Genomic DNA, 135546 nt, shown 5'->3' on the forward strand with positions numbered 1-135546 from the left:
CCCTTGGCCCCCCTGCTTCCGGCACCCATGCTGCGAGGATACGTTTATTTCTGCATTCACATGCAGATATGCGTTTATAGAGAATACAAGTAATCTTTGCATAACTTTATTTCGCTGACTTCCGGTTTGTACTGTGTCGTCAAATCCAGTGTCCAGCTTGTCGCTGTGTGACAACGTCATGTTTGTTGCATACCTGCAAGATTTACCTGTGACAAATGTCAGCGATGTGAACAGAACTGTCCCCCTACTTTCACCCTGCCACCTGCACCCAGCAGCATATCATACAGTCGACCCCTAAAACAGTTCACACAGTAATGGAACAGTTGTTAAGCATTATGTTGTCCAACTAGTCTCTACATTATGAATTTGATGTTTGTCTAAACTGCTAAGAAGCTGACAGCTGAGTTAGAACAGAAAGAAATGCAGGCCATAATCACTAGACGCTCAAAAGAGTGTGTGTAAGGCTTACATGAACTGAATTTAAACACTGTCCATTAGTTGATTAATAAACAAGACATTCAAGTCAAAGTTTAGGCATTTTGCATTTGTAGCATGCTGTAAATATGGACTATGAATGAACACATGCAATGTGGAAACACACAAATAGGTTTATTCTCAATACTCATAACAGTATCAGACCAATGAACTTTACTGAGAGTGAAGATGACATGAACATATAGTTACTGTATGGTACTGAAGACAAAATACAGTACATTGCATTTACCTCTTCCTCTAACTCTCTCTCCGATATTTGCCTCCATTGTGGTGAACATAACTCTTGACCTCAAGAGACTTTAAGATGGATAGTTTGGATTGTTTGAAATGGGACTGAGGTTCTTATCCAGTCAGTGTATAAACCTCCAGAAGCACACAAATAGGTTTATTCTCAATACTCATAACATGTATCAGACACAATGACTTTACTGAGAGTGAAGATGACTGAACATAGAATGGTACTGAAGACAAAATACAGTATATTGCATTTACCTCTTCCTCTAACTCTCTCTCCAAAAGTGGCCTCCATTGTTGTGCACAACAAAGTGTTCAAGCTCAGGTTTCTCAAGTGATCTAATTGGTTAACTTACATTGTTTTTAACATGTGCATTCTGGGTGCAGGGGCTTGATAATTGAGTGTGGTATTTCAGTGGCAGTGTTTAGCAAACAACACACAGGCTGTTGGCTTTGAATAACGTGTCTAATGTAAATAAGAGTGTGTAGTTATTTGGTCAATCCAGTGTCCAGCTTGTCGCTGCGTGACAATGTCATGTTTGTTGCGATACCTACAAGATTTACCTGTGACAAATGTCAGCGATGTAAACAGAAATGTCGACCTACTCTCACCTGCACCCAGCAGCAAGCGGGAGAAATGTTTCAAGTTGTACTTGTGAAGTTACGTCTACAATTAGGAGGGTGAGTAATTAAGCTTTTATTTCTGTAACGTTAAACTTATTGTTTTTCTTCAACAAGTTTGACTACTTGAAAGACAGAGGAGGGACATTATGTGCATTCTTAATGAACATACTATGTATGTTTGTATGTGTCAGGGTGTTATGCTACAGGTCCATGAGGACAGGCCCCACAGTGAGTTCAGGATGAAGTGTTACTGTCTTAGTTACCGTCTGGTTCAACATATTCCTGGGGATTCGGCTCATTTCAGACAGGTTAGACACAGCCAATAGTAAAACATTAACTTTAATATAACTAGCACAAGGTAGCTACTCCCCAGAAATGGACTGACTGGTCTGTGTGTGCTGCACAGAGGTCACAGTTGTGTTTTGTTCCTGTTCTGTTGTTAAAGAGTAATTTTTCTTCGTTCATAGTATAAAAGTAAATCAATTCATATCAGTATGTATAAGAAGATGTTAAGAAAACATTTAGGAAAAAATATATGACTTATTTACTCCTTAAAATAGCACAATGTTATTAAACCAAAATGTTACCCTAAAAGAAATAATACAAAGCAAACTGAATACGTATTTAATTTGTTTCTCTTCTTACAGGTGGGGCTGAAAGACTCGACCCCGTTGAGCTGGAGCATCATGACTGCAGGTGTGACGTGTGTTACTCTCCTGCTCCAGTCACATGACTCCCAGTGGGTCCCCAGTACTCAGCTGTACAGAGCAGCAGTGGTACAAACCAATAACTATGGCAAGTCTGAGAATAATGTAATTGTAATTCAAATACTAAAACTACACACACATCATCTCATCATTTCTATATCTTGCTTAAACCCACAGTGTAAAACCAGGCCCGGTAGAGAACATGGCTGGGATGTCCGCAATCCAAAGCAGAGAACAATGTCAGAGAAAGTAAAGTGAGAGATTAGTATGTGAAAGTAAGCTATGCACACAGAATAGTTTATGTGTTGATGTCTCTGAGAGCTGAGACCTGCTGGATCTGTCTGCCCTCAAAGTGCCAGGGATCTACAAGGACTTCACTGCTGCTTCTGCACCATCCCTGTGAGGTGCCACTAGTGGACTCTGCTCTCGGTAAAGTTCAAGCAGGCAGTCCCCTTGTCAGCTAGAAGTCACACCGCTGCCCACCAACATGCTCCACCACGGCCAGATCTACCACTGTCTGGCTACAGACTACAACCATCTGCATGCGTTTGTTGTTGTTGTGAACATCAACAGCTGCCCTTAAGGGGATAGTTCTGGTCTTTTGAAGTGGGGTAGTGTGTGGTGTATATCCATAATCAGTGTACTACCTACAGTAGTCGTGTGGAGAAACATACAGGAGCCCCGGCACAGCAGAGCCATGTGCGGCTGAGGACGTGGGCAAAAGCAACATTTCTTTTCTCCACCAAAAAGCTATATCAGTTGAAGTGTACATTATTTAATGCTAAAAATAGCGATTTTTTTTCAGGGGGGCCTTCAGTTTTTGGGTGGATAAAATAGGTTTTGCTGCTGTGTTTTTAGAAAATGTGATTATTTGTGGCCTATTACAGCTTTGTGCAATTACCAAGACACAAACTGGTACTTTTGGCACATTATTAAACTCAAGTTGCCTTTCATCTATTGAACAGATATGGGTTAGCCCTACTAACCCTACACCCAGAATGCACATGTTAAAATTATATCACTTAGAAACCTGAGCTTGAACACTTTGTTGTGCACAACAATGGAGGCCAATATTGGAGAGAGAGTTAGAGGAAGAGGTAAATGCAATATACTGTATTTTTGTCTTCAGTACCATACAGTAACTATATGTTCATGTCATCTTCACTCTCAGTAATGTCATTGTGTCTGATACTGTTATGAGTATTGAGAATAAACCTATTTGTGTGTTTCCACATTGCCTGTGTTCATTTATAGTCCATATTTACAGCATGCTACAAATGCAAATGCCTAAAACTTTGACTTGAATGTCTTGTTTATTAATCAACTAATGGACAGTGTTTCAATTCAGTTCATGTAAGCCTTACACACACTCTTTTGAGCGTCTAGTGATTATGGCCTGCATTTCTTTCTGTTCTGAAGAGTTTATCGCTGGCCACTAGAGGGCAGCGTCACTGCTGTCGCTGCCCGGATATGCCGTGCTTTGACCCGGAAGTGCCTAGCGGCCATTTAGTTCACATGTTGTTCATTCACTCCGCCTCAAGTTGAGACGTTCATCCACTCACTGATGTAAGACTGTTTCCACTACTGTTTAGTGTGTCTTTAATATATGTAATTGAATATATGTGTATTGGTCATGACATGCATGTATGTAATACTTTGTCAGCTTATCCTGCGGTATTGCTCTGTTTCAGGGTGTCGTCATCTTTGTCATTAAAGTACCAAGACTGACATTGAAGAGTGTGTTTGTTCATGACGACACCATGGTCGTTGTTGGATGCCCTGTCCCCGGCTGCGAGTTCGAATCCCAAGACTTGTCTGAAGCACTCGTCATTGCTATATTGACGATTCATGGATTTAGCCAACAGCACGCAGCGCCTGTCATGGCCGCGCCAGCCCAGGCCCCAGCCCGGGCCCCAGCCCAGGCCCCAGCCGCTCACGGCCCGAGACTCGATCGGCCCAAAGTTGATGTGGGCGCGTCGATAGAGGAATGGAACGTGTTCATCCGCCATTGGGACGTATTCCGCGCCGGTTCAGGCATAGGGGATGCCCAGGCCCCCTTCCAGCTGTTTCAGTGCGCTGGGCCTGTACTTGGAGACAGCCTGTTGAAAGCCGCACCCAAAGCCGCTTCCGGACCCTTGCCAGACCTAATCACCGTCATGCGTTCCCTAGCTGTCATCCCAGTCGCTACATCCGTCCTGCGCACCGAGCTACTTCAGTTCCGCCAGGAAAGCGATGAGACATTCCGTGCATTCGCTGCCAGAGTGCGGGGTAAAGCAGAGACATGCGCATATAATGCGGTATGCGAGTGTGGTAAGGACGTGGACTATACCGACCACATCATCCGTGATGTTCTGCTCAATGGCATTTATGACTCGGACATACGCCGCGAGACGCTGGGGACACCTGACGTCCTGGTTAAGCCAGTTAATGACGTAATTGCACTCGTCGAGAACAGAGAGATGGCCCGTAATGCTCTCCCGTCGTCCTTCCTATCAGCCATGTCGTCATTCCGGCGCCTGAAGACGACTCCATAGACGAGCCCCGCCCGAGCCCTGCGGACGGGGCTAAACGTGCCTCATGCCCGGAATGTAAGAGCGTCTTTAACGTCTTCACGAAGGGGCCTCGCGGGTGGAATTCTAAGCCTCACCAGGTGTGCATCGGCTGCTATAGGGCCCGCCGACGACAGAGGCGTCAATAGCCGTCGTCCGACAGTCAACAGGCCGCCATGGGGTCGGAGCCGGTCTCCCAGGTCTCATCGGTGCAAGCTGGGGCCCGCCCTGGCCGACGTCACAGGAGCCATCGCCGACGCCACGCCCCTACGTCGCACGGGTGTGTCAACAGGCAAGCACCTATCAGACTCGAGCACCACATCTTCTCCAAGGGCGAATGGAGACGGGCCAGGCTGAGAGACCACCCCCGAGCATTAATCACCATCTCGATGGACATGCCAGTCGGGCTGAGGGATGGCACCGGCAACCGGGGCTCGGCCGACGGAGCTCGGATATCCGCCGTCGCGGACACTGGCGCGCAGTCGGACCTTTGGTCGCTGGAGGAGTTCCTGGCCTGCGGTTTCTCGCGGGACGACCTGCGACCCATCAGCCTCAGTCTGTCAGCCGCCAACCGCTCCCCTATATCCATCGAGGGGGCGTTCTTCGCTAGGCTCTCGACAACCTGCAGCGGGGGGCGTGTCACATCCTGCCGTTCCATGGTATATGTGAGCAGCTCGGTCCGGGCCATGTACCTCTCCTACGAGTTGTTGCTCAACCTCGGCCTCTTGCCCGCGAACTTCCCATCGGACGACGTTGCAGGGGGGCACAAGGACAGGCGTAGCCCTGACACGCCAGACCAGCCCTTGTCCGTCAATGCGACAAGGTCAGCCAACGGCGGCTGCGTGGGGCGCCCAGTGCACATGTCCTCAGCGCGCGGTCCCCCCGGCGCGCCCCGTAGCACTGCCGTTCCCTGTAAGCCAGAGAACAATAACAGGATGAAAGATTGGCTACTCGGGAGATATGCCTCGTCAACGTTCAATACTTGCCCCCATCGAGCACTACCATGCATGGAGGGGCCACCTATCGAGATGCACGTGGACCCCGCAGCTACGCCTAGGGCATGTCACACCGCGGCTACAGTGCCTCTACACTGGCAGCGGAGGGTCACGATGACCTACTGCGGGACGAAGCCCTTGGGGTCATTGAACGTGTGCCATACGGCGAGCTGCCTGTGACGTGGTGCCATCGTATGGTAGTCACTCGGAAGCACGACGGTTCTCCACGCAGGACCATGGACCTCTCCCCCTTAACAAGTTCTGCCAACGTAAGACCTCCGCCACTGAGTCCCCGTTCCACCTTGCACACCGCGTCCGAAGGGCACCTGGAAGACCGTCACGGACGCTTGGAACGGCTACCACAGTGTCCCCCTGCGTGAGTCGGATCGCCCACCTCACTACCTTCATCACACCCTTCGGCCGTTGGCGCTACACCAGGGCACCACAGGGTTTCCTGTCATCAGGGGATGGCTACAACCGTCGGTTTGATGCCGTCCTCTCGGACTATGAACGCAAGGAACGTGCGTGGATGACACCATCCACTATGACACCGACCTGGCGCAACATTGGTGGAGGACCATCGACTTCCTGACGCTGTCGGCCGGTCAGGAATCGTGTTGAACTCAGACAAGTTTCAGTTCGCGGAGAGGTGCGTCGATTTCGCTGGCTTCAGGGTGTCGGAATCTACCATCAAACCGCTTCCGAAATACTTGGACGCCATCCGGGACTTCCCCACCCCTGGCTCCACGATGGACATCAGGAGTTAGTTCGGCCTTGTCAACCAGGGTGGCCAACTACGCCCAGTTGCGTGACACGATGGCTCCATTTAAGCCGTTCCTCAGCCCATGCTGTGTGTTCCTATGGTCCCCCGTTTCTGAGGGAGGCCTTCCAGGCGTTCCAAGCAAGCCATAATGGAGGCCATCCGTGAGGGCGTGGAGATCTACGACCTGCAGAAGCGTACCTGCCTCCGCCCTCTGACTGGTCCATGCATGGCATTGGCTACTTCCTGCTCCAGCAACATTGTCACTGTGCCTCGGGCATACCGGACTTGCTTCCAGGGGGATGGAGGATCACCCTCACAGGCTTGCGGTTTCCTGTCCCCTGCGGAAGCAGCGCTATGCGGCCGTCGAGGGAGAGGTGTGGCAAGCTGTGGGCCTGGGGTCTGGAACAGACGCGTGGTACTTCACGCAGGGGTTCTGACAACCCTCAATCGTGGGTCACCGACCATAAGCCGTTGGTGATGAAGATCTTTGGCGACCGTACGCTGGATGAGATCACAAACTCGCGTCTGTTTAGACCTCAAGCAGCGCACCCTCCCATGGCGCTTGACATTGTGCATCTGCCTGGCAAGAGCAACTATGCCGCGATTGCCACGTCGAGGCATCCCTACCCCCTCGGGCTCAGCGAATGGCCTCTCATTGGGGCTGCCAAGCGGGCCGGACGCCGTGGAGTCAAGCACTCATGGCCTCCATCCGCGAAGACGCACGGGAGCTCGGGGCCGTCCTCTTGGCCCCTCCTCGCACGGGAGACAGCGGCTGACGGATGCCTCGGCCACCTCCTCCAACTCATCGAGCAGGAGGGTGGGATTGACGTAAATGACCCTGCCCTGGCGAGTCTGTCATCGGTCTGTGAGTCCATCTATGCACAGGATGGCGTCCTGCTCTATCGGGACCGCGTCGTGGTCCCCCCATCCCTCCGTGGGAGAGTCCCTTCAGCATCTCCATGCGCCCACCAGGGAACCTCAGCGATGGGGCAGCATGCCCGAGCCATAGTTTACTGGCCCGGGATGTCCGGGGACATTCAGGCCACCAGGGACGGATGTGCAGACTGCAACCGCAATGCTTCCGTCACAGGCGGCTACACCCCCCCTGCCGTTCTCACCCCCGTCCACGCCATTCGAGGCGGTGTTTGCTGACTTCTTCGACTATGGGGGCCGCCACTACCTAGTTGTCGGGGACCGTCTCTCGGGCTGGGTAGTGGTCCTGATTTCTACGGCGGGTACTGCCCTGGCGGGCTCAGTTGGCCTGGTCCAACACCTCAGTTCATTCTTCGCCACCTTCGGCGTACCGGAGGAGCTCTCGAGCGACGGTGGTCCGGAATTGTCGTCCGTTAGCTTCCGCAGTCCAATGGGAGGGCAGAAGAAGTTGCGGTTAAGACCGCTAAGCGCCTCCTGATGTCCAACACCAGCCCGCCGGGCGGCCTTGATCAGGACCGCTTCCTGCGTGCTATGCTGCAGCTGCGAAACACGCCTGACCCCGACTGCAACCTCTCGCCAGCGCAGATAATCTTCGGCCGCCCCCTTCGTGGCTCGCTCTCCTTCGTGGCTCTCTCTCCTTCGTGGCTCGCTCTCCTTCGTGGCTCGCTCTCCTTCGTGAACCGCCTCGAGAAGTTCTCGAACCCGCACATCCGCCTGCTATGGCGCGAGGCATGGACAGCGAAGGAGGACGCCCTTCGGACCCGTATGTGGCGAAGGAGGACGCCCTTCGGACCCGTATGTCCCGTACCACCGAGACCGCTCCGCCAATTGGCACTCGGCGAAAGGGTATTCCGCCAGAACCAGCAAGGCCCGAGCCCCCATAAATGGGACAGGTCAGGGATCGTGGTGGAGTCGCCGGGCCACGACCAGTATCGGATCAGGGTTGACGGTTCGGGACGTTTGACACGGCGCTTCCTCCGTGCCTATACGCCGGCCACACCCTGCGCCCGTGAGCAGCCGGCTGCGCCCTTACCGCCGCCCGCTGCTTTGGACCATCAGCCCCCGCCTATCCACCCGGGCTGGGCGACGCCCCAGGGGATCGCTCAGCGGCCGGCTGTTGGACCCCGCGACTCGGCTATGGGCGCTTCCCCACCGGCACCTGCTGGTGAGGCGTCCTCTGACCTCACAGTTCCTACGGGTGCCTTCCCTGGGCGCACCGGTGCCGCAGTCGCCGCCGATGCTGCCCCAGCCTACTCGGCCAGGCCGCGTGAGGAGGCCGCCTGCACGTTAGGAGCCCGAGTCCGGCAGCTGGATTTAGACCGTTAACCTATTCCGGCCCATAGTTCTCCGGTCTGGGGGGGGATGAAGAGTTTATCGCCGGCCACTAGAGGGCAGCGTCACTGCTGTCGCTGCCCGGATATGCCGTGCTTTGACCCAGAAGTGCCTAGCGGCCATTTTAGTTCACATGTTGTTCATTCACTCCGCCTCAAGTTGAGACGTTCATCCACTCACTCATGTAAGACTGTTGCCACTACTGTTTAGTGTGTCTTTAATATATGTAATTGAATATATGTGTATTGGTCATGACATGCATGTATGTAATACTTTGTCAGCTTATCCTGCGGCATTGCTCTGTTTCAGGGTGTCGTCATCTTTGTCGACTGTATGATATATTGTTCTCCCGCTTGCTGCTGGGTGCAGGTGAAAGTAGGGTGACAGTTCTGTTCACATCGCTGACATTTGTCACAGGTAAATCTTACAGGTATGCAACAAACATGACGTTGTTCAATGGTTGTCACACAGCAACAATCTGGACACTGGATTTGCCGACACAGTACAAACCGGAAGTCAGCTAAATAAAGTTTATGCACAGAGCTTGCATACTTGTATTAATCTCTATAAACGCATATATGCATTTGAATGCAGAAATAAACGTATCCTCGTCAGCATGGGTGCCGGAAGCAGGGGACCAAGGGTCGTCAGACTTCTGGGTCTTTTACAGCATTGCCATTATATCCTCGTGTCTTTTATTTTGAAATATGTTCTTTAACTTCCGGTCCACCGGACTGCTTTCTTCATTCTTCAATACAAAACGGAACATTGAATGAAGTTGTTATCAAAAACCAAAATCAGACCGTTTTTTTTATTAGGTCTTATTGTTATCCGTTTTTGATTCAGACAACATAAACAGGAAAACGGCTTTGGTTTCACGTTTTTTCGTTTTTGATTTAAAACGAAAAAGGCTGGTATTTTTCATTTTTTCTAATTTTTTGGTTCAAACGAAAAACCAAACTAACAAAACGTACACTTACCTTTTTTTAAATTAGCTTTTCTCGTTATCCGTCTTTTTATTCAGACAACAACAACGGAAAAACGGCGTTGGTTTCCCGTTTTTTCGTTTTAAATAAAAAACGAAAAAACGGAAAAAGACTGGTATTTCCGTTTTTTGGCTTTTGGTTTAAATGAAAAATTAAACTGACAAAAAGTACACGGACCAAAATGGCTTTGGTTTCACGTTTTTTTTTTTTTTATTTAAAACGAAAAAAGGCTGGTATTTTCATTGTTTTCATGTTTTGGTTCAAACGAAAAATCAAACTAACCAAATGTACACTTACCTTTTTTTAATTAGGTTTTCTCGTTATCCGTCTTTTTATTCAGACAACAAAAACGGAAAAACGGCTTTGGTTTCCCGTTTTTTCGTTTTAAATAAAAAACGGAAAAAGGCTGGTATTTCCGTTTTTTGGCTTTTGGTTTAAACGAAAAATAAAACTGACAAAAAGTACACAGACCCAAAGGCATGAGTATACAGATCAGATGCAGTTACTGTGAGCAGGGACGTGCACAGGTACGGGCTATTGTTGCCGTTCCCCCTTTTTGGCTGACCTGCCCCTCTGGAGAGCAAGAGGTTTTTTTTTCTTTCTGTTGTGGTCGAATCAACATGATGAGCACAATTAGTATTGTAGTGTCTCGCTGCGGGAAAACACACCAGATTCATTCTTCTTCTTCTTCTTCTTCTTCTTCTTCTTCTTCTTCTTCTTCTTCTTCTTCTTCTTCTTCTTCTTCTTCTTCTTCTTCTTCTTCTTCTTCTTCTTCTTTGTAGTTGCCCGCATGGTGAACACTTCACTGCCCGCTTCATTGTAGGATTTCTGCCATGTCTCTACTTTAATTTGACCATCTCTGTTATCAAGTTATGGAATAGTAAATAAGTAATTAGATACCTTACACATTACTGCGCTCATAAAGAATGATAAGAATAATGCGTATTGAACTGGTTTAATTAATTAATGAGTTTATTTAAGGTAATTATAGAAGCCCTATTTTATCAGTATGTCTGCACATCAGTTACAATGGTCAAACTACATTGCCCCATTTTTTTCTTTAGTAGTTTCTAACATTAGATATTTTAATGAGTTATGGACCGCAAAACAAAACATGTCCCTGGTTTTCATTTTAAAAATCAAGTCACCGAATGCAAGTAGTTGCCTTAGCTTATTTTGTTAGATGATGATGTGAATTACTGTTCAATTATGTAATAATCGTTTTGGTCTTATCTTTTTTTTCGGGGGGAGGCCCTTTTTCCAGTTTAGAGCAATAGCCCCTCCAAATGTCTGTGCACGTCCCTGACTGTGAGACATCTGAAATGTATTTTTTCTTTTCTTACAGTAACAGAAGGGGAGGACAACTTTGTGCCTGTGTTTGAAACTCAAGTTCCTGACTGGGAGCAAAGCCAAGATAGCCAATACTTGGAACAAAGTGAGTTAATAAGAATCGAACATGAAATCAAAAGCAGAAGGCCTTTTTCCAAGTTATGATCTCTATTGTATTACCTAGATTGGGCACATGATGGCGCTCTTAGTTTGGGAAACTAGTTTGTTTTTTCTTTCAAAGTAGACTGTGGCAGATAGCAGTGCACTAACTCAATTTGCCAGTGGTCAATGCATAACACTTTACCCACTATGCAACTCATGAACAATGTCCTGATCAAGATCTTGTGGCTTTTGGTGATATATCGATTCCCTAGAAAAAAAAACACCTTTCCCCCCCAAAAAACAGCAGACATAAACCTGATGTTTTTTCTCTGCCTAAATGCTGACATTTAGAATGATTGTCCACTTGTTATTATACAGGCTTAAACCTCTTACACTGTAGTTCAAGCATGGTTTCACACCCACTATGCTGCCTTGTGGAGCTAGAATTCAATTAGTACCTATTCATATGTCACCATTTCGATATATTTTGGCAGCTGCAAACTTCAATCATTTGGATCAGATGATGGAATAAAACTCCATTGTTTAAAAATGACTAATAGTAATTCCGTGATTTCTATCTGAATTGTCTGAAATAAAAACCTTTGGAATCTAATGTGTGGCATTGCCTGACAGGTGAAAGGAGGCCAGACAGCTCAACAGACTTATTTGAACAAGACCGTGAGGAGACTGGGGAAGAGCAATTTGAAGGCAGCCACTGTGGAGCTTCCAAAGGCAGGAGAAAACAGAAGGACTTTGTGAAGAGAAACATTGAGGTATGTAAAAGTTCACATTGGGCCAAATGCAGTACTGGGGTAAATCGCATGACTTAGAGCAAGTACCTTAACCGTTTGTTTTTCCAATGAGTCAATTATTTTTCTCTCAAGAGAAAGAATGGAAGCATAGTAGGGCACCACAGCAAGAAATAAAAATGTTTATTATGAACTGATTCCATTCTCTTTTCCCCCCCAAATCCTCTAGTTAGTAAGTGGTGAGGGGGACCAAGTGCTTTTGACTCAGGCAGAGATCGAGCGTCTGGCCGAGCTCCTTGGAGAAGTAGAGGAAGATGAAGAGGAGAGTGCCAGAGGTGCAGACAGCGAGGTAGGGTGACATGAAGCCCTACACCATGTGCTGCCAGATGAGTTTCTTTTTTAAGTTCCTTAATACTTCTCCCCTCATGTCTTATGCGAGAAGCAGATGATACTGCTTCTGCTTATACCAACATTTTGATCGAATATAACATTTTTAATTAATTATTTGAATAACCAAATGTTCATTTCAGTCCACAACCTTTTTAAACAATTTCAGTTAAGGTTTTTTTATTTTATCTGTGTTAGAATCTAACATTCTGCTTTTCAAATGCTGTTTTTAACTTTGGAGCAGCACGAAGAGTACCATTGGTCAGGCGTTCATGTTTTAATGGTTTCTTGGCAGCTCGGCAGCCTCTGGGCAGAAGATCCTGACTCCTCAATGCAGTTCAGATTACAAACCAGATGTCATAGATGAATTTTGTTATCACATTTTCATAACAATTCCCCTTATGGTGTTTCTGTGAAACCAGAAGCCAGGATCTTTCATATAGCCCTAATATAAGCTATACAGTTGCTCTCATTAAGAGGGTGTGCTGATAGTGTGCTGATAGCCTCAGTCTGAGTTCACAGACTGAGGCCTCTTGTTTTCTTTCATGATTTATCTGAGGGCCCATGCCACCTGGAGCAGTAGACTATTTCCCTGTGAACCCACCTACGCCATTCTCACTTCAAATGTTTTTTATTTTAAGTTTTCATTTCATTTAACAGCCCTTTTGGCAGGCAGTTTGAAGTCAAATGAGATAGAGCCTGTTGGGAACGTACTTACCTTTCACATACGGTTCCATTTAGCCTGACCCCAACAGTTCTACATCCGTGGGACAGCTTGCCAGAGTTTGTCTTTTTTGTGTCTTGCTGCTCTATTTATGATGTTTGCCTTGACTTTCAGAACAATACTGCAGTAATTGTGGTGTCAGATACCAAATTGAGGGGAGCGCCGATGCTCTGGGTTCTTTTATTGGCTGGAGGAAGGCTTCCTGTTATTGCAAGGCGTGCTATCATGACTGGTGAAAACGGAGCGAGCACATTATTTATGTCAACAGGACTCTGGCAGTGATGCATCTTCTATTCTGTGGACTTCACTTATATTTTAGCCAAGACACATCAACCACTTGCTGCTGCTTACTGTTTGTCTAACACGCCTTTTTTGTACGTTACCAACTATTGTTCTAACAAGTTCCACTGTTTTCTGTTGCTCTGGTAACTCGAGCCGGCAAATCAGTAGCTGTCACTTGATGGAGAACATTAGTGGATTTAATCTCAAAAGGAATCAAAGGAAGCTTTGACATGGGTAACACACTTATTTAATTGCTGTCAAGAGTTGATGAGAAGATTGATCCACTCTTGAGAGTTTTATGAAAACATCAAGATCATCCAAGGGACAATAAGCTTACTGTAGCCTTGCATAAAGACTAGGGAACAGCTAACCTGGCTCTGTCTGAAAGTGACACAATCCTTCTAATATAGCAATTCCAAAGCTCAGTAATTACCAATCTATTAGAGGCTTATTAGTTATTGTTTGGCAGGCGGACCCAGGCTAGCTGTCCTCTCTGCTTCCAGACTTATTGCTAATCTAAGAAAACCAGCTGGCTATAGCTTCATATTCATCCCATAAACAAGTGTCTTTAATATTCTCATGTAACTCTTAGTGAGAAAAAAAAGTAAGCATATGTCCTTAAATGTCAAATTCAAAATGTTTTCCACCAAGAACAGTAGTAGTAATCATGTACCTTTCGTCAAAAAGTGACAGGTAGTGTGACAGGCCACACCTCTCCCTACTTATGCAAATGAGCTAAGTCCCGCCCCCCCATTGCGAGACCCTTTGATGTGATTGGGTACAATCATGTTAATGAGCTAAGTCCCGCCTCCCGTTCGAGAACCCTTTGATGTGTGTGTTATCAGGTAGGTGTGAAAAGCCCCCCTGTGTAGTGCCTTTGTTGTCTAATTCTTTGATGTGTTGATTAGGGCAGTCTCTTTGAAGTTAGGTTGTCTGGCCCCTGTGCCCTCACACCCCTTTATAGTCTAGTCCATTGATGTGTGTTATAACAGGTAGGTGTGAAAAGCCCCCCTGTGTAGTGCCTTTGTTGTCTAATTCTTTGATGTGTTGATTAAGGCAGACTCTTTGAAGTTATGTTGTCTGGCCCCTGTCCCTCAGAGCCCTTTGTTATCTAATCCAATTAGCCTTTGATGTTTGCCCTTTGATGTGAGGTGCTATAACAGGCAGGTGTGATTTCACACTGGTGAAAGCCTTTGATGTGTGTGTTAATTGTTCTTAAGGGTAGGGGGTAGGTCATTTTTGGAGAAACCAGTTTGAGTGAGAGTCTTTTGCATTCAAACCGGGGGAGAATCTGCCACTTCCTTCAGACTTCCTTACAGAGCCCCTCCTCCAACACACACGAACGCGCACATGACCAAAAAAGAGGCGGCGAGATGAGTTTGTGCACAGATCTTTCGGCTGTAGGCGTCTGAACCCCGCACTGCTGCTGCATTCGTTTCTTGACTGGCGCTCCGGATGGGTAAGCTGCCACAGGCTGTTTAAACCCAATTCGAGGCGTCTCTTGCCATTTTTATTTTTTGAATGGTGACTTGGTAAGCTGAATTGTCTGTCTTTTTTAATTCAGTTTGAGTGTATTTCTACTTCTTTCCACCCCCACTATCTGCTGGCGTCATAGCCACAGGAAGGGGTGGAGAAAAGGGGGGAGGCTGGGAGGGGGGCGGGTAGACAGTCTCACGCATAACTTCAAAGAGACACCGAGATTAACATCAAAGGCTTTCACCAGTGTGAAATCACACCTGCCTGTTATAGCACCTCACATCAAAGGGCAAACATTAAAGGCTAATTAGATTAGATAACAAAGGGCTCTGAGGGACAGGGGCCAGACAACATAACTTCAAAGAGTCTGCCTTAATCAACACATCAAAGAATTAGACAACAAAGGCACTACACAGGGGGGCTTTTCACACCTACCTGATAACACACACATCAAAGGGATCTCAAACAATGGGAGGCGGGACTTAGCTCATTAACATGATTGTACCCAATCACATCAAAGGGTCTCGCAATGGGGGGGCGGGACTTAGCTCATTTGCATAAGTAGGGAGAGGTGTGACCTGTCACACTACCTGTCACTTTTTGACGAAAGGTACATGATTACTACTACTAAGAACGTTATGTTCTCCGTTCAGTTTGTTCGTAGGTTTGCTTTTGTCCATTGTCAGAAATATTAAGGAACAAATCCAGGCCGAAATGTTATGGGACTTGGTGGAACGGTGTAGCAATCGACCAGAGAAAAAAACATGCCATGTTTGAGTCACAAAACAGATACAACTTTATACCTTACTTATGGAAACTACGTTGGTTGATGTCTGTACTCTACGAATGCCCTTCTAGTTTTAGATGGATTTATTTGTTGCGATTGTGGCATGCTATCATTCTTTCCTTTACAGTTTTATATTAAAAGTCCCCTATTATACTGTTTTTCATCAATATATTATAGGTCTCAGATATATACAAAACATGTCTCTGACGTGTTTGGCTCGATATACCAAACATATCATGCATTGTAGCATCCCATAATCCCCTCTGTTTCAGCCCTGTTTCAAAAGTGCTGATTCTCTGTCTGTTACTTTAGATGAAAATAAGGAGCCCCTCCCCACACCCCTCTGAGAGATATTTGGTTAAAAAGAACACAATGGTGCTCTAGGAGGAGATTCAGGTGATAATGTGGGGGGTACCTTGGTAGCTTATTGGCTAATGGTTACACAAGCCAAAAATCGTTATGACATCATAAAGTGGCCAAAAATCTGATCAGCTCATTTTCAGACAGGTTTTTATATAAATGGATCAGGACAAAAAGTGAGTGAATCTTTTTTCCTGAAACATTCAGAATCTCTATACACAGAGGGGACACATGTTGAAAAAGTGGATTTTGCATATTAAGTGACCTTTAATCTAACAACTGCAATATTAAAGCAATGATCAGAAGACTTAAACACAAAGGACAACCCGAGGCCTGACTGAAGTTGAGATTGAGGTTTTCTGACACATCCAAGTAAACCACTGCAATGGTTCAAATTTCCACCAGAATATATCTTGCAAATTGTTGATCTCATTTGTTAATTATTGGCTCTGTGTGGTGCTCAGCCCAGTTGATAGAACCTTCTGTTTGCCGTCTTCTAATTATTGCAAGATTTTATCATCACTAGGCTGTGATGTGCTCACCACAGACCCACTGTGTCCCAAATGACTTCAGGAGTGTCCACTGAGGGGGAAAGTTTGGGCTTTTATTAGAAGACTGATCAGAAGCATGTTCCCCATCAAGAAGTGTATACCAAGTGCCAGATCAGACTTGTAACTCTTTCTCATTTTACACATCACTGTCACAAAGTTGCCAAATAAGCAATAGATATTTGTCAGTACCCTACTTCACTACATAAAGCAGACTTAAGCCCTATGGACCATGACTGATTTCAGCAATAATTTCCTTTCCAGAGGGATATGTGGGCCGTGTCCGTCCCGACAGGCCAGGGTTACATCCCTGAGCCCTCTGACCTGGAGCAGCTGATTGACATTGACTCCAAAATGCGCCTTTTCCTTCCTGTCGAAGAATTTGCCTCAATGAACAGCTCGTACAGAAACCTGACCATGTCCCAGGTATGTATCCGACTGCACTACTGTCTTCATTATTAGTTTATATCGTTTATTTAGAAATCGAAATGCCATTGAGAATGCGCTGTGGCAAGGTTGTTAAGTCTTTTGCAAGGTCAGCTCTGTATGGCTTGGATGGCAACCTCTTGTAATTGTGTTTGTTACTCCCTTATTTGTCAGTGGGAAAAAAGAGTATTGTGTAAACTGCTGTAATTTGGAGCTCAGGGTTGCCTTACTTTTCCATCCTCTTTTTTCCATATAAAGTTTATATAAAGCTTCTTGTGCATTATATGCTCCTTGTAAATGTAATGTAAAGCTTTTGCTTTGACCATTATTTTATTATTGTCATTTTCCATATGAGCAATGGCAATTTGTATACATTTAGGCATTTCTAATTAACCAGATTTTTTTGCCCATAAAGAATATTTTTTGATGCTGGGATTTCTATTATTTGGTCGATCTGAGTTATACGTATATATTTATACAGTCCGAGTTAAGTAACCAACTCAAGTAAGTAAGTTTAGACTATAATCTGATCACGACCACATCAGACGGTGGAGAACCAACTTGATATCTATAACTGTAAAAGATTTTCCATGCCTGGGTCCTGGGTTCGGGCCGGCTCCTAGACATGAGCTCAGAACCGTATCTAACTGCATTTTAAAGGCCAGATGGCGTGCTCATCATTTGCATAACCTGCCAGTGGAAAATTGTGTTTTTGGAATCATTAAAACTTTACAATGCCGTTTTGCGAACTCAGGTGCCATTTTCACTATCATTACTGGATGTAGACAAGGAAAAACGGCAGTACATCAATCCTGGTGCTGGAACAGTAAATTATCTTTGTCATGTCTGGAATATGGCCGGTCTAATTACTTTAAGTGAATCTTTGGCCTAATGAAATAGTACAAAGACTGTTATATGCCTTAGCAGCTGGATGTGTTGGACCTACTTCACCTCCCTTCCCACACTTTAATCCTCTTGTCTGGTTAAAAGAGTTTAGGGAAAGTAAAATTCCCCATCATCCATCCATCATCTGCTCTGCATTAGTGCTGAAATGGCTAATGCATGCATTCCTTGATATAAATATGACAACTGTTTTGTCACTAAAGTAATTATTAGCAGCTTCAACTTCATATGATGAAAAATGTAATGTAGTGTTTTCTTGAAATGTAAAGTGAGAGGTGGGTAAACCTCACACCTGGAGGACTTATAAATAAGCTTTTCTACTACCCTTCTTTAATCCTGCCTCACTGGTGTGGCATATATTAGAGATACTCTGCACTGACAATAAATCTCTTTCAGAGCCAGCCATTCATTCCACATCAGTACCTGTAAATCTTAAAGGTGGCCATAAAAGGAAATATGCTTTTATTTTGCGGTTACCTTTCAACTCTGCAGTAGCTCGAACCAGTCAGATGTCCTAACTGAAACCATTTGGACTAAAAGTCAGGAACCTGCGTATTTGCTTGCTACATGGAAGCATCTAAAGCACAAAAGAGATCAGCATATCTTAACGCCATTGAACCCCCCTCCATAATATTAAATCACAACCCGGATGTCCAGTTTGCTGTTCTCTCTGGTTTTCTGTGCCCTGTAGACCCTTCACTTACTATATGGATGAAGGATTTATTCACCTCTCTTCTCCATTCAGCACTCACTCAAAGGATCAGTCATGGCTTGAATCTGTGATCTCAGAACTTGGCGGGATCTTTTCCCAAAAAGCTATGATTGATATTTTGAGTCTGTGCATTCCTCTTTGAAAGTATCCTCTCTGCCTGTGCGGGTAGAGGCAGCCTCATGAGGCCTGGCACCAGCCGGGATACTGCCACAGAGGAGAGTCAGGCCCCCCCATCGCAATCTAATTACATAGCTGGTGAGGGCAGTGCCAGAGCAAAACAGGAATAAGGCCTTGCCTTTCATCTAGAGATATACAGAAATGCTCACTACATAGATGGGACAGACTGCTGTTTAGTGGGTAGAAAGAAAAATAACTTAGATATTGCAGCCAATAATTTTTCTAAAAAGGGGGGGGATCATCTCTGCATTAAATGTTAATTTTGGCACCTTTGTTGTCTAAAAACTGCTAAATGGCTGTGCCAAACATGCCAAACTCAAGGCTGCAAAACAAACCGATTGTTGACATTACGGTGACCATTTCCACTTCCCATATACAGTCTAATATTATACTGATTGACTGAATCATAAGGCACAGAGAAATCCATGTCATACTGCCCCGAAACATATAATCAGTATTTGTGAAAGCACAGTATCACTCATTACATTACCACGAGGTGAGTCATGGTGAAACTCTGGATTAGACAAAGCCTTGTTTTCTTTGCCTCAGGTCATACTTGATGAAAAGGTCAGGTAGATCCTCCTTGAACGATCTGAATGGAATCAAAACACAATTTGAACAGTGTTTTCATTGGACCACTGCTTTGGCATTCCTCATTTTTTCCCCCATTTTCTCAAGGCTTCAGCTGAAATAGCCTTTCTGTCATTAAAAACATCTGTTTGCACATAGGATTAACGTACAGTACCGTACAGCCTTCCTACTGTACCACTGTGGGAATGCCTGCCCCACCCACAGTCTGATCTCCCAGAAGATGGGGATTCTGTCATAGAAATCAGCTGGTTTTGGGTGTTGGGTGACATTGGGGTGTAATTGTGTGTGTTTCACAGATCAGAACTAGGCTATACTCTCAAATGTGTTTTTTTTTTGCAAGTGTGGTTACAACGAAAATGTCTCAATGGCATTATATAATATGGTTTTCAGTCACTGTCGCACTACATTTGAAAGCAACTGAACTCTTCTAATCAGCAGGGCTTCAACTTCTTCTGTGTCTGCATAGTAACAGCCCAGCTGTGTTTTTGTTGTGTATCAGTGGTTATATTTTGATGTATTGATGAGGTCATTTAGTCACATTGTGTGGTTGCTGATGAGTACCCATGATTTTAACTACAACCAATGTTAAGTGAGAGAGCAGAGTTTTGGGCAGAGAACGCCCTTTCGACCAACACAATGCGGTCGGCAGAAAGTTAGCAAATTTATCTTATTTAGTCCGCGTCATATAATTAAATGGCAGCGGAAAAGCTTTGGTCACGTTATGTTCCTCTAAAATGTAGGTTAGTGCCTATTTGACATCATCAAGAGAAGGCTGTGTTAGAATCCAAGATAGACAGTCAGGATACAAGCTAACCTTAACATATTCATCAGGTTCAAACGTTTGATGAAGAGAAACAAAACAGAACTAGAAAGTAGAAGAAAAAAAAGTAAAAATGTGTTTCTTTTTATTAGCGATGACAACAGGAAGACAAAAATAACTTATCCTCTTTGCTATAAGGAAGACGCTGTCCTCACTGGAATATGATGTTCATGTCCCTACTGAAATATTGGAAATATGATAATTCACAACAGAAATGGATCTGAGAAGTTTGGCTCCGGCACTTATCAACTTGGTAACCAACTTGCCAGTGAATTTATGCGTTTTTTTTTTCAACAGTGCATTTCCGTCAACAAGTTGGAATTCAAATATATGCTGGTATGAAAGTTTAATATCATCCTTGCAGCCTTTGTGGCTCACATATTTTTGCAGTAGTCTGGCTTTACAGCTGCACGGTGAGAACTAAGATGTCAGGTTTGTCATGTGGCATGCTTGCTGTTTTTCACAAGGTTAACTTGGCTGAGAAGAATTGACTCCACACCCTTCCCCACCCTATAATTCCCATGAGACCCAGTTTATTGTCATCTTATAAACGCCTCTCCCATTGGTGTTATCCACAGAAGCAGTAAGTGGTTCAAAGAGATTTATTTTCCTGTTATGGTTGAAATCTAACTTTCAACTGTTCCACCCATTATGACACTAGTAGATTATTCAGTCAAACATAATCTGCTAACAATAAAATATGCTTAAAGTATTCGCTAATATTCTGCCTATATGATCCAACAAATTTAACCTTCAAGCCTTTTAGAATCACAACCCATTATTATTTGTAAAAGAATGCATGTTGTTGCAAGTTGTCAGCAGTACACAGTTCCATATTTGATCTCTCATTACAAAAGCATTGCCTCATTGTGCAAGACTTTTGGAAGCTGAATTGTTGGTCAAATAGTGTGCCTGACGAACAGCATGTGTCACTCAGACACAAGAAGTAAAAAAAACAACTTATGAGGCAAAGATGGTTTTTCCCTCCAGATGCTTCCGATAAATATTTACCATGGCGTGCTTCTTAAGCTCTTTGTTCACATTTATTTTATCTGTGTCATTATTTGGCGAACCCTTAAATGACCTTGTTTTAGCAAAGAGAGGTTGTGTGGAGATGACCAGATGAGTTTCTCTTAACCATAGTAAAAGCAATAGACTGTGGAGAATTTACTATCATTTGGAGGAATCACAGATGCAAGACTTTCCAAACCCAAGCAGTGAAAACTTCAAACAGACCGAAAAAATGTTCAACCTTTGATTGCTCTTTGCATTCTGCTTAGATACTGAGAACACACTGGTGGTGTGGAAATGTAAACCCACAATCACATTCAACATGTTTTTTTGATTGAAATGTGATTGCTCCAGACCACCCTCAGTTCTTAAAAAAAAGAATAAAGTCCAGATGAAGTGAATCTTCTAATACTTCAGGAATGTTTAGCAATCATCAAGTTATCAAACTCTGACCTACTCAGATGTAAAATCATTAACTCTGGAGGAGGAAAAAATAAAGAGATACAAACATATCTGGGAGATTTTCTAAGATGGTGGAAGGAACCTTCACGTTGTCTTTTATGAAGCAGATTAGACACATTTTAGGTCTGACTTTAGGCCAAAGAATAACAGTGTTAAAAGAGTTAAGTGGTACAGGATACAAATGATTTGCACAACCTTGCACTAAGCATGCAGGTATATATAATGTCTATGGCAGACATCTGTGTTACAGCACCTTTGTCTCAGAACTTTGCAGATGTTCGGAGGTCATAGCTGGGCAAAATGTCAGTCTGAGAGGTGGAGAAAGAAATACGGCAAAAAGAAAAAAGTCGTGATCTCTCAGCTTTAGCTTCCGAACAGCTTACCGCTGAGCTCTCACAGGGAGTGCTCGTGGCGAGGCATGTGGACAGGCCTTGGCAGGAAGCCTGGGTCCACGTGGCACAGCTAGAGCTCTCCTATACTTCAGATTTGCAGAGAATAAGAGAGGAGAGAGAAACAGAGGAAAAGAGGGGAGCGTGTTGTTCTGAACAGCACCAGACATCTGGGCCTGGCTCTCCTTCATCATAACATCAGTGTCCCTCTGCAATGCGTAGACAAGGCATACTGTCCGCAAAATAAGGGAGGGATATTTTCCAGTCAATAGGAATCAGTTTCTGAAAAGTCAGTCTGTCAATCAGTTACCAATAATATCATGAAGTACACAACAGCCCTTCATTTGTGAAGTTTGTAATGTTCCTGTTGATTCGAGCAGTCGACTGCACTTCATTTTATTGTAAATTACATTTTGTTCTCTGTTAAAAGTGGATTTTTGTAATTCAATCAATACCTCAGTTAAAAACTATAAAAGAAAAAGAAAGAATAAAATGGATGTTTTATTGGATTTTATTAAGTTACCAAATAAGATAGTGAATAACAACATGCTGTTTTCATCATTTGCATCATTTGCGTTTTTTAATGATTGGATGACTTAATGAAACCAGCAGACATGTATCAAGGCCGCCAAAGTCAAGACCAATGAGACATTTTGTAGCTATACTTATAATAAAACAAGCTGCTGTTAGAAATTGGCTAGCGTCCACATCACAAGGAAACACCCATTAAGTGTTTTTCCTTTTGTTTGAATTGTGCAACTCTTTGCATCATGTTTGCAAAATTGTCTTTCTTTCCCTTCAGCCAAGCCCGCCTTAACCTGCCATCAGGCCCTGGGGCACCGCTGCCGCTCGGTACAGAACTCATCTGTCCTTCCTCCTCATCCTGGCCTACAGGTTTCGAAGGTCTCGAAACTCCTTTTCCCTCAACAATTTCCTTTTTACTCTCAAACTTTTTCTTCTCCGACATTTTCTCCTAAACAACCTTCATCTGTCACTCAATCACTCGCAATTAGAATAAGTCACATGTGAAACATATTCTCATTCTAATTGGCTGTTAAGTGGTGCCCACTGACTGTTACGGAGTCATCATTTTTGAGAAAAATCTCTGGAATCCATCGATTTGATTGATTAGCAGAGCAAATGATCAAAATAGTATGGAGGGAAGATATTTTCGTTTGGATTACTGGTCTGGGGGAAGCTCACGAGTGTGTGTGTGTGTTTGTGTATGTTTGCGTTTGTGTGTATTGTGTTTGTTTCCCGGGGAAAACACTCACGAGAAACACCTGCTGTTGTTATGCCTGCTGTGACGTCAAGTTACTCCGTTCTCCGCTTGTAATTATGCCGTCACAAGCTTCAAAGTTGTATTTATCATCTGAATTTGACGAAACAAGTTTAATATTCTGAAAGCCAAGACTTTGTGTATTTGAAATCAGATGAAAACAAACTGTAATGGACCCTGCCGTGTTATCTATGATTACTATACGCCTTACATTCATAATTTCAGCGGAGGGAGGGGAAGCGGCGCTGTGGAACAGCAGAGTGGCGAGGGAGAGCTGTCTTCTTCCCTTTACAAGCTTCAAAAATGTATTTATCGTGTGGTTTTGGAAATAAAAGTTTCATATTCTGAAAGCCAAGACTTTGTTTATTTAAAATTTAAAAAAAACACCCGAAATAAAAAAAAAAAAAATTTAAATATTTATTTTTATTTTTTAATTGGCTCATGATAGGCCCCCGATCTCCGTAGGCCCCTGGGCTTCAGCCCAGGTCAGCCCGTGCATTAAGGCGGCCCTGCCTTCAGCTTGTCAATTTATATTTGTTTTTAGCTACTTGAAGTTATAAAGACCTGGTTGAAAATGACACATGTTGTATGAATTACTTTGGAGTGTGTAGTAGCGTTCATAATTGAACTGTATACACTTCCTTGGATAAGCTGTCTTAGAGCATGCTGCCTCTGTTTAGCTCGTCCTGTGTGAACAAGTTCATCAAACTCTTTCAGAGGTTTTTGCTCTGGGTCAGGCAGTCCACCCAAACACCTCATGTAAGAGGGAGGCTGGAGTACAGCTTTTTGCCATAATTATACACATAAGTATTGTCGCTAGGCTAGGTTTTTAAAGTAGTGAGTCCCGGGAACATTTGAGAATATGAAATGTGGTTTTTTTTACCCACAAGCTGATCTTCTAATACGAGGTCTGAAAACGAAATGTGTTATAATACAAAAAATGAATTAAAATCTGAAATGATGTAAACACAACCATGAAACCTGAACAAGGCCCTGGTAAAAAACCTACACTCAGAGTTTTAGGGTTGAACTTAAATGGCACAAATCGATGCCTTAAGGGCATTCACACACGGTGCTCTGAACAAATCAGTGTTGGCGATTGTGCAGAGAAGAAATTACTGTAAAAATTGTCTGGTGTTATCAGAATCAGAATACCTTTATTAGTCCCACAGAGGGGAAATGTACATTGTTACAGCAGAAAAAGAGCCACAGACAGCTTAATGTTACATATGTTACATGCATTAAAAAATAATAAGTAAAAAAAAAATGATGATATAATAAAAAATATAATAAAAAAATACACATCCTGTAACAGTTCTTAGGATTTAGTAGCCAGGTATATATTGCACTAGGCACGTGCACTGCACACAGACATCCTCCGCTCTCCACCCAGCCCTCACACACCTGGACACTTATGGCGCATTTCCACTACAGCGCGGAGCCCCGTTTAAGAGACCTGTGACGTTTGCGGCCCGCTTTTGGTTGTGTTTCCACTTGGCCTAGTACCGGCTAGCGGGTCCTAATTCACAGTTTTTCTGGCCCCATAAAATCGGGGTTCTAGGGCCAGGAACAACCAGGCTGTGACGTCACTCTCGACTGCTGAATGGTCAGAGAGAATCGTCGCAATATATGCGACGCGTCGCACATATATATATATATATATATATATATATATACTGTATATAGCGAAGCTTGCAGAATTTTTATAAACAGCATTTTTGTTAACAGAGGATCAACACAAATGGCAAAGAAAAGCACACCGTGGTCCGCCGAGGAAGTTACGACGTTCCTACACTTTATTGCAGATGACAAGATCCAGCGGGAGCTCGACGGGACAACTCGCAATATTTGTTTGTTTGTTTGTTTATTTATTTAAAGGACAGTGCACATTAATTCACATTGCTGTAAATGAGCCAGTATTAGCCAGCAGGCTAATTTTCAACTGTTGTCCTTGGCAAGATGTTAAAGGCCCTGTCACATTGTCCCGAAATTGACACCCGATGGACACACGATAAAGGAAATGTTCAAATTCGGCTGTGATCGTAGCAACATCGGGCCATTCGTGAGGGCATCTAAGCCATCGTATGACCGCCGGTGGAGTTTCTCAGGCTCCGGCAGCAACTTCGTGAGCGGCAACTTCGTAAGGCACTCGTGAGGGCATCTTGTCAAATCGTGTCATCTTCGTGTTATCATCAGTGCATTCACACTCACTCTGATCGGGGCGAATGCCCGATGGCACCGATGATAACAAGATGCCCTCACGATGGCCTTACGAAGGGAAACATTGACACACGAATTCAACACGAAAATGAACCTTCGCAAGGTCCTTCGGCAATTGTTTGGCATGCCAAAGATTTTGCCTCCGCTCACGAAGTTGCTGCCGGAGCCTGAGAAACTCCGCCAGCGGTCATACGATGGCTTAAGATGCCCTCACGAATGGCCCGATGTTGCTACGATCACAGCCGAATTTGAACATTTTCTTTATCGTGTGTCCATCGGGTTGTTTTATTGCACAACAAAATCATGTAAATATATTATGTAAATAACCCAATTTGTGTTCTGTGAAACTAAAAAGGATATAATATATTATTTTGAAGGATAGTTGACAGGAAATTGTTGTTGTTATGGAAACAACGTTACGGAGAAAACGTAATATTTTCTACATATAAAGACGGAGAAAGTAAAGAACAAAGTCTGAAGATATCAGTACAGTATCATAGTACTGTAACATAATTGTTTTTGGTACTTTCATTGCAGTTGTATGTCTTAAATGTAATGTAAATGTTGCCTTCGTGTGTGGTTCGGGGCCATCTTCGTGCGAAATTCACAATTCCATATTCGTGTGTCCATCGGGTGTCAATTTCGGGACAGTGTGACAGGGCCTTAAATGACCACAACAAGACTAGAACATAAAAACATAATTAAATAGAGTACAGCAGACAACATCAGTACAACAATAAATAAATAGCAGTACAACAATAAATAGGAACAGCAGTACAACAATAGAGAGGAATAAACAGACATGCAAACAGATGAAATATCATCATACCTTGATACAGTTAAAAGTGTTCACATTTTTGATTGTTTAAAAACCAGTTCTTATGATTGTGGTTAAATGTATGATAGGAGGTGTTATTCCTTATCTGTATTGGTATTGTGTTCCAGAGTGTTGATGCCCTCACAGAGAAACAGTGTATACCAAAGGAACTGGACCTCTGTAAGAGGGACTACACAGTCCCCTCTTAGGGCAGTTTTTCTGCTGTATACTGTAAAAGTGCAGAGTGGTGGGGGTGCCTTGCCGTTTAGAATTTTAAAAATGAGACATGCATCAGTGTGTTTTAAAATATTTTCCCAGCTGAGCAGGTTATGTTTGTCCAGGATTTTGCAATGGTGGTATAGCTTAGGTTTTCTGTCCAACACTTTGAGAGCTTGTTTGTGAAGTGACAGGATAGGCCTTAATGTTGTGCTATTCACCTGGGTCCAGCTGGTCATACAGTATGTTAGGTAGGGAAGGATCATGGCAGTCATGTAGAGTTTTTCTACTGGTGTTGTCAAGCAGTTCCTTATATATCTAAAGTTTGCTAAATTGTATTTAGTTATTTGCATTACCTTTCTCACTTGTTTTTTGAAGGATAGAGTAGTGTCAAGGATAATGCCTAGATATTTAAAATGTGTAACTGTTTGAATGACCTCCCCAGACACATAGACCTTGGGTTCACAGTGTGATACAGTGTTGATCTTGCTAAAAAACATACAGACTGTCTTCTTAACATTCAGATATAGCTGTGAGTCAGTAAGCCATTGATTTAAATGAACCATTGCATCATTTAATTTGGCCGCAGCTTGGGCCTTGGTTTTTGCATGGACATAAATGACAGTTTCATCAGCGTACATTTGCACCTCACATCCAGTGCACACTGATGGCAAGTCATTTCTATAAAGGCTGAATAGAATTGGGCCCAGGATAGATCCCTGGGGTACACCCAGTTCATTCCTCAGGGGTGGTGATGTCTCACCACTTACCCTTACACACTGAACTCTGTCTGACAGATAGGAGCTCATCCAGTCTATTGCACTGGGTGAGAAATTAAAATAGGTCATTTTGTGAATGAGTACTTGATGATTGACTGTATCAAAAGCGTTCTTAAGATCTAAGAAGATTGCTCCAACAATGCCTCCTTTGTCCATTTTTGATTTAATATTTTCCACAAGGAAACAATTTGCGGTCTCAGTGGAATGATTGGCTCGGAAGCCGAATTGCATGGGGTGTAGTGTGAAAGGACTACTGTTAAGATGTCCAGTCAATTGCTCAGCTACACATTTCTCAGAGATCTTAGACATGACAGGTAAAATACTAATGGGCCTCTAGTTGTTTGCATCAGTTGTGTCCCCGGATTTGTGGACTGGCACAACAATGGCTAACTTCCAGTCTTTTGGGAATTTTCCCTCCCTAAAAGAGGAGTTAATTATTTTAGTAATTGTCCCTGTGAGGGTAGTAGCATGTTTCTTTAGAAACAGAAAATCCAGTCCAAAAGTGTCTTTTGATTTGGAATTGTTTAAAGAAGAAATTATAGAATTAACTTTTGATTCAGAAGTCTCTGTCAGGGAGAAGACTGGCTGTGTACAATCAATAGGTGATGAATGTATTTGACCAATTTGGGGACTGTTTATAGTCAGCCTCACAGAATTAATAAAATGGTTATTAAAAATAGCCGCTATTTCTGCTGGCCCCTTACATAAGGTTCCATTGTTATTGATCTCCAGCTGCTTTGTTATTTGTATGCCCTTTCCCTGTTAGGTTCTGCAGACAGTTCCAGATTTGTTTATGATTTCCCTTAGATTCATGAATGAGATTAATTAATTAATTAATTAATTAATTGTGTGAGATCAAATTGATTAGATACCCGTTCTAGTGCCTTATTACTTGCTTTGTCCTCCCAGTTAACATTGAAGTCACCCATTCATATTATTTCCTTGGCAGAACTGCATTCTCTAAGCATTTTTTGTAATTTGTCAAAAAAAATTGCTTTTGCAGATGGTGGTCGTTACACTCCAATGAAAATGAAAGACATCTGTGGTGACAGGCTAACATTAAGACAGATATGCTCAAGCTCATTCTCAGCAGAGCATTGAAACTCATTACATGATATGTGGTCTTTGATATAAAACAGTAACCCCCCACCCCTGCCCACAGCTCTATCTTTCCTAAAAACATTGTAGCCAGGAATATGTATGGCTGAGGATGGGGAGTTTTTATTCAACCAAGTCTCAACAAACATAAATAGTCCAAATTAGAGTCTGTTAAGAGATGTTTTATCTGATCACTTTTGGGTACAAGACTGCGGATATTCAAGTGACCCCCCAGCAGACCACTGGGTTTTGCATTATGGTCCCACAGCACTCTGGCATTGTTCACTGTCTGAAATAAGTTGTGTTTGGATTGCTGGATTTAATCGTGCGGCTTTCCGTCGAGCGCCACCAACTCTTGTTGTGAGTGAGTTCTGGATTAGCCCACGCTTACCTGGACCGTCGCAGAGAGTGTTGACAGGAAGAATGGAGTTTGTTGGTTTGAGATCGACTGGTTGTGCTCTACCTGGGGGCTGGATAACGATCGCCCGTGGCGTGGAGATTCGGGAGTCATCCGTGTAATGGAGTTGTTGTTGCCGTGCGACCTCGGGGGTTAGCGAGGATGCACACCGTTTCAGCGCCACGGCTCTCCCTCTTCCTCCACACCAGTCAGATCAGGCCCGGCCCGTGATATCGGTTGAGTGGCGATTGCAGTCGATATACTCCCAGAGACATCCGAGGAGCAGGTATGGAAATTAGGTGGGTAATCAGCAGAGTTGGGTGTAACGCGTTACAAAGTAACGCGTAACGCGTTACAAAGTAACGCGTTACTTTTATAATTCAGTAATCACACTACAGTTACTAACATTGCCCCGACACGCGTTACTTCGTTACTTTCTAAAATCAGTCATAATCAAACCTCAACAAACACCTGCAAAGAACACATGCTAAGGTGAAGCTAACGCACATAGCTGTTGTTTATTTATATCACACACGTAGTCTGTTCTTCTTCTCTGTTTTCCGGTTGTTGCCTGTTTTGAATGACGAATACACACTACCGCCGCCTGCTGGTAAGGAGAGTTATTGCCACTCACGCATGCGCAGTTCGTACGTGCTCGGCTGAAGTCTTTGCGGTGTGCTCCAGTCTGGCTCCAGTGCAACACATGGCCAACACGCAGGAGAACACGCCGACGCAACAGCGTGAGCAGAGATAGACTGCGCAAAATATACAGATAGCAGGAGACAGAGGACAGCCATGGTCAAATAGGAAAACATTCAGGAGCTATCTGGATCAGTCTTATGCGACAATGGAAACTGAACTAAAGAGAACATTGGAAACTTTAGCAGTCTGCGTGATCTGCCTGCAGGGAGGGGCGGGCCGGCCCTGCGAGTAAAGTAACGAGTAAAGTAACGAGTAAAGTAACGAATTACTTTATGTAGAGAGTAACGAAGTAGTGTAATATATTACTTTTTTTTTAAAGTAATATGTAATATGTAATATATTACTTTTTTTTAGTAACGACCCCATCTCTGGTAATCAGACATTATAAGTACAGCGTTTGTGACAGCAGTTTGTATCTGTAAGATAGGCGAGTTACATGCTGTAACTGAGTCAGTTGGTAGTTTAGCCGCAAGTTCAGTGTGGATCATTGGGCCAGGGCATTGATGAACATCACCGGCTAGCAGCAGACAGAAAGTAATGATGAGTCGTTCCCCTTTTTGATCCGTTTTGGTGAATTGTTTGTTTGGGCCCTGCATTCCCATGCCAGGGCGGACAAAGGTGGTAAACAAAACGAGGTGACCAAGTCCAAACTGCTTTTGTGATGTATGACTACTTATCGAAGCTAAGCAGTCCCGTTCATGTGAGTGTTTGGCTCCCAGAAAATGTGTTAAGAGTGCGTAAAAGAGAGCCGCTGCCAACACACCACGTCTGCCCGCCATCTCCTTAGATGGAGGCCGAGTAAGTCTGAGAAACCGGCTCGAGTCATGGATGTAGGCTCGAGTGAATTTAAGTATTTCAGGAGGTCTCTCCACTGATGTGCGGAAGCGGTTACTCGAGGACTGTCTTGCAGTGTAGGGAAAAAGTGAAAAAGATGAAGAATGAGTATCGCGTAGTGAAGGACAACAACAAGCCGATCGCTCCGCCTACACTGCGTTATTATAGATACTACCCCAGTTCCTAAACTGTAATGGAGACGCGCCATAAGTGAGCCAGTCCTAACGAGCGAGCCAGTCCTAACGAGCGAGGCCGTGTAGTGGAAACGCGCCATAAGACTGACACTACAGTAAGACTAAGACTAAGGGATGCACGATATTGTTTTTTTTAAACCGATACCGATAACTTCCTGCTTCTCAAGACCGATACCGATAACAACACATTTTTTACGCCACTAATTATTTTAACGCATGTGTATTTTTTTTCCTTGGCAGCCCCGTAGTTTCAGAGCGCATCGAGTTTAAAATACCATCTACAAGTTGATGCTGACAGCCCCGCTCCTGCCGCCCGCTTGTGGCAGACCACACTTCCACGCTCACCGGCAGGCACCGACTGGCCATCTGGAGGACCGGGAGGGTGTGTGTATGTGTGGCCCGAGCGAGCGAGAGAAAGACCTTACGTGCATTGTTGTTGTTAGCATCTGGTGCTAGCTAGCTGCGCTAACGGATATAAGGAGCTGTTTAAATGAAAACAGAGGAGCGACATTTCGCCACAACTGCGCCGAGCACTTGACTTTATGCAGGAAGCCAGACAGTGGGACATTGTACAAAAAGTCAGCACATGATTGCAGCGTCCAGGCAGCTCCGGTTCGAGCATATGCCTTGAGTTGCACATAGCTCCACGATCCATCACACACACACACACACACACACACACACACACACACACACACACACACACACACACACACACACACACACACACACACACACGCTTTTAACACACCATCGTAGCGATGGCGATGTTTCAGGTGACTGATCAGGTTCGAAGTATTAGGGAGCGCTGGATTTGTGAAGAACTCCCCTCTTCCTAAACCACTAATACCACAGTACTGGCAAAACGGGAGGAGCCAAGAGAAAAACAAGCGCCCCTCATCCCAATCCACCCACACCGCAGTATTTTTTTCTTTTTTTTTACCCAAAAAATATATTGTATATTATCGGGGCTATTAATACTGGTATCGGGTTTATCGGGATGACGTCATAATTCCTAATATCGGACCGATATTACAATTACATTGTCTGATTTTTAAAGAATTGATTTGCAAATTATGGTGGAAAATAAGTATTTGGTCAATAACAAAAGTTCATCTCAATACTTTGTTATATACCTTTTGTTGGCAATGACAGAGGTCAAACGTTTTCTGTAAGTCTTCACAAGGTTTTCACACACTGTTGCTGGTATTTTGGCCCATTCCTCCATGCAGATCTCCTCTAGAGCAGTGATGTTTTGGGGCTGTCGCTGGGCAACACAGACTTTCAACTCCCTCCAAAGATTTTCTATGGGGTTGAGATCTGGAGACTAGCTAGGCCACTCTAGGACCTTGAAATGCTTCTTACGAAGCCACTCCTTCGTTGCCCGGGCGGTGTGTTTGGGATCATTGTCATGCTGAAAGACCCAGCCACGTTTCATCTTCAATGCCCTTGCTGATGGAAGGAGGTTGTCACTCAAAATCTCACGATACGGCCCCATTCATTCTTTCCTTTACACGGATCAGTCGTCCTGGTCCCTTTGCAGACAAACAGCCCCAAAGCATGATGTTTCCACCCCCATGTTTCACAGTAGGTATGGTGTTCTTTGGATGCAACTCAGCATTCTTTCTCCTCCAAACACGTCTAGTTGAGTTTTTACCAAAAAGTTCTATTTTGGTTTCATCTGACCATATGACATTCTCCCAATCCTCTTCTGGATCATCTAAATGCTCTCTAGCAAACTTCAGACAGGCCTGGACATGTACTGGCTTAAGCAGGGGGACACGTCTGGCACTGCAGGATTTGAGTCCCTGGCGGCGTAGTGTGTTACTGATGGTAGCCTTTGTTACTTTGGTCCCAGTTCTCTGCAGGTCATTGACTAGGTCCCCCCCGTGTGGTTCTGGGATTTTTGCTCACCGTTCTTGTGATCATTTTGACCCCACGGGGTGAGATCTTGCGTGGAGCCCCAGATCGAGGGAGATTATCAGTGGTCTTGTATGTCTTCCATTTTCTAATAATTGCTCCCACAGTTGATTTCTTCACACCAAGCTGCTTACCTATTGCAGATTCAGTCTTCCCAGCCTGGTGCAGGTCTACAATTTTGTTTCTGGTGTCCTTTGACAGCTCTTTGGTCTTGGCCATAGTGGAGTTTGGAGTGTGACTGTTTGAGGTTGTGGACACGACAGGTGTCTTTTATACTGATAAGGAGTTCAAACAGGTGCCATTAATACAGTTAACAAGTGGAGGACAGAGGAGGCTCTTAAAGAAGAAGTTACAGGTCTGTGAGAGCCAGAAATCTTGTTTGTTTGTAGGTGACCAAATACTTATTTTACCAAGGAATTTACCAATTAATTCATTAAAAATCCTACAATATGATTTCCTGGATTCTTTCCCCTCATTCTCTCTCTCATAGTTGAAGTGTACCTAGGATGAAAATTACAGGCCTCTCTCATCTTTTTAAGTGGGAGAACTTGCACGATTGGTGGCTGACTAAATACTTTTTTGCCCCACTGTATGTCACACTGTAGGACCTCGAGAAACGATACTTCGAGATTTCTGGATGTACAACATGTAGAATTCTTGAGAATAAAGTTGACTTTGACATCAAAGTGGGCTTGAGCCCCTGCCCTTTTTCTTCCTCCAGAGAAAGTTTTTCTTTTAAAAAAAGAAAAAAAGGATATATATCTACTGCGCACAGTTTCCAAACATATATTAATTGAATACAAAAATAAAAATATCAGGTCGGGAGATTAGACTGTGAAGTTACGATGCTCTCTCTACCCTCCCTCCCTCCCTCCACGTCTCGCGCACAGCGGTGTGGACATCCGCAGTCACTTCAGACAGACAGACAGGTAGCAGCACCTCCCACTTTACTGTCCCAGGTTATGCCGGCTTTTCTTGGCTTGTCTGAAGGTGAGTGGTGATGAACAAATGACTAAACTGCCAGTGTCTCAAGTTTACAGCTAATTAGCCAGAAGACAAAAACAAATATAGTTCATTTAGGTAGGCAAATGGATAAGTTAGCTCAAGGTTTAGCTATGGTATTTATCATGGGCATACAGGCTAATGTACTGTACTTAAGGGGAGACACCAGGGCCGTCCCTCCCTACAGGAAGATCACGCAGACTGCGTGGGGCCTCACCTTGCGGAGGGGGCCTCACCTGAGACGCAAATGCGGCACACCTATGTGCTTATGCGGCGCAATTAGTGTTGCGCGGCACGGTTCCGGCGCTGCGAGGCTCCACTAGTGTTAAATGCAGATTAGCTTAGATGAATTCAGACATGGTAGTAAAATGAACACCATTTATATATGTTTTTTGGAAGTTTTCTTTCCATTAGAGTGAAAGAAAACATGGAAGCAAAATAGACCAAAATAACAAAATGTATAGTAGGCCTACATGAAAAAACGATATTTTTGCCTGTAATGTCCTGCCTTAAACAGTAACTTCATAATTTTGATTGGTGGCTGCTCATTTAATAACTATTACTTTGACTAGTTTGTTATCTGCTCTTGTGCTTAGTGAATACTAAAGAAGGCCATTGTCTCTGTGTAAAGCCCCTGTCACACTGTCCCGAAGTTGACACCCGATGGACACACGAATATGGAATTGTGAATTTCGCACGAAGATGGCCCCGAACCACACACGAAGGCAACATTTACATTACATTTAAGACATACAACTGCAACGAAAGTAACAAAAACAATGATGTTACAGTCAGTGGTGGTTCTAGACCAATTTGACTGGGGGGGCCACTGGGGGGCCAGTTATTTTCTGAGGGGGGCACAATAAATGCAGGACGAAAAAGAGAACTAGACAGTATGAAGTAATTGCGCATAAGAAAACAATGAAATACAGTTATTGGTATTTGTTTCAGTACACTTATTTATTTCAGATAGATCTTATAGTTATTACTGTTAGCTTCAGCTTAAGTTATAGTGCAATGTTTGCACTAACACCATATTTATATAAAAATAAAGGCAATGAACAAGTTACATCTCTACTTTACATAAGGGTGTCTGCACAATCTCACATTACAGCAACAAAATCCTGCGGTTTTTGGCAAACCGAGTACCAGAAAATATACATTAAAAAAAACAAAAAAACAACAACTTTTCATTGTTAGGGGGGCCACAGGGGGGTCAGAGGTCAGTGTTAGGGGGCACTGGCCCCCCTGGCCCCCCCTAGAACCGCCCCTGGTTACAGTACTATGATACTGTACTGATATCTTCAGACTTTGTTCTTTATTTTATCCGTCTTTATATGTAGAAAATATTACGTTTTCTCCGTAATGTTGTTTCCATATCAACAACAACTTCCTGTCAACTCTCCTTCAAAATAATATATTATATCCTTTTCAGTTTCACAGAACACAAATTGGGTTATTTACATAATATGTTTACATGATTTGGTTGTGCAATAAAACAACCAGATGGACACACGATAAAGGAAATGTTCAAATTCGGCTCTGATCGTAGCAACATCGGGCTATTCGTGAGGGCATCTTAAGCCATCGTATGACCGCCGGCGGAGTTTCTCAACAACTTCGTGAGCGGTGGGAAAATCTTTGGCATGCCAAAAAATTGCCGAAGGACCTTGCAAAGGTTAATTTTCGTGTTGAATTTGTGTGTCAATTTTGCCCTTCGTAAGGCCATCGTGAGGGCATGTTGTTATCATCGGTGCCATCGGGCATTCGCCCCGATCAGAGTGACGGCCCGTCCACACTACAGCGTCGACAGCATCGGAAGCGTAGACAACTCCAATCTGCCCATTCACTTTGAATGGGGTGACGTCACGTTGCCTCGCTTTTTCGCCGAACTGAATTGTGGGTAGCAGAGCGGTCCGTCTCCGCAGAAGTTGAACAATGTTCAACTTCTGATGCCGGAGACGCCGGAGTAGCCAGCGCCAGCCAATCAAATCCCGTTTATGAAAATCTGACAGCTCAAGCCGTAGCCAATCAAACCGCGTCTAAGCTGGGAGAGATATCCCGCCGTTCATTTCTATATTTAAAAAAAAGTTGGAGGAGAAACTAACTATCGCCGTAGCGAATCACCCGGTTTTGTATGACCAGACCCTCTTCACCTACCGGGATACAAACCGGAGGAACCAGGCATGGAGGGAGGTGGCAGAGACAGTGGGTGAAACTGGTAGGTTTTCGCCTGTTTGGGGAGTTTATATATATATTGCTCCCATAAAATCCGCGGGGTTTTTTGCTTTGTATGTCGGGGGCGGGAGATTCATGTGATTGGTTGTTGTTCGTGTTGCTTGAATAAAATCCCCAAGCTCCAGACACGCCCAGCTCCAAGCTTTTTTTGAAGCTGTAGTGTGGACGCTCCGTGAGGGCGAATGCCCAATGGCACCGATGATAACACGAAGATGACACGATTCGACAAGATGCCCTCACGAGTGCCTTACGAAGTTGCCGCTCACGAAGTTGCTGCCGGAGCCTGAGAAACTCCACCGATGGCTTAAGATGCCCTCACGAATGGCGCGATGTTGTTATGATCAGAGCCGAATTTGAACATTTCCTTTATCGTGTGTCAATTTCCGGACAGTGTGACAGGGGCTTTAACTGATTATTTTGTAGAATTCTGTTGAGTATTGAACAATTGCGTGAGTGTGAGGGTATTAAAATAAATTGGTCAGTTAGTCAGGGATGTGTATCTATATTTAACTTTTTTTTTTTTTAAACATTTTTTATAAATGATTATGGGAAGTGCCCTTTTTCTCACTTCAGCTCCCACCCCCCAAAATGTCTGTGCATGTGTCTATTGCACAGTTATTAACGGCATACATATATATTGCACATATTGCACCGCGGTATCTCTCCGTGAGACAGCGATGTACAGTGTCCTACAGTGTCCACACACACTACTGCATTGAATAACGCCTTGGATTATCAGAAACAAACAAATGTGATGTGAATGTGTCACACGCGTACCTCACAACATCACAGACACATTGCAGAAGAACACTTATATAAGAGTTACCTAATTGCTGGTTTTCTTTACTTGTCTTGTTTTCCTGATGTATCTGAGAATACATCTGCCTGAAAGTATCCAGCTGTTATAATTATCAAATCGCACCACAGATACAACCACATGTTAGATGATCATTTGATAATTGAGCAGAGAAAACATTTCCCTTCAACCTTATTCTTTTGGAAATCAGCAGATCATCAATCAACAATCAAACGTTGCAGATGTGCCAAACAACCACTTAATAAGATCATTCTATTTAGTGGTTGTCATGTATTCCTGCAGAGAATCCAATCAAAGAATGTATCACAAGATGTGAATAACAACTTAATCAAATGCATGCTTGATTAAACTTATCTGATCTAAACAGTCTTCCAATGATGGCTTTGCTCACAGCAATTGGCAAATCATTCCTGTTTTCTTATTGTGGGCAAGTAAGTCAGATCCTGAGGTGAAACAAGGACAGCTCTTCGGGCGTTGTCATATCACGAATGAATGACCTTTTCCTATTTTTCTTAACATTCATGGCGTACTTGGCAGTCAGTGTAATAGCAACAATGATGCCTTTTACATCAACTCGTGGCACTAATGCAAACTCAAAGTCTAAAGCTTACACTTAATATTTCATCACTAGAATGGCGTAGTTTTGTCTCAAAAAGGTCATTATGTTTGACAAGTTTTTCAATCTGGAAGAAAACAAAGTCTAGATCTTTGTGGCCTCCACTTTGTGGCCTCTTGTGAAACAGATAGAAGGTAATGGGATCATTGCCTTAAACATCATATCAAGTGGCAACTCTGAGGAGAGCCAATTACCAGCGTTTTGCTGATGTTCAGATAAGCTTAACCTTGGTCTCTGCTGGAAGTCACTCTGTGTAACCTCATCCAGAGTCAAAGGTATCGCACATTCAACAAGAGGAAGCTCAAGAAACTGCAATTTATTGGGACAATCACTGAAGTCTGTAAAGGCCAAGAAACATTATTCCCTAGTATGCTCCAAGAAGTGAATCATTACTACAATGTGACAATGCCTTTATCTAAATGTGTTTCATTAATTTATTATTACTGATTAATCCTTTTTATATTTAGGAACACTGTGAAAAAGTACTGCAAATAATAACTTATAAGCTTCAGTGAAAAAAGAAAATGAACCCTGTATCAGGTTAACGCTTATGAGCTCATACAGCTTTCAATTGTCAGTTGTCAAAGCAAGTACACGAACATAGCAGTATTAAAGGGTTGCCAAGAATATCACATCTGTTTTATCTTGGCATTTCATTTCAAGCATTGGAACCAATATGTGCTGCAGATCAACCTTGCATGAAACTTTTATATCCATCCATCCATCTTCTCCCGCTTATCTGTGGTCGGGTCGCGGGGGTAGCAGTTCCAGCAGAGTGCCCCAAACTTTCCTTTCCCTGGCGACATCAACCAGCTCTGACTGGGGGATCCCAAGGCGCTCCCAGGCCAGCGAAGAGATATAATCCCTCCGCCTGGTCCTATGTCTACCCCTTGGACTCTTCCCAGCTGGACATGCCTGGAACACCTCCCTAGGGAGGTGCCCAGGTGAAATCCTTACTAGGTGCCCGAACCACCTGGCTCCTTTCGACACGAAGGAGGAGCGGTTCAACTCCGAGTCCCTCCCGGATGACTGTATTTCTCACCTTATCCCTAAGGGAGACGCCAGCCATCCTGCGGAGAAAACCCATCTCGGCCGCTTGTCGTTATGAAACTTTTCTAACAAAGTATTATTTGCTGTGGCAGCAGGGATGGCAATATTGGTAGTTTTGCCTCTTTGGTCCAAACTGAAAGCGCCTCCAATATAAAGGATTTTATTGTTTTCTTTTTAAATATTTTACGAAGATTCTGCTGTTTTTATTTTAGTTCTTGATCTTTTCAATAGCCTCTATGTCATGTGACAGTGAACCCAAATCAATGAGGCATTTCATGACTAACCTGGGCTATATTTTAGGCCACCTTTTATTTTATATTGATATTGTATTGAACATTTAGAAAGTTTATTGTAATTCTTTTAGCATCATTCCACATACATAGCAGCTTAGCATGGAGGTTTTGAAAATAACATGGGTTTTGTGGCATTCAAACAGTAATTTATTGATGGTCCCGAAGTGAAGCCCTGTGGTCCAGAGTGAGTGCTCGGATGTGAGCTAACCAGCCAATGACTGCTGACAGTCTGTGAAACTGAGTATGAAGACTCTGTAGAATTTCCAACCTAAAACTAACTTCACCACGCTCTTCCTTTGCTGTAATTAGGGTCAAATCAGTGAGGTTTATACAAAGAGCATGTGGACTTTCCCCTCACACTCACCAGAACTCACGGGGTGTTCATTTAGCCACAGAGAATTGGTTTAGTAAGAAAATATGTGACATGCCAAATTCATTCAAACATTGGTCAGTGATATCTTTATCACTGCTTAGCCCTGAAGACAATTTTAAAGTTTGCCATCTATTGTTTTTAAAAGTAGGGCAGCTGTCGTTTCCAAATTAAATAAACGGTTTCTCCCAAAGATTTGGGCTTTTTAGAAACGTGCATTTAGTGGTGTGAGGACGGTGGTAAAGCTAGACTTTAATTTTAAAATGTTCCTGGTTGGAACGCCGCGTTTTTCATTCTGGCGCACGACAGGAGTCTGATCCCGATGTGGTCCTGTCTTTTGTAGTCTGGATGAGGGAATCCTAACTGAAGGGCTTGAATAACGACCACTTGAAAGAGTCTTCAGATAGAAGCTGTCATTATTTCCCTAAAAGGAAGACAGAGGGCACTGGTAGGTGAGGCCACACGCAGTAAGGACAAATCTTCTTTTTATTGCCAAGATTTAAATGTTGAAAGATAAGCCTAAAGTCTGTGTAAATGCAACATGTGGCATTAGTGGAGTAGGCATGTCTGTTTTTCTTATTAACAAGGACTGAATCATTTATTTAGGCAGCTTCCTCCCAACATCCTGGCTCCAGTTAACCAAACTCACCCCTACCCCGGTTTAACTAAGTTTACATCCCATCATAAACATGTCATAATAGATTTAGTAAATCAGAGCTTTTAGCTGGGTGCCGCCGTCTCCGATAACCTACTATTTTTGCTGTACGCAAGTTGATTTTGAGATGTGGACAGTTTATGAAATATCCATCATTTCCACATTATCAGATCATGCATGCCTGCCTGGCATCCAGACTAACCAAGAGTGATGGGGATTCCAACCACATGGCGCTGGGCTGACACTCCAAAAGAGCCCTGCTAGCATCCTCCCAGACCCAACCATCTTTTCAATATAGTTGCTGCTTTTATAGAGTCTCTGTATATTTTTAGAGGAAGAAGTATGACTCACTGGTCAGGTTCGACAGTGTTGTCCTCTTCGCCATGTTTTTCCATCATTAGGATGTGAACATTTGACGTATCCTTTTGGATTTGCAACAATAATGCACCTTTTACATCAGCTGCTGTTCATCATACTAAGTCTGCAGAGCTATTCCTTCTTCGAGGCCTCTCAACGATCAGCTGTCTGTGGAAGGCCCTCCACTGCAGGACTCTCCCATTTCCTTCTGACCCAGTTTCAAAGTTTGCCGGATGCAGTCTTAATTTTGTAAACCCAGTGCACCAAAGCCAAAAATGTGTGATTTATATTGGACCCCATGTGAACTGGAGCTGTAGTCGAGGTATTGGGCTTTCTCGTGTCTTATAACGTGCTTGTGAAATCGGTAAAAAAGAAGATTGTTGTTCATCGTTAAAACACAACAATGATGGTATATGGACTTCTTCAAATGGCACATTTTCACTTGAATTGATCGTGATGAACTGTCATATGATTTTGATTGCTATTTAAAAGTTTCCTAGAACAAACTGCAAGTGATGCTCCAGGAGAGAATCCAATAAACCCGTCTACATGTGATATTAGATGTTTGTTCCCTTTGAGAACCATTCGTATCTGTTATGTGTCAGGGCCATGGCTCAGAGGTTGGCTGGAAGTGTGATGGGGACCCGCAGCCAGGAGAGAAGGCCCTGCAGGATATAAAGGAGAGGAGAGGGCAGGAGAGGAGGCTCCAAGAGATCCAACAGCAGCTGGAGATCCTGGGCCAGGGTCAACATATGACTGTGAGTTCAAAGCAGCTACATTCAGTCTGTCACACAGACACACACACACACACACACACACACACACACACACACACACACACACACACACACACACACACACACACACACACACACACACACACACACACACACACACACACACACACCCCTACATTGTTTGTGTTGTCGTTATGACATGTGTTTGACAAATTATTACAAGTGTACAGCCCATTGTGTCATTCTCACAGAGGGAAGATAAAAGGAAATGAAATATTTGCAGGCCCATACTTTTCCTCCACTTTTCTTCTCTCTTATTGAACCAATAAATTCAACTCTTGTTTTATTTCAAATGCACGGTTTGATTTACATTTGTTTTTAGAGAGGAGATAAATATCTCTGGTCTGATATGAGGGCGAGGACGGTCGTATACTCCACTGATAGCCTTTTGTTCTCCACTGTGTTTCATTGCTTTCTATCATTCTTTTCTGAGATTGGATGTCCGCCCTCTGCAGTGTTCCCTAGAAACCATTGAGATCAGTGTGCTTTAAGGAGCCTCTGCAGAGTTACAGCCACAGAAGTCTTGTTGTTTCCCCCCATAGTCTGTAGCTAAATACACAACACAAGAATGTCCCGAGAACAAAAGCTGGATAGCTCTATTTCTGCTTTCTCTGACATTTATGACTTTATATTTTGTGCGAAAGAGAGGAAAACATTTGAGATTGGTTCGACTTTGTCATTGTCCCAAAGGCGTAGCTTCTCCCCGCCATGCACAACTAAGAACATGTTTGCTTTTTCACAGTGCTGCTACACATTTAAATGCGTTATGCTTAAGTTCACCAACACATCAGTTCTCTCAGCAATGAACCGCAACATGATGCATATATTCCTAATATAAACATAAAAGATGCTTACAAAGAGTGTGGTAATAAAAACTTTAAGTGGCAGCCACACCCTACATCAAACAAGGCACCATGCCAGGCAACAAAACCTATTCCTGGCCCAACTAACTTTTTGCGTTAATTAAGCCTAGCTCTGTTTGAGGAAGCCGTTCTCTCATTATGATCACAAAACATCAAAACCACCAGTGTCTTAACCTATACAGTGAGCTGGTGTCTCACTGTATTTAAAAACTGTCACTCAATGATTGAACCCAGCGAGGGACTGCAATGTAAACAGCACACTCGTTGTGTGTATTTCTTTGTGGCACCGGGCTTGTTTTGTAGTTGGAAAAGATTTATTCGTACGGGATTTGTCTGGGCAACACATCCTCACTCCCAGGTCGGCCTATGTTGACGTTATGTCAAGTCCCCTGCCGGCTTTTTCCAACGCAAGGGGGGGGGGCCTTAGCGTCCATTTTCAACGCAAGGGGGGGGCCCTTAGCGTCCATTTTCAGCTTTCCGGGATGTCCATGTGCTTCTATGGACGCTCATGGAAGCACGGCATTCGTTTGTGTCGACTGCCCTTAAAGGCAATGAGAGCGTCCATTCTCATTGGATAGCAGAGAATTGTACACCCGGAAGTAAATATTCCCCTTACTGACGATTGATTTTACAGTGATATCTGCACTACTCATCTACTAAAAAACACCATATTATCCTTGTTAATTACACAACATTGATTGGTTTAAATTGTGTGCAATGCTTTTGTATTTTTCCCCTTCGATTCGGAGAAACAAATCTTTTTTCGGAGTAAAGGATGGCAGAAGACACTACACTACCCAGAATCCCCAGCTATCGTTTGGACTACACCATAAGCTCTGTTTGACGTCACGTGATCTTCACATTTCTCCCTGCAGAAAAAGAAAACATGGCCGAACTTCGTTTTATTCTGGGTGTAAAATGCCTATTTTAAAGTTAGTTTGGCCATTAAAATGCGTTTTGATGTCATTTGATGCGAGAAATATGAGTTGTTATTTCAGATGATGTGTGCAGTGGATGTACATGATCTTTAGTTTGCTAGTTATTACGAAGATTATTTCAGGAAATTGCGTCCAACGTTTTCATTGTTACCAAGGTGGTTTCTAGGGACGCTGCTATCGATATTATTTCTGTTATGTTGTGTAACTGTTTAATGGTGTTATCTTTATTGCTAACCCCTTCCCCGTCAATGTATAGTGTTGGTCCACAGCGCAAACATATTAGTTTAACAAAATCCGCATCTAAAGATACGTTATTTTCCCCTGTGCAATTCCAGTCTCACATCTCAGAGCACATCGTCATTAACAAATACCGGTAACAGACCGAAAACATTTTAAAAAAATAAAATAATACCTTATTCCGAGTGTGCTTGCTTTTCTCTTTGAAAGTCATCACATAACGGCATTGTAATACACGGTTCGGCTGCATTAAATATTACATATCTGCCGTAGTTCTGTATTTATAGAGCCCTGATGAGAAGACAAACATGAGGAACTGAAAACGTGACGTGGATCATAAATATATCAGCCATTAAACAACATCTTACATTTCTTTTCACACAATACGTCTCCTTGCCGTATCAACACTAATTCGGCTCACTTTTATATTTGATCCAATTGGTAGATAGGCTGTATTTACACCATAAAGGTGCACAGATGATATAAAGAGACACCTGGTGGTTAAAGCATGTTATTGAATTTCATTATTTTTATTATTAGATATTAATAGGATCCCTATAAAGTATATTCATTACTCGTTATTCTCTACTAATAGTTAATTAAAGACTGTATATAATGACTATTTTGCACATCCCTTTCAAGATTTCAAGATTTTCTAAGGTTTATTGACATATCATATAGGCCTACACAACTATGGTGTAGTTCTGCACTGAATGAAAAACTTGGGTTGCAGGTTCCTCAACAGTGCATTACAAGACATCTATCAATATGTGTGCATACCTCCAGCAATGTTAACTATGTTGAAGCACTTATTTTAACTGATATTATACATAATGTACTCTTATAAGATGTATGCAGATATTTCATCTCGGGCCTTGTCAGGTATTGAACAATCAATAAATAAAGAACACAGAATTGTTAAATATAAAACACAGAATTTGTGTGATTATACTAAATGATTTACAAATAAACACCACTGCATATTTAACTGTTACACATGCTGATGTAACGCAAATGTTCCAACTTGGGATCAATAAAGTATATCTTATCTTAAGATGATCGATGGCTACTGCCATATTTGCAAAATGTGCCTCTGAACCTTGACAAGTGCATGTTTCAGGCTTATCAATTAATGTAATGTAATGTAATGTTATCAATTAACAACAGGAGGGGTCACAAACATAAGTCCAGCTGTTAAATAAAGCTCTTCTTACCTTAGCTGGCGTGTGGGTATATATGGGGGGGACGGGGACGCGGTGGACCCGTTCAAATCCAGTTTTGAACAGTCTGCCGTGGTTCCATCCCATTTCAAGTGCTGTTCGAGGCTCGGTAACCCTCGGAGCACACTCTCCAATCACAGAGCTTGAGGACTATCACGGGGTTTGTCAAACAGAGCACATGGTGTAGTCCAAATAGCTGGGGATTCTGGGTAGTGTAGTGTCTTCATTGCCTTTAAGGGCAGTTGACACAAACGAATGCCGTGCTTCCATGAGCGTCCATAGAAGCACATGGACATCCCGGAAAGCTGAAAATGGACGCTAAGGGCCCCCCCCTTGCGTTGAAAATGGACGCTAAGGCCCCCCCCCTTGCGTTGGAAAAAGCCGGCAGGGGACTTGACATAACGTCAACATAGGCCGACCTGGGAGTGAGGATGTGTTGGTCTGGGAGGGCATTCTTGAACAGTTTCACACTGCCCCAGTTTTCTCATAAAGTTGATTTATGTAACGTCCGTAACTCAAATGTCTATGACTATTAGTACCTGACGTTTGTACAATCTGTACAGACTTTGACAAAAGTCCAGAATTTGTTAGAAATAAGTAAAAGAAAATGTTTACGTTGTAGAGCCGATGAACAGTCAGAGGCGGTGTACGCCGTGGGAACGACGTGTAGAGGAGAGGCCCAAGGACTGTCAGAACGGCGGACGATACCCAGGCGTTCCATGGTTGAAAACTCCGCCCTCGCTACTGCAAGCATAGAAGGGTTCAACCGCCGGGCCCTGGCGTAGACTGGGGGACCCTCGGTGGTGACGTGGTGCTCCACCGCATGCTTGGTGGTGAGCGCGGAGAAGGTGGGTAGCGTCAGGTCTGGAAATTCAGCCAACAACCTGAGAGAAATTTCCGCCCCAGACAGCGAGCCCGACAGCCCGTCGTACGCCGCCTTGCCAAGTGTACACACGAGGGAGGAAAACGTCAAGGCATCAACCAAGCGTTTATTTTTAACGTCCACCAGGAGCCGTGAGCACATAAAAAGTCTGCCCCGAGGAGGGGAAAAGAAATGTCTGCCGTCACAAAATCCCATTTGAACCGCTGTCCTCCAATACACAAACACATAGGCCTCACGCCGTACGTGCGAATGGGGCCGCCGTCGTCACGGTCCATGTCCCCCACAAGCGACGTCTTCCCTCGACGCAGGAACAACACTCTGCTGAGCTCCTGTGTCACACAGAAACAAGCTTCCTGAGATTCTTTCGCTGACAAAGAGAAGCCTGCTCGTTCCGCCAACGCTCAGGGCCACTACTGAGCGCCGGCTCCTCCGTTTCCCGGAGGCTTGTAACTGCAGGGAGCAAAACACTTCTTCGCCCTGGCCCCGAACCGCGCGTGGTAAAAACACTCTCCTGTGTCCCCACGCCGGCTTGGCACCGTCACGTCCAGCCACCGTCACGTCCAGCCACCGTCACGTCCAGTCACCGTCACGTCCAGCCACCGTCACGTCCAGCCTCCCCAAGCCTTCTTAACTGTAGAGGGGGCGCCGAGCGTCACAGCTAGCGCCTCTGCACCGGACTGCTGGGTAGCCAGGAAAAAACGGTCGGCCTCTTCAGCCAAGGCCCGGGGCTCCGTAATGGATGTGTTGGCTAGCGCCGTCTGAACCCGGGAAGGCAAGTTGCGCAGGAACGTCTCCATGAAAAAAATCCGGGGATCTTCCCCCCCTAGCAGATTTAGCATTTTCTCCATTAGCTGAGATGGCTTGCTGTCTCCTAGGCCTTGAATGTCAAGCATCTGGCAGGCCCTCTCCTTAGCAGATAAGCTAAATGTCTTAAGGAGAAGGGCCTTAATAGCCTCATATTTGCCATGGTGCGGGGGGTCCGCGATACATCCCACCAACCTGGATGATGTGGAGCTTCCCATCGCTGCTACCACGTGGAAATATTTCAAATCCCCGTTACAGACTTGTCGGCAGGCAAAGTGTGCCTCCACGTGTGTGAACCACGTCGCAGCGGCATGCTCCCAAAACTCCGGCAGCTTTACAAAAACATCGCGATCAGCCATGAGTCTTCGGAAACTCTCACGAAAAACGTCGGGGTCACCAGTGCAGAGCCGATGAACGGGAGACAGGCGGTGTATTCAGAATGGACTTCCACACTTTATTATTCATTAATCAAGAAGACGTGAGTACATGTGCTGCTCTGTGTAACCAGCTAGCATGAATGACGTCCAACCCCGGTACCCTCACTAACGGGTCCGGGTTGCAACACACGCGAATCACACAGTGAATTATATACCAATAATGTGTCACCACAACGTAAACACACAATCATATATTGGATATGAGATTTTTTTCCCTCCAAATTGAAAGTATGCAGCTCTATGTTTAGTCTGGCCTGCTGCTGGAGTGTAGCACCTACAGTAAAAATGGAAAATGTTAAAAGGTTGGTCTTATACTGTAACAGTGACCACAGACTCTCTGCTCTAACTCAGTTTAATTGATTCCAGCGTATGATGTTAAGATTTCAAGTGTTTCTTTCGAGATCTACCTGATTTACCTTTCAGCAGTGATTTGTTAAAACAAACGCTCTGTTTGGTTGGATTCAGATCTAAGAGCTGCTATTCTGTGCGTCATACCGGCTTTTCCTTTCTCTCAATCCAAACAAAACTCTCATTCCAGTGAAATCATCTCCTTGCCAAAGAAGGGTTTTTTTTTCCCTCTCACTGTTAATAATATTTGCCTGAGCAGAAAGGCCTTAGATATCTGTGTTAAGACTTACTCCTCTCTTTAAATAAACAGAACACATTTCCAGAAAAAAAGAGATCACTACGGTTATGTTCAACTGGTAAAGCTAAACTGTTATACTTAACAGCTGATCCGGTGCTACTTTTCCTGAACCCTCATTTGGCTAAACTCCTGGATCCGCTGCTCAAGGAAGGACAACCCAACATTTACAGTAAGGCCGGATGGTTCCAACAGGGCACTCCTTGCTAACATCATTAATCATGCACTCTTTGTCAGTGCACTTTCCCTTGTACATGAGAAATACACAGTATTTTTAAGCTCAAATGTATTTTCACTGACTTCTTCAAAAATATCTTGGCAATGTTTGAACCCTTAAGATCTGCTTGGATGATATTTTATATTAAAAACAATAATAAGTACAGTAAATAATAAACAACTATTATATATTTGTTTAATACAAAATGTTAACATTAAACTTTGTAAAGACATTGACACCCATAAAGTCTAAATGTGTTGGGTTCAGGTCAGGTTTACCATAAAAGAGAAACCCTGAAGAAAAGAGATCTTTCTCTCTCAGCTTGTCCCCCCCTCTTCTCTGCTCTTCATCCCACCTTTGGCTACTGGCTTTTAGCTTTTGGCTTGTCACACTGTCTTCTCTTGTTTGCCACTCTATGATCTCCTGAAATAGAGACAGTATTGTGTATGGTTCTATACAAGTCTCTATGTTTATTGTGTCACTGTGTGGTAGAGACCAAGAAGTGTTTCCACACATGGCCATAGATGTTTATTTTATTAGAAATATAGTATTGTGATATGCGGTAACTATGACCCCCCCCCCCTCTATACACGGCTATAAGAATCATCTGTCCATTGATAAAATGTTACATTTAAAAAAATTTAAATGTAGACTTACCTACAAGCTGCGCTTAACTTAGCACACTATCATGTTGTATCGCCAGAGCTAAGGCTGTTCATAACCTGAACAAACACAACTTTTTATCGTTGGTTTTCATTTAGCATCTCAATCACAACAGCACAGTAAAGTGTTACGGCCCGTCCACACGGCAGCGTGCGTTGCTTCAACGGAGACGCTTCCCATTCACTTTGAATGGGGTGATGTCAGGCTTTGCCAAACTGCATTGTGGTTCCGTCACGTCGCTTTGCCTCTGTTGCTCGCTTCAAAAGTTGAGAAAAGTTCAACTTTTCAAGCTTCGATGGAAGCGTCAGCCAATCAAATCATATGCCAGTACAAGCGCTAGCCAATCAAACCGTGTGCTTGTGTGTACGGGGCGGGAGATTAATGTGATTGGTTGTTGCGATCGTCGCGCGCCAGACACGCCCACCGGCAAGCTTCAACGCACGCTGCCGTGTGGACGTATCCGTACCGTAAGTCACATCCATATTTGTATGTGAAATGAAGGGTTGAAGTTTGAATATTGGAATTCAGCCAGGAATATTATAGATTGGCATTAATATGAAATGTCTCGGGCAAATTATAATCTCTATTATCCGCATTATCTTTCATTTGACAAATTGTGTTTTTGTTTTCTAACCTTGATGCATTTAAGGTGATGAGATCAGTATACTAGAGGAGAAAGTGTTGCAGACTTGCCTTGTGAGTTGGTCTCAACATCTGAAGTGTAATGAATAGAATTCCTTCCTACACTGGTGGAAAACTGGCCCTATTGGTCTCTGGCCGATAAAGTGAGGTATGTGACTGATCTCAGTGACCTTGAAAGCTGAGCAGCCCACACTTGTGGTAAGCCTGCTCTGCACCTTGTACAGGAGCCAATGGGGAGCTGTACAGAGGTGGTCCATTGAAACACAGTTCTGGCTTTGTCAGAATCGTCTCCAAGTGGGAAACTGATATAGAACAGTGAGCAGGAACCTTGATCTTGTACGGAAGGTCAGAGGTTTACCCACTCTACCATTGGTTGTTGGGAGAAGAACAGGACCCCTTCCTGTATAGAGGGCAAACGGAGAACTAAACTCACAGGCAACATTGGTGCCATTCAGGTCCAGAAAAGGAAGAGGAGTGACAAATTACAGTGTTAAGGTCAGAATGGCTGCACTGTAAAGAGTTGCTAAATAGGTCAGTGAACGAGGTTTTACCTAACACTTACTCTCTCTGCACATGGCTGTGTGTGGATACAGGCCAGACTGAGACTGATACAATAAGCCCGCAGGGTCTGGACAGCAGGTGGGAAAGTTACAGCATGGGGAGCAGTTTGAGACATCTGGAGCTATTATGTTGGCATACTGACAATAACCAGAGATATCGTGCTTATGGATTTAGTTGACCCCAACTTTATCTGACTCACTGATTTCAGTGATTGAGTCAGTTAAAAACCGATGTGCCTGGGGCAAAAGCTGTTCTGATCTTTGTAAAATCGTGATAATATTAGTATATTATTTAATAATATGTCAGGTTCATGAGCAGCCACGTCAAATCTGTTTCCTCAATGATGCATTGTTGTTCCGATTCAATCAGAATGTACTCAACTCTGAGCAGCAGGGAAGCATTGCAAAAAGTGATGAAGCAATATTAGGAGGAAAACGTTGAATATGCAGCAGTTTTCGAATGCACTAAAACACAAATTATAAAACTGTGTTATCCTCATGAACAGGCATCGCTTTCTGCTAATTTAATACGTCCCATACATCCGTAATAACTCATTGTTATTTATATCTTAGTAAGTGTTAGGTAAGTTTGTGTATGTATAACATTGGCGCTAGTGTTCTGTTTTTCCATAAAGCTGTCAGAGGCCCCTAACTTTCCTCAACGAGAGTTGTCAGTGTTATGCGAGTCTATAGATTCTCCACCTCCAGCTTGTATTTCACACTTTAATGCCAGAGGATGTATGTTTGGGAGTAGCACCAAACCAGCCCCAAGTATAACAGCTCACAAAGCTACACACTTTCCTACCCCCCTATAAAAAAAAACCTTTGTGTACTGTAAAAAAAAGTTTTATCTTTTCCTGCTCTATTCATCTGTTTCCTAAGAACTAGCCTGATGATAATGTTGTGTTGACAAACGTTGTTAAACTGACTCATTAAAGAGAAGACAGACAGAAAAAACACATCTTTGACCTCCAAGACACCCTTGGCCTCCGTAGATTTAAGGGTACCTGAGGTCAACCACTTTAAGAGTCGCAGCATTGTGTCACGGCAGTTAAAAAACATTTTTCTTTCATTTATCTCTGTTGGAGAGGAACTTGTAGTTCCTAACTAACTAGCTAGAACTGGTTAATGGTATTTCTGGCCATCAAAACTCAGTCGGGCACTTTTTTATTGCCTCGTTCACAAAGACTAAAACACTGACCTGCCTGGAATTGATCATTGATTTTTTTTGTGCTGAAGTTCTCAAGTTGCAGTAATGGCTCACTTATAGTTGTGGGAAATGTATGTTACAGTTGCAAGCTAAATATGTTTTTCTGTTAGTGGAGTGTTGATTGTAGTGTATCCAAGATGTGGTCTTCTGTCCTTAGGTCATTAAAGAGTAACATGGCCCAACCTGTCATGACCTTCAGGGTGTCATTACATGCAGAAGGGCTTTGAACATGGAAAGGATTTGTCTGTCAGGTACGAGGGGCTGGAGACTGGAAAGTCTCAGAGGGCGGTCTGGAGGAGGAATACAGATGATCGATGAAAAGTATTAGCTGCAGCTAGTGGTAATAGTTGAGCGACAGGAATGTGATATTGTTTCGAGTGACTCAGTGGGATGTGGGGAAGAGGTGAAAATAACTGCGTGGGCATAATACGTATTCCCTCTGTCCCAGGACAGAGTGGCTGAGATCAGCCTGCACCGACGCCCAAAAACAGTGTATTAGCTCATAGTAGTTTATTTCAAAACTGCATTTTGAATACTTTAATATAAAATTAATAATGACACATTAAGGTAAATATGATTGTAAACTTTCTTGTAGAGAATTAGACGTGCAGATCAATACCATTACAGTATACCACTACATCCAGTTGCTTATTTAGCAATACATCTGGAAACGGGGGTTAACCAACCAGCCTGATTCTGTCAAAGCTAACTAAATCCACCAACCAGCACCTCTAAAGCCATCAATTAATTAACATGCAGGATCAGAAATTAAGATGTTTTCTAACCTCCTTCTGTGGCAGGTCATTAAACATTTCTACTGGCCACTCTATTCATTCAGTGGTACCATTGAGTAGAAATATAGATTATATGTTCTAACCTTAATCCCTGACAATTCTAAATATAGAGATTTAGGTTTAATTTTTTTAATCCGTCCACAAGCATGTCGGCATCTGCGATCCCTCGCTCTACCCCTCGCTATCGCGTGAAGGGTCTGCACAGTAACCTGCTGCGAGGCATATACAGTGAACAGCGAACAGTTCATGTGGGTGCTCACTAGCGCACCTCCCCCCGTTCATAAAGTCAAGTACCCCTCAAAAGGTCCGGTTTATTTCATTTTAAGGATGCGCACCAAGCAACATCTCCAGGTGCTACTTTGAGAACCATGGCAAAAAGGTTATGTGCACCCCTGCCAGGCCCGGTTCTACGGGGGTGCATAAGGGTGCATTGCACCCTCAGTTGAGTCGTTATGCACCCTCATTTGAAAAATGAAAAGTAAAAAAAATTACATTTTGCCTACTATTACTAACAATAGTAGTAATAATAATAATAATAATAATAATAATAAGAAGAAGAAGAAGAAGAAGAAGAATATAGTTGAAATAAAATAAATTGTAATTGTGGTTGAATAACATTGTCTGCTGCATTTATTTGGTCAATTTAAACGGTAAGTAACGTTATTATGTCAGGTGTGCGTGACCTGTGCCGCTGCACATTCATCATCTGCAAGGTGCTTACACAGCAGTCAATGATGGACATCAGAAAATGGTTAAAACAACCAGCCCTTATCGCCAGCAGTAACACTGCATCTACTGCAGGTAATAACAGTTCAGATCATGGGGACATTACGGCTACAACAACTGGCGCCATGCTCTTATAGGCTACGTGATAAGGGACTGGGAAGGCATCATCAAACAAAGAGCACATAGATCCATAGGTCTCTTAATGTTGCTCTCAAAGTGCACCAGATTGATGGTTTTAACTTCAATATTAAAAAATAAAAATCTTCCCGGGGGAGCATGTGACATGCCTAACCGGAAACCAAAACAGAAAATTAAATGAAATGTGATATTCAGGGGTCCTCATACTGCCACTGAGTTGTGTGTAACAATTTGGCCACAATTTAGAACATTGACTGAACATAATCCAGGCTTGTACACGTACGTGAGTGCACATGATCAGGATGGTAACATCTACTCCTCAAATTAGGCCTGGAAAAATCTTGGCTAGACCTTTCTCCAGCCCTGGCACGAGAAAGGCCAAGTTAAAAGATAGGTCTGGATATGCAAGACTTAAGACAAAATAACTGGAATAGGACATCTCTTCCTTAAGGCCATGGGACATTCTGTTCAGTGATGACAGCTAGAAACACGAATGCACATGCTGAGAGAATGATGACGATTATGATTGGATTCCTGGATACGTTTTTAGATATAATGCTCATGTCATGAGTGAATATGGGTTGATGATTCTGGAACAAACTCACTGTTGGGTTGCAGCTGTCTAAACAAAGTAAAGCATTCATATACCAAGAGATGCCAACTCTCAATAAGCATGTGTTTACAGGTGAATTAGTCATGTCTAACTTGTTATTATGGAAAAGGAATTTAAGTTTACAAACCGATAATAATTAGATATACAGTTGCATCTGCCAGATAATACATCAGTCCCATCACATGGATAGATATTGATATTTATTCAAATAGTGACATTCTTTCCCCCTCGTTACCTACTTTAAGAAGTTTGGCTTTTCTCCTTGAACTCACATGCCCTCCCTTAAGGCTGTCTGTGAGTAGTCGGACTTATCAGAAGAAAAACAAAAGTTATTTCCAACTGGAAGTGTTTATCCCCGAACGGCTTCCAACTAGGCACAAGGGAGGAGCAAGGAAATAGATACTATGAACTGCCACTGTTATTACAGGTCATGCATTCAAACCAAGGGGCAAACTCTGGGGAATAGCCGGGACGCCAATACGGAAGTGTCACACACTGCAGTTCATATATTGGCCGATAGGGGATGGCTGCAGAAAGGAGCAATTTCCATAGACCCCCATGTTAAAATGCCCAACTTTACAGCAGAAAAAAACATGTTTCTACCCCTGGCTCCATACATTTTTGTTATCGATATAGTTAGATTCCACCTTCATGATTATGGATCTGTGAGTGAATTGTTTTCTAACACGACCCTTTTATTTATATTAAGTCTTAACGTTTTTGCATAAATTAGGGCGTGGTCACATTGAGTGACGGCTCTGTCAAGTGACTGCTGTTGCTAGCTTCTTGTCTCTCTGCTACCTGCTCCGTGAAACTACTGGGACTCTGCCTGCTCAGCTCATCCAGGAAACACAACTGTTTGTTCTTCATGCTTATATATCGGACTATTGTGACTCGCTCTGCCGTTAAAACAGACGGTGCATGAATGTGGTTTTTTCGGTAAGTGAAATTCGAGTGCTTTATTTATGTGTTAATGATTTTAATCAGCTACGTAATGAATGTTAAGCCTTGGGTTAGCGTGTAGCGAGTGGTAGCTACATCGGTGCTAACGATGCTAATCGTAGCCTCCAAGTTAAAATAATAGACTGTATATATAAAGGTTAAAACGAAATAGACGTTAAGTGGGATAATACTGTTGAACAAACGGCTTCTGTTTGAGGTTGATAAAATAAGGTCATCCTTGTAACGTAGAGAGATATTTTATTAGCCTATGTAGGTAGGAACTGTATGCATCGCTAAGGTTAATTTAAATTGGCTATGCTCAAGTATGTAGACAAGCTAACGTCGAAGTAGTGTATGTGAAATCAACCTCACAATAAGATGTGTATATTACAATTATTAATGTCATATTTCAAGATGATTACTTAGATATTACAATATGGTTGATTGAGCTGGAGTTCATTATTGAGCTTACACGTTAACGTCACAGTCATCTGAAGAACGAACCCAAACCTTGTTGTTTTTTATTAATTGCATTACCAAATGGGTATCAAATAAACATTGTAACACAACTTCCAAAGTTACAGTAAAATAAAAAGGACCCTGACTCGGACAATACACAATCCAACATGTTCAAAATAAGAAAATCAGTTATACAGTGTGAGAAAAAGTTTTTATAGAGTACTTGTCCATGGACAAGTGAGTTTGGCAATTTACTTGTCCGAATACATTTTTCACTTGTCCAGAATGGACAAAAATTGGGGCCACTGGAATCTTCTTCTTCGTCATCGTATTTTACATTTCCCCACGTTTTTTACGACACCGCTAACGTAAGTGATCGGTAAGATTGTACTGCATCACACATAGGGTTGGATATCGTTTGGATTTTAACGATTCCGGTTCTGCTTTTCGATTCCGGTTATTTTCGGTTCTCGATTCTGGTTCTTTGAGAGGGTAAAAATAAGTCAAACTGGGAGAAAAATATATTTATGAAAACATTAAGTCAAATCTGTATTCCTATTTACAAATCACTTCATACTGTTTAATTTCTTACAGTTATTGAATACAATTATATAAAAATAATCTCTGCATTGTTTAGTTAGTTCTAAGTGGTGCAGTTTGAGAATGTACAATTGGCCCAGTCTCCTCTGATGTTACACTGCAACCTGCCTGTGAGACAGAGTCCAACCACACATGTCCAACACATAGGACATAACCTAATAATAATAATACATTATATGTATAGCCTATAGGCCTAGCGCTTTTCTACAACTCAAAGATGCTTGCATGCTTACACATGTCCTGCAATACACATGCTGCAGCTGCCCAGCTGCTCACTGCTTGTAAAAGTAAATAAATAGTATTTTCATTTCAATAATGTAGCTACTTTCTATACCCTGCTTCATAAACAATACTGACATCCCTGTGCTCCTCCGAGTCTGGGGGTCCGGGGATGTGAGGACAGCGCGAGGACACAGACAGGGAGGCTGCTTCACTTCATAAAGGAAATGGCGGTCAATATTAACAACACGGGAGCTAAAACCCTTAATAACCTTCATTACGTGTTAGAGAAAGAACATAAGAAAGTTTGACAAAGATGAGGCTGTTAAACGGGCAGCGGATCCGCTGTGTGTAGAAAGAGAGAGAGAGACGCTGAGCTGCAGCGATCAGCTGATACGGAGCATAGAGAGAGCTGCAGTCCGCGGGGCTCGGCCTCGCCTCCTGTCCTCACAACTCTTATTAATCCCGGTACCGGACAATTGTTATTTGTTCCTACTCGGAACCGAGTTTTGCTTCCGAATCCCAACCCTGCCACTGTGCTACACTTCCCGCTCCGCCCCGCCCCCGTCTAACTGTACAGAAAGCGGCGAGATGCATTTCCTTAGGAATCGACAAGCAGAACCGAAACTAACATTTCTAAACGAACAATGGCGGACACGTACAATTTGCGAATGAGTTCTGCCTTTTGTAAACTGAATGTATCAATAATTTGTCAATAAACGTCACTTGTCCGCCGGACAAGTAGATTGACAGATCTACTTGTCCGATATTGTAAATAACACGTCCCGGACGGTGGGACGTGTACTTTTTCGCACACTGTTATATTGTTTGTACACATGGTACTTTACATATATATCTGTTTGTTTAAAGTGTCCAAGTGATGCAGACAGGCTGCACCAGAGAGTGAGAGACAGAACTGGACTCCTCACAGCAGTGAACTTCAGCACAGGTACAAAGACTCTTTTTTTCATACTGTACAAAGAATCAAGAAAGATATTGGTTTAAATGAATGAAGTATTGACTTTAATACACTGATATACATTCCATTAAACAATACTAAATACTAGATCACCTACACATCAGTTAAGTTGAGGGTTTTTTCCATGCAAAAAGTTACATTTAGATGTTAACAAGCACTATGATTTTGTCAGGTTTCTAATTTAATGTATTGAAGGCAAAGATATTTAACACATAGTGAGAACTGCTACTATTTATCTCTCAATATGGTCTGTAAAAAACATGGTAAAAGTTATTCTTTCAGTGAGACAACAGAGCAAGCTTCTACAGTTGCACTACGTTTTGATAACAGTTAAATATTATTTTGATAATAACATATATTTCAATGTTGATGAACTTCATACTGTTCATTCATAATCTGATTGTCTTTGTAGCTCACTGTTGAAATAAAAAAAAAACATTACAATTACAAAATAATGATATCTACAGCCCCTAAACACACAAACACACTGCTTTCATAACACACTTGTTCTGCAATAATGTGTTTTATATTTCCTGTCATTTTTGTTAGGAAAGGACATGCCTGAAAGAAACGACATTTTCTCCTTCTCTGAGGGTCAAGAAGAACATCCAAGAGGAACATTAAAAGCTGATGTTATGAGATTTTAAGACCAGTACACTAAGAAACTACTTTTATTGTAAAAACAGTCAGCTGATCGAATGCACCTATTTCCACATCTACACTCCATCAGCTGATTATTTCTATTTGCCTCACTTTATGAGCTTCACATCACCTGTGCCTTGTACCGCAGAGTTTGCAACATCACAAATAAATGGGGCCAATCTTCAGTCAGATGTGAATGTGTAATCTAACATTTTCAGTAAGAATAACGGACGAAAGGAGAGCAAATACAATTTATTGAAATGTGAACCAAAAGTTAATCAAATGTTTTAAATAAAAAGCACATATGGACAGAAGGTGTAAACCTATTACATTTATAAGTAAACACATTTAGTCAAATAAAGTGACAGACTAGGCCTGTGCAGTTGGTATCAGCTTTGCCCAGCATGGGCTCTTCCATCAGGCCTGGTCTTCCTCGCTGAGGAAAGACCCTCAGTCCTCTCCACACCAACAGACTGGACGTCCATCACACGGAGGTTTCTCCCTGAAGTCTCTGCAGCTCTCTGGACACCATGCTGTCATAATAAGAAACATAAAGTTGACTGTTGAGTTGCTCAGTTTTTTAGATTGTCAATACTATTACTGTATAACTAATATCTCAGGTTAAGAGGCACATTCAAATAAAGATTGGTCTTTAAATACATTTTGTCTTTTGAATTGTTTGTCTAAAGTCAAGGATCTAGAACTGGTACTTAGTTTTAATGATACAGTCTGGTTATTATGCTGTTTGGAGGAGGCCTCACAGGTAAGAGCACTAACTAGCTACCATCACATGTACCTTAGCTTGACTTAAATGTATTAAACGTGTAGTTAAGTGATTCAAAATACAAATAACTAATGTCATGCAAACATATTAATATTTGCTTGGTTCCAGTGTTGAATTTAGCACAATTGCATACAAACATTAATGGGTTTTAAGATTCTGAAGTATTATGCTAAAAACTCAATAACTTAGATTATTATTTATAGTTTTGCTGAATAGTTTCATGTCCGCTTACCTTAGAAACGTAAAATGCGATGGCAGTGTGCAGATGGGGAGCATGTTAGCTTAGCTTGGTAGCTTCAGCTAGCTCTGGAACTTCCAGCTCGGTGGCAGCAGGTCCCGCCTCGGCTCCGCCTCTTTGCCCTTATTTGGAGCAAGCGGGAACAGGCGGGAGTTGAACTCTGACGTCACTGTCGAGCCGTTAGTGGCCGACTGCGCCTACTAAGGGCTTCACGGCAACTCTGCAGAATCCTATGGGTGACGTCATGGACCCTACGTCCATTTATATAATACCGTCTATTGGCGCATTCACACTGCGGTACTTTTCCCACAAAGGTTCATGCGAACTTAGTTCATGATCGCGTTCACACCAAAAAGAGCCGGTACTAAAATTAGTTAGCAGGGACTTTCGAGCGGCTCTTTTGTGAGAAAAGAGCTATATTTCTGATTGGCTGGGCGGATTGCAAACCACGCCCCGTAAAACTCCCAAAAAGTGTTGTGAAGCCGCCATTTTATTATCCTCGCATTAGCATTATTAGCATTATCATTAGCCCAGCGCAGAAACGCAGAGAGACTAACTTATGGCAACACAAAATAAAACATGGGAACGGTGGAGATGAGGAGGTGTTGGCGTTCTGGCGATTTACTCGGAAGGCTTCAGTAGAAGCTGCTGGGACTCCCAGCAGCTTCTACTGAAGCCAGTCCCCAACTCCGGGGACTTTGGGCGGCAGTATACGCCGTGAAGTGGTTTGCGGCCTGCCAGTAAACCCAAAGCAGAAGAAGAAGAAGTGACGTCAGCGGCTTCATTTGCCTAATCCACCCCCAGGGACTTTTTCCGGTGTGAACGTGATCTGTACTTAGTTCATGCGAACTAAAGAGTTCGCATGAACTAAGTTCGCATGAACCTTTGTGGGAAAAGTACCGCAGTGTGAATGCGCCTCTTGATTCAAACCCAAGCGGCAAACTCTGGGGAACAGCCGGGAAGCCAATACGAAAGTGCCACACACTGCAGTTCATACATGGGCCGCTAGGGACTGGCTGCAGAAAGGAGCAATTTCCATAGACCCCCATGTTAAAATGCCCAACTTTACAGCAGAAAAAATATGTTTCTACCCATGGATGCAATAAATATTATTATCGATATAGTTAGATTCCACCTTCATGATTATGAATCTGTGAGTGAATTGTTTTCTAACACGACCCTTTTATTTATATTGGGTCTTAAAGTTTTTGCATAAATTACGGCATGTTCACGTTGATGGACACGTACATGCCTCACTGTCAGCTAACAGCAACTTGTCCACTCTGCTAGGCTACAACCATAGAGGCTACAACGTTAGTTAGTCATAGTACTGTACTTGACCCTTTAGCCGTGTTCGTGGTGATTGTGCCTTTTAGGGAATATTGTTACAAATAATAATAAATAATATATAATATTTTTATAGCGCCTTTCAGGAAACCCAAGGTCGCTTTACAAGTCGGGTAGGGGGGGGGGGAGTAGGGAAAAAAAAAGAAAAAAAAAAAATACCAGACAATTAAAATGTCGTGCTGTGCGCTTGAATGTACTAACAGAACTTCCAAGAAGTCTAAAATGATAATATTATACAATTTTAACCCCGTTCGCAGGTGTTTGTGTGCTTGGTAGCTTAGCTTGTTACTTATTAGCCAGCTAAGGACGTAACCCTTTATGCATACATATACATTTTAGTTTATGATTCAGCCTTGGGTAAGACTTTTATAGTCTATGGCTATGACGCCCATAATGCTAAACGGGAGCAAATGTTAATAGGGGACCCAATTATCCCAGTGGTGGCCGCTGGAGCTAACGGAGCCGCAGGGGGCTAGCTCCAGCCGGCGTCCCGGAGCTAGCCCACTGCGGCTCCGTTAGGTCCGGGCGGTGGAGTCCGTCTTTTCTCAACGTGTGAATGACAAGCATTAAGAATAACAAAATATAGCTAATTCTCTTGCAGATTGTCTCATTTGATTATGCATGTAACGTTTATATAGGGGAACTACACTGTTAGCAGTAACTTGGTATGCATGTATTTCATGTTAGCTTAGCTTCTTAGCTTGAGCTAGCTCTGTTTACTTCCAGTTCGGAGGCAGCAGGTCCCGCCTCGGCTCCGCCTCTTTGCCCTTATTTGGAGCAGGCGGGATTAGACTCTGATGTCACAGTCGAGCCGTTAGTAGCCGACTCCGCTTACTAAGGGCTTCACGGCAACTCTGCAGAATCCTATGGGTGACGTCACGGACACTACGTCCATTTATATATACAGTCTATGATTCAAACACATTGTCTGTATATGTCAAGAACTGAGTTTTATATCTCGCTAAAAGATTTCCGTAACTGGAACAAATTTAAGGAAGATTGATAATAATAATAATAATAACTGAGATTTGTATAGCGCCTTTCAAGGGACCCAAGGTCGCTTTACAGGAATTGGGGCGAGCACACACAAAACAAAACAAAACAAAGGTCAGACAGACAAAACAACAGATCGATTTAAGGGCCGAAAGCCTTGATGAAAAGATGGGACTTGAGGGCCCTTTTGAAGGCGTCCAGTGTGGGGATGTTGCGAATCTCCGCAGGGAGAGCGTTCCAGAGGGTGGGGGCTGCCACACTGAAGGCTCTGTCCCCGAAGGTTCTCAGTTTGGTGCGGGGGGTGGTGAGCAGGCCAGAGTCTGAAGACAGCAGGTTCCGGGGTGGGGCATGGCGGTGGAGGATGTCCGATAGGTACTGGGGGGCAAGGGCATGGAGGGACTTGTAGGTCAGGAGGAGGACTTTATAGTTTATGCGGAACTTGACCGGCAACCAGTGGAGGTGGATGAGGGTGGGAGTGATGTGCTGCCACGGCTTTGTGTGTGTGAGGACCCGAGCTGCACAGTTTTGGACATACTGGAGCCTGTCCAGGGTTTTGTTGGGAACCCCGAACAGGACACCATTGCAATAGTCCAAGCGGGTGGTGACAAATGCATGCACCAGGGTCTCAGCAACCGACTCCGAGAGTGACGGTCGGAGTCTGGCAATGTTCCGCAGGTGGTAGAACGCCGATTTGGTCACTGATTTGACATGGGAGTGGTAGGAAAGGGTGGAGTCGAGGATCACACCCAGGTTGCCGGCTTCAGGAGATGGGGAGATGGAGCAGCCGTCGACCTCAAGGACGAAGTCACCAACCTTCTGGAGCAGTGCCTTGGGTGCCACAACCATGAGCTCTGTTTTACCGCTGTTAAGCTTCAGATAGTTTGAAGACATCCATGTCTTGATGTCATGCAGGCAGTTGACGAGAGACTGAGGGGGGAGCTGGGAGGATGGAGTGGTGCTGAGATACAGTTGGGTATCGTCAGTGTAGCAGTGGAAGTTGAGTCCATGATGTCGGATGATCTGGCCGAGGGGGAGCATGTAAATGGTGAACAGGAGGGGGCCAAGTACGGAGCCCTGGGGTACACCGTGGTGGACTGGGGCCGGGGGATGAAAGAACCATGTTTACCATGTTTACCGAAACAAAACACAAGTCTCACAAGAAGCGTCTAAATGAGCCCTGAGCGAAAAAATGCTAACGCGGCTGAAGGTTAAGCCATAGGTTAATCCAATGTGTCTGTCACTTTGAAAAAAGTATTGATAGTCCATAATTCAATTTGTATGTCAAAAACTGAGTTTTCATATTAGCTGCTGATAGCTTCCAGAGTGTATGACAGCTTCCTGTTTTGTCTCCTTGGATACGAGTCCAAACAACTCACAAACTGCACCGGGCGCTGACGTAGGCGCCCTGTGACCATCAGATTTGACGACGCTGATTGGCTGAAATTATGTTTCGGCGGCATAGTTTAAAGATAGCAACAGTTGGCTTCTGCTGCACTTGCTGCACTCTCGTCTGGGCGCTGTGCATAGCGCCCAGACGAGAGAGGGTAATGATACACGGGCAAGGCCAGGCAGGAAACTTATGTGACTTATCAGTAACTTTAGACATCGTAACACCATTTTAAACGAGATTTTATTGTAGATTATACATTTTACTGATACCAATTATATAATATTTACCTTGTTTATTAAAAATAAAAATAAAAATATATTTTTTAAATATATATTTAATGTGGGAAGAGGGGGGGCGGCGCCCCTATGGGCCGGCCGCCACTGATGACATGTATTATGAAAGATATTCTATTGTCACTTCTGTAATAATATATGACCCTGATGCTGCCAGAGGTCTGCTGCATGTGTCTGATTGGTCATAAACGAACAGTGCGCTTTGTGCAGATTTCGGTTTTTTACCTTAGCATGAAACACTTGAAATAACTAAAGGACAAGTTAAACAAGAAAGTAGAAAGAAAGGGAGGTGATAGAAAACTATTGCAGCTAAAAAGTTAGCAATGATTGAGAGTCAGACCTAAACATTTCTGATGTGTGTATCTCACACTGCACTGTAACTTTTATTCATGTATCTTTGCTTTTAAATGAGTGTTTTTAAAACCATTTTATATCGTTGCTTTTAAATGAGTGTTTCTAAATGTCATTTCATAATATGTTTCTTAATGCTCTTAATGTCTTTCATTTTTGTAAAGCACTTTGAATTGCCTTGTGTTGAAATGTGCTATAAACTTGCCTTGCCTTGCCTTAGGATCTAAAATCATATATTTTTAAAATCACACATTATGATTGTGTCTTTTTGCAGAATGAGTCACCGGACCTTATTGAGGAGCAGTTACTTAGTCTGCTGGATGAATGTGAGCTGACAGACAGTTGGACCCAGGATCTTGAGACAAACGCAACAACTGATTGAGACTCAAACAATCTGTATGTTCCAATACCCAGACTAACATGCTATGGAGTATGACACAAACAAATGTAGTATGTCCATTGTCCACAATATATAAAAAGCAGTAAGCCAAAAAGTCAGCATAATTTTCTCACTATGTTGACCCACAATTCTTGGAAGCTGCAGTACTTACTAAAAGTGTTTTTTAAAGCATGCAATGTTTAATGCAGCCATAGATGCTAACAACTGGAAGCCTTACAATCAGAACGCCTATCAAGATGCATCATCCCTGGGACAGCACTATCCGGCTACTAGGGGGTTTATGAGAAAAACATTACTGGATCTAAACATATTTAACAACAAATTCCCATCACAACTGATATTCTGAATTTAAAAACATCTGAGTGAAATTGTAGCTTTTCTAATTATGTAAATATAACTAACCAGTCTTATATTTGTTTCAATGTTCTACTCTAGAGCAGTGTTTCTCAAACTTTTTCATACCAAGGACCAGTGGTCCGCGGACCACACTTTGAGAAGCACTGCAGAGCAGTGCTTTTCACAAACACCCCCGCCACACATTTACCGACACAAACATTTGTATCATCTGTTGTAGACCCAAATAAATACAATAAAATAAGAACTCATTCTCAAAAAAGATAAACGCCATTCTTAAAATGTATAAACAAACTATTAGTTAGATTAATATTGATTGCACAATAGAAATAAAATAATTGAGAGAAGAAAAAGATGTTTCCAATAAATGAATAAAATGATTGTTGACCACTTTGTTGTTCAGATATATCACATATTTGTAACTGAATGATACATTAATTGAAACAAAACACTGTAAACTGAGTTGTGACTCCCGTGAGTTTCATGTGTTTTCTTCACTCCGCTGGGAAACTGCTCTCATGTCAATAAGCAACAGATCAGTGCATGCGCTGCATCGTCCAATCAGCGAGCGATACGCAGTAAGGGGGCGGGGCGAGTGTCTGAGGATTTCACCGGAGAATGGTCTTGTGGTTTCTCGATTATCGCTCCTCCATTATTACTCCTCGATCCTGGCACAAATAAGGCCACTGGGACGCTACTCAAGATGGCGCAGACAAATCAACTTCCGGTGATACAGAGACCGAGGAGTGAGGAAATGAAAAATAACCGAAGTGAGACGCAGCCGCAGGGTGTTTCTCAATGTCGAGGACGCTTGCTTGGTAGCACATGTCTTCCAAGTCACTTGCTTCGAGGCAAGAATCCTTCCTAGCCTCGGAAAACAAAGAATTGTGGAACAGGCTAGCAGGTGTGCGTCATATGCGAGGCCCCGCCTTAAATGGAGCGCGATTTCCGCCAAAGATTTGGAAATTGGTCCGTGCGCAAAGCATTGTGGGGATTTTAAGACCGCGGAGTCTACACATGTGCAGCCTCGAAATTTCCCGCTACGAAGTACGCCGGCCTCGGTAGAATTCCAAGTATGCTGGACATTGGAACAGTCCTTCGGCGGCACTCGATGACGTAGTATGCTTGAAATAGTGGCTCTGGAGCAGCCTTCCTCGACATTGAGAAACACCCAGGGTCTTTATTCCAGGAATGGCAGCTCCTTATATTCATTAATTGACTATTGATGAAGAAAGTATGTCGTCCATTGTCGCTGGGTGTGCGGCTGAGCTTTGGAGTTGTGGGTCGGATGAAATACAAAATAGTGCTAGCTCAAGATTAGCATCAGAGCTAATAAAGTCCGGTTACAGGTGCTAGGATGGTCTGGGGGTTTCTCGATTATTGCTCCTCCGTTATTACTCCTCGATCCTGGCACAAATAAGGCCACTGGGACGCTACTCAAGATGGCGCAGACAAATCAACTTCCGGTGATACAGAGACCGAGGAGCGAGGAAATGAAAAATAACCGAAGTGAGACGCAGCCGGAGGGTGTTTCTCAATGTCGAGGACGCTTGCTTGGTAGCACATGTCTTCCGAGTCACTTGCTTCGAGGCAAGAATCCTTCCTAGCCTCGGAAAATGAAGAATTGTGGAACAGGCTAGCAGGTGTGTGTCATATGCGAGGCCCCGCCTTAAATGGAGCGCGATCTCCGACAAAGATTTGGAAATTGGTCCGTGCCCAAAGCATTGTGGGGATTTTAAGACCGCGGAGTCTACACATGTGCAACCTCGAAATTTCCCGCTACGAAGTACGCCGGCCTCGGTAGAATTCCAAGTATGCTGGACATTGGAACAGTCCTTCGGCGGCACTCGATGACGTAGTATGCTTGAAATAGTGGCTCTGGAGCAGCCTTCCTCGACATTGAGAAACACCCAGAGTCTTTATTCGAGGAATGGCAGCTCCTTATATTCATTAATTGACTATTGATGAAGAAAGTATGTCGTCCATTGTCGCTGGGTGTGCGGCTGAGCTTTGCAGTTGTGGGTCGGATGAAATACAAAATAGTGCTAGCTCAAGATTAGCATCAGAGCTAATAAAGTCCGGTTACAGGTGCTAGGTAGCAGCTGCTGTTAGCTTAGCCAAAACACGACATTTATCTTAAATTAACAGCGACTGTAACTCACTATGTTTAGCCACTTTATTATCACTCTTTTAATCGCATTTATAGTAATAACGTCGTCACACCGAGAGATGGCCAGGCAGCATAGCACTAATGATGCTCTCACACACACCTGTTACTCCCGCCCCCAGCCAATCAGCAACTAAGCTGGTCGACGCAGGTTCTGGTCCAGGCTCTCGTCACCTCACGCCTAGACTACTGCAACTCCTTCCTGGCTGGTCTACCTGCATGTGCCATCCGACCTCTGCAGCTCATTCAGAATGCAGCGGCTCGTCTGGTCTTCAACCTTCCAACATTTTCCCACACCACGCCGCTCCTCCGCTCCCTTCACTGGCTTCCGGTAACTGCTAGAATTCACTTCAAGACACTGGTACTTGCGTACCATGCTGCGAATGGATCTGGCCCTTCCTACATCCAGGACATGGTTAAACCGTACACCCCAGCACGTGCTCTACGCTCTGCATCAGCCAAACGGCTCGCTGCACCCTCGCTGCGAGGGGGACCCAAGTTCCCATCAGCAAAAACACGTGGGTTTGCTATCCTGGCTCCAAAATGGTGGAATGAGCTCCCCATTGAAATCAGGACCGCAGAAAGCTTACACACCTTCCGGCGCAGACTGAAAACTCATCTCTTTCGACTCCACTTCGAGCGATAGAATGACTAACAAAGAACTGCTAAGAGAGCACTTATATACTAATAAAGGACTGGCTTATCTAAAGCCAGTTGAGTAGCACTTGAAACGATTGGCTCTTTGAAACCTGATGTTCTTATATGATTCTGTTTTCTTCAAGGTTGTGTCTTCCTGGTCGAATGTACTTATTGTAAGTCGCTTTGGATAAAAGCGTCAGCTAAATGCAATGTAATGTAATGTAATGTAAGCAGTATGTCTGACTTCTAAAGGCAGCTACACACCAACCTGAGACCAAAGAACGTCTACCGAAGGCGTCCCGACTTTTACGTCCGCTAGGTCGCCTACGCCGCCCGCCTACGCCGCCCGCCTATGCCGCAACATGTTGAATCGGCCGCGGGAGGTGTGAAAATGTGCCGTAAAGCAACGACGGTGCGGGACACACCAACCTGTGTAGGGCGCCGCGAATGCCTGACGGCCTCTGACTCCCAAAATCGGGTAGGTGTGTCAGGGCCTTAAGAGTTGGCCAGGGGTCGGCAACCTTTTTGATATGAAGTGCCATTCAAAAATAATTTTTTATCAGCGTGCTGACGATCGTGAATTATCAAACGGAGGGCGGGGGAGCCTCGCTGCGGGAAAGCAGTGTGTGGACCTGTCAGCGCAACTTACATGATGCCGAATTTAACAAACAAATTTAAATAATTGGTTTTAACGGCATAATAAGGACGATCGCCCGTTCTGTGATTCTCCAGAACACACATGGCCAGTCCGCCCCTGTGTAGCATGTTATTTCGATGAGCAGATCGCCACTGGGCTTTCAACTAAAGACACAGCCACGCAAAAACTGCGGCATTTGTACAGCTCCTTATGGATACTGCAATTTGTGAAGTGCTTTCCTCTGTGGTGAAACGATCAGCACTGCACCACGGAGGAAAGCGGCAGAAAGTCGCCTGGAGTTAAAGAGAGCGGGGCTGCGTTGAGTGCATGGCTTCCTTCTGCAGGTAACGGGGAGACGCGCTCTGGCGGCGGTCTCGTTCAGGAACCGAAAATATAATGTTAATATTTTGCACACTTATTCCACTTATTCCTAGTGTGCCACTGGTTACGGCAGGGGCCGGCAACCCCTGAGTTCGACGGTAACATAGAACAATATTGGATGTAAAATTAAGCAGGCTTTTTTATATCTTATGTCATTGAAACATAAAACATTTGTAGGCATAGATAATGGTAGAAATCTGTCCAAAATATTCCGGTATACAGTGAGAAAACAAATAACAGATTGATCCTTCTCCAGTTCACATGAGGAAAGCTTTAACTCCTTACCATGTTCTCTGCACCCTCGGTGTAAGTGTAAACAATGTACTTTTAAAACAAACTTCTTCCATGTGGAAATAGTTAGACATTTAAACACTATTACGTATTTCATAAATACACACACATAGGAACAAGAACATTGCCTAGTTTAATAAAAACTAAATTACCCAGGGGGTTACATTTAATACATTGTCCACGATGTGTCACAACTGGAAAAAAATTAGTTTGAACTTTTGGCATAATGAATGACAGCTGTTATTTTTCAAATCTTAATTGGGCTCCATGTTTTCAATATGCAGCTGGATTGTCTCCCATTGTTTTTATCTGTGTTTATGTCCCTGCATGAGGAAACAGAAGCAGCAGGGCCACCCTTTGTATTAGCCAAAGTACCAAAGATTAGAACAGTAAATTGCAGTCATTAAATCTAATAACTGGGTACAGTGGTCACAGGATGTTCTACTCCACCCATAAACAAGTACACACTCTATATTGTATTAACTTTAAGACCTCTCATATAAAATACAAGATATCTCTGTTGGTAATGTGTGGTTGTTAATGAGGACAGAGCAATGATGTGTGCTCCACAGGAGTGACGGTAGGATCCACTTTAGCATTCCTTTCATTCCTGCTTCTATAGGTGATCTGCTTCAGAGTGGACCAGATTAGTAGGATCCTCTTAACCCTGTGTGGCCTCTTACCAGCTTCATTTTCATTTAAAAAAACAGGATTCCACCTGAGATGACCAACTTCAAGATGCTTTTTGGTTTGTTTGGAAGATTTATTGAGCTTTTGACACGGTTATCCTGCTTGCAGAGTGTCTGCACCTGGCTGACCTCAGCCCTGCCTTTCTCTATCCCAGGACTAGACACCTAAAGGCCTGTTCACCTCTCTCTTCACCTAGCTCACACATTCTGACCCCTTCTAAATGACAGGAATTATCTCACATTCCTCTAGACAAAAAATATGTTGGCCAGGTGAGCCTCCAAGGTCAAATCCCTTCAAGGGCCCTGCTATCAGTGAGACCTGTATATCTTTACCAAGATCTCAACAGACACCACAGCACAGGTCCAAGAGCACATGCAAGCACTTTCCAGACTGACACCACTTGATTATAGTACCATGCTTTTCTTATAACCATTTAATAGATACACATGTAGCATATGTATCAGTTTGTCCTTTTACTAAAACCATTTATGTAATTGACGCAAGATATCTTCAATAGGGACAATATGCTGCTCATGTGGGATAATGGAAACACAGTGAGCTCAGTGTGGTAAGAATGAGGTCACTTCTAATGTAAAGAGAACCACGGCATTCTGAGACTGTCTGGGTTTTCTGGCACGATCCTCACTGGTGCCTTAGATTACAGCTCTTTCCAGGCCCTGTTAAACATCTAAATTAGCAGTCAGAGTTCTGCTTGCTGATGATATACCCTTGCATAACAGTCAGCGAGTGGTAAACCCAGTCCACGGATACCTCATCTGCTTTGATACGTTTTATTAGGGCACTTTAAATGCACATTGTTGCTGGCAAGAGTGAAGAACAGCCATACGTTTTCATCCCCAAAAACAGTGAATTTATCACTTAAGAGTGCAACATTCCATATGTCTGAATCTCACATGGAGTGTTGTCGTTTGAAGGTGTAAGGCGAGCTTGTGTCATGTGTAATCAGATCTGTATGGATGAGCTGTGTAAGTGGGCTATACTTCATGTTGGATTTTCCTGCTGTTGACTCCCAAGGATACTCCCTTTCTCCAAGGCTTCAGCAGACTCAATAATGGATTCCAGTTGCTCGACACAGCATGGCTTCACTTCTCTTACTTTTCTAGGGAGAAGACCTTTATCAGAGTCTGAAGTAAAAAAAACACTGAGAAAGAAGTTCTTGAGTTTTGAGACAATTCAACTGAATGTTTGCCAAAAAAGAAAGAAACTGTGCGAGATCTTCTTTTTATCCTGAAGTGTTTATTGTTCACTTGACATTACAAAATACAGGTAGGAGTATAAACAGCACTTTGGGTAGAAACTATAGTACAAAGTTTATAGAAAAGCTTCATTAATAATAAAAAAAAAAACATACAAAAAACGAAAATAACAAAGACATCCTCATGTCAGTGTGCAAATATGTTTATACAGACAGAAACGCTTCCATATGAGGCTCCGCTTCTAGATAAATTATTTAAATAGCATATATCTACACAAATGAAATAACCTCCACATAAAACAAACAAAATAATTTATCAAAATAAATGCACAGGAAATACACATAGCAAAACATAGTCAAGAAAACATTTCTTTAATCCTTTACGATCCTGCTTGGGCTTCTACAAAAATATCTTATATACAGCATATGAATGATACTAAAGTCTTGCTTAAAAAAGAAAAGAAAAAAGAAGCCAACCAATTTATACTCTGTTGCTAAGACAAATGATTCTTGTCTATCGCTGACCTAAATACAAAAGGAATTAATGAGGTAATATTTGTACATAAAGGGTTTCCTTTGATTTTACCTTGTCAGAAATGTACACACAAGCTCAGGCACACCAGTCATGCACACTGTGCAGCATCATTATATTTTTTACTTTTATCGGCCAAATGAACCGCCTAATCTTTCCATAGGCAGATATTTTATTTAAAAAAGGCAAAATGTAAGGATGCAGAGATGAATGAGAATCAAAGCCTTTAAAATGTGTAATCATACAAACTTACTATGGTTTACTCATGGCAGGAAATAGACTGGCCCTCTCTGTTTACGTCCCTTGACACATTCAATACAAATGTCAGGTACTACCATAATATTTGCTAATTATTGCTATTCCAAAGCAGTGGTCAGTGCCCCTGCTTTGGGGCCCTGTGCTGTCCTGAATTTTGTGCTCTCATCGTTTCTTCTTGTGGTCTTTCCTGAGAAGATTCATATTTCGGGCCAGACCTAAGCCATGACACCTGATATACACAGGTCTGCGAGAGGGTGGGGTGGTGGGTCGTTGATATAAATTGAAATAAACAATTGACGTGGTTGTCTTCATAACTATGCTTCTTGGGTAGCACACATGCACAAACACACAACATCATTCACTCTCTTTGATAGTAACAGTCAGTCCATACTGTCCATGGTCCCTCAACAGTTCCTTCAAGGGGTATATAAAACCCGGCCTAAGAAAGTCCTCCTACTGCTCTCTTTTCATACTGAAAAAGCATCTTTGAGTCCAGAGCAGATGTATATTAATGCTCAATAATAATAATACTTAAAAAAAATAAAACATGGAACACTCTTCCCTTTGGTCCCTCATCCACAGAGGAAAACCTACAACCGTTCAGGTGTGCAAAGCAATAACATCTAGGCCCCCCCTTTAATGCTGACCATAGCAACAAAGTGAGAGGGCCAATTTCTTCTGAGCAGAGCTGCGCTCGCAATTTTAAGTTTGGTGCAGAATCATCATTGTACTTTCATTTGGCTTATAGTCCTGAGGTCAGTTTACCTCACATTAGCTCACTTGTTGATCATTCCTCCAATGTGCAGTTTCCAAAATAAAAAAGTTGACGAGATATCAATCCAGGTTTTGTACTATATCTTCTTTCTGAGTAGTCTGAAGTCCAATTATGTGTCTGAAAGAAATTAAACAAAGAAAACATGTTACAATTACAGTCTAAGGTGATGTGAACACTCTTTTTAAAATTGTCAAACCAAGTTTATGTGCTTACCTCTGCATTCGTATTTGAGATCTGAGAAGTAAACCATCTCCTGAGAGAAGACGTACAAGCCGAGTCGCCCACCAGCATATGTTTTGTCGTAGATGTTTCCAGAATCAGCCATGATTCTCTTGCCTTCGTACATGACCACTCTGTTGGAGAAAATGTAATCACATGAGCCCATTGCGAATTCTAATATATATGATACAGATTTTTAATTGAATGAAAGGGCATTCCCCTGAGGCATTGAACTCACCTTATCAGTCCAGTCTTGGGTCTGTGGGTCAGATGCCATCTGTAGGCGGTGAAGTCTTTCCAGCCGATGTTCTTTGGGTCGTGCCACAGAGTACGCACCTGAAATGGATGAATTGTAATGGTTAAAATTAGAAAAGCTTCAAACATTAGATAAGCGTCAAACGATGTTTCCAACCTAAGTCAATAAATGTTCTCTCACCTGTCCTGCGGTGTCTCCGGTGTGCCACAGGGCATTCCTCAGATGCTCACCAGGCCCGGTGGTAGAGTTGACCACTTGGATTGTCAGGCCAGAGTAGCCTTGAGCTCTTGTGGGTGTGTGGGACCAGTAGGTCTGTGTGACCTGTTTCCACATCACTGTGTAGAAGCGTGAGCTAGACTGGTAGCCAAACACGAACCCAGCATAGTCATCATCTCTGTCTGTGTTGATGAAGAATGTTCCACTGAAGTCCACCGCGCTGAACTCATCAAAACCTGAATCAAGATCAAAGATGGGTTAGCAATTGTTCGGTATTTCTTTGTGTCCATGCAGTGAGATGCCTGTCTGTGTATAACATACCAACAGCAATGCCAGGGTCGCAGTTGACCGTCTGCACCAACTCCTTGCCCTGATGCCGGACCACCCAGTTGGGGTCAATCTGTGAGGTGCCCTTGGGGTCCAGAGGAACCATTTGGAATCTGCGGAAGTCTGTTTCACTAATGGCAAAGTTCTCAGGGCACACGTCATGGATGTCCAGAACATTGTCTTGGTCAAAATCGTCTTTGCAAATATCACCCCGGCCATCACCTGAGAGGAAAACATGGACAAGGTAATCACAAAGATGGACGAGGAGCTACAAACAATTAGCTATTTGTTAGATAAATAGCACCAATGTTTCAAAATACCACATGTGAGACAACATTGGGAGACTAACTCACCATCAGAGTCCAGCTGATCAGGGTTAAATGCCAGCCTACAGTTGTCTTTGTCATCAGGGATGCCGTCGTTGTCATCATCATGGTCGCATGCGTCACCCTTGCCGTCCTTGTCGTGGTCTGCCTGGTTGGCATTGGCAATATAGGGGCAGTTGTCCAAGTTGTTCTGGTGACCGTCCTCGTCAATGTCCTGGTTGTTGTCGCACTTGTCTCCAATGAGATCTGAGTCAGAGTCGATCTGTGGGAGAACGGCATTACTTTATGATGAGATTTCCCACTCACAATACAGACCCTTGTCCTCACTTCAAATAAATCCTGAAACTGTTTTCGTTGCCAGATTCAATATGAGAGGTGCTACTGATTTAAATGCCCCTTGTTAAAGCAATATATGTTACCAATGATGGCTTGTAAAGGAAAAATTACCTGATCAGGGTTGTGCTCCAGAGGGCAGTTGTCACAATGGTCTCCCACCCTGTCCCTGTCGGTATCTCTCTGGTCCTCGTTGTAAACATATGGGCAGTTGTCGTTCTCGTTCAGAATGCCTGTTTAATCACATTATACAGATCTTAGTCTTCAGGGCGATGTAACAACTTTTTTACACAAAGTTAAGCCATGAAAAGAAACTTGCATAGAATTTGTAGAAAAGCACTTACCATCGCCATCAATGTCAATAGCACAGGCATCACCCTCTCCATTGTTGTCAGTGTCGGTTTGGTCAGTGTTCGCCTCGTGCACACAGTTGTCACAGCTGTCACCAATGTCATCTCTGTCTGCGTCATACTGCCCGGGGTTGTACACTTTTGGGCAGTTATCCTAAATGTTTAGAGAAATATCAAATTGCAATTAAATTACTTGAATGGGTCCTTCTTATATAAATTATATTTATAGGAACAAAACTGCTTTCCATGGCTTGTTTTCCCTCAAACTTGTGCTGGAATGTGATATTCCACTGCAAGCAAGCTGGTAATTTTTTACCACAGCATTTTTCTTGCCCAACTTTCCAAATCCACACTAAGAATTATGGGCAACAGGCCACCTCATCTTCAATTCTGGCTTTGTACTTTGCTACATGTTTTTCCTACTACCCAAAGGAAAGATGGCTGCTGCTGATTGCTATGTTTGGTCTCTGAGGAAAGCGCACTTTGGGGTTAAAATAAACTGATGTCATGACTCACCCTATCATCGGGGATCCTATCATTGTCATCATCCTTGTCACATTCATCACCCAGACCATCTTTGTCATGATCTTCCTGTCCAGAGTTGGGGAGGTTGGGGCAGTTATCCTACAAAGGAACAAAGGAGTGGTTAAGGATGGAATCATCACAATAATAGAGTGAAGATGGGTTAAAATTGCATTTTGTATTTCTGGCTACCTTCTTGCAGTGGTAGGTGGCGTTCTCCACACAACGCAGGTCAGTATTGGGCCATCCATCAAGATCACTGTCCTCTCCGCAAATTCTGCCATTTCCGGCGTAACCTGGCCTGCACTCGCAACGGAACATGGTCTCGGAGAAGACGCCCAAGTAAATGCAGTTTGCATTTTTATGGCAGTCGTGGCTACCATCTTGGCAAGGGTTACGGGGTTTGCAAACCTAAAGAAAAGAACAGGGAATTAAGAAAAATGGCAAACAGCTAGCCTATTAGCTACACGCACAGAGAGCAAGTTATTATACCAACCTGTTTCTTAGCAGTTGCCTGTTCCACCCCTCTTCCAAAAGGCTGGGGACCGGAGAAGCGGGCGGGGCAGGGCAGACAGTTATAACCAGGCTGAGTGTTTTCACAGCGATGGACTCCGTTATGTGTGTGGCAAGAATCAGAAACTGCTTTACACTCATCAATGTCTTTGCAAGCGACGCCATTCCCAGTATAGCCAAGAGGACATTTGCCGCACTTGAAAGAGCCGTCGGGGAAGCTGGTGCACTTTGCGCCAGTAAAGCATGGGCTGGAGAGGCAACCATCTGCAGAGGAAAAGACATTGAATGTTAAAAAGGTAATCTGTTATGAATAATGACATATTTATTTAACATTAGTAAAATCCTAAATCCTTACCAATTGGGCAGGCCTTTTTGTTGCACAGTTGGGAACCAGTAGCATCACCAACACACTCCTTTCCTCCATATTGGGCAATGGGATCATTGCAGAGACGTTTGCGGGTCTGAAACCCTCCACCACAGGTAACACTGCAGGTGTCCCAAATTGACCAAGGTCCCCAACTTCCATCGACTTAAAAGATTCATAAAAACCACATTCAGTATCCTCCCTTGAATTAGGACACATTACAATTCCGTAAATACTTTGATACTGAAATTTAACTCACTAGGACAGGGGGACTTTTGGCATATTTCTGTTTGACGTCCATCTCCCTGGCAGTCCATGCCACCCATCTGGGGTGTGGGGGAGTTGCAGAGGCGTATACGGGTGATGACCCCCTCCCCGCAGGTCACAGAGCACGAAGACCAGGGTGACCAGAAGCTCCAACCACCATCCTGTTTGACTGTGAGCAACACATACACAATTAATTCATCATGATCTCAAACGGAGAATATTTTATATCACAATGGCTGTGGGAAGAATGCAGAGTGACTTACAGCGTTTGTCACATTCCTGGGGGTAGCAGTCACGGGTCTGGACAGAGGTGCCCTCACAGTTGTTGTTGATGCGGTCACAGGAACGTCCACGCTGCTGGATGCCCCGACCACAAGTCACAGAACAATGTGTCCAGTCAGACCAGGGGGACCAATCATCCTCTGCTTCGTCGCCTGCTTTGTAAGGGAAGACATAAAGTTACCTTGGGATAAGATTTTGCGAAGGAATTAAACAACATTTGGGTAAAGGTTATGAGCAGATTTAAAAATAGGCTTACGGTCACAGCGAGGGCAGCACTCTCCGTCGGGCACGGTGGCATTGGCGCATGGGAGCAGAGGGCAGGAGATTTTGCGACACACAGTAGCAGAGTTCTGAGAGGAACAGTTGAATTAGTACAAGAATAATGTGTGAGCTCACTGGTTGACTGGCTACAAAAAACAGGCTTTGCTGGGGCTAATCCAAAGCTAATTGCTATGTTTCCCAATGGATTGAGCTTTATCACTGACATGACACTTCTGTTGTGGTGATATAAAACATAATCCTTAACAACAGTCTCACACTAACACTCAACTAATTACACAACCTTCACTAGCCTCTTGCTGCTTTGTTGCTCGTTGAGTTAAGTGTTGATGACATTTAGACAGTAGCGATTTGGCTCTAAAGGGAGGTGCTAACATAAACACCATAATCACTTCATTACCCCTGGGATAAAGGAACACAAAAACGTCATTCCTCGACTGACTTTTGACTTGTTTAAGTGTTGCATTCCAGCAGGTGTGATGACACTTACCTGGCAGGTGCACTCGGTGCAGCCATCCACAGTCCATTCTTCTTTGTCATTGTGCACGATGCCGTTGTGGATGCAAATGCCACTGCGGATTTTCATTTGGTTTCTGATGAGATTGCTTTCCTCAGACTAAAGGAAAAGAGAGAGAAAGAGTTGCTCAGGATGGAAAACTTCCCTCGCCAAAGTTCCGATACAAATGAATCACAGACCGACACCGTGATTATGACATTGCTTGAAACTAGTGGAGCAGTGCAAATGCAAACGACGGCCAAACATATTTGTGTATTCACATGGGTCTCATTAAGAACTTGGCCAGGGACTGCCATTACAGCGACAAGTGGCTACACACTGGGAACGTGTTAAATGGAAGTGGAGGGGAAGATGGAGATAGGGGTAAAGAAGGACTAAATGACAACCTGATTGCCCTTACCACTTTGCGCAGATCGAAGGTCAGCTGTTTCACAACCAAACCGAGTCCCTTGAGCTCCTTAAACATGCCGGTGATGTCGTCACAAGAGAAGCCGCAGACAGACTGCACATCTGAAGGAAAGAAGAGTCCAAGAAATGACTTCACTTCTTAAAGATTACAACTGAGGAAAAGAGAGGGGACACAGTAAGGGGAGGAGAGGTCTCACCTTTGGCTTTGTGCCCGGTGTAATCAGTCCTAATGGCAGGGCTGGAGCCGTTGACTGGGTTTTCTAGGGTCATGACATCAGTTAAAGTAGCTGTAGGGGGGGAAAGCGAGGTTAGACACATTCATTTCTGTTGACTGAAGCACAATTAGTTGGTCAATTTGTATCATTATATACATTTGCTTATTATGCACTTGAATAGCAATTACTTGGTTAAGAGAAATTAATATATAATATAATATATATAATATATATATATATATTATATTATATTATATATATATATATATTATATTATATATTAATTTCTGTGATTGCTATTCAAGTGCATATATCTGATCTATTTTCAAGCCTTACCTCCATTCTGGCATCCCTTATTTCTCAGTATGGCATCAATAGTGGTTCCAAAGACAAAGCGCACATTTTGAAGCACTCCCTGAGGGGACAATACATTCCAGTTAAGAGAAATATAATTTTAATAACCCTATAATTTCTTACATTACTTATTCTGTAAGCACAATATATCATTTTCATCATTGAGCAAAAACATTGTGTAACTTACCATAAATCTGTCCCTTACAGCTCCTTTTCCAATCCTGAGTTTGGCAATGTCTGCCACCTCCGGGGTCAGCACTTGAGAGATTGGCAAATCCATCTCTGATATATTGATCTCCACACAGCCGACAAAAAGCTGCACCCGGTCATCCTGAACAAACAGGGTGATGTTCTTCCATTGTCCGGTGGCCAAATCTGCATCCTCGATGGACACAACCTGCTGCTGGGTCACGGTGGAGTAGACCACATCCAGAGTGTTGGCCTTCCCGTTGGAGATGATCTCAAATACAGGTCCAGATCCATCGTTCTTCTCGATGGTCAAAAGGCTTCCCCTCGTTTTCTTGAACTGCTTCAGGTTGACCAGGAGGAGGAAGCCCCTCTCAGCCTGGATGGAGTCGAGGAGGTCCCTGAGGGAGCTGTCAGGGACTTGGGGGATCAGGTCTGGGTTGAGGACTTTGTATGCAGGGCTGTAGGGATCTGCACCTTTCACTATACTCACTCCATTGTGTCTCTTGCTTACCCGGGCCAGATCAAATAAGTCATACACACTGCTATCATCTCGGCTCTCTGCAGTCAAAGAAAAAAAAAAAAAGCGTTGTTAAATTTGTCATCAGTGTGCATGAAAACGTTTGAAAAAAAAACAAAGAAACCCCAAAGTCACAAGGGAAGAAATATTGACTATAATCCAACAAAACCTTACAAAAATACAGATTTGTTATTATATTTTTGATTTATGTATATGTTAATAATATATAAGTATCATAATTTCAGTTAAAGTCCCTGCAGTAATGACTAGGGTAAATATGGAATTACTTAACGTTTTTACAGATGAAAAAAAACTATTAAGTTCACGTTTTCCATCCTCACCTGCCAATCTGGCGCTTTCACAGCTCCAAAGCATCAACAGCAAGAAGATGCCACACAGCATCATGTCAATATCTCAAGTGATCCCTATTGAAACCAAGAATACCAAACACTCCGTTAAGGGACACATCTAGGCTGCATCATCATCAATAAATAATAATAATAATGAAAATAGTCTACAAACCTTAAAAAGGAAAATTCTCTCAGAAAATAGTCAATAAAAAAGTCTTTGATTGTCCGATTATGTATCCCGTTTTTCTTCCTTCAAGTCTCTTATAAGCTTTTCGTTTTTTGTAGAGGTCTCTCTGTGAGCTCCTGTCCGGGATTTATTCCGTTGCTTTGACTTATTCTACTGACTTATCCTCAGATACTGCTGCTATTTAAACATGTTGAAGACATTCCTGGAATCCGCCTGGACCAATGGGATAACTGCAGGAGAAAAAATAGGGACGGACTTATTTTCTTACCTCACAGCCAGTCAGAGTAACATCCGCGACGCACACACTCAGGGGAAAAATGCATTCCTGAGCCCTGTTTCCATCACCGGACAAAAATCTCATACACGCACCACAGCCAAGTCATGGTCGTTTCCGGTCAAATAATAAAAGTCTACTGATTCGTCTAGCAGTCTTAATTTTATAAAGAGCTCATTTTATACAAAATAAGAAATAATATATAGGCCAATATATTCCTTTTTAATATGATCCAAAGTAAGTTGGCCAATTATTTCAGTAGACTGGTAATACAAAACCACTTATGAGTGGATTTAAAAGTCATATAAAAGATTAAATTATATTCCATAACCCTAAAGTTATGTGTTATTTCCAGCTCATATTTAGCCTTTAACATACTTTGTACTGGTTTAATATGGTGTGTTTTTAATAAATGCTTTTCCTACTCTGGCCGCTAGGGGACTCATTGAGTAATGCATGCAATGAAATGCTCTTCAAATGTGAGTTAAGATGAGGGATGCATGGGTCTGGGTTCCTGTATAATAGTAAAGTGTAGAAAGGGTGGGGGAATACAACGACATATACATGCCCACACCAAGTTTTTTTTAAGCTTGAAATATAATTATACAATAAAAAATATACTAAATACATAAACTACATTGATGTGTTGTGGCTGTGTTACAAGAAAGAAAGCAAATAGGTGGAATAACCTCAAACAGTGAGTGGGAAATAATGAATTTTATTGAGTGTGTGTGTTGAAGATCATGGATATATCCAAACATCTAATCCATATTATCATTTCATTTTAATGTTAAATACAGAAAGCCAAAGATATGACATGAATGAGAAGCCTTCCTATACAATTATGTGCTTTTGTTTAAAACCCTTGGTTAGAGCCCCTAGGGCAAATGTAAGGCAGTGTGACACGATTAATGTGGTAGAAAAAGGACAAAATGTTCTCCTGTCTAAACTTTTATTTGCAAATAATTGGACACTTTATACCTATTTGTAACTTTAATATTTAATTTAATGAAACCATATGGGATGCATATTTTTTGACTGGCTCTGAGAAGGGGCCATGGTTAAAAGGATTTGGAAACACTTTTTCGAAATTTTAAGCTGAAAGTTAACTACTAATGTGGCAAAAAGCATGAAATGTTGTACCTGAAAACAGGTTATTACGTGTGTAAATACGTACTCTTAACAACAACAAAAATCGAAACGGTACACAATTCATTTACTTTGTTACTCTCCACCACTTTTTATTCAATTAAATTGAACTGTGTATTTCCTTGTATTTTAAAATTCTCATGAACTCAAACATTTGCTCAGATTCTGTGAAATCATGACATCACCAGGCAGATGAGGTCTACTATTTACTGCTGAGCATTTAACCTATAACCTCTCTTTCTCCTTTCCAAAACCACTCCTCATTACACACTTGTGTCACGTCAGCCCCATGATCAAACATGCATTTGGGCTTTTTTTCCTAATTTTTTGAATCACGTCAGAAAGCAAACTTGTGGATAAAGAAGGAAGTTAAAAAAGAAAGTGAGTGCGTAACAGAGACAAAAGACTTATGGAAAACAGGGAAGGGAAGCCCAGAGGCGCCATATGTGCTTTGACGACTTTCCCTCTTAAATCCAGGGACTGTCTAAAAATAGTTTGGATATATGGACCTCAGACTTTTTTCGAGACTCAACATCTGGATACCTGTTGTACAGCCAGTGTACCACAGGAACTCTGATTTTGTTATGATCTCTGTGACATAAAGGATTTACAGTGTGTAGGGCTCACCTTGGTGAACCAAAGGCCTGCAGGAAGTCACGAGGCAGTAATGATGCTTTACTGCTCCAACTGTCCTTCATATGGAAAATGGCTTCATAGCTGTGAAATGGGATGAAGGTGGGATCAGAATCTTTGGTTTCATGGGAAAAGTTTTTGAGATATCATAGGAAGGTGTGACTGGTCACATCGCAGTGGGCGTGACCGTGAGCTCACAGCGTGGGAGGTGTTACTGACAAGACTGTGTTGGAGGTGCAGAGACTTGCCAAGCTCTGATGAATACCCACTGCAGTGAGCCAAAACTACAGCAGAGACAGATAGCAAGTGTTTACTCTAAGTGTATTCCCTGGTGTTAGTTTCCAACTGGGGGCGCTTATACGCTTGTCAGTGAGTGGGAGAGCTCGTTTGTGTTTAATCGCAGGATTTCTCTGCTCCTTCCTGCATGGGCTTGAGATAAAACACTTAATACTAACAGAAAATGATTACATCTTGTAGTTTAGTGTGTTTACAGGATAGGATGTCCCAGAATATGGAAAATAGGAACTTCATAATTCATTTATAAAATTCATTTCTGTCTGTCATAGCTCAAAAATCTTTTATAATATGTTTTAAACACAAATAATGTGGATGGTTGTTTATAGATTAATTTAGATTGGAGCACCGACACAAACTTGAAAATAGAAGAGCTATTATAAGTAAAACATAATGTGGGTATCCCCCCTGTGGTGTATCTGCTCAAAAATGTAATGGGTTCTTTCCTGGCAAATGCTACACCATTCCACCAAGTTACATGCAAATAATGTCAGTATTTCTTCCGTATTCCTGATGGTAAACAGACAAACAAACCAATAAACCACACTGAAAACATAACCTCTAAGTTACGGAAGCTTCCTTGGCAATGCAAACCAATATTATAGCAGAAAGAAAGAGATTTACATTTTCATAAACACCTTCACAGAGATCAATGGAATATCTCGACATATGAGGCATAATAAGATAAGCTAACTGTCTTCTGGCAGTACATTAATATGTATTGCACAGACAAAGTGTTATCAATATTATCATCTAACTCTGGACAAGAAAGCAAACAAACATATTTCCAAAGATGTCAAACTGTTTCTCTAACTCCAGATCTTCAGGCGATCTTCAACATGCTCAGGCACAAACAGATTTGATAGACCTGATATTTCTAATGTGAAAATAAGGCACCCCGGGGCACATTCAGAGATAATTCTTAATGATGTGGATTGATACAAAGAAAATGCATGGCCAAATAGGCTAGTTACTGGCAACAGGTGTTCAAAACATCTAAACCCCATCTAAAAGGAGTGATACCGACAATAAGGATAAACAAAGATGGAACTCTATGGCAACGTTAGATTAAAGTTAATATTGCCCTGTATTAAACATTGCTATTTACTTCACCTCAGGCTTCAGATGGTTGAAACAGCTGGATGATCGACAATTGTAGGGTAGTAGGCTGAGACACTCACCAACATATGGGGTTATAGAAGGGGATTTTGCATGTGTCAGCTAAAGGACACAAAGTAATCAGGCACTTAAGTGCTTAAGGAATTAAATAAAACTAAGCCTCAGCGCTGTTAGTGGTAAGGATGGTAGCTCTTTTGAGTGCTTAACAATTGCGATGGGCACTTAAGCGACAAAAGCAAATCTCATGAAAAAATATAATTACACTGAAATAACAGAAAGTGAGAACAAGAGATTTTTAAGTTTTCTAAATGCAAAATCTGTGCTATTTTGTGGGCTGTTTCTAGTTAATTTCTTCACTCCTAACTAAGCCAAAATGTATTTTTACATATTTAAAGCTGCATCAGTCTTGTGTTTATGACAGCATGGTAACAGCACGCTGAACTGGAACAACATCTGAGGATGGGCAGTTTATAGAAATTATATGACGCAGCAACGCAGTGTTATCTTACAGACAGGTTAAGACTTTATCCTGAGTTTCACCATCAATTGCAATGACTAATACATCAAATATGTAAAGCCTGTGCCACCAGCAACCTGGATAGGCTCCATTGTGATGTCCCCTGCAGCTGTAGTTTCTAACAGCAGAATAGCATGGTTATTACCAAAGAAAGGTGTGTATGACAGAGTAGCGTGTATTAACCATAAGTGGGCCTTGTTTAAACTCATTCTTATCTGCCACAAACCAGCCCCGGGGGAGAGCAAGCTTGGGTAAATCATGTTTTTTTGGGAGCAAAAGTGGAAAGAGTGAGTAAGAGGCATATATGGCTACTAGTCACGGACAGAACAACATGAGTCACTAAACAATCAGAAAGTCACCAGCAAAGATCATAACCGATCACTGATCATCTTTTATTTTGGGAAAACTGCTGTTTTGTGTTAAAGTCACTGACAATAATCCATGAATCCAGTATGGCCACCAGGACTATATTGAACTTTGTGTGTGACATTCTTTACTAACAGTAACCAAATCCAATCTCCCAGCGTGGCTGAATGCTCTTTCAAGGGAATTTGGGAATCAAAAGATATCATTTGTGAAAGAGAAGCCGTGTGTTGCCAGATTAAACACTTTTTCTATTCTTTCAGCTGTTTTGTGTACGGCGCATGCCAGATGTCTAAAATGACTTGGACCAGTTGTAAATCATTGATCGTAATCCGCACTTCGCCTTGGAGGGATAAAAGAGGGAAATATGGATATTACCGGTGGCTTTGGAGCTGGCGTAGCATGGTGAAAAATGATGTCCTGTGAAACAGCATTAAAAGAATCTGCTAATATGGTAAAATATAATCTCGAAAGATATTCTGTGTAGAAATATGTTCCAATATTTTTGCACTTATGCACCATCAATCAATCAATCAATCAATCAATCAATCAATCAATCATGTTTGATATCTTAAGCTACATATACAAAGAACATTGGATTTCAGTTTCAGGGAATGCTAAACACAGCCACTGCAAAGAATCCGAATGGGATCACATTTTCTTTTCACTTGTGGTGGCTTTCAGTTGTTAGACCATGCTTGGATGTTGTCATGGTAGAACATGATTAATTGGTAGCAGTAAGTCTGCTCGATTCCGGCAAGTGATGTCAGAGTCTGATTATGTTGGACAGGCGCTCTGAAAGCTGGTCTTCTCTTAGTGTTTACGGACTGACACCAAGTCATCCATGGGGCTCCTCGCATGCCAGTTGTACAAGCACCGAGGAGGGCTGCTGCTCTTCTGAATGATGCCGGTAAATGCTCTCTACGGTCTGCGACATTTCTCCATGTAAATGCACACCTTTGACTAATGAGCTGACAGACCACACGCCACTCTAATGTAAAAAAAACTGTACGCAGGAATGTTAAAGGTCTTTTAAAAAGCGGCAGGAGCAAGTGTTTGTTTTGTGAAAGCACTGAGGCGTATCACACTTCAGTTCCTGATGACCACACAAGTGGATAATGACTTTTAGCATAGTGTTTCTAAATGGTTCGACAAGTACCGCTATTACTTAATACCAGGTCAGGCTAATATAAGAGCGAGAGGCAACTGTATTCTTAGAAATGATTTCAGAAAACGTTGTGCTCATGGTTATAGAGTAAAGGGGGTCAATCAGTGTATAGATGCTAACGTGTAAGCAAACAGTTGCCAATTTACACATCCAACAGACATGGAACAACATTCATCTGGAGTAATATTTCTGACCCCCCAACAAATGTGAGTGAACTTTCAACCTCTTTTTTGGTCTCCACCAACTTCTTCTATATGTATCTTGCTGTTAAGTGGCAACATCACAATACTCACGAGCTAATTTCTAACTTTGACAGGCTGTGAAGAGGCTCAAGGTTTTATCTTGATAACGTTTAGTGTTTGGACTCTTATTTCATCACGGGGAGACATGAAGAAAGCTGGTGACGTAACATTTAATTGTCAAATAAACGTTGTGATGCAAAAATGGAAATATTCAGCTGCAAGTCGTAATAATAGACGCAATTGGTACTTTCTTCAGCACAGTACAGTAAAGTATGTCCAGTTTAGTCACTACGATTCTTTTATCTGTAATCATGAATTATTTGGAAGACATCTGGTCTACTGCAAAACAGATTTCACTAAGAATAGTGTCTTGTATCATTGTTCTTTTTTATTTAAGGAGGACCACCTGATCATTTTTATTATTTCCTGATTCATGTGAACTTTCAACACACCTACATGGTTATACGTCTGTTGTCACTGTGGGAATGTAAGAGGGAAGAGATCCACTTCAAACCCTTCTCACACAGCACCATCAGAGCCCGGCTCTCCCACAATTCCTAAGAAAAAGGAAATAGCTCACTGATATTGTGCACTGGGCTATACAAAACGAATTAAAGTTAATGGCACTAATTCATTCTCCAACACACACATTTACAGTTTAGTTTGCTATGAGCTCCTGTTTTCTTTGGCTGTCTTCTAAAATTCCACACCGATTTTAGGAAGTATACTCCCTCCATGTCGACCCTGAAGGATATTAAACTCATAGTAAAACAGCCTTTAGTGATGGCAGCCAGGTGAGGCCAGAATTCTCTGTGCTGCCACCTTTTCAAAAACTAAACAGCTATTATTAACACAACATACACAGTCAGTACAGACAGCCACTTTGTATCTTTCCCATGAGCTAGTGATGATGCACATGGTCTAATTCTATCAAAACAACTTCATGGAGCTAAGTAGGGAGTCCTGCTGCTCAATGCTGCCTTGGCGCAACGTTAAACAGCCCAAGTCTTTTTTATTTGGCTCTTTACAGGAGTGCTGAGCTTGTGCAAACTAAACTGATTGACCCTTGACCTATTTATTCATAGACCTGATAGAAAAATAAAAGCTGAAAAGCAAATATGTAAAAACGAACATCCAGTACTTCTTTTACCCAACTGAAATAATGTGTCAGTCTAAAGTCGTGCAGTGCAGACAAACTTTGTTCAAACCCTCAGACATTTGTTTTAAATTCAAGTGGAGCGGAGATCCAAAAGTCCCAAAATACCAAACACGGGAAAATATACTGGAAATGTGAGTATTAAATTATGCGGAAGTCGAAATGACGACGTATATTTCCATTAGATGGGTGAGGCCATAAACACTGGGTTTGAATATTTCACTCATCGTGAACATCATAGCTTCAGTATATGGAAAGAACAAAGTATAAAGATATCCGAGTATTGAAACAAGTCATTTTTAAACAACAAAAATGTGCTTTAACTTAACTTTTTGTAAAAATTAGGGTAGGTTAAGTCTGAACCCAACATATTGTCACAAATCTACTAAGTGCTCTTCTTTCTTCACATGGAGTTGCTAACTGTTTCAGTCTACTGAATGGCAGATGAGGGGTATAATGGAAGTCTTGCTTCAGCTGGAAATGTTTTTGACGGTTGAAACTTGCAAAACTTGCAAAACTCTCTCTGCAGGTTCAGGTGATAGTGTGTGCCTTCATCACTTAATGACCATTCAGTATTTGTTCTATTGTTATCACCAACATTTCGATCAGTACAGCTTTAAAGGAAACTTAGGTGAAATAAAAACGGTGAAATGGCTTCAAAGAGTATCTCTTGCAAGTTATGCAGAGGTGGAAGAAGTACTCAGATCTTATACTTAAAGTGGACCTATCATGCTATATTTGAAACATATATCGTAAGGCCATACCAATATAAAACATGTCTGTGAAGTTTTTTTTTCAAAATACCAAACAGATCATGCATTTTAGCCATGCCTCATTTCACTCTATTTGCTCTTTTCCAGCCCTGTTTTTGCAGTGCCACCTACAGGCCTGGCATATGTACTACAGCGTCTCCAGCGCTTTCGAGCGGCAATGGCAATGGCCTGATAGGTGGAGAGTTGCCCATATAGGCGGAGCATCCCTTTTCTGACGTCAGAAAAATTCAAATCTGTATCAGCTCCGTTTTTAGAGATTTGGGTACGGAGGAAAAGAGAGAGGGTTGGGTTGACACTTGGTGAGTTCCCTGACACACCGGGGACACATATTCATGTATAAAAGACGTACAAAAGTGCATTTTGCATAGGTCCCCTTTAAAGTAGAAATACCAGAGTGTAGGAATATTCTGTTACAAGTAAATGTCCTGCATTCAAAATGTTACTCAAGTTAAAGTACAAAAGTATTACCATAAAAATGTACTTAAAGATCCAAAAGTACTCGTTATGCAGATTGGCACATTTCAGAATAATATATGATACGTTTTGATAATAATGATTGAGTATTCAAGTTTATCAAAGCTGGTAAAGGTGCAGCTAGTTTGAATGACTTTGTATACTGGGGTAGCTTTTGAATTTACTCAAGGTAACTAAAGTCTGATTTAAGTGTTGATTATAATTACCATCATCAATCCAAATCTGTAAAGTAATTAAAGGTATTAAATATATATAACGAAGTAAAAGTACACAATTTACCTCTGAATTGTAGTGGAGAAGAAGTACAAAGTAGCATAAAATGGAAATACTCAAGTAAAGTATGAGTACCTCAAAGTTGTACTTGAGTACAGTACTTGAGTAAATGTACTTAGTTACTTTCCACCTCTGACGTTATGATATGCCTTATGTTCATCTTTCATGCTCTTTTAGCAACATATATTTGTGCCTGAGCACCAGTGGTATCCCATATGTTAGGACTTACACACGTATGCTTGAAGATAACAGGGTGTGAAGATCAGGTTCAGGGCATGCTTTGAAAATCTTTATCGCTGATAAAGACGATGTCCCACTGAGGCATGTCAGAGACATGAAACTCTTCATCCTCAATGTAATGGTGGACTTTTGGAATGACATGTAACATTTACGTTCCTTTTACAGATGACTATTGTTGTGTAAACAAGCCACTGATTCAAATGACTGATTTATGATGCAAAAGCTGCCCTATCTTTGGAATTCTTTACCTACTTGCAGATGTTTTTGCTGAGCAGAACCAGCTGGGATTTGAATATTTTCCAGTAGCTTTATTGCACACATTCGTCATAGGGTATGGGTCTGTATAGGTTATACACTTCTGCATGAGTGTCCCAGCTTGCACTGCATGACCGGGTGGGAGATGGGAGCAACTTTAAAACTCTATTAAAACATATTGCCAATGCCAATTCTGTGGCATTTACTTGGAGGTTTTTTCTCCATTTGGCATCACTTTAAGGTCTGTAAACGTACCATGCAGTATTTACAGCTGATTCAAAACAGTTGGCTGTGTAGAGTATGTGTCCACGGTGTTCTGGGAAGTGTGCCATCGAAAGCCATTCCACTGCTCTTCTCCTGGAAACAAATTGACAGTCTGTCAGGGTGACAGTGAAAAAGAAACCTAATTAATAGCAGCATTTTATTCGATCATCTTCTCTGTGCTTGATAAAGACGGTTGTATTTACTGCCACTTGTGCTGCTTCTTCCAGTCAAAGGCCAGCTGTCTGCCAAGTGTCACATGAGAAGTTTCACCAAGTTTAACTCAAAAAAGTTTCTTCTATGGCAAATGGACCCTCACTCGAGATGTACGTGACATGATCAAAAGCTGTTCTTTTCCATTTACCTCCTATTTTATCTATTATTCCCTTACTTAGGGAATCTTTAAATTGCCTCTGTATTTTGAATACACTTGGCAAAGCCAGTTCAGTCTCTGAGCCTCACCAAAGCTCCTTTCAGAGTCTGGAAATGCTGCCTAAGAATGTACCAAAACACAGATATATTCTTGGCTTTTTCCCCCCTCAGTTGAATCTGTTACTATTCAGTCTGCAAGGGCCTCTAACAGCTTGGAGAGTAGTTAAAGGGAGTGCTGACTACTGTTTTAGTCCTTACATCTTGACAATCTATCACTGCACCTTCCCTAGTGTTCGCCCTGGAGCTGCGTGTTTCTTTTTTAAAGCTGAAGGTTCTCATCCGTAGGCCTAACGATGAGTTATTGCAGCTTCTTGAAAGGTTTCATTTTATTTTGGCCCAGCGTGGTTCAGCTTGTGTTACTGTAGAACACTAATAAGGGAGAAACAACCTGCAGACAATTTAACATGACTCTAACACATTGAGCCAAATGGGTTGAGTAAAATGTGTAAATGATGGTCTTAACACATCTTACATCGTTACAATCAGCTTAAGTCAATATGCGTGTGATAATGCCAAGTACAACTGGTGAACTGCTCACACAATAACTCATCTAAACATGAGTCCCGTTCAGTAGCAGCCCTGGGGTACAAGCTTAGCCTCTGTTGTCTTGGTTGCTCACGAGGGCTCTTAAACAGACCACACCTAATGATTTTTGGTGGTTTAACATCACTGAACCACCACACCGTATTTAAAATACAGCTGTGCAATAAATATAGAGCTTAGCACAGACATTGGGTCATCAATCAAAATCATATGGCGTGAATACATTTAGCAGGCTAAATATATTCCCGACACAATCGACAGGTACTACTTAAGACCATGACGTTGTAAAACGTTTCCCAGTCAAGTGTCTCATTGGATTGCTGTTCTCTGACTGTTCTCAACTACATGGCTATAAAAGTACATTTGAAGCATGAATCATAGGTTCTTGTTGTTGTACATCAAGTCAGTGAGGCCACTAGGTGGATTGTCTGCAATCTGGGCAACATGCATGTTGTGAAAAGATATCAAGTCCAAAGTCCAACAGAGGTCTCAGAGGGAATGTGCATCACGCAGTCATTCGTAATACGGGACACGCCAGCACAGGCAGATGTTCACTGAAAGGCTCACAGCTCTGATTTATGTACATAATGTACAAAACATCACAGATTAGTATGTTGAGGTTTTTTTTGTTGATAAATGGGACTTAAAACGGAAGAAATTGAAGAAATAGGGGAAATAATTTTCCCTCCAGTACTAGGTCCATTCTATACGTCGTCAGTTACTTGAAAAAAACTAATTATACTAGTAGCCAACAGCAGGTTGAGAATAAGCACAAATCCACAAAGTGAGGAAATCAGGTCAGAATGAAACTGCTTTCCTTTAATCTAAACGTGTGGCTTTGGTCTGTATTGACGTTACCCATCTGTGCATTGCTGTGGCACTTTTGTTAACAGGGCCTGTACCCTCCGGGTCTTGTGTGGGCTAAATCAGTGTGAGTTCAGCCAACACAAGACCCCACCCCGGGAGTTACAGTGGGCTGATAGAGAGGTGGGTCCAACCTGTGTAAAGGCAAAAAGTCGGTAATCCCCTGCTATAAATCTATTAGTATTATGGCTGAAGCAGTTTGCTAAATGCTAACTGAAGCTACGTCAGTCCGGTTAACCAGTTTTCCTAATTTCTTTAGTTTTGAATGTAATCTTTATTCTCTGGACAAATCCTGCACTATACTGAGTCACTTTCCCTCTAGAGATGCAGTTCAGTTCAATAAGCAAACACATTTCAGTAGATATCTCTGCAATCCCATACATAAACGTCTTTGACATACAGTAACATTAACACTGTCACCTCCTTGCATTCAATTGGTAATGTCATTATTTGATTGTTATACAATTGTAGCCATATATTACCAATTGCACCTTCAAGGTCAATGTTATAACACATTTTCAATAGCTTAATTTCGAATCACAACAACAAAGCATTTATTGTTACTGTTTTTCGGGGATTAAAAACGAAATGTTGCACCAAGAGTCATTTTACACATACATGTTTAGAAGTGTTACATTTTCACTCACATGTGTTTGCCACATGTGTGGTACATTTCCCCAATAATCGGTCAATAAATACCTTCATGAAATCTTTCCAGCTTTCGGATCATAATTGTGTGTGGTGGTGAGGTAGGGGCATTGGAAACAAACACGTCACACAAGTGTGCTATAAAAAGAGAAGAGAACATAAGTACGTGCTGAACTCCTAACCAGAGTTACTAGAACAAGAATCTGAGGAATTTTCCACATGGGGCTTCTCCACTCTGACAGAAAAAACGGTCATTTCTCAGAAAAAGGGGGAATGAACTATCGGCCCATCCCCCTTAGGGGTGCCGGGAACCCTTCTTTCCTCTTTCCATGCCCCACAAATTTGGAGGTTCCCTCCACTGGTTATAACTCTTGCTGTCATGTCTGCGCATTTACGGTAAAGCTGAAGCATGCCGGAGCTATGCCTCTGGGGACGAAATGGAGACTCCACGTGGCCGTTATTAAGTGAGTCGAGGGTGTTAGTCTGGATGCCTCGAGACAAAAAGGCTTCCCCTGAAGAAAAAGAAGAAGAAGTGGGGTTTATTCACCAAGTTAGGAGTATTGTTATCTCAGCAGTGCTTTTGCAGCTATAAAAAAAGTACAGCTCATAGAAAGTAATCAATTCCAAATAATTCGTGCTACTTGAAGGACTGCAGTTCAGATCATCTCTGATGATGTGCCAACAACAAATGTTCGGAAGCATATTTAGTCATGTGATTTGTTCTGCACATGGGGAAAACACTACGACCAGTCACCAGAAAGCTGCATGCAACATTTTCATATTAGGAGCTTTGGCTGCTAATGCAATGTAAACATGAATCCAATTTAAAGTGAGTGAACAGAGAGTTTAAGTGAATTTATTCCACTAAATCTTGCTGCAGGTTGACACACAGGAATCCGTGTCTTTTTATTTTAGTGAAAGGTAACAGATAGAGCTACTAAACAAAAACACATGTTGGGACACATTCCTCCATTTGCCCCCTGACTTCCTGCTGGTTTTAAAAGGCTTATTCCATGTGATTATTCAGGCTTATTAGCTACAGTATATGTTACTGTACCTCTTTGTTTTATGGCTCTGTCAGATCACTATTAGCGAATATAAGTTTTCTGTGTCAGCGTTCTCTACCAGTGTGTTTTAATCTACTTTGCAGCATGGGTCCTTGGTGCAAGTTCATGGTACAGATCCATGTCCAAAGGTCTAAAGTGAATTTCTTTAACAGATGATTGCAGGCGGAAGAGAAAACTCCATCTTGAGATTTAAGAAAATGGCAAGGGATGAGTATTGTTCCAAATCCTCACAAAGGTCAAAGCGTCTTTCATCATAGTCCTCTGAATGCTGATGAAGACGAACTGCTAAATCAATCAGAAATTGCCCCGCACTGAAGCCTTTTGTTTCACTGACAACTTTACTTACACAGCACTGATTGCACAAGAAGTGTGCCAGGAACAAAATGTCAACTCCTGTGTCACTTTATTAGGGATATTTCCTCTGAAATGTCAGCTTAATATTGCTACTCCCATCAAAAAGGCTCAGAGGCTTTCCACACTACACACCAGAACCAACATCACAGCTCCAGAATAAGTAAGAGATACCGAGCCCTGTGTGGCTAAAGGAAACACTGCTGCCATGCAGTGGTGCCAATCGTGTGATCACAGACATCTGGGCCTGTGAGTATTGGCCCTGTGAGGGGGGGGGTTGTCATCTGCTGAAAGGAGATGTGGCACGAGCCAACTGCTGATAGATGAGACTTTTAATATGACATGATACAGAGCAGTTTCTTCAATAGAACCATTCTCAAGCTCACAAATGTATTCATATCCAGCTACCACTTCTCTACAGTCGGCATTGTGTGTGATACTCCATTGGAGGTCCTTCACAGCAGCAGGCATGTGCCAATGTTAATGTGCTGTGTTAGGGAAAGTGGAGTGTTTTGCTTTCTTCAGGTTGCAGATGCTCAAGTCTTGAGACTGATACTTTCCTGTGCTTCTCCCATTGGGAGGCATAGGGGTGCTGGGCCTGCTGGGCCGCAGCAATGAGCATGTACTGGGCCCCCTGCAGAGATATCGTTTTCCAGACTGCAGGGGGCACATACTCGGCCAAGAAAAGCTACTGGTAGGGCTTGGATGCAGAAAAATCCAAAGGCCCCTTATTTCACTTTTCATTCATTTGTTTCCATATTGACACGGTCATGTGATTTATACATATTTATTTTAAAGATGGTAATAAAGTTTAAATGGGTCTTTCCTGATTGAATAATAAAGTCATACACACCTAATTGAAACACCTTGAGATTGAGAGTCAGTGTCCTCAAAAGGCCCCCGTTCTTACCGGTGTCCTGACACATAAATACATTGACCAAGTTGTGCCAATGTGAAGAAGTCAATGTTTCATGAAGGATTAGTTCATAATAACATTCATCTTAGTAATGACAACAGAACCCAATTAGTTTCCATAAATCACTGGAACATAATTATATCTTTTCATAATATTTGACTAAAGTTTGCTGTCTTGGCTGATGCATCTGTACTTATTACAATTAAAACTGACCATTTGACTACCACTGGGGTATTTGAAACTGTTGAGTTAATGGGTTACCAGGGCTACAACAAAGCTGTACCCTAAATATACCCTATATATAATATATATATATATATGGAATATATATATATATATATATATATATATATATATAAATATACCCTAAATATATGTGAACTTTAAAATGTCCATCAAGGAAAATTCAAGCCACACCTTTGATGGAGCCATGTTGTGACTTTCCAGAGACTACAGCTGGTGGTTTTATGTGATGACCATGACAAACTACTGACAGAGCAATTCAGAACATTTACAAAAGGACGAAAAAAGATGACAATCAACACAAGAGCCATGTGTTTACAGGAAACAGCAACAACGAGAAGAGAGGAAGAGGACACATCTTCCTTACGGGGATTAATGTTTCTGAAGATGAAATGTTATCTCGGCACTTGAAAATGCGACATTGACATTTGAAGTGTTGGAAACCCCCAAACAGCTTAAGCTCTAAATAATGCTCTGGCAGACCTGACCTAAAACAAAAATCAAACGGGATTACTTAGAGCTTTGTCGGCGGCCTTTATAATGTTGTCTCTATTTGCCTTAAGACCAGTTGGACTGTAGTGTAGACATGTTCCACTCTTTTTCCAAACAAACCAAGATCATATCACTGACAGCTCATTAGAAGAAATCTAGAGAAAGAAGGTGGTAAAGGTCTGTCGGCCACAGCAGTATTAATGGCAAAATCTCCCAGCTAATGATTTAAAATATAACATAGTTTAGTGGGTTAGCATGCCAACATTTAGTAATTAAGATGTAATACTAAGTACAGCTGAGGCTGTTACATTATTCATCTGCTGGGATAAAATCATAAACAACATTTTGGACACATTTAAATCTACCCAACGATGTATTCATATAAAAAGAAAGGGGGGGTTATAATAATACATCCTGATGTCACGGCAATCCATCCAATACACATTTTATTCAAAAGAACAAATAAAAAAGGTAACGGGGGTAACCAAAGTCAGAGCCTCCTCTTAAGACTCATACAAAATCATATTAAGTTATAATTAGAAGCACTAATTAAGATTAGTTTTGTCTGTTCCAAAGTGGTGGACCATTTTTAAGTGGATTTAACAAAAAAGAATGAAAAAATACTACATTTCCTTTTGTTATCAGACAGCGTTATACAACTCCTCTCATTGCATTTGTAGTCTCTAAACAAATAGCAACTTTAATTACCCCATTAACTTTAGCTCCTAGAGATTTAGAGGTTAGAGGTTGACAGCAAAATCACTCACAGTGTTGAGGACGAAGCCATGAGAGCAGCAGAGTGTTTTAATGGAGGGTGTTTTATAGACCTCCCTCCCCCCCGGCTCAAGGATTTAAGAGAATCCCATTTTCCTCCTCAGGGGTTCTCATGTGTCACCGCCAGCGCCACATCCTCAGCCGTCTGCACAGGACCGCTCTACTGTACGCCTCAGCAATGCAAACAACCTCAGGATAGGTGTGTAGTACGTGTGTGTAGTGTGTGTGTGTGTGTGTGTGTGTGTGTGTGTGTGTGTGTGTGTGTGTGTGTGTGTGTGTGTGTGTGTGTGTGTGTGTGTGTGTGTGTGTGTGTGTGTGTGTGTGGTGTGTGTGTGTGTGTGTGTGTGTGTGTGTGTGTGTGTGTGTGTGTGTGTGTGTGTGTGTGTGTGTGTGTGTGTGTGTGTGTGTGTGTGTGTGTGTGTGTGTGTGTGTGTGTGTGTGTGTGTGTGTGTGCCTGCTGGTGCGTTCAGCTGAAGGGTTGGGAAGTTGGTGAGGATTTACAACAACGAGTTCTTGTAAAAATGTTAACCTGTTGTTTGAACTGTTGAGTTTAACTAGTCAATAAATGTTGACCTTTTGAATAAGGGTTCCGTCATATATATATATCTGTCGGAAGATATCTATACATCCATGTTTAATCCTTTAAAAATGACTGATTATAATAGCTGTGACTGTATTTAAGTTGATTTGTTTTATTAATATGCATTTAATTAAAACACATCATTATATATAATTAAAATTGTTATATCAGCCCATGGAAAAAAAAAATTTTTATGAGCTTTTTAAACATTTGGATAGGACAGTGAAGATGAATCTCTGCAGCTGTGGTCTGAGTAGCGCTCAGAGTATTTCAGCAGACTTGGCGCCAACACCTCCTTTGTAGCAAGCGTTCACTGAGTCACCTCCGTGTAATGCTGGTTTCACTGAGTGTAAAAGGGAATTTGTGCAAAGGTACACTTATCTGTCTCACTTCTTTGTTGACTGGTCAAATGGCATGCAGTCTGACTCTGTAGAAAGTGCACGCTTGACAGACCATCCGGCTGTCTGATGGGTGTAGATAACATGTGAGGTCTTCCAGAGCGGCCCACCAAGGATGCGGAGCTGGTCAGGTTCACCTCCAGCTGGCGAACAAGTTTGCCAGAATGTAAGGATGAAACATGCTTTGTCGGCCTACACATAAAATCTGCTACTTTTTTAAAACAGTTAAATCTCCCTTTACAAAGGATCAAAAAGACAGTTGTAGCCATGCAAGAAAGACGTTCTAAACGGCTGAGTGTTAAGGTTAACATGTTTAGTCATATCATAACGTAAAAGTATAACGGTATGTAGGGAGATGTTTGGAAAAAAACTTGCAATCTAAACATATAGTAGATTAAGTTTCAAGAAAACCCATCTGAATTTGTGTCATCTGCATAAATGGATATTATAAGTCCTAATACTTGGAAATGTTCTCGAGTCATTAGAAATAGGCTTGAACAGCTGTCTCAAATGGATAGCAATGTGTATATGTAATGTTTGTTTCTATTTGGTGTAAATACAAAATACTGCAACATTACTGCTGTGCCTGAACTCTTTGTGAACACACATTTAAACTTTAAAGAGAGTGGAGGCATGCAAGAGACCCTGTGAGTTGTTAGATCTTGGTTATTTGAGTATAGAGTTAGATGCATTGCAAACTAAACATACTGATGCAGCAGTCATTTATGTTTCTACTTAATCTCAGCCTAAAGAAAGTTTTCCACTAAATACAAGAGTATTGTGTGTCATTGAGAAACGTAGTGAAGAGGAAACCTCTGTCAACAAGAGTACTTTATAAAATAAAGAGACCTGAACACAAATAACCTTTGGCTCTTCCAGAGGCAGAGCAACATTGTGCGTGTGTTGTGTACACGGATCATGTCGGACTTATCCTGGATCTAGGAGACAGTCAGGAATGTCAGCTATCCAGAACCACCAGGGCCTGATGAAGGCATCAAACTGCAAATAAATGTCCATCACATTTCACTTTCCGACCAGGTTTCTTTCAACACCAACCAACACGTTCGACAGATGACTTTGACGGGGTCTTTTTTGGCAAATATACTGAGCTAGCTATCTTCCAAAATAAAGTGGTAACATCAAGACTGCTGTCGTAGTAGATGGTTAAAATAATTTAAAAAAAGAGTCTTAAGTGAGCATAACTGGAAAATGTTGTTCATGGCTTTGAGGTGATTTACAGAGGACAATGTGACTCATTTTCCATCATAATATTGTTAAGACAATTTGGGGATTTTGGTCAAGAATGAGTGATATTTTTATCCTTTTTGCATAAAAATATCACTCACCCCAATATGGGTGTGTCAAAGACTTCACATCCATATTGGGATGAGTTTGTCCTTAAATGTAGAGGGATGTTATTGTAGTTCTCAGATGTAATGATTGTAATGAAAGCTGGACAGGCTCCTGCTAAAGTGCCACTCAAAAAAGCACTGGTAAACTGATGGATTACAAACAGCCCTAGAAACAATGTATTGTGCTGGCAGAAATGATGGCACAGACTGTGTGTCATTGTCTTGAAATGACTGGTGATATTCAGTATTTCTTCTTCAACAAAACTGACACTGGCCTTTTCCTACAAAGCCTGTTTGGCCAAAGCCTGATATACAGTATCTCACTACAATCACTACAACAATCTATAAAAAACATCAATGAGGTTAAACAAAGTAAACTACAGTGCCCTTGTACTTTATCTTTTTAGAAATCCCTGTTCTTTAATACTCACTAGTCCAGCAATTGTACAATAATAGACGGCTGAAAACATGGGATTTGTTGTCAATCAGAACACAATATAGAATCAGACCAGCATTGTCCTTTAAGATGAGGAGATTCTGAGTATCTTAAGTGGCGTTTGAAACAATCCTGCATTACAAAAAATAACTGTGGCCGTCATTGCTGACTATTTAGGTTTATATTTAGAAAGAATACTGAAAGATAAAAACAGACAGTGGATAATATTTAGTGTTATGAATGAGGGAATGGACATTTTAGAAAAAGTAATGGAAACAATCATCAGTCATCCCAATAACTTGGATGGTATATCTGGGCCATGAATTGCAAGAATGCATGAAAACCTATAATTCAGTAAATATTTTGGTCAGGGAATATGGAAGTGTTCACCACACTCAGTCATTTTCCGTTATTATTGCCACGCACAAGCTTTTATCTGATTTTACTCTACACTTCTCTCTGTGTAATGTAGGCTCACTCCTGCTTCAAAGATGTTTCCATTTGTTCATTGCAGAAACAAACAGTGATGCATTACATCTTTCTACATTTCTCAAGAATTGTACACGTCATAACAAGTCGTTTCCAAGCTGGAAATTCCCTTCTTTATCTGGAATTCAGATTTGAAAGTGCTGACGCAGCAGCAGTTTTATAGTTCCTATAGTTGTGTTCTGTGCCTTTCCAGGGAATTTAGAACAATTGTGCACCTGAATGGGTTGGGTAGGAATTGATAGTCTAAGTTTTGGATTTGACAAAGATTTAGTGTTTTTCCTCAGTCCAAATTAGTTAAATCTAAATGTTAGTGCATTATTACATTACATGTTACTTGTTAGACTGACACTTACATACTCAATACTGTGGGCAATTTGGGGTGAAGTGTCTTGCCCAGGGACACAACGACATGCTGACTGCAGTGGGGTTTGAACCTGTGACCCCCTGATCCCAACACCAACGCACTCTTCCACTGCGCCACATGCCTCCTCCTTATGTTTTCGATCTAGCCCCTTGTTTGAGATCCCATGGCGTGACTCTTCTCAATCTGCACTGACCGGCTGAAGCTGCAGAATGCTTCTGGCCTGAGGGATCAGCGAGGAGACTGACCCCTGAGATATGAGGGGACGGTATTAACACACACAAGAACTTGACCTGTGAGCATTAGCTGAAAGCTTAGAGATGCTGACACAGCTCCAGGAGTGAATGTATCTGGAGAGAGACAGCATTGTGCTCCTCATCTGCAAAACAGTTCAACACTGGAGGCAGCGCTGGAAGCAGATCAAGCGATTATTGACTTAAGCACTTGGATGAATTCTTGCAGAGCTCGTCTTCTACTGTAAATCAGGCCTCGAGTCCCTGGACTGAGAGTTGTGCGGTTTAGTTTGACTGAATGATATAAAGCAGCCATTTGTTCAGTGGTTCGGGAAATGTGATAATTAGTCTTAAACTAACAAACACGACAACCATGGGAAAAGTCAAAGGAATGTGTAGGAGAGTTCTTGGGAAAAATGAAGAAAACTGTAAAGACACCGGTCTGCATCACCCCAGTAAAGGATATTTCCAGGGAGACCAGCTCCCATTCAGGGCAGCTTGACACAGTTCCAAAGTCCAGAGGAAACAGGGTCAGGCGAGTCCAGACTATCAACACATGAACTCTCAAGGCGGTGTGGCGAGTTGATGGCAAAGGGCTATTTTGGGTTGATGAGGGGAGGGAATAGTTGCCTGACAGCCAGAACAAAGATAAAGGTGCTAATGAAGAGTAAAAGACACATTGCATGAAGGTACACATTAACAAGCCAAGGGGGAAATGTTTACAGGGAAACATAATGAGGTAAAGGTTAAGATAAATGATGCAAACACGTTGTTTTATTTGATTTCTTAACGCATTGAGTGCCCTTGTTTTATGGATTGGGTGCTTTAAATAGAGTTGGTGATAATGTTGTTTATTTTCAGCAACAACTGGCAAACTCAGTGTGTGAGGAATCATCAGTAAGTTCTGCTGGGGTCGCGCCATACTGCTAATAAGAGACTGACACAAGACTGTTCTGAGGTATGTGTTTACATTTTATGCTTTGAACTGACATATTGTAAATCAAATCCTTCTATTAACTATCTGGAAGAAACCTGACTCTTGAGAAACCCAGCCTTGGAATTCTGTTTTAATTATTAAACGATCAAAGTCAAGTCTGTTGGGAAGCAAACAGCAAATAAACGATTAAAGAACTTGTTCGGACATGAATGGAAGACATTAATCAGGTGGCTAGAAACATGACTCCCAATGAATGGTAATGTTGCTCCATATCTGCTGGAGGGAAAAGTATGAAACAATATGCAAAGAAGTGGTGTGAGAGTTGTGTGTACAGCTTGTTTTGGATCAGGATTGGCCTCCAAACTATATCTGATGTCATAAAGTTGTGCTCATACCTGCACGTCTCGGATTTAAGATGAGCCTTTTATCTATTGTATGGTAGAAAGTATTAATCAATACTTTGTGTAGCCTATCCAAGTAATTTTTTCTAGTGCAGTGTGTTATTTTGGTGCAAGAAGCTCTTTACAGCCCCCTGAGAGTTCAAAACAAACACTGGTTATTGGAGGCTGCGCTACATCAGGAACAAAACCTCTCGTCACCTGAACAGTTTCTTCCCCTCCGCTACCGGCCTCATAAACAAGGCCCGGCCCCCCCACTGACATTTACCTCAGCCACATCAAGACTCTGAGGTGGTTCGGGCACCTAGTTAGGATGCCACCTGGGCGCCTCCCTAGGGAGGTGTTCCAGGCACGTCCAGCTGGGAAGAGACCAAGGGGTAGACCTAGGACCAGGTGGAGGGATTATATCTCTTCGCTGGCCTGGGAGCGCCTTGGGATCCCCCAGTCAGAGCTGGTTGATGTCGCCAGGGAAAATAAAGTTTGGGGCTCTCTGCTGGAACTGCTACCCCGCGACCCGACCACGGATAAGCGGGAGAAGATGGATGGATGGATGGACATCATAGACTCTATGCATTACATTAATGCACATAATGTACAACATTATTTTGTATTACAGCTGATTTTTATTCCATATTTTATTCCTCTCTTTCATTCCATTGCAATGTAAATACAGTCTTATTTTACTATATATTTTTAATTATTTTAAATATTTTTTCTAGTTCTCTATCTATGTTTTTAATTCTTGTTTTTATGCACCACGACACCAATTCAAATTCCTCGTACGTGTAAACCTACCTGGTAATAAACCTGTTTCTGATTAGGTCACATTCACACCTTCTTGGTGCGCACTAGTCGCAAGTTTGTTACATTGTTTCATTTTTCAGAAGGTTCGGTTTGCGTTCCAACACACTCTCACTCCCTAAGCGTCCAATAGCGACGTTTGGTCAGTGTCCGTGGCGTCCAATTGTGACGCTCCTAGGTTCCTTCAGCGTCATAAAGGGACGCAAATAGCTTTCAACTGATTGCAATGTATTCCCATCTGCGTCGGGATTTGACGCTCATGGAAGCACGGCATTCGTTTATGCTGGCTGCCCTTAAAGGCAATGTGAGCATCCATTCCCATTGGATAACGGAGAATTTTACACCCGGAAGTAAGTACTCCTCTTACTGTCGATTGATTTTACAGTGATATCTGCACTACACATCGACTAAAAAACACCAGATTATCCTTGTTAATTACACAACATTGATTGGTTTAAATTGTGTGCAATGCTTTTGTATTTTTCCCCTTCGATTCGGAGAAACAAATATGTTTTCTGAGTAAAGGATGGCAGAAGACACTACACTACCCAGAATCCCCAGCTATCATTTGGCCTACACCATGTGCTCTGTTTGACAAACCCCGTTTTTTTCACCATTCATTCCGATGGCTGGCGTCTATGTCACGTGATCTTCAAATTTCTCCCTGCAGAAAAAGAAAACATGGCCGAAATTCGTTTTATTCTGGGTGTAAAATGCCTATTTTAAAGTTAGTTTGGCCATTAAAATGCGTTTTGATGTCATTTGATGCGAGAAATATGAGTTGTTATTTCAGATTATGTGTGCAGTGGATGTACATGATCTTTAGTTTGCTAGTTATTACGAAGAATACTTCAGGAAATCGCGACGTTTTCATTGTTACCAAGGTGGTTGCTAGGGACGCTGCTGTCGATATTATTTCTGTTATGTTGTGTAACTGTTTAATGGTGTTATCTTTATTGCTACCCCCTTCCCCGTCAATGTACAGTGTTGGTCCACAGCCTAAACATATTAGTTTAACAAAATCCGCATCTAACGATACGTTATTTCCCCCCTGTGCAATTGCAGGCTCACATCTCAGAGCACATCGTCATTAACAAATACCGGAAACAGACCAAAATAATAATAATACCTTATTCCGAGTGTGCTTGCTTTTCTCTTTGAAAGTCATCACATAACGGCATTGTAATACACGGTTCGGCTGCATTACATATTACATATCTGCCGTAGTTCTGTATTTATAGAGCCCTAATGAGAAGACAAACATGAGGAACTGATAACGTGACGTGGATCATAAATATATCAGCCATTAAACAACATCTTACATTTCTTTTCACACAATACGTCTCCTTGCAGTATCAACACTAATTCGGCTCACTTTTATATTTGATCCAGTTGGTAGATAGGCTGTATTTACACCATAAAGGTGCACAGCTGATATAAAGGGACACCTGGTGGTTAAAGCATGTTATTGAATTTCAATATTTTTATTATTAGATATTAATACGATCCCTATAAAGTATATTCATTACTCGTTATTCTCTACTAATTGTTAATTAAAGACTGTATGTAATGACTATTTTGCACATCCCTTTCAAGATTTCAAGATTTTCTAAGGTTTATTGACATATCATATAGGCCTACACAACTGTGGTGTAGTTCTGCACTGAATGAAAAACTTGGGTTGCAGGTTCCTCAATAGTGCATTACAAGACATCTATCAATATGTGTGCATACCTCCAGCAATGTTAACTATGTTGAAGCACTTATTTTAACTGATATTATACATAATGTATTATACTCTTATGAGATGTATGTAGATATTTCATCTCCGGCCTTGTCAGGTATTGAACAATCAATAAATAAAGAACACAGAATTGTTGAATATAAAACACAGAATTTATGTGATTATACTAAATGATTTTCAAATTTAACTGTTACACATGCTGATGTAACGCAAATGTTCCAACTTTGGATCAATAAAGTATATCTTATCTTAAGCTGATCGATGGCTACTGCCATATTTGCAAAATGTGCCTCTGAATCTTGACAAGTGCATGTTTCAGGCTTATCAATTAATGTAATGTAATGTTATCACAGGGGTCACACACATAAGACCAGCTGTTAAATAAAGCTCTTCTGACCTTAGCTGGCATGTGGGTATATATATTAATACTGCCCATAATGGGCACCATTTATTAATTATATGTTTTAAATGTGAGTGTTTCCTGTCCCCTAAACCTCCAGGGATGTACACAGTTTAATACTGGCAACTTCTTATTATGGGAAATACGAAAACGTCTTTTAAAACTACAACTCCCAGTTGAGACGTGCCATAGAGAACATGTTGCGAAACAGAATAGCCAGCATGTGTAGTTCTGGGGACGGGGTGGGGGAGGGGGGACGCGGTGGACCCGTTCAAATCCAGTTTTGGACAGTCTGCCGTGGTTCCATCCCATTTCAAGTGCTGTTCGAGAATCGGCTTAACCCTCGGAGCACACTCTCCAATCACAGAGCTTGAGGACTATCACGGGGTTTGTCAAGAGCACATGGTGTAGTCCAAACGATAGCTGGGGATTCTGGGTAGTGTAATGTCTTCTTCATTTACTCCTGGGAATGGACGCTCACATTACCTTTAAGGGCAGCCGACACAAACGAATGCCGTGCTTCCATGAGCGTCAAATCCCGACGCAGATGGGAATACATTGCAATGAGTTGAAAGCTATTTGCGTCCCTTTATGACGCTGAAGGAGCCTAGGAGCGTCACAACTGGACGCCACGGACACTGACCAAACGTCGCTATTGGACGCTTAGGGAGTGAGAGTGTGTTGTGCGTTCACACAGACAATGAACCGCTCGTGAGTTCACTAGCGGTCCGAGACCACCTCGTTTAAGCGGACCAGAGTCCAGTTGTTTAGTTCACATCAGAGGTCTCGGACTGCGTTCACACCAACCCAAACGAACCGCACCAAGGGGTTAGAGCAGAGGGGTGTCAAACTCAATTTCATCGCGGGCCACATTAGAATTATGGTTGCACTCAAAGGGCCGGTGGTAACTTTAAGACTATATAAATACACATAGATAAAATATATATAATATAATGCACAATGTAATAAACGTATTATATTCTTTGCAAGCTCTTGCGGGCCACATACAATGAGGTAGCGGGCCGGATTTGGACCCCGGGCCTTGAGTTTGACACCCCTGGGTTAGAGCCTCCAGGGTTCCATTCAACCATACTAAACAAGGCTGGTGTGAACGCGACCTTAGAGGAACACCATTCCGCAACAAGCAACCAGTAAGTCAGTCAGGTGACACAGAGGTGAAATGTATGCTTAATTGGGACCGTATTTATTGGTTTTACACGAGAAAATAATGCTGTGACTAACTTCTTGGTTTGGCAAGTAAACATGTGGTTCTTCCACAACTGATAAAAACCTTTTCTGAGCTTTTCTAGGAAAAACATACGACAAACAACATCAAACGTTCCAGAGTAAATCTGCTGGGGGTCTTTGCAATACTATAGCAATGAGATAAGACACTGTACCCTGTGTACCCTTGTCTCCTCTCCATATATTTTAACTGTCGACAGAGGCCAAGTGCTAGCTACTGATATCTGATGCAGCTTTTATCTCACAACTGTAGTTCAATCAGGAGAGACGTGATGTATGAAATACATGTTTATTATCGGTCACATTATATAAATGAAACATAATGATGACAGTTTATAACAAGTGAATGAAATGTGTTTTGGCGACTAGGCCCAGGTTTTGTAGGACATCATTCGGGAAGGGAAAGAACCGTTTCCGATGAACCCCCCTGGGTCTAGACCTGGTGGTGGTGGTGATAAGTGGTTAGGTCCGGTTGGAAGGGAGAAGGTTAAGCTTGGCCCTGAGTTGGAAGCAGGAGGCGAAGGGGTGGAGGAGGGTTGCGTGTTGACGCCTGGAAGACAGCTGATAGGAAAGGGGAGAGCATATATAGAGGGTTTAACAGGTGCGATAATTAGGCTTGTGAATGGAGGGAAGTGATAGGTTGGCTAAGGAGTGGCGCTCCCTGTCATCCAGTGGAGGGAGCGAGTATTGCCATGACGAGCAATACGGAGTGTTAGGTCTTCCTGTCTGAATTTGCGCTCAGCTTCATTTCAATCAGGAGAGACGTGATGTATGAAATACATGTTTATTATCGGTCACATTATATAAATGAAACATAATGATGACAGTTTATAACAAGTGAATGAAATGTGTTTTGGCGACTAGGCCCAGGTTTTGTAGGACATCATTCGGGAAGGGAAAGAACCGTTTCCGATGAACCCCCAAAAGAAGTGAAGTATGAAGTACTGAACGTGAAGACATCTTACCTTGTGGGATGCAGTGGAAATCTATGGATGAAAATGAGAGGTTAATATATGTGGGAATTTAGACGTACTGATGCCTCCCAGGCGTCCTTCCTGGCCGTACGGGGCATCCCGGCCGTACGGGCAATAGTATTAAACATGAACACAGACCCGGAGGTCACAACCTGACGTGCAGGGTTAAACATGAACACGAACCCGGGGGTCACGACCTGACGTGCAGGGTTAAACATGAACACGGACCCGGAGGTCACAACCTGACGTGCAGGGTTAAACATGAACACAGTGACACGTATGCTGACGTGCTATGAAACCACCACCACCAGTATAGGCATAATTACCATTCTTTTAGTGTTTGAGAGACCTTGGATAGCCAGCACGCGCTGATGTCCGGCGAATGGTGGGATGTGAAGGCGGGGAGGACCACCGCCCGAGTTGCAGGGATGAGGGAGAAATGCCTGATTGCAGCAGAGGTGCTGAGCCTATCTGAACGAAAGCCCTGATATGCTATTAAGACGCCACAACCAGTTATGCATTATTTACCATCGGTAAACTGAAGAGCTCTTAGATTGCAGCACGAGCCGATGTCCGGGCGAAGATGGAGATGTAAATAAGTAAGCACGAGCTGTTAGCTGGAGTACAGTAATGCATGAATATCATAGCCTGGATTGATGCGAGCCAAGTGAGCAAACCCGAGAATATGAATGAAGTGCAGAATGCACGCAGAAAGAACGTACACTTAGTTAAATGCTGAGACATGACCCACGATATAGTATAGCTTAATAGCAGTTAAGTGCGCCAGGATGAGTCATAGATGCTGATAAACTGATTGAGTGATTAAGATTGTCTTCCATCATCTGAGTGAGGATGGTGTGGAGGAGGAAGGGGGAGAGCAGATTTAAAGGGTCAGCAGGTGCGATGATGGCTAGCCGGGGCGTAATGCCCCTGATCACTTATTGAGATAACGTGTGACGCCCGATGATGTTGTCTTCCTGATTGAACTTACGCTGAGCTACATTTCAATCAGAAGAGACGTGATGTATGAGTACATGTTTATTACCGGGACACATGATATGCGGGAATAGTGATGACGTATTACGATAAGTAACTGTAATGATGTTTTGGCGATTAGGCCCCGGGTTTGCAGGATGATCATTCAGGAGGGAAAGAACCGCTCTGATGAACCCCCAAAAGAAGTGAAGTATGAAGTACGGAGCTGTGAGCAATCCTTACCTTGCGGCTGGCTGCGGAGATCTATGGATGAAAAGAGAGATTAACATGGGGACATGATGAGCGCCGGAATCGCTTCCGGGCTGCGGGGTTAGTCACTGCCCGAAACCTGCACGCAGGTTTAACATGACGCAGACCAACTGGCCGCAACCTGCGCCCGCAGGGTTAAACCTAAGCGCGGACCTGTGTCCGCAACCTGCGCCCGCAGGGTTAAACCTAACCGCGGACCTGTGTCGGCAACTTGACTCGGACCCACGTTCGGGCCTGCACTTGCGGGATTAACATACGCAGATCCGGAGTCATAGCCTGACAGATCCGGAACCGTAGACACGTATACATGCTGACGTGTTACCACACCAGTTATAGGTATATTTACCATCTTTTAGTGTTTGAGGGACCTTTGGATAGCCAGCACGGCACTGATGTCCGGGCGGATGTAGGATGTGAAGGCAGAGGAGGACCATCGTCCGAGTTGTTGCAGGGATGAAGACGAGACGCCTTGATTAGCAGCGGAGGTAGCTGCGCCTATCCTGAACGAATGCCCCGAGAATAATTGGGGTGATAAGCCGGATCTAATGAGAACTTGCGTTTCATTACTTTAAGTAATGATTGAACTGGCGTTGAGTTAAGGGAATATCCCCTGAAATAAGAAATAGTGGTGAGAAAGGATTAATGAAAGGTCTAAGATGCAGAATTTGATCATGGATTTATAAGGGCAGAACGGGGAATCGTTGCGATTTTCGTTTTTTAGCAATATACATGACATAGCCTATTATAGATGTCTCCGGTACCGATAAAAGACCAATACGTTGGAGCTTAACGGCGCGTAAAACACACGTGATGACATCACCAATGAATCGACGACTGAATAAGTTGGCAACTAATTTGGTAATCAATTTTGATCGATTAAGACGATTAGTTGTTGCACCCCTACTGCCGAGGAGATGTTGTTGTAGCAGATTCAGCCGTTGGTGCACCGAGAAACGGAACATTATTATTATTATTTATTTATTTATTTTTATTTATTTATTTTGGGGAAGAAAAAAGAGAAAAATACGATCATTTAGTCAATAAACATTAAATTAATATTGGGAGTGAATTCCTAATTAATTTAGTATCTGGTCGTGTCATAACCAGGATAATGTGCAGCGACTTGTCATTAAGGAGAAGAAGCCCTACGAAACACCATTCATTTCAGGTAATATTGTGTTGAAGCTTGAAACTGCGTTAGTTACTGAGCATTGTAATGGGTAGTAATTACCCGAACTGCATTAGTAATGCATTACGTTCTTCGTACGCAAGTAATACGTTACTGCAACACGTTACACCCAACACTGCCTGGAACTCACCTTAACTAAAGTAGAAATGTATAGTGTTGAATTTCCTGTCGGCTCCCAGACCGTAGTCGTGGAAACGGGGGGGGGGAATTGACTCTCTGTCGTCTCCAGTGGCGGCTGGTGGAACATATTTTTGGTGGGGCTATTGATAGAGTGAGTAAAACATTTTTTTTTGGGAGAAATTACTTCTTAAATTAGGACTTCTGGTGATGTAATGGCGCGTTTCCAGTGCAGCGCGGAGCTCGCTATGCTGCGTTCAGACCGGACGCGATGCGAATATTCGCTTCGCTCTCAACGCTCCTATCGCATCGCTCTAGTCGCTCGAGTTTCACCGCAGCTGCCAGCTGTGTTTACTCGCATCATTCAAACAAGACACGCTGGCTCGGGAGCTACAACTACAACAACATGAACATATTTTACCGTGATTAAATTGTAATACACGTTTCTAAATGATGCCGACGTAACAACATACTGATACCGGTTAGTAAAAACCATGAATTAATGCTTTGACAAGTCTGCAGACAGACGGCAGGCGAAAAACCTTTTAGAATGCTTGTTCCCTGAATGGAGCTTGGCTAAGCTAACGCTATATATGCTCCGACCGTCCACACTCACAACAACGGCCTACAGACATAAATAAAGCAGCAACTGTATTCTCCATGACACAGACAGTCTGTGGTTTGTACTTGTTTAACTTTTGTCTAGTTTCTGAACAGATCGTATCTGTCCCCGGCTGTTTGAAGAGCAAGCATGTGAAACAAAAGATAGCATTTACCTGTTTGCATCCAGCTAGCCATGTGAGAAGCCTTGTTGATACGTTTTGTCTTTTTCACGAGCTTGCTGTGATATATACAAATCGGGTTGGTCCGGTCCAAGGTCTTTAAGTATCCATTTATCTCCCAAACTTCTCCTTTCAAAAGGATTGGAGAGTAGCTCTTGGGCGGACCGAGGTTCCGGCGACTCCACCTGCACACCATTCTCATCCAAATACTGCGTCACCTTGGTCACTCACGAGTCTAAAAAACAACTCACGTCAACGCACGTAAGCAACATGGGCGCCAACGTGAGCGCCCACGTGACCAACATATTTGACGCGCTGATTGGCTGAAATTATGTTTCGGCTGCACAGTTTACTATTGAGACTTTTGCAACGTGCTGGTTGCTGCTGTTTGGCTCGGGGGCTCTGCCCGGTAATGATAAACTAATGCCATGGGCAAGGCCAGGCAGGAAACAGGTGACTTATCAGTAACTTTAGACATCGTAACACAATTTTAAACGAGATTGTAATGTAGATTATACATTTTTGTGATACCAATTGTATGATATTTACCTTGTTCATTAAAAATTAAAATATAAAATATATATTTTTTTTAAATATATATTTTTTAAATATATATATTTTTTATTTAATATATATATATATTTTTTTTGTATCTGGCAAGAGGTGGGGCGGCGCCCCTAGCGCCCCTATGGGCCGGCCGCCACTGGTCGTCTCCCAGCAGAAGCAACACGCTTCGGGTTCAATAACCCATTTTATCGGAAAGACTGGAGAGAGGCGAGCTCTTCTTGGGAGGTCGTTGCATTTATTTAGCTCTTCTGTTTCGCGAGATAGATTCGCAAGATCACAGACCTATCCTTTTTCTGCTGCCTTGTTTACTTCTAGAAAACATGTATCCCGCTCGCTCGCTCTACCATACCCACGCACACATGCACGCGTCACGCCCCTCTCTTAAAGGGGTAGCGATCTCGCTCTGCATGACCCTAATGTCATAACAATATAACGAAACATCTCGTGAATTTGTTGCAACTGCCTTTTGCCAGCGCTACCCTGACGCCTGTTTTAGAGGTGAGGCGCAGGAGGAAGTAACTTCAATGGGATGTAGCTTAACCCCTGCCTGCCTGCCTGCAGGAGGGGTTGTGGTTGAAGCCAGAATGGGTAAAGCTTCGCCTGCGATGAGGACCGTTCCGCGTGAAGCCGGAAGCACCGCATTTGAGCCAGTGATGCCCTCTCGAGAGACTGAAGGCGTGCGTCAATTGTTTGCGTGAAGAAGCCCATTTCCATTAAGCCCGGAGGAACTTCCGTGGAGCCCGATTTCCTTGTTTTTTCCTCCCGCGTCCGGGTTTGCGGGGCGGCCGGCTGGACCCGCTAGCCGAACTGGGGAACGCCGTCTGTAGCTTAATCCGCCAGACTGCGGAGCTGATGAATAATGCCTGGAGCTGGGACGAAGCTCTGCTGCTGCTTGCGCGTTGACGCCTGGAAGACAGCTGATAGGAAAGGGGAGAGCATATATAGAGGGTTTAACAGGTGCGATAATTAGGCTTGTGAATGGAGGGAAGTGATATGTTGGCTAAGGAGTGGCGCTCCCTGTCATCCAGTGGAGGGAGCGAGTATTGCCATGACGAGCAATACGGAGTGTTAGGTCTTCCTGTCTGAACTTGCGCTCAGCTTCATTTGTAGAATGAAGGAAATAACACATTGAGGGGATGTGATGTGATCATAAGGCTGTGGTTAGACAAGAAAAAGACATGGATGTTTCTTTTGATTTAAAGTGTACATCCAAAGCAGATGTCTCACTAAGATCTATGTTCACTTCCTTCCTCAGAGAGTTATAATTTATTTAACATCTAAAAGCAAATGACAACCTCCTGCACTCTACTTCAATAAAAAAGCGAGATTACCGTGATAAAAAGGTGAGTTCAGATGTGGCATGTTGAAAAACGCTTAGATTGTACTTGTAGCAGAATATCATCTTTCCTCATTGTTTTGACCAGATATGCTTCTGCATTATGCTCCAAGAATAATATTAAATATAGTATATCATTACATTTTTATTCTCAATGACAACAAAGCATGGATTTATACAATGTTAATGCCATTCACGTTTATTTCTGCCGTGGATTGTCTGGGAAAAGACTGGTAGCCTATAGGCCTGAAACAGCTGGACATGTGGTTATATTGGAAACAGATGTAGCCTGGAATGTCCACCACATGGAAAAGCTGATTGTGCCTATACCTTCTACAGTAATAGAGGACCAACAGCCAAAAAGTCTACTCAACCAAGCTAAAGAAAAAAAAACTCCTGGAAAGTTGCGGGATTAACAAGCAGCCTCCTGCGTCCAGTTCTCTCTTGCGGTCTTGTTGACCTCGTGGGTCGTCTAAGCATGAATTTTACATTGAGGCAAAGTATTCATTTGTGTCAGACACAAAGTAAGAACATGACACAGCAAGAATGTACACATTTTCTGTTTTCCACAAATACAATTCCATATGGTGTCTGTCTACACTGCAAACCATCTACAGCTCAAATAATTGTAGGACTGCCATGAGGCGTTTTACACTTGCTGTTTCTGCCTTTATTCCCATCATTTCATTTACCGTACCACTGAGTTTATGACAAAGTGATCTAGTGTTTTCCAAAATGAGCGCATGGAGACAGCAGGGGCAATAAATACAAATGTAAACTCAAGAAGAATTTACCTGTTTTCTTGAAAAGGCTAAAAGTGTCCTTTATATTCCAGGAAACATCGCACTGTTTGTGAACTTTCCCGCAAATTGAATATAAACATAATTTAAACACGCATGTGGAGGGCCTATGTGTCAAGGAAGTGCCAACGTGTGGTTTTATCAAGGAAAAACAAAACACCAAGCAGACTTCACTTCAACTTCAGGTATGATACAGTTTGAATCACTCAGCTCTGCAGCGGGAGGACTCAGACCACCCCCCCTCTATAGCGGTGAGAGCCACCACAACGGCCTATTTACACTGCGAGCACCTAGCCAGGATCGCTAAATGTCAATCGCATCTGGAAGCGCAACATAATTGTTTTACCTCGGGGCTCAGGAGCTTAACAGAGGGGGATATATATTGTGATTTGAACATGCAATCATGGAAAACTTGCAAGCATACCTCTTCACAAACCTCTGTAGACATTAGACAACCAACTTCCTTCTGCTAAACCACTCATTGCTCCGATAGCTTTGCTGCCTTTGTTTGGACTTCGCTCTCGAGACTCAGAGAAAGAGATATCCATACCACAAATGCTGGGCATGAGCCCGCTAATGATTCTGACTTGCGCTTGGCCTCACGAGGGAGTTAATATTTCCAACACAACTTCCTCGGCCGGCCAGAAGAACTCTGTGAATGTGACCGCTGACTCACTCTCAAACACTCTAGCTTTTATGACTGACAATAGCATCTTAGATTAATTACAAAGTGATCTGCAGGCTGCGCGGCAAAGAGTAAAGCTGCAATCTGACGGCTTTGAGAAGGTTACTGATTACATCATGTCTTTGAAAGCATCCAGCAACATAACTGTGGTGAGTCTGAGGAGCTCATTAATAAACAGTGGCCAGGTTGACTCCAACACGTCATGTCTGAGGTTCACAGATTATCTCACAGTGGCTGTTAGTGAGATTGATTTCAGTCACCACTAAATCTTATTCAAACCCAATGCTCACCACATGTGGAGTGGACCTGCCCCCCAACTAGATGAGGGAAATATGGATTGTTCTCCATCTGCAGTCTCAATAATATCACGAGACAAAAGAGGAAAACACTTCAATAGAAGTACGATGGCTCCTTATCGGTTATTCCATTCCTTAGTAAAAAACAACATGTGCTTTATTGATCAGCCCGTTCACTGAGGACAACATGTTTATTATACATCTTTATTTTCAGCAGTCATTTCAGCTGAACTATAGAATATATCAGTGATATCAAGAAACTGCAGTGCTCAATATCTGTGTGATGTGCCCCCTTAGTGACTTCAGCATTCTGTATGTTACTCTGATTTGGTCATTCTGGTCTCTTTGGTACTCGGATTTTTTTCAAATAATGAAACTGAAAAGAAAAAAACCCAAGCTAGCAACCAAGTCTCCAAAAACTGCTTAATCTAGTGAGAAAGTTGCCAAATTAGCAACAATGGCATCCTGTTCCTTAGAGTCTCTGTCCAAAGCCACTCCCCCAAATGATCACAATAACTGTAAACATATCATAATTAAGGTAAAAAGCAAACATGACTATTGTTAGTAGCAGCTTGTTGATGACGGCTTGAATCTCAAATTAAAATGTTTGCAGGAAAACTGAATAAGCCTGTACTGTATATTCCAGTTAAAATGAAAATCAGATTGACAAAGTATTGGGATTAAACTTTATTTTCACCCCGGGCAAAATGTATATCATTCCGGGAAGAAAAATAGACAATATGGCTTTTACACTATGTGACTCAATGACATCACAAATGAGGCTCATGTGAAAGGTGACAAACCTAAAGAGAGTTAACACCTGACACTCCCGTTTCCATCAGACTTTCGGAACACTCGTGTTTCCGCACTTTTTTTTGGTTTACGACCTGCAACTATTTTTTGGGGGGTTTTGTCTCACTGGTCTTATCGACCCAGTTTGGAACTGTGGCGACTAGCTTGTGAATGCAATCGAGCGCAAGGGCGTAAGCTTGACTCAAAATGTTAAGCAGCAGACATTTTATTGCTGCATACGGTCTTGATAAGATGTAAAGTTATACAGTTACTGGACATGCAAATCTAAAGGCTGAGCATGCGTGTTGTGTTTCTGAGGCAAACAATTGATTGCTCATTTAATAAAGGTAAAAAAAAACATCAATGGTTGTTCATTCCTATGTGATGTGCTTTTAAATGAATGCCAACTAAATTAATTGGCTATATTATTCTTAAAAATACTGTTAAAATGAAATATTGCCCTCTGTCATAAGAGTTTAATAAGTATTGATTAATAACTATAGTTATGGCATAATGATGTCATAATGTTTGGGGGGGTGTAACCCGAGTGGTTTGAGTGTGTGTATGAACAGGCCTGTGGTTTGGTCTTTTCCCCTGAGGATGACTGCATTCATTATATTAACAATTAGTAGACGACAGGACAGCCAAAAACACATCAGAATTTGATAAAGTGTTCCACTAATCAACACTCAAATAATCTGCTGTATATTAAGTGTTCATTGTTAACAGACACAACAGGGAAATTCAATATAAGAACACCACAGAAGCTCAATTATGCTCCTTAACAAGGAGACCTTCCAGTGCTTTTCACCAGGAAATGGTCCTGTTATGTCATGTAAATGCCCCTGGCACTGGTTTCACTTCTCAAAAAGACATAAAGAATGGCTTCTGAAAATGATCTAATTAGATGTCTGGAGCAATATGTTTTATTTACTTGGGTATTTAAGAAACTGGCAAAGAGGAACGGCTGGTTATGGATGTTTGATAATAGCAGACAGAGCCTAGGGACGTATTCTTTGCATTCTCGGAAATAATAAACTCTTATCTTTAAAACACTTAGTTAATCCCCTCGTTTTTCTCCTGTGGTGAATTTAAAAATAACAGAACAACATACTGAAACTTAATTTAGGAGCCTTCAGGGTAAAGTTTTATAGGTCGAATAAGCTTTTTCCTTCCATTAATTACATAAGAAGATGAACAGCACTTTCCTTTACATTTAGGTAATATAGAGCTACAGCTAGCACCCCATCAGCAACTTTTAAAGGTCAGTTGCAAACTTTTACAGACATACAAACATTTCATATTTTTTCTCATAGCCTACATTAGTCAGACAAACAGTAAGTGTTTTAAAAACGCACTTTGAATTGCCTTGTGTTGAAAAGTGCTATATAAATAAACTTGCCTTGCCTTGCCTTAAAAATAACCTTTAAAGTTATGTGTGGCTTTTTTCTCTGTATATTAAAGGGGCTCTATTGTGCTTTTTATGATTTCCCCATGTAACTCTTCTATAGGCTATCACTCCAACACATTGTACGTGATAGGCTAAGGGGTGGGACATCTCTAAGCGGTTGACCAATCATAGCAGACTGGGTTCTGGTTTCAGACAGAGGGTGAAAATAGGTGCTGCAGCACAGGCAGTATGAGAGAAATAGAGAGTGTTGTCCTAGTAGAGGCACAAAATACAATTTAGAACCTGAAAATGAGGATAAAAGGGCATCTTTGAAGTGCCACTGCCCTCTAATGTTGCAATACTCCGTGAAGGGCTTTTTTGGGCAAACTGTCACATTAAGGACATCAGATCAACATGATGGACAGTGGACCTGTTTGATGGCAGTTCCATACCCGATAACCTTATATTTCAGAGTGAGTCAAGCACAGCGGCTTCTGTCTCTGAAAAGGAATACATTTTTTCAAGTATCCACATTTATCACAGTGAGTGAATCAAATAGATGCATTGGGTTATTGTGCTAAAGCTAATGTTGCAATAATGAACCCTGTCTCCAGAGATACAATGAAACATGCCATAGTGATTTTTATTAGAGTTATTTTGATGGATGATAAATAAAAGTGCTGTGTTACTGAAATAAAACTGTCTCTGCGGTTACTCAATATTCCACACGAAATGTTGACCTTTCAAAGCCAAAACAAAGTCTGTAATACATTTTGGAAAAACAGTCTGTTCAGTAGCAGAAGATGTAACCTCAAAGGACCAGACACTGCATTTCGATGTCAATCATAGACATTGATACACATGCTCTAATAGCTTTTGCAGATTGTTGAAAAGTCTTTACTTTATTGTATGACATTCAGAACAACTTGTACTCTTTGAAAATTGAAATGATTTACTCTCCCTACCACACAAAGGGACACATAACTCATGCAAAGCTCATCTTCAGTGTAGAAAAGTTATCATAGAGAAGCAAGATTGTAGCAGATCTAGTTACGGTAATGTCAGTCAGTCGGTCAGTCAATAACTTTGGTCCATGTACATTTGGTACAGATATCTGGGGTCCCATGTATACATCCTACTGACCATGGCGATGCCCTGACTTTGTATCTATTGCCACCAGCATGTTCACATATTGTGAAATATCTAAACAAATATTGGATCAATTGCTATGTTATTTGGTACAAACATTTAAGATCCCTTTAGAAGGAATCGTAATTGTGACTTTTCCTGCATAACACCAGAAAAGCAATTACATTCCCTAAAATCTAAGCTGATTTTATCATCACTTATTATCATATGTTAGCATGCAATCATGGTAACATGTGTATAAATAAATGTATCAACTAGAAATGATGGTTGTGCGACATTACAGCTGTCAGTTTTGAAGCAAAAATTATTAGGTAAGTTGAATCTTAAACAACTGCTCACTGTAAAAGTAAATATTAAGTGTCCATTGATAAAAAGGATGAATGAGTCAATGAGTATTTTTGGGCCGCAAAAGTCATGGTAAATGATACTTTAGTGTTTCTTCATTAAAAATGTATAAAAGAAAGAATATTTAATGTGTATAAACTGGGTAAAATATTTTGGAAATCAATTTAATTAGCCCACAAATAGCATCTTGGCTCTCAGATAGCATACCCTCTTTGACATTTATTAGCATCCCACACACCAGGAATTAAAATACGGCCCATCTTTAAAGTCAAGGCGTTTAACAACACTAGCGTTTATTTTTTTATCCCTTTATGGAGCTATAATTATAGAAATCTATTTTCCATAAATACATCGTAAAACCAAATTCAACTTCCATGTTGAAGCAAAGCTTTGTAGTCACAGTCTCTCCCTCTTCTGAATCAGTGATGGTATTTTTACTAATAGTTCATCAGCCTTTGTGTTATTCATTGGGTTGAAACATCGGACTTTCCTGTTTTAAACTTTGCACCATTTCCTGGGTGGCCGAATGGTATAGTCATCTGGACAAATGGAATAATTATTTGGGTGTCTGGGCGCTCCTATGGTTTGTGCATAGAAGCAGGTATGACTATAATGGTATCTGTGGCAGGCATGCTTTTGCTAACCACAGCGATGAATGGAGAGAAGCTTCACATAAACACAGTTGCCTTGTTTTGATCCAGCTTGAGATAATTTAAACAAAACAGTTTTCACACTGTATATATCATGTCAGGTTTTCGCACTCAGCTTTGAGTCAACTGTCTGACTTTCCAAAGTTTAAAGGAACACCCTCAAATGATTCACAAACAGCAGCCTGAAGAAGATACGTTTTTAGGTGTCAGTTCTTTGGATTTCATTTTAATTTTGAAAATGATTTTTCTACTCAATCATCCTTAGCTGAACTTTATGTATGTGCATTCTGTGACAACATGAGCTACCATTCAAACTGACTGTATGCAAATAGTACCACCAGTTTGTAAGGACCCACCAGAGAGTAACAGTGAATTACAGTACTTCTAGCTCATTTATCACAGCCTGCCAGGGTTCAGACTTCAACTGGAGAGGCTGTTGAGATTGCGGCCAGGTTTCTTCTCAGGAAGAAACCTGCTGCCAACAAAGACAGCCACAGCTGGAGAGGAAAATAAAGCCTCTTTCTTTAACAGGAAATCTGCTGCCTTCACGTGGTGTTACATTTTGCTGCATTTATTTCCAAAAACCAGTTGCCTCTTCAGACTTAATGAACGTCACATCCCACACTGAAAGCTTTACTTTAACAGTATGAATGGCCAATTTATGAGGAGATGTATTCCAGTGAAAAAAACGGTATAATTAATTGGATGTTAAGCAAATTATCTATAATTAAGATTTCTACCATTACTATAAATAAGGTAACACTTGTGTTCCTAGGGAAAGTAAGTCAAGAATTCCCTCTGTTTTATCTCTATTGTTCAGCTCCACCATCCGCTTTCCGCTGCCAGAAACAATGCTGATAAGACCAAAACATAAACTAAAAGACCCTAAAACACTTTGTATTACTGAGGGTAGCTGCAAAGTCATAATTCTTGTGGGTTCAACATTACAAGCATACACAAAACTAATGTAAAATTACATGTTGTTATATATATTGATTGTAGCCTCTTTTAAAAGGAAAATACACGATTTAATTAGTGCTTTCAAATAAATAGTGTTGCATAAAAATTATGGAGGATCATCTGTTGTCCATTTAATATTGAAATCCATTTTCCCCGGCTTTTCAATAAACTCTTATTCCTACTCTTAATACTCAGAAAACATGCAACAATAGCAATCATAATGCTCCTGGAGAGGAACACTATGAACCTTTGGTGATCCTTAGCACAGACGTTTTAGTAGTGACTGGACTTGGAGAAAAGGACTTCCAGTAATCCATAAAAATGGCAAAAGGTAGTTTCTGCCTCTCCTGAATCATTTGCACTTCCTGCAGTCAATTCCAAAACAGTGACCCGTCCAATAAAAAGATGAAACATGTTTTAACTGAAACGTGCATCCTGACCTCACTTTCCATAACTTATTGAGGCCACTGGCTACATACTGGTCATTAAATGCATTTCCCACCCCATGTCCAGTCAGAGTCCACATTAAGTAAATATTGACTGACTCCACATGACCAAATTGTTAAATAACTTAAGGTTGATGGATAACTGACTGGCTATTCACAAACCACAGGCTTGTTCTTGTTTTCGTGTTTTGTCATTTACTGTCTTGACATATGGTGGCCTTTATAAAACAGCACTTTCTTCAAACACATGCTTCTTCCTCGTAGAAAATAGTTTAGGTAGGAGTTTGTTTAAGGTGCTTTTTGTTTAAGGACACATGTACTGTACAAAAAACACCAAAGCACTTACAGTAAGATAGAGGTTTATTTGATATTTCTCTACATATCTTTTGCTAACTGTAAAATGTAATGTATTAGTTGGTATTCAGAACGTGAAGTTCAGCTTTTCATCCGCCTAGTCCAATGTAAATCTATATAAATAGACTTAGAGTATTCATAAATTGCTCAAAAGCTGTAAAAGCTGCTGCTATTTTTCAGGGTTTCTTCTATTTCCCTCACTGCATAGCAACCATGTTTACTCGTGCCTATCAACACAGATTCCCAAAGGCCGTTCAGTGTTGTTAAAAGGAATCTGTATAGTCCTTTCTGGCTGTGCACTTATATGGCTAACTTGATGCAGATGTATGATAAGAAAAGTAATTATGCAGGAGAAAAAAACACCCATTCTTTGCGTGGGTATACTGAACAGTAAAACTTACAATAAACTAACGTGGCAACTCTCATTTTCGGAAACAAAGTCAATGTACGTTTTGTACATTATTTATCGTAAATTGAATAATCATATTCATTAATCAGAATACCTGTATTCCTCCAACAGAGGGGAAATGTACATTCATGAAGAATAACAGATCATTTAAACCGGCTGTTCATTTGTTCAAGAACTTCTGACTCATGTTGATTTCGGTAAACGCAGAATCCGATAATTAAGATCCTCGGACTTTACGGGCAAAGTGGAAAAGTTTGATAGTTTTGAGAGTCCATTGGTTCTCGACAGAAGACGTCATGTCACGACTGCATGATTATTGGAAACATTGTCAGAAACTGGGGTCTGTTCATTTTTGTCTCTCAGTTTGATTTGGTTACATAAACGCAACAACTTACTTCAGACCACTATAAAAGCTTGTTTGTTCTTGAGCTGGATTAGACTGCAGATTGTTCCGTTTTGTAAACTGGTGGTACCACCAGCCATACCACACATTCCAGCCACATTCATTGACAAATCCTGTCCAGCTCAATCTTTAATCTTTAGCATACACTAGCATATACCTAGTTGTTTTCAAGTCTGTTATGTAATTGAATTCTGCTGTTTCTGAGACCTTTACAGTGGCTGTCCTGCTCAGCAGGACAAGAGACGAGGACAGCAGCTGCCATATATGGGCAAGGATACTGTGTCATCTACACAAACATTCCCAGACAGAAATGGTATGTGCTTTCTTCCACTTTTCAGCTGTCTTGTATCCGTCCTGGTATGTGTATCTGTTTGTTGTTTGTCTATTTTGCACCTATTTGTCCCAATTATTTGTATGACAATGTGCGTACATTTGTTTTTGTCTGAGACTCTGAGAGCCAGCCATTTGTTTATGTATGGAGGGTCTTTCCCATGCAGTCACGGATGATGTCATGAGACTTTTGACCGCTGAATACATTGATTGATCGATGCTCAAATAGTCATATTTACCGTTACAGCCTGAGGTTTGCTACTAAGCTGCAGTGACATTTCATTTTATTATTTTAAGATGTCTAAGGCAGTGTTTCAGAAAGATCTCTCTGTAGTAACGGGGAGAGTCTAATCGAAAACGGCATGTCTGTAATCACACTCTTTATTTATTGGGCAGCAAACAGACGGAGGGGCCACAAAGTCAAGGCTGTTATCATTTGGATTCATCTTCAAAGACACCCACGCTCACACTCACACGCTTCACAGACACTGTGGTGTGGCCTGCCCCTTTAGAGCTGTGAAATAAAACATCTGTGGCAAACTGCATCAGAGCGGAATGCACAATCACAGCTTGAAATGCGTGACACAACGTGAAATGTTAAAGATGCTCTCTTTCCCGGATTTAAGGGAGAGAGATCTGTGTCAAATGTGTGGAGCTGAACAGTGTGTGTGTGTGTGTGTGTGTGTGTGTGTGTGTGTGTGTGTGTGTGTATGTGTGTGTGTGTGTGTGTGTGTGTGTGTGTGTGTGTGTGTGTGTGTGTGTGTGTGTGTGTGTGTGTGTGTGTGTGTGTGTGTGTGTGTGTGTGTGTGTGTGTGTGTGTGTGTGTGTGTGTGTGTGTGTGTGTGTGTGTGTGTGTGTGTGTGTGTGTGTGCTGCTGTTAAAATGTTACCTTATCAGTAGATTCCAGTCAAAATGAAAATGAAAACTTCACTCCCAACTTGATATATTTCTCAATCCATGTCACCTTGAAATAGTTGAGTAAACTTAGTTTTCTTGCATGCCTCCACAATAAACGGAAAAAAAACAGCAACAATTATTGATAAATTGAAGTAAATGGATATTTGAAATCAGCAAAACGATATCAAAACATGAGTATTCACTGTAAAACAAGTAATATAACTACATACAGTATAGTTTCCCAACTTCCTTCCAGACAGAGCATTTTCAGACATAGCACTCATTAAGGTTTCATATTTCAGTGGACGTCGTTGAATTAAGACATATTATAATATAATATTCTCTCCTCTTTTAACTTTGTAGTGCTCTCCACCAAATCCTGATGATGAATATATGTCTTTTGACCTGCTAAATATTTAGCTATGTTCACCAGCTGGTAGTATCTGTGTCTGTCCGGTCAGGTAAAGTAGCTTACAGTGGGTTTGCAGCTTCAAAATCTCTTTTTTTATCCAAACTATTTTACTCCTGCATGAATAATTTATATCTCCTCTCTTGCCACCCTTAATCTTAAACCTGGCTGCCGAGACTGAGAACCATTGATCAATTTGTATCCGTCAGAACACTTAATGATTGCTAACCAAACACAGGGTTGCACACATAATTAGTAGAGTGCAACAGGGACAAAACTAAGATATTCTTTATCATTTAGCCACAAGCTACACAAAACCTTCCCTCCAGGTTTCAGCTTCCAGTCATCCCAAAGTCACTCCTGAGATAACCAAACGAGGAATACGTGTGTGAAGACTTTTTCCACCATATCTTGTTTATAAACCAAATTATTGCATTGCAACACGATCTACTGCGGGGCCAAAGGAAAAGGACGGTACAAACTTGCATAGCAGACTTTAAAATTGTTTAGTGAAGTGTTGCTTGGCCACTCTCCTTGCTGGAGCGGCTTGTGTCTGTTCTTTGTCTGGGCGAGAGCTGCTGCTCTCCTTCTCTCCTTCTCCCTGCTGAGGTAAAAATGAGTCACTGAGTCAGCAGCTGGTCTCCGTCATTCCCAATATCACCCAGAATTCCACAGGAGACCAGCTGCCGGATCGCTACTCTCTGACAACATCACTTCCCCTGTGCCCTTCTATGGACATGTTCACTGCTGACAAAAAAGTACTTGACTTGACTTGAGATCTCCAAAGAGTCATCCTCTTATTAGCATGAAAATCTGTACAACAGTTGTTGTGATAGTTCAGTCGGGGCCGAAGTGGCTGGCCAACATTGCCACCACAAGGGCCTCGTATTTACAAGGCAGCTGTACTAAGTCTTGGAATGGAGGATGTTGACAGGCTGCAATTGGTCAACTTTATTTTGGCCCAAGAGTTGGAGCTCATAGTAAATACTTGTAGTTTTTTATTTTTATTAATAGAACAAAAAAACGATTAATAAAAACAATGGGGATGTCTCCATATTTGTCAGGGCTGTTGATTACGGATGAGTGGATTCCATCATTTAATGTTTAAAATTAAGTGTTTAGTTTTCCCATTCCTCTGGCTGAGAGGACAGGCAGGTCTCTGTGTGTAAAGGGAGGTGTTGTGCCGTGTGCTGCTTATTTGAAGAGTCACTTTGAAGGCATGGCAGTGAAGATGAGTGCTGGAGCCGTCACTGCTTCCTGACAGCTCACACCCCTAACAGCCCTTTCTGCTAGATGTTTATCCACGAAGCCGTGTGGAAAATACAGTCTGAATTCTCAGAAAAAAAGGCGGGTTTCTCTCCATCCGTTCACTGGTTTTGTTTTTCAGTTGGAGAACTGTTTGACCTACCTGAGGGTCTTCCTCCACTTATTCTTGGGCAGTTTATCGCTCCGCCTCATCTTTCCGCTTTTCCGCTTTGTTTTTAAGAAAAAGAAAAGCCAGTGGAAAGACTTGAATGTGTTTTGCCATCCAGAGAGAGGGAGATCGAATCTCTTCATTGCGCATTAATTGTAGATTATAAAAAAATCCTGCTTTGTTGCCTTTGGCAGGCTGAAGATGTTTTAGCATTAGAGCACAGGGCACCATTGTTCGTCAATTCAATAGTGGGCCATGTTGCCTGAAGCAAAGACACTCATTGATCCAAAACATTAACTTTTAGGATGACTAGGCACAGTTTACTTCAGCAGATCGTTCCTTCTCATTGCAAGTAGTCACTAATAATGACCAAAAACTTTGCAGAAAAAAAAACCTTTAATGGAAGCAATTATCTACTTCTAGATAGCATTGTTATTTATAATACAAAGTAATGTGTGCATTTTCCCCTGTGACTTTATGTTAAGAAAAACAAAAAAGTTAGCAATGTTGATAAGCAGCATTTTTTGGAAAAATAAATGTAATGTAGCCATTTCTATTACCACTCTATGGCAGTATTCAATGTTGGAGGTCGAGTTCGCAATCAACATCCTGAATTCATGTTTGAATGGTCCAATGGTCAAATGTTCATGAATGACATAAGGGTGGACATTTGTTTCACTTTCTGTATTTAGTTAAGATAACATCCATCTTCTCGGCAGGACAACCAGCTCTCTTTACTCCATCGGCGTTTGTGTGGATGAACGCGGTATAAATCAGATCACTGTTGCAATCATTATTGGCTTGCGAGTTTGTTTCACTGCAGTGTAAACAGATACATCAGTTGCTCGTCAGTACTTTCAACAAAGTAGCTGCGCAACTAATGTCCTGTGGTATTTTATCACACAAAATTAATGGGGATGGAAACCAGGGCTTAATCTTACATTAAGTATATCAAAAAGCTAAATATTTAAAGCATTTCTCCCAAAATATTAAACTATCTCTTTAATCAAATGTTAAAAGTAAAGAGAACACATCAGTCCTTGATTTGAAAGTTTCCATCTTCATTCCAGAAGCTTTTTCAGTCCCATCAAGAGACGTCATTTCCAGTCAGAGCAGATATCAACCATGCCCCTGTGTAAATAGTTCTTCCTGAGTTACTTATTAATGATGTCTGGGTTCTGCCATGCTCTGAGTGAATGCTGATTGTCTGTAATTTCAGATCCATTAACACAAACGATCACTTAAGTGTAATTGTTTCACTGCAGATGGTTGATTGTCTTAAGGTCTCCATTAACAACCATTACTGATAATCAAGATATTATCGTTGGATGTTGACTAGCGTTGCACATTATATTCTGATGAGGGCTATTATAAATGTTAAAAGGAATGTTCTGGTTCTTGAGGGGATGCACAGAGACTGAGCGACCCCTCCCTGTGTGAGAGCTGTAGTGTTTGGCTTCCAGGCCTTGAATCGTGACACCATCGCTCTGCAACTAGCCAGACTCACTTTCTCTCTCTTGGACTTCAGTGACTGCTTTTATTATACTTTTTCACAGCTCTGGTGAGAAGGTGAATAAATAAGTTAAAAGCTCACCGGGAGAGGAACAGGAACTCTTTTTATAGCGTCCTTCTGAGAAGTGAGAAAGAGAGAAAGTGTCTCATTGGAAACGTTCAAAGAAAACTCTCTTGATTCTGAGGTCCTTTAATTATGACCTTCTCTCAGCCTGGGTCTGTTCTGTCCAGGGGATCACGTCACACCTCATTATGAATATGCTGCAGTGAGATCAGTCAATAAATACGCCGACAAAGAGCTATGGAGCCAATCTTGCATATATCACCTAGTCTGAATTTAGACTAATGCAAATAATATCTAACGGCAGAAGAACACGCCGCGACATCTGCTCCTTCCTTTCTAACTTTTTTCAGACAATATCGGAAACCCTACGACTGAAAACACCATCGCCCAATCACCTGGTCCTCCTTAACACCCCACTGTAAATCCGCCAGCTTGAGCTCAGTCTTTCTACGATACTTCAGCTGGATCTGACAACTTGTTTTTCATTGTTGGCCCAATTTGAAGGAATTTTCTCAACAGCCACCTCTCATGAAAGAGCCACTTCTTCGCTTTGCAAAAGCAATAACATGCACGTGTTGATTCTCTAGAGCTGACAGTGTCGTGCCTGTATCAAATTGATTTCGGGTCTTCTTTTCTGTTTAATCAGAATATGGAATCAATATGTAGAAAAGGGCAACCGATCATTTTGTTTGGACAAATGCAAGTCTCTCCCTCAGTCATCTGTTTGTCATTTTTGCATGTGTATTCCTAAAAGTGTACGTACACAGACTGTTGCTATGTAGACACACTGTTACAAGCCCACAGCTGACCATTAGCAGGGGGAGCATGTCCAAGTTGGAAGCAGGTCAAATGGCAAGGCTAAGTCAACAGAGGACAGGGGGTGTGAGGGGAGGACGAAGAGGCAGGAGAGACGGCTTTGAGTCCCACAGCACAGAGGAGGGATCAGGCCTCTCTGCAGGGCGAGTGACTGACTGGTGTTTGGATCCCTCACAGCCGTGAAAACGAGAGCAATCCAAACCATGACTGGAAAGATACTCCACACTTGTATCATTGACAGGTGTGTGTGTACTGATCCCACTTGTTAAGTCAGAAGTCACATATGCACATGCTTAAATACAGACATGTGCATATCAAAATGTAGTTTTACTTATCCTGCATTATGCAAATAGGAGCTTTCCTATGCAATAAAATAGTAAGTAAAAAACAAAGTAAAAATAAGCATGTTTGTGCTTTTTGTTAGGAGCTACTTATATTCATTATTTTATAGATTTTGCTCTCCTTGTTTTGACCAAAAGGAAGCGTATTTGTAGAAGGGAAAAGAGCAAGAACTGGCTTGGTCTATGATAGTTTACATGCCACTGAGAAGACAAATTGTGTAGACACATATCTGAGACAGGAAGTTCTAAACCAAACACAAGAGGAATATCTCACCTTAATGCTAACCCGTAGCTGACCCTGTGCCAGTTTCAAGTTGGGACAAACAGCACTAAAATTAGAAACTAAGGGGAACTGAGAGGAGTGTGTGAAAAAGATGAGCTCCTGACTCTGGTTATTTCTACCCTCACTTCCTGTAGTCTGGGGAAAGTAAGCTCCTTCAGTCTAGCTGCATAACACTTTCTATCGCAGTTGCTTTCTTCTTATGTCATCCATCATGTGCATCCCACATGATATAATGTATCCTTGTTGCTAAAAGTCAGCTCAAAGATCAACCCATATTTGTTCTGTACACCAAGCAGATGCCTAGAAGTGAAAAGAGACATCATATTATAAGACTCAGAAAATGAAGGCATTTCACCAAAGCAGGGGACGTACTCTTGCTGAGTCTGGGTCATCGCTGAAACAAAACAGATTTTAGCGAGCGCAGGGAAACACAGTGTGATAACAATAACTTGTGTGACTTTCCTTTGAACGAGGTATCACTAACCACAGCAGGAAGGACAGCTATGATTCGTTCAAAAGTATTACACCTTGTCCCTTCACAGGCTGGAATGCCGAGGATAGCCATGATGCGGGGACTGGGAAGTCTTAAATCACCAACAGGAGCTTGCTTCTATTCTGCAGACTCATGCTTTCTTCTCTGTCTCTAATTTGTTGAACTCTTTTTCCCATCATGCCTTGGCCTTAGTCTTCTGTTATGCAGAAAGCAGCCATGCTGTCACTTGCCTTAAAGCTGCTCTAATTAATATTTTGTTTATAATACCAATGGATCAAATTAGTATAAGTAATGAAAATGGTTGTCAGGTCTACGGAGATATTTAGTAGCCAATGGCTTTGGTTTTACAGTTTGACTCAGTCTTATCACTTTGATACGTTTTTATTTCCAGAAGAATGAAACAGCTTTTTATGGATTAAAAACTATGATGATCATATTGACTCGTTAAGCTTGTTGTGCTGCCCCTAAGTGGCCAACACGTTGTAATAGTTGTATTGTATCCCTACAGCAGTGGCGGCGCCAGAGTATTTGTGTTGGGTAATCTATGGTAGGGCTAACCCATACAGTGGTGAGGCTCAAGTCAGTATTTGCAATGTAATTACATACATGCTATATCGCTCCCCTTGACAGTGAAACGCCACACGTGAGGCTTAGATTATTTCCCTGTCTCAATCAAAATGGAACAGTATGAATTAAAACGGCACATTTGTCTTGTAGTAAATAAAAAGGTATCACTGTGAACCTGACGTATGATAGTACACGTTGAAGATCCAATGGGGATACTGAATGGCGGTTCCGACTGATCTCAATCAATAAGGCATGACGCAGACCCAACGTTTCGTTGCTCTGATTGGCTGCAGGTCTATTCAAATTGCATTCGGAGGCATTTTGATCTGACCGCGGCCGCGCTGATATTATAACGCCAGAGAATTTCCACACCTTTAGTGTATAAAACTCCCCCACTACTTAGACTATTCCTTGCACCCCTCTTCTAGCATAAGCCCGAATGATCTCAACCATATTGCTTCAGTAACGTGCACTTGTTGTTACAGCAGGATCAGTTTGTGTGTTGTGGACACGACACGACATGTTTAGCATGTATAAATAGTTCATGGGATTTGGGAATCAATCAAATCAGCAAAAGTTACTCCAACATATATGTGCAATTATATTTAGGCTCACCACTACCTTCCACAGACACAAACAGTCTTTTAAGCACGAGCTGTTCTCTGTCTACATGCTAATGTTTAATTGAGATGGCATTGGAGCAACATGCAGAGCCCATTTGAGGTGGCAGGAAAAACACAGCAGGATGCCAACGGACTGTATATCCTATATTCTGTTGGTTTAGGTTTGGGGGGAGAACATTATTTAAGTCAGATTTTTTTTAAAGAATCTTGTGTGCCTCTTTTCTCTGGAGCATACTCAAAGAGACTGCAACCACAACATCCCTCTCTTTCTCTCTGCACATGTAGGACTCTCTCAGCCACAGTGCTCCAGCCTCAATAGACATCTCGAATGACTGCTGTCAGCATGCTCATTAAGTATTTCAGTCTGGGTCTGTTTAAACAAGCTCCTCCGGCGACACCAATTCCAATTCCCGGCCGCGGGATCATTTGTTTCTCTCTGCCCAGAAACATGCCTTGGTCCATTTAAAGGGTGGTCAAACGTACTTATTGTTAGGGAGAACAAACACTGCAGGACATGTTTTTGTTAGCTTTCTTGGCTCTTTGCGGGGAAAGGATACACAATTGCTACCACCTGCTTCTGTTATCACCTAAGAAGAATGTAGTACGCTGTCAAAATGTGGCTACATTTCTTTTTGTAAATTCACAGAAAGATTGAAATCTTATGTCAATTTAGATTTACATTGTAAGGGTATGCAGCCATGCTAGCCGCTCTCCCTGAGGCTGTACATGCAAGCAGAATGCTAAAGTTGTTTTGCTGAGAATGCTAACGGGTAGCAGGTAGAGTATTCCACCGTGGACGTACTGCTTAATTCAGTCAGCAGATCCCTGAAGCCTCGATACTGCTGCTGGTATTCAAAGTTAATATTGACTGGCATTTCCAAATTGCACCAAACTCAAGACTGCACGTCATTTGGTCCCCAGCAATACAAAGGCCAAGTGTAAAGTAGATTGTAGTATGCCAAATAAAAACATAAACGAAACACTGAGCTTTTTTTGCCCCAATAAGAGAATGTAATATCCTGTTTAATACATTATAATACATGTCACTAAGTCTAGTCTATTAATCCAAAGCAGATATATGTAGATGATCTAGCTATAAAGACATGAGGTATCCTCACAGGTCTAGACAGGGGGACATACCTGTCTGTCTGAGTTCAATCGTAGCATGTCATCAGGCCAAGGACATCAATGTCCTCTAATGGCAAAACCTGCAGTCACAGATTCTCGGAATACTTTCTATTCTGCGATTTGAGACATCTGTGTTTTTGTAGCGAACCATTCACTCAGTTCCCGACCAACAGGCGTACTTTTTCAAGGTACGCTGAACATCTACATTGCCCATTCATTTCACTCTCCATAAACATTGAAAACCGCTTTAAGACAGTCTAATAAGACTACAGTCTTTCAAAAACAACACTGGATACCGTCTACCCGGGATGATTAGCTTTACAGCCTGAAATGTGGCTTTGAGGACAGAGACATCTTTCAATGCTGCCCGTCATCTCTTTCTATTTTGCCCCATACTCAATTACAAGCATCCCCCTCTTACCAAACACACACACTTATGTTCTTAAGCCCTTTTTGGCCAATGGGTCATCCGAAACCTGGGCCACATAGTGCACCCCTGAGTGTTTTTGTCTTAACTGCCAGCCTCCAAACCTTCATGAGTTAGAGGTGATAGAGACAGCCTTAAATGCAAGACGTCCCAGAGGTGGATGGGAAAAAAGTAGCTCTGACATGCTGTAGTTTTGCTGGGTGCTGAGAGATACTTCAGTGCTCGCACGAGTCGCCCTGTGGAGAGCACTTGAGTTACTAAAGTGAGATCCTGCTTCAACTCCCCGTGGGAAACAGGGTGTTGAAATCTCGTCTTCAGTCCAGGACAGGTTGTGCCCTTGTCACAACACTCGTACCGAGCTAGATGATTTCCTTTGGGCACTGCTGGGGTTGTTAATGTGGGATTGTCATGTAAAAAGTAGCAGCAGACCTGCATTTAAAATGTTTGAAAAGGCTTGCGGTTTCCATCCCTTTATTTATTTCCAAAATGTGGGCAGTGTGATGTACGGCCTTTATGCGTGCCTGGAACACTCAGAGAGTCCTGAGGCTTTCTTTTGTGATATATTTATTGTGGTAAGAGTTTAAAGTTTTGGGTACAAAATCAGTGCTTGTGGGACAATTTCTGTAAAACATTGGGCATGTGAACCACCGATGGAACTTTCCTTTGCTCGAGCTCAGATCTCAAGTGCTGATAGAGCGATGATGGCATTTTACTTGAAACAAACAAGATAGGCCATTCACCTCAACAAAGCTTGCGTTCTACAGTGATGCAGATCTGAAGGAAGAGCAAGCAACACATTATATTGTTCCAACATGACAGGCTTCACTGCTATTTGGAGCCCAGTGTGAGAAAATTACAGTAACTAAAGTAAAAGCAGACTGCCTGGCGAGCGCACCATTTAGGACACAGGATATGCATAATGAGCCTGGCATTGTTATCGACAGCATGCTGCATTCTGGGAGGACATTTGCTTAGCAGTGCCAGTCAGTGAGAGAAGACAACTCTGCGTTGCAATTTGTCTCAACCAACCGGGCCTGACGGAGCGCTACGAGCATGTGCAGTAGTTACATGAGTTGGATCTGTGTGGCCTGACTGTGAGGATAGGGGTGAATGGCTTCAGCTTCCACAGTAGGTTAGGTGTGACCACTAATAGGGCTGGTATTGTGGCAGTTATTTGATAATGAAGCCTACAATAAGACAGAGTTGCCACATTGCTCATTCCACCATAGCGAGGCATTCTTCCTAGTCAGTCACTGGCAACAAGTCCCACATCATATTGTTGACTGAGCAAGACAAACTAATGTAGCCTCCCAGCACTAACCAGGCTGCTGAATGACAATTATTTTTGGACCCAACAGACCCCAACACGGACTTCTTGAACCGAGTGACATGACCCAGCTCTTCCTGCCAACAGCAGCCAGTGTGGTAGCATACCCCTGTTGTCGCTGGGCTCTCAAGGCCCCTCAAGTGTTCATTCTCAAAGTGAATGAGTTGAGTCTCTGCCTCCTGGCACTAAACTAGCACTTCCTGCAGACTGAGAGGAGTCTCAGATTGGCATGCTTTAGCCTTCAAGGAAAAATCCGTCTGTAGCAGAACAAACTGACCTGTGTGTCCCGACATTCTTCTGCTATGTGCAGAAGATTGATAACTTCAAAATGAACGGATAGGACACAAAAAAATACGGGCTAAACCTTCTCGTTTTTTAATGCAGAGTGATGCACGCTGATGGTCCTATGCTCAGTTCTTCTTGCTTGACTTAACAAGAGCAGTTAACCTAATATCTTCCTGATGAATTGCAGAATTACTAATCAGGATGGATGCTGCCGAAGCACTGCCCCTGATGCTTGTGAGCTCTGTTTTTGTGTTGCCTGTTCATGGCCTTGTGGTCAGAACTGCATGGAATCGTTTCCATCTGTAAATAATCATACACCGTGCATTATATTTGTTGGGTGAAGGTTGAATCATGCTAAAATACTGGCTTCTTTGTCAAATCAGTGCAGGAACCCTTCATCCATATCTCCTAATATGTTCCAAATGTATTCTGTGGAAAATATTTTATACTAGAGGATGCTTAACATCATTATTGATTATATAATAATGGATAGTGTAATTACATTTTTTTTTCATACGATGGAACAGTCAATGATTAGGTTGCTTTAGTGACATTTTGAAAACGAATTGTAGTGAGAAATGTTAAACTTACTCTACTTTAGCTCTCCAACATCACGTACATTGTTAATTTCTTTAACTATCTATTTTGGCCATTCATCATTTTCCTTTTGGCTATCCAGCACCCAATCCATAGCTAACTACCGCGATTACTTGACCAATACTTTAAGATTACTATTTCGTCAATTACTGTTTATCTATGCCTTTAAGCCATTGGCAAATTATTTGAACTGTTTATTAATTACTTCGCCTTTTCTTTTTCCAACCTCTCTTTAGTACTTTTAGCTAACATAGACATCTGTGCTCGGCAAATCATTTTCATGTACTTACTGTACAATCACAAGATATTGAATTATACCGAATTTCAATTTCTTCAAATCAGTCAGGCTACTGACACGCTAATCTTAAGCTTTTTTCCAAGTACTGCAGAAGTTAACCCTGGGGTACTGGTTGTGAATCTTTAAGTATTTAAATCAAAGCTGCACATGTTCACCATGGACTACTTATATTACTTTGTGGAAGAAGCACACTCAGTTTGAACTCAGATTGTGGTTTATCAGTGAAGATTGTCAGACTTTATTTTCAATGTGAGTTTTACCCACTTGGCCTGCATCACATATCCCCAGAAATAATCATTTGCTTTCATCAAAAGCAAGTATAAAAACAAACACTATCATGTTTACCTCAGATGTACTGTGGCAATGTAATGTGCACAGCTCACATGCTGAGTTGATGTTGATGCCATGTTTCAAAGCCCTGTAAGTCATTGTGGTATTGATGTTGAGAGTTAGTTATGGCAAGAATGTGCAGTGATGTGCCTGAGCAGACTGTACTTGGCTGTGTGTCTTGGTGGTGGTCTGAGGCTGCTTTATTCTGGCACTTTGGTTCTGGAAGAACACTGAGCTTCTGGATTGACAAAATATCCTCAAGATCTGAGGGCCTTGAATTCATTACACATGTCCCCAGTCTCCAGTTTAACCCTGTGATCAAGAGCCGCTACTTGATCACCCGTGGAGAGAAATACCACACAGAAGCCCTCTCCTTTCTCCAGAGGGAATTTGTTGTCGAGTGTAAGAGGAAGACTCTTCCAAATAGATAAATAATGTTGGTAAGCCACATAGATTAGATAAAGGGAATTTAGAGAGGTCCTAAAGAGAAGCTTGAAGGCTGTTCGGTGTAGAGAGACATCTGCCTCCCAATCTGGCATGTGTTTATTATTTGTAGGTTTTACTAAACCATTAGCTTAGGAAGAGCTAAATAGCTGTTGATGTCTCATTAGAGAGCAGCAGGTTCACTTAAGTGAGAAGGTTATATGGCCATGCCAAGGCCTCAGAAAGTTTAGTAGCGCAACCAGACAGAAAGGCCTGATTTACAATGCCATAAACTTTCAATTTTAAACTGCTGATGAGGACAGAATGCAAATTCCTGTCAAATGTAGACCATTAAACTGCCAGGCATTAGTGCACAAGAAGACATCATGTCTCCTGGTTACAACAAAACCTACTGATGTACACACATAGTAAGAAGCAAGGTATTATAATCAGTCTGCCTAACAAAGCGCTCGCTTGAGAGAAAATGAAAAATAGCAAATGAGGGAGTGCTAGAGACTGGCCCCATTAAAAGGCGATAATCAATATCTGTCATCAACATTCCATAACCGCACTACCACCAACCTGCTGTTCGTTTATCGTAGGCGGTAATAAGCACATCATATTCAGGAAAAGGCAAACGATCTGAAGTGACATGTTATGATCTCCTTGCTCTTTTTTTCCTGGATTGCCATCAATGCTTTTTTTCTGGATTGTAGGAAATCACATGAAGTAAATGGTGAGGAACATTCACGCCACATGACAGGCTCCATATTTCCGTCAAGAACTTTCCATCCATCTATTTTTACACCGGACATTGTACATAGCTGACTAACTGGAAAACAACCAACTTTTATAGCGCTATAAAAGGTGGTCGCTAACAAATGTAAATAATTAAAATGATTCAATGCAAGCTGTAGTCTGGCAGCATACACTCTCCCCGGCCCCCCCGCTGGTCTGCACTTAGCGCCGCTTCTTCATTAAGACAATCACTGAGTATCAAAATGCAGAGGATAGCTTGAGCAGATCAAAGGTCAGGAACTCAGTGGGCCCTCACTACAAAGATACTTTTAAATCATAAGGTGGTGTGCGAGTGGCAGCTAGCAGTGGGTAGCACACAATGAGCATGTGAGTGTGATCACTGTACGCTCGCCTGCCAGACACACAGCGCAGCGGGGCATCAACATCAGAGAGAAGCTCTACAAACGCTCGGTTCCATTCACATACGTCCTGCTGGTGCCTGACTACTTTTTTTTACTGACTACAATAACTCTCAGCTTCTCACAACTAACTTATAATGACACATCTTGAGTTTTTGGTACTTCGTCCGGGTGAAAAATATTATTTTCCCAAAAGTGTTTCCATGAGGGAATAATATAAACCCTCTCATAATAGTGCATGTGCCATGAATAGAAATGGCGACCAAATAACGTTCCGTATGGTAAGACATACGTGTGTAGTGTTAATCACTGATTTTGTGTATTATGTAAACTATGTTGTGTCAACACAATTATGCAGAGGCATGATTAAACTCTGGCGCTAACAGACAGCTTGACAATTTAAAACACAGACAAGTGCAGATCCATGCTGGTCGTCGGCCAATATTCATCAGAGGCAACCTGTGGTTATAAGGAATTAATACCATAATAGTGGTGAGAGTCGTGGCGTGAGCAACCGTTCATTTGGTGGAAAGCTCCTTCTCTCACTCTGCACTTGATTTGCCCATGAGTTGCATAACAGTCCGTTTGTGTAGGCGTAGTAGACTTCCATGTGTGTGTTGGTCTCAGGTCCTGACGGCCACACAGATGGACAATGAAATGAGGTTCCAATTTCCTGAAAGGATTAGCCAAGTAGGAATCTGTCATCTTCATAGACCGATAGAGCAGAGACTTGATCTGTGTAAATGAATTTCCAGGTTTTAGAAATGAAAAATATGCTCTGAAGGGAATGTGGCCTGCTGTCTGCCAGACTCATGCATTGTAGATTATTCAGGCAGCAATGAAGGGACCTACCTGCTCATGACAAGTTCTTTCTTGGAACAAAGTCTGGGCTTTGGTTCCAAGAATAAAGGTATCAACGAATCCCGTTGTGTAGAATGGACGTCACCTCAAAACGTACACTGTAGCAAATACTTTTGAGGTTCAGAATCAGAAGGTTTATTGTCAAAAAGGTTTTTACTGAGAAGGAATTTGCCTTGGCGTTTGGGGCATACAGTTAACATATTGAGAGGAAAAGAAATACTGGGAAAGTAAAAAGTAAAGAACAAAAATATATATAGGATTATTAAACAACAGGAAAGCTCTATTCCAAACCAAGACTGCAAACTTTTATAACTCTTCAAAACTTGCAGTGCATACCAGATGCCCTACCTTCACACTTAAGCACTTAAAGTGTGTAACTGTTTATCAGAAATACCTTAAATGTATTCAGAGCGTTTCAATTAAAAAGGAAACTCAAAATAATAGAGAATGATATAGATTTCTTTTCTGAAGAAAGAGCTACCGAGAATCTATTTAAAACTCTTACTGAACAAGTTTTGAATGTGTTTTACATATGCATTTCTGCGGGGATGTAGTTTCGATACTAAATATTCAGAGGCTATTATTTAGCACCATAGTTTTCTCATCATGCCCTCAGTGTGTAGAGGCCTTAACCCTCCGGTATCACTGTGGACGTTTTTGTCCATATGGGTAATTTTTCACTTTTCATTTTGCAATAACTTTGGTTGTGTTGGTGCAAACGGCCTGAATTTTTGTAACAAGGCTATTTTCTCGATCTATTTTGGAATTCAATTAAAAAAAATTCAAATCGGTCTTTAATTCACTGTGTAACAAATCGACTACGCAAATTAGTCATTCGAGACAAAAATGTCCACTGCAAAATACTTTGATAAAAACATTATATTAAAAGGTTTTTTTCACAACTTTTTTGGGTTCAATCTTTAAAGCAACTTCCGCCCTAATAGAAAATACCAAAAATGTAATCATTTTCAGGATTTTAACCCTTTCAATGCCATTTTGAAAACATGAAACCGCTGTTTTTTTTCATGATGAAAACAGAGAAAATTAGTTATTTCCCCAAAAATACATATCTGGAGACTGGCTCTTTTTTTTTTATAACGGTCTTGGATATGTCAAAGATTAGCAACAAAATGGATTTTTTTGCATTATTAGTTTTTGCACAAAATCAGATTGAACAAAAAAGTTACAAATTAGTCATTCGGGACAAAAAAGTCCACTTCCAAAAACTGCTCTAAAAGGACAACAGATTAATATTTTTTAAAACTTTTTGAGGTTAAATCTTTCAATCAACTTCAGTCCTGATCAAAAATACCAAATGTTAAATTATGTTCAGGATTTTAACCCTTGAACTGCCAGTTTGAAAACATGAATTTGCGTTTTCTATGAAAAACATGCACAAAAAGGCAGTTATTTTCCATATAATAAATGTTGGGGGGGTCGGCTTTTTTTTTCTTTATCACAGTCTTGGATATGTCAAAGATTAGCAACAACATTTTTTTTGTTGCATTATTAGTTTTTGCACAAAATCAGATTGAACAAAAAAAAGTTACAAATTAGTCATTTGGGACAAAAATGTCCACTTCCAAAAACTGCTCTAAAAGGACAACAGATTAATATTTTTTAAAACTCTTTGGGGTTAAATCTTTCAATCAACTTCAGTCCTGATCAAAAATACCAAATGTTAAATTATGTTCAGGATTTTAACCCTTGAAATGCCAGTTTTAAAACATGAATTTGCGTTTTCTATGAAAAACATGCACAAAAAAGCAGTTATTTTCCATATAATAAATGTTGGGAGGTTCGGCTTTTTTTTTTTATCACAGTCTTGGATATGTCAAAGATTAGCAACAACATTTATTTTGGTGGATTATTAGTTTTTGCACAGAATTAGATTAGAAAAAATGTCCCATCCACTTCCATTATAACCACATCTTTTGATCTCTCGCCATACCGGTATAAAATCATGCATTTTGTAATGTCAGGGTTTTATATTGGAGGAAAATAGTTCAATTTATCCTTTTTACTGTATATGACCAGATGTGACATTTTACATTGAATTACATGCTTGTCATGTCTTGGTTTACAGTTTACAGCATTCGCAATTTCCCCCTCATCTCTTTACCTTTGATGTGTGTGAGAATGTAGGAGTAAGTGTTCTCTCATGGCATTTTGTTTTTCATTTGTGCTGTTTCATGTGTCTTAGAGGTAAACAGAGGTATGATCTTGACCCAGCTTGACCTTTTTGTTTAGAATTGTTTGGAACTTCAAAGGCTTTGATAATGTCTCTTTAGCATACAAACATACACAGCCATACATGCACTAAGTCAATAAGCGAACACCTGGCTGCAAAGCCAGATCCATAACTATGTGTAGTTTGGCTGGCTGGTCGTTTCATTCCTGTGATACGCAACAAGCGAGTAAGATGAAGAGGCGCTTCTCTGTGGAAGAAGCTAGGGATATGGTGATGCAGCCGGCAACCTCCAGCGAGCTGCTTGACTCTTCTTCTGAATCAGAAACAACCTCAGAAGAAGAATGTGATGTGGAGTTTGTAGTGGAGTCTGATCCTTCTTCTTCTGACCCTTCCACTGAAACTGCAGAGGAAACAGAAGATTCTGGCAGTGGGTGGACATCAACAAATTGTGAAATCTGGTCTCCCTCTAACAACGACACGCTGCGCTACATTCCCGCTGCCAGAGGTTTGGTTCCAGGGCCCACGCGTTATGCCATTACAAGAATTGATGACGTGGAATCCTCCTTCAATTTATTTTTCACTGCTGAGATCATCAGTAGTATTGTCGACATGACAAACTTGCAGGGGGGATGTTCGTTGGCAAACTGGAGTGATGTGGATGCCACAGATATTCGTGCATACATCGGTCTCCTGATGTTGGCTGGAGTGTACAAATCGAAGGGCGAATCCACCCGCAGCCCCTGGGATGACCACAGTGGACGTGCCATCTTCCGTGCCACAATGACCCACACCAAATTCCGGTTGATGAATACCACCCTCCGGTTTGACGACAAGCTGATGAGACCTTCCTATCACAGAGAAGACAAGCTTGCCCCCATCTGCTCTCTCTGGGAGAAGTGGACACATCGCCTTCCGATGCTTTTCAACCCTGGTGATGATGTGTGTGTGGATTAGCAGCTTGTCCCCTTCAGAGGCCGCTGCAAATTCCGGCAATACATACCAAGCAAGCCAGCAAAGTATGGGCTACAAATCTGGATCACCGCTGACGTTGAAACCTCCTATGCCTGGAAGTGCCAGATTTACACCGGTAAAGCTGCTGGCAGTGCTGCCGAGGTGGGCCAGGGAAAGCGTGTCGTCCTGGAAATGACAGAGGGGCTCCAAGGGATCACTGTGACTTGTGACAATTTGTTCACGTCATATGCACTTTTTACTGCTGTGGATCCCTCCTGGAAGCAAGCCAAGTCCTTCAGGAGGAGGCTTTTCTTGGAGGAGTTTGGGAGATCTCTGGTGTCTGCAAAAATCATGCGGAGAAAGCATCCACCTCGTACACCGGCTGCTGTTACCATAGTGGCGGACATACAGGCCTCGGCAGCTGCCCCTGACACCGGCACAATCGCAAGCGGCTCCACAAAAAAGAGGGGACTGTGCTGGATGTGCACTGGGAAAAGTTCACCTGCAGAGAGCACCAAATCCCCTGCTGCAGGTTCTGCTGGATGAACTGATCTCTCTCTCTCTCTCGCACGCACATACACACATTATTTGTTATCTCCATCTATCTTACTCCGTCTCTAACACACATACTTGCTCTATCTTCATCCATCTCTCATTTTATTCAACACACACTCATACATATCATTGTTCTGTTTTGACAATTTGATTTGTTCATGAATGTTGATTGCAGTTTGCTGTTTGGAAAATAAATGTTGACATTGATACATCTGATGCTGATTTAAAAATGATTTCAAAGAAAGTTGAAAATAGTATTACTTCAGTGTTTTTATAGGTCATATAATTCAATGGTAAAATGTCACATCTGGTGATATACAGTAAAAAGGGACACATTGAACTATTTTCCTCCAATATAAAACCCTGACATTATAAAATGCATGATTATATACCGGTATGGCGGAGAGATCAAAATATGTGGTTATAATGGGAGTGGATGGGACACGAGTGGCTAATGTGTGACTTTTTTTGTTCAATCTGATTTTGTGCAAAAACTAATAATGCAAAAAAAAAAATGTTGTTGCTAATCTTTGACATATCCAAGACTGTGATAAAAAAAAAAAAAAGCCGACCCCCCCAACATTTAATATATGGAAAATAACTGCCTTTTTGTGCATGTTTTTCATAGAAAACGCAAATTCATGTTTTCAAACTGGCAGTTCAAGGGTTAAAATCCTGAACATAATTTAACAATTGGTATTTTTGATCAGGACTGAAGTTGATTGAAAGATTTAACCCCAAAAAGCTTTTAAAAATATTAATCTGTTGTCATTCTAGAGAAGTTTTTGGAAGTGGACATTTTTGTCCCGAATGACTAATATGT

The 135546-nt window shown here is 42.1% G+C and overlaps 2 protein-coding genes across 3 annotated transcripts; one reads left to right on the plus strand and one right to left on the minus strand.

The window, feature by feature from the left end:
- The first annotated feature begins 10556 nt into the window (after positions 1-10556).
- On the plus strand, positions 10557-56557 carry fsip1 (fibrous sheath interacting protein 1). Its single transcript, XM_071201674.1, has 8 exons — positions 10557-10571; positions 10888-11053; positions 11683-11822; positions 12028-12147; positions 16627-16788; positions 40313-40465; positions 55183-55261; positions 55841-56557. The coding sequence occupies exons 1-8, from the start codon at positions 10557-10559 to the stop codon at positions 55936-55938; spliced, it is 933 nt and encodes a 310-aa protein (XP_071057775.1). The 3' UTR covers positions 55939-56557.
- Positions 56558-68125: 11568 nt separating this feature from the next.
- Positions 68126-77483, minus strand: LOC117467640 (thrombospondin-1-like). 2 transcript variants are annotated; one of them, XM_034111400.2, is made up of 22 exons: positions 76646-77483; positions 76465-76548; positions 75605-76164; positions 75400-75478; positions 75046-75135; positions 74841-74950; positions 74414-74539; positions 73901-73994; positions 73626-73796; positions 73355-73531; positions 73087-73260; positions 72715-72995; positions 72411-72629; positions 72213-72320; positions 71691-71850; positions 71461-71579; positions 71041-71275; positions 70682-70909; positions 70325-70596; positions 70127-70224; positions 69883-70022; positions 68126-69786 (listed from the first exon to the last, which is right to left on the minus strand). In XM_034111400.2, exons 2-22 carry the CDS (start codon positions 76526-76528, stop codon positions 69779-69781), a joined length of 3513 nt encoding a protein of 1170 aa, XP_033967291.1. In that variant the 5' UTR covers positions 76529-76548; positions 76646-77483; the 3' UTR covers positions 68126-69778. The 2 variants fall into 2 exon arrangements, with proteins under 2 accessions (XP_033967291.1, XP_033967290.1); XM_034111399.2 differs by having other exon boundaries at positions 73626-73799.
- Positions 77484-135546: the final 58063 nt, after the last annotated feature.

Source organism: Pseudochaenichthys georgianus, chromosome 22 (assembly GCF_902827115.2).
Source record: "Pseudochaenichthys georgianus chromosome 22, fPseGeo1.2, whole genome shotgun sequence".
Classification (NCBI taxonomy): domain Eukaryota; kingdom Metazoa; phylum Chordata; class Actinopteri; order Perciformes; family Channichthyidae; genus Pseudochaenichthys; species Pseudochaenichthys georgianus.

Bases quoted from the DNA above. Each gene is read 5' to 3' on its own strand.
- LOC117467640 (XM_034111399.2), bottom strand. From the start codon at position 76,528: ATGATGCTGTGTGGCATCTTCTTGCTGTTGATGCTTTGGAGCTGTGAA. The intron at 74,540-74,840 runs GTAAGGGCAATC...CTTTTCCTTTAG, and splicing joins CCTTCGATCTGCGCAAAGTG to TCTGAGGAAAGCAATCTCAT. The intron at 72,321-72,410 runs GTAGCCAGAAAT...GTTCCTTTGTAG, and splicing joins CCACCTACCACTGCAAGAAG to GATAACTGCCCCAACCTCCC.
- fsip1 (XM_071201674.1), top strand. The intron at 11,054-11,682 runs GTGAGTTAATAA...ATTGCCTGACAG, and splicing joins TAGCCAATACTTGGAACAAA to GTGAAAGGAGGCCAGACAGC. The intron at 16,789-40,312 runs GTATGTATCCGA...GTTATGTGTCAG, and splicing joins GAAACCTGACCATGTCCCAG to GGCCATGGCTCAGAGGTTGG.